The sequence below is a fragment of the Crinia signifera genome, chromosome 11 (assembly GCF_055691185.1).
Source record: "Crinia signifera chromosome 11, ASM5569118v1, whole genome shotgun sequence".
NCBI lineage: Eukaryota > Metazoa > Chordata > Amphibia > Anura > Myobatrachidae > Crinia > Crinia signifera.
In genome coordinates this window covers 65,002,879-65,147,057 of record NC_139227.1, presented here as the reverse complement: position 1 = coordinate 65,147,057, position 144,179 = coordinate 65,002,879, and the positions used below count along the sequence as shown (strand labels likewise).

The window sequence follows — 144,179 nt, the reverse complement described above, 5'->3', positions numbered from 1 at the left end:
TACTTTGTAGCCCGTAATCCTTAATACCCTGATATTTTCAAAACAGACAGTGCAAGAATAAGTTTTAATGGCGAGCGGTGGCGGTATGCGTCCTCCGACCTGTTCATACCCCCGCTATCCACGTTGGCTTGGAGTTGATTTTATATAGTGTGGCGAGCACAGCGAGCAACCAAGCCCGAAGCGTGGCAAGCCCCGCGAGGGGACGCGGAATACATGTAAAGTAATATGCGGCCGCTCGCCATGCTTCGGGCTCGGAGGCTTGCTGCGCTCGCCACACTATCTAAAATCAACTCCATGCCGAGGTGGATAGTGGGGGTATGATAAGGTCGAAGGACACGTACCGCTGCCCCTTGCGGGCTCGCTGTGCTCGCCACGCTTCGGGTTCGCGTTCATAGTGGGGGTGGCGTGGGGGTGCATTCAACAAATACAATAAAAAATTGTATTGGGGCTGCTTTTAACATTGTAAGCACCCATTAGGGTGCTTATACAATAAAAAATCATATTGCATCGCATTGCATGCATCGTATGCGGCTATATGGCATGCAATGCGATGCGATGGCATAAGATGCCATAAAATGAAAAAATTGGGCGCCGTGCTAGGAAACAAGTACCGAATGTAATGTGAAACAGGCATCACTCTTATTAACACTCTAAAGGTGCCCATACACTGCCTGCGACGTCTCGCAGCAGTGTACGGACACCGGCAGCAGGGACACATGCGATCCGTTGTGATGGATCGCATGCGTCCCTGCTTCCCGCCCGCCTCGCCGCCTGGAGGAATGGGTGGTCGGACGGCCTGCCGGTCCTACCACCTGGTCAGCATGTCAGAAGGAGGGTATTTGGTCCGATTTAACTGGCCGATTGGTCGCAATCGGCCGAAATCAGACCAAATCGCCTCGATGTATGGGGGCCTTAAGCATTAAATAAAGTCCAGGGGTACATGTGTAACTGAACAGTACCAATTATTATGTGGCATAACCCACAACACACCTTAAAGCAAAAGGACACATACTGCACTATTATGGTGGAATACTTAAGGCCCCCTTACACTTGTTCAACTTATTGTTCAACAAATTGAACCTGATTGACTCGAGATTTATCCTATGTGCAGGAGGTTCAATCTCTTCCAATCTCTTGGTTATACCCAATGGCAAGGGATTGTGGATTGTGTCCTACACATCAGGCACATCAGATTTTGTCAGATAAATTAAATCAAATTGGATCAAATCTCACAAAATCTCACAAGTGTAAGGGGCCCTTTACCCATTTGTTTGTTTACACAGGATCATCACAACAACTGCAGCAACCCACAGAATCAGTGGAAATGATGGACACAGATATGGATATCATAATCCAGCCCATCAAATCATTTTCACCTGATGAAGACAGCGCCACATCAATGACTGAAAGGGCAACAACTGTGGTGACTCCCCACCAACCCCCACCCAATCACCCCACACACCAACCACCCCTGAACAGGTAGCACAGTCATTGCACACATTTAAAAGCAAGCAAATTGAATTTATGGCAATGCAAAGCCATCAAATGGGCAATATTCAAGGCTACATAAGAAACATATTTCAGCAAGTGAAAAAATTGACAAGCAGTGTCAGTGTAGGTGTGGGGACACAAGTGAGAATGGCTACCACCCTGGACACACGTATGTCTGAAATGACACAGACACTACGCGACCATAATAATAATATTGTCAGCTTAACTGAAAGTGTACATAGCCAAACACAAGCTATAGCAACACAGACCAATGCCTTAATTGCCTTGCAGGGTCAGTTAAATCTTCTTGAATTAAATTTATTAGGGGCCGCAACATCCACTATTAGTAGTGTGTCCAGTACACCAGTTAGTGGATCACCCACTTCACCACCACGTCGGAGTGTGCGAACCAGGTGTGGGCTGGGGTAAGGGGCAAAGGGGGGATGTGTACGTGCACAGGCATCTACAAAATGACTACGTTGAACATCTATATTGTTTTTCTTGTACACTTGCATGATGCAGATTTTTTTTTGTCAGAAATGTATGGCCCAGTAAAAGGAGCCTATTTATTTTCCTTACATGAGTAAAGACGTTATTTTACATTCAAATGTGCCTGTACTTTATTATATCCAAATGTATATTTCTTAAAAATGAAATGGTGTAAGGCCCTATGTTTTTTTGCAGTTAGGGAGGTGATTTAATATTGTGGGTTTGGTAATTACTTCAAATGGAATACAGCATTGTAATAATGCACTTACCAGCATGTAATCAGCAAGGGGACAGCTGACCAGGCCCAACGATTTGAGGGGCCCCATAGCCATCCACTCCCCCCCTGCTCAGCCGTCCCACAGCTTTGATCCCCGTAGTGTCTTGACTTGCAGCGGCACCCTGGCATCTGAATCAGCTGCTCAGATGCCCAGCCCATGTGCATACATGCGGGTGGGTTATGGTTAGGGGGTGGGGGGAGGTAAAGGTTAGGTCACAGCATACCAGGGTTGGCACCAGTGAGATGAGTCAGGATTAGGCTGCAGGGGGGGGGGGGGGTATTACAGAATGAATAGCAATCTCTTCATCCTGGCCTACAAAGCCCCCAGCCTCTTCTCTACCCTACATTTTTTTTAGCTTAATATGATAATAATAATGTTGACCTTCATGCATGTCAACCTAGTGGTGTCGACCTAATTGCTGTCTATCCTATGTCATACCCATTCTTAGAAATATGTTATATACATGGAAAAAAGCAAAGAGCCCTTTCATGTAAAGGTTTATGCAAACATGAACCTCATTGTAAAGCGCTGCGGAATTTGTATGCGCTATATAAGAAACTGTTAATAAATAAATAAATAAATTATTGGCCTTTCATAAAGAGACACTACTTACTACTCCTGTGTCCAGCAATACAAAACAGGACTTGTAATACAAATACATTTGTCATCTCAGGCAAGCTATGCCACCTAGTGGCTGATTGTTTCAACACACAGGTGCTAAAACAAAACTCACTCAAATTCCACTCGATGAATGGCCACAAAGAGTTTTGCTATACAATTGGCACTGTATTCCAATTCTAAATTGAGGTTATGTGTCCCCAGTCTACAATTTGAGGTTGCCATTTCAATCTGCTGAATGGGTAAAGGGTTATCATTAGGGATGCCAATCCCAGGGCATTTTTTCAATCCCGGAATTCAGGATAGAAAAATGCCCAATCCCGGGATCCCAGGATTGGCGTCCCTGATAAAAATTCCCCGCCATTACCTTTATGTGCGGGCGGCCAGGTAGATGGGAGCCCGGCGCTGAGTAGCTGGAAGCTGGACCTCCGACCGGGGAGCCTGAAAGAGCGTCTGGGAGCATGCAGTCACAGTATGGCTGTGGGCAGGCAGAGTGGCATGACCTCTGACCATCACGCTGCACAGTGCTGCAGGCCGGGCATCAGGACCAGCTGGGCAGCGTCTGAGCAATTGTCCAGATAGTGCACTGCATTAGACTGCGCATGCGCAGTCTAATCCCGAAATCCCAGGATTGGAGCTTCCCAGATTTTTGGTGTCAAATCCCGGGATCCCTCCGATCCCAAGATTGGCCACCCTAGGTGTCATTCATGATTTTCGTCTTGTCTACCTTACCCCCTCCATGAGGGAGAAAACGCTCTGTTCCTGGACTTCCCTGGTAATGTATGATTGCCATCACCTGTGGGGAGCTAGTAAATTGATAAAAAAGGTGTTTCACCACAGGTGCTGGCAATCCTACATTACCAGGGAAATCCAGGAACAGAGCATTTTCTCCCTCATGGAGAAGGTCAGCTAGGCAAGTATGTTAATATATATATATATATATATATATATATATATATATATATATATATACACCAATAGCCAAGCAATTTTGCACATTGTTGACCCAGCTGGAACATATTAATACAGGTCTGAACATGTTCAAATCTGATTTATTTCTTTTTTTAATTGGTCACATACTTTAGAAATTCCAGAAGATTTTAGAATTCTATTACTGATTAGACAAACTGGTTCAAGAATCCAGAAACCGCTAACTCTTCAGAAGTGATGTAGGATATAAAACATATTCTAAGACAAATTGATTTTCCATAGCATATGTTCACAGTTAGAAATATGTATATTAAAGGTACAGGGGCTATTAAAATAGGGATTTATTTGTTTCATAAAGTAAATTCTGATAATATAAGAGAGAAACCTTGCTAAGCTTAATTTGCCCTGGTACATACGCCCCCATTATATTTAGGAACTTGCATTTTTGTTAAGAAATAAGTGTATAAGTACTATATTATATAACCACAACAGCAAAATGTAATTCATCAAACTAAAATGATAACAAGGACATTATTCTGGGTTGATAAGCAAATAAAGCAAAAACTGCCTGCTCTTGCAATGCTTTGCCAAATGTAAGGGGCAATTTTGCTCAATATTCGGCGGCCCCTAATAATGAATCGGCTTGTTATATAAACCATGCATTTAAATAACGGCCCCATTAGTTATAATGAATAAATATTTCTGCACATACTAAGGGGCTGATTCTGAGCTAGACAGTTCTCTGTACTTGGAGGCAAATGGAAAGTTATTGCATACGGCTCATGTGCAAATTTACAGTTCTGTGTATGTCCGCCCTATTCCGAGATGGAAGAAACTTGGGCAGATATGTATTTCAATGACATTGGGCATTTTGGGGTAGAAACTGGGCAGTGACAATGCGATTGCATGGAAGAATCCTTACTTGTGGGAGTGACAAGGGTATGTATCTATAGCTCAGTGATTCTCTGTCATGCATAAGCAGTGGTGCCAAGTGTGTGTGTGTGGGGGGGTACTCATATCTGATGGAGAGAGGGATACACCTTTCACATTGCACAAATAACTCAGATCCGACCTGGGTCGACATTCACCATGGCTCTAACTGTGCGAGTTTGTATATTCTCCCCGTACTTGCGTGGGTTTCCTCCGGGTACTCCGGTTTCCTCCCACATTCTAAAAGTATACTGGTTGGTTAATTGTCTCCTAACAACAACAAAAAATTAACCCAAGAATGAATATGTGTGCGTGTAAATGTGGTAGGGAATATAGATTGTAAGCTCCACTGGGGCAGGGACTGATGTGAATGTTCAAATATTCTCTGTAAAGCGCTGCGGAATATGTGTGCGCTATAAGAAACTGGTAATAAATAAATAAATACATTTTCAGCAACTCTGCATTCTGACCCAGGTTACTAGAAGAGTTAATCCTGTATACACTATATGGAGGAGACAGCATCGGCTCCAAACGCTGCCCCCTCCCCCACACACCAATGACGCATCGTAGCTTCGTCTCACCCCCTTTCTTACATCAGCGACCCAGCTTATTGCCAGGTCGATGTGGGGGACTTTAATTGCAAATGCTGGGTCGCTTCCGGGATGGACCTGTGTACAAATCCTGGGTGTGACCCGGCATTTGCGATATGAAAAGGGTAAGAGAGAACTAATTGCTGCTGCAGCGGCCTCTCTCCCCAGCCGAGCACACGCTGCTCAGTACTGATCTCAGGAGAGAGGCAGCAGCCAGTCCCCTCTCTCGCTGTGTGGGTGTGCGATCACACACACACCCTGCCACTTGCCAGATTAGACACTGGTCCCCCTACGCAGAGCATGCGGATGTATCACACCTTCAAACTAATAATTTTTTTTACACATGCCTCCTACATTGGTCACGTCCCCAGCAGAACTAATGGCGCCCCTGTACATAAGTAGTAGGGAAACCGCTTCCTATCGGATCTTTTGCACCTGGCATGGTGCTGGCATATGTGCCAATGCTAAGGATGTTTGCAGCGGCTTGTGTAATATCAATGGCCAGCATGGCTTCTCACACTAGCATAAAATAGTAAATCTGATACCTGTGCAAATACAGCCCTTTTGGATGCAGATAAGAATAAAAAACTGAATGTGCACTTGTTTTTCATTTCTTTGCGCCAACTCTAAATCATCAAGAGTATGAACTGTGGCATTATTGGGATTGACGTTACGCAGTGCAACACAATTGGCACTCTAAGCCCACTATTTGCACTAAAGCAAAGCTTGTTAAAACAAAAAAGAGGTACCTTCAAATGTGGAGGGTGCGTGAACTGCCAATTCCTTAACACTGGTCCCAAGTTCACCAATCCTTCCAATGGGGATACATTCAACATCAAATTCCATCTTGACTGTAACAGCAGATACATCATATACGCCCTTCAGTGCCCTTGCAACATGGTTTATGTGGGCAAGACCACGCGCATGCTCAAAGAAAGCCTGAACCAGCACCGCTCATCCATTAAGAAAAGCACCAGCCCCAACTTGGTACAAAGTGACTTGAAGAATCTTCCCGTAGCTAGACATTTTCTGGAAAAGTCCCATTCGATCAAAGATCTGAGATGCACCATCCTGGATCATATCCCTCCACTTAAACTGGGAGGAGATAGGGAGAAGATGCTCCTCCAAAGAGAACTCTCCTGGATATATATATATATATATATACATGTAACAGCAGTGTAGACCCCTGGGCATAGCAATGTATTGGGGCCCCTACCAATCCTCCAGTGGCAGGGGTGGGGGAAGCTTTGATGTCCCGCGGGTGGTAGGGGGTATTATATCAACCGCTCAGCATGTAGGGCCTGGATTAGTAATTTCCCCTAATCCCCCTTTACTGCACAGATGGTGGGAGATGGGGTGGGAAAAGGGGGCATTGGGCTGAATGAAGGGGTCCTGATACATAACTTCCAGGGTGGTAGAGGATGTTTAATACGCAGAGGAGGGGTGTATAGTGGAGTGGGCTTATTTTTCATAATTTTCTGGTGGGAGGACAGCTTGCTTCACTGCAGATATCACAAGTTCCCGGAAATAGATTTCTTAGATTTTTTTTTTTTTTTAAACTCTTTATTTAAACAATTAGAGCTAAGTGAACATTTTACATGTAAGGACAGTGATCGCTATACGCAGATAGCTCAAATGTTTTAATACAACAGTTGTACTTACAAAGGATACAGAGGGGAGGGGAGGAAGGGAGGAAGGGAGAAGGGCGGGGGGGGGAGGGTCAAGTCACTAGGGAAAGCAATAAGTAGGTTATGATAAATTTCGTAGGTGCCAGAAAGCTTGAGAGCAGTGATGGATAGCAAGATACGGATAGGGCTGGGGATTACAAATGAGAAGACATATATACGTTATGGTAGCCATATCAGCAGGGACATAGAGGCAGGAGGAGGATCCGAGGGCAGGACGTCAAAGGGTTATCGACAGCTCTCATGTGGCCTGATAGACATGGTTAGAGGTAGGGTGGTTTGCTAGTAACCAGGGATTCCAGATCAGAGCGAATTTATGGGGGCAGTCGTGGAGGTAATAGCTGATCTTTTCCATGTTTGCTATATAACCAATATAGTTATTTAGTGCCTGTAGGGTAGGGGGAGAGGATGATTTCCAGTTTTTGGCAACAAGTGATTTTGCAGCTGCTAACACATGAGAGAACAGTTTGTTCAAGTGAGGGTCTAGGTCCTGAAAGGGGTGGGCTAGCAAAAAGGACCACGGGTCCAGGGTAATTGTAATGCCAGAAAGGGATCTCAGCAGGTCTAGAACCTGGGACCAAAAGGTGGCTATGATGGGGCATGTCCAGAGAGTAGAGAGTTCCTCTTCTCCCGCAGCCCCGCCAACAGACCGGAGTAGCTGAGGGAAAGATTTTGGACAACCTATCAGGGGTATAATACCACCTATAATATAGTTTATAGGAGGTTTCTTTTATGCGTGTGGAAATTGAGCTTTTGGCAATTCCCTCTCTCACCTCGTCCCAGCACATATCGTCTGGGGGGGGACCAAGATCCCTTTCCCACTCCAGCTCATGGCGGGTCCGCTTTGGAGCTGTAGCTTCTATCAAGATAGAGTATATTCGGGAGATCATCCCCCTGCCCATTGGGTTCACGATACATTCCCGTTCAAATAGGGTAGGAGCTGTTATCGGACTGGTGTGGTGGATTGAGTTGACAAAGTGGCGGATCTGAAAATACTGATAGAAGAGAGGAGTCAGTGAAGTATATTTAGTTTTAAGGTCGTCTAGAGATACCAGCGAGTTCTTAACATAGAGGACTGATACCAGTTTGATACCCACTTTATACCACGTTTTAAATTGGTTAGGTGCACATCCCGGTGGGAACTCTGGGTTGTCCCAGAGGGGGGTGATGTGGGAGGGGGAGGAAGAGAGACTAAATTTGGGGAAGGAGTAGTTCCAGAGATTGATACAGAATCTAAGGGAAGGGAGCAGGCACCTGATGGGCTGTCTTGAGGTTTTTGATAGGCCCCAGATGGAGGCGAGGGAGCGGATCCCCAATACTGAGGATTCAAGGTCTAACCATGCTAGTGTACCCGTTGGCGCGAATGAAGCAGCTATTTGGCTTAAGTGGCTCGCTAAGTAGTATGATTTGACATCCGGTAGCCCTCGACCACCTGCTGCTCTGGGAAGTTTAAGAGTGTTGAAAGCCAATCTAGGAGGTTTATCGTTCCATATAAATCTGGATAAGGATGCTTGAATTTCCCGTAATACTTTCTCTGGGACTTTTACTGGGAGTGTCTGAAATAGGTAGAGAAGTTGGGGGAGGATAGTCATTTTTGTAGTAATAATCCTACCAAGCCATGAGATAATATAGGTTCTCCAGAGTGCAAGATCCTTATTAAGTTTATTTAAGAGACGTGGGTAATTTTCAGCATATAGAAATTCGTAGCGTGAGGTTATAAAGACTCCTAAGTATTTAATTTTACAAGGTTGCCATTTAAATTGGAATGTAGAGGCGAGGGAGATTTTTAATCCTTGGGGGATATGTAGAGACAGAGCTTCGGATTTAGAGAAGTTGATCTTATAGCCAGAAAGGTGGCCATATTCGTTTATAATGGAGTATAGAGCAGCCAGGGAGGATTGGGAGTGGGTGAGTGTTAATAAGACATCATCCGCAAAAAGCGAGATTTTAAAGTCATGGGACCCAACCTCAACCCCGCGAATATCTTTTGACATTCTGATCATGGCGGCAAGAGGTTCAATGACCAAGGCAAACATGAGAGGGGATAACGGGCAACCCTGTCTTGTGCCGTTGGTTAGTGGTCTGATAGGGTACCATTAGTCAAAACTCTCGCTGTTGGGGAGGAGTATAGAGCTGATATTGCTGAGAAGAATTCCGCTTTTATACCAAAAGTTTGTAGGGTTTTAAACAAGAATGGCCATGAGATGCGATCAAACGCTTTCTCAGCGTCAAGGGCTAGGACTTGCGAGGGGGACTGTCTATGATTTAGAATTTGAATGAGATCTATTGTACGCCTCGTGTTATCTCTAGCCTGTCTTCCAGGAATGAAACCGACCTGGTCATAGTGGATCAGACCTGGAAGAACGCCATTCAGACGAGTAGCTAAGATTTTGGCATATATCTTGATGTCAACATTTAACAGTGAGATTGGTCTGTAGCTTGCACATTCTTGGGGATCTTTACCTTCTTTGTGGATGATAATTATTTTAGCTTCTAACATGGATTGGGGGAATTGAGAGCCATGTAACACTGTGTTAAACAGGGTCCTAAGGCGGGGCGATAGAATGTGGGCAAATTTCTTATAGTAGGATGCTGAGAAGCCGTCGGGGCCTGGGGCCTTCGACGGCTTCAGAGACTTCAGGACATTTGCTATCTCGTCCTCGGAGATATCTTTGTTTAATTGAAGGGATGCCTGTTCAGAGAGGCAGGGGAGGTTGGCTTTCTGAAGAAATTCGTCAATGTCTTCGACAGTGTGACTGATATTTGCTGTGTTCTTGTGCAGGTTGTAGAGATTTGAATAGAATGTTTGGAATTCCTTATTTATAGTGTTGGGGGAATAGGATAATTCTCCTGTTCCATTTTTAATTGCTAGGATATTATTACGTGAGTTTTTAGTTCTAAGCCTGGAGGCAAGTAGTTTATCGGCCTTGTCCCCTTTTTCATAGAATACCTGATTTAGTTTCTGTAGGGATTTGGCTGTGCGTTCTGAGAGAAACGTAAAAAGATCTAACTTGGCCTTGTTTAACAACTCAAGGAGGGATGGGGATGGGGATAGCTTATGTTGCAGTTCAAGGGAGTGTAGTTTAGTCGTTAATGAGGCCAGGTGGGTTTCGGTGAATTTCCTATGTCTAGAAGCCATACTAATGAGGTGTCCTCTGAGGACTGCCTTGTGGGCCTCCCATAGTGTCTGCGGTGATATGTCGGGAGAGTCATTAAGTTGGAAATAATCAAGTAAACAGGTCTTAATTTGGTCTGTGTATACTGGGTTATGTAGAAGTGAATCGTTTATTCTCCAAGCTGTTGAGGGGGGGCGTGCAGCAATCGATGCTAGCTCAGCAGTAATGGGATTGTGGTCCGACCATATCATGGGGTGTATGTCAGCTGAGGTAATTTTAAGCGAGAGATCTCTACTTAGCAGGATCATATCGATCCTAGAGTAGGTTTTATGCGTCGAGGAGTAGTATGTGTAGTCCCTTGCTGAGGGGTCGATAAGTCTAAAGGAATCAAATAGTAGGTGACGCTTGAGGAGGGAGAGTAAGGTCCTTGAGGCTGGGGATATAGATTTAGGTGCAGTCTTGTCAGGGGTAGAGGAGCGGTCTATCTTATTATCTAATACTTCATTAAAATCGCCTGCCATAATTATGGCCCCTTGAGCGTATTTAGATAGTAAGGCGTCCATTTTTTAAAAAAAAACGTGCTTGGTTTTGATTAGGGGCATAAATATTAACTAGCGTGCATAAGGTTTGATTTAGCTTCCCTGTCAAAATAAGCCAGCGACCCTCTTTATCTGCGTATATATTATCTTGGACAAATGTTAGGTGGGAGGCTAGTAGAATCGAGACCCCTCGTTTCTTCTGGGAGGAGTCACATGCATGGAAAGTAAGTGGGTATAGTTTAGATTTTAATTCTGGGTGTAGGGATTTCCTGAAATGGGTTTCCTGTAGAAAAACTAGATCGCTCCTAGCGCGTTTGAGTGACATGTAAAGTTTAGTACGATTGGAGGGGCAGTTCAGACCTTTGACGTTTTGAGAATAGATTCTAAAGGTCATAGTTGAGGTTGATGTGGTCCGCCTCGGATCCTCCTCTAAGACATCCTGCTGCACCTAGAGAGCAAGGGGAGAAACATGCACCATATACAAACAAGCCCATACAATAAAACATGACGGAGGTGACCCTGAATTTAGGGAAAGGGGAAAAGAGAGAGAGGTAAACATAAACAACCAGGAGTAGTAAGGGGTCTAGGGGAAGTGGAAGACCAGGAAGAGGGGCTACTGGTCTAGGTTGCCGGTCGGGGGAGACTGGGGGGGAGTCACTATGTGACTGAGACCGGTCATGGGCAAATAGCCCATCTAAGGGGGCATGGCCTGGGGTGTCCAGGGGCATAACAAACTGTTAGGCCGGAAAATCCAGTTCCGTCCCGGAGCCAATAATACGTATTAAGTAGTAAATATGTAACAAGAACATCTAGTAAAGGTGAAAAATATGTTTACATGTATAACAACTCTATTTCTACCATTGCATTAGGTATTTCCCTATGGGAAGGACTAAATAGTGGAGGGAATTAACTTTTTATAGAAGCTGACAAGAATTGTAGCATATATTTAGCCAAACCTTAACTAAATGTAGTAGTCCAAAAGCCACCGAATATGGCTGCTGGCCAATGCTAAGTCTAGAACTGTAACGGGGAGCACAGTAAATGTTAACATTCTAAGATTAGGGCAGCGCCATAGGGGCAAACAGCATATCTAGTAAACCTTCATGTCCGACTGACATTGTGCATGTTCTTCCGGACATAGTAATTTCGAAGCACTCAATCGCTGGTTGACAGTTCAGGGTGGAGGTCCCGAAGAGGCGGACAACCTTGAAGAGGGGACTTGTGACCAGTCCCGGTTCAGGGACTTCCTAGGGGTATTGGTCGGGGCGGATGCACTGGAAGGCTGACTTTCGGGGATGGTATCGTTGGTTGAGGAAGGCATGGATAGTCCCATGGATGTCAAGAGGCGCTGGGCCTCCTCTAGGGACCTGGCGGGGAGAAATTTGTTTTGATGCCATATTAGGATGCGGAAGGGGAATCCCCATCTGTACCGGATATTTTTCTCTCTTAGGAGGGTGGTAATCGGTTTAAATTCTTTGCGTTTGAGCAGGGTGGTGGGTGCGATGTCTTGATAGAGTTGGAGGGAATTGCCCTGGAACGATACATTTGGCAGCTTACGGGATTCCCTAAGGATGTCCTCTTTGGCCTGAAAGTAGTGGCCGCGTAATATGACGTCCCTTGGTTGGGAGGAGTCCTGTGAGCGAGGTCGAAGTGCTCTGTGGGCCCTGTCTAGGAGAAGGTGGTCCTCTGGGGTAGAGGGAGATAGGTGTGTAAAGAGTTTCTTGAGGTAGTCGTCCAATGCAGAGGAGTCTATTTCTTCGGGGATGCCTCTAATCCGGATATTATTACGACGTGCTCTGTTCTCCTGTTCTTCCTGACGCTCTTGTAGGGTTTGCATTTCTTGTTTTAGGTTATGAAGGTCTGTGGAGAGGTCTGATTGGGCTGAGACGACATCGTCCATTTTGGCCTCCAGGTGCTCTGTCCTGTCACCGAGGTCGTTGAGATCAGTATTAAGAGTATTTACTGCCTCTCGTACTTCAGCTTGGACTGCCTGGACAGAGCGTCTTGTCTCCTGAACTTCGCGGAGTAGAGAACGAAGGTCGCCTCTAGTGAGAGGGGAATTGTCGGATTCGTCTGAGTCTGACTGCTCATGATTTGATGTAGTAGAGCTTTTCTGTGTTTTGTCCGCTGAGAATGCGAATCTTCTTATACTCTGAGCGGAATCTGAGTTCCCCTGTTTGCGTTGGCCTTTAGGCATGGTGGATGCCGAGATGGGGTTGTTATGAGCTGTCAGGATAGATCGGTTGTAAAATTGACGGGGTTGTGGTGGGACAGAAGGTTAAAATATTGCGGTTTGCTAAAAAATATTAACGAGGCTCCGGGCCTAAGGGCATCATCAGGTAATCACATATTGAGGGGTCAGCTGCTCAGGAGCATGTATACTGCCCCCCGTAGGTAATTACGATAGAGGATTTATGGAGGGGGTAGTAGAGTGCAGCAAGTTGATGGCAGCCGTATCCACTAAGCTTGTGGGGAGCCGTCAGGCCGGGCATCCAAAACCAGTATGACTGAGCAGGGGATAAACAGGTGTTGGGTAGCAGAGCAGGTAGGGAGAAATACAAAATAAAAAAAATAAAAAAGGAAAAAGCTTGCTGTGTTGTCCCGCAGGCTTCCGCAGCCAGGCCGGTGAGGTGATGCAGGGGGAGAGATACAGTAGGAGGGGGGTCCCCTTGGCTGCGGGTTCGCCCCACAGGCGGTGTATATGCAGCTTTGCCCGTGGATCCGGAGGGCCACGGAATCCTGATGATGTGGAGGGAGGCACAGTTGAAATATAATTACAGGGGAAGGTGGATTTAAATGAAGTGTGCCTCCAAGATGGTCGTCTGCTGTACCATACAGTTTGGGCTGATGGGGCAATCAGTTAGGCTAATTGGCCCCAGTGGTACTGACTGCAGGTGGCTGGTGGTCAGGGAAGAGGGGTGAGAGGAGTGGAGGCTTTATTGTTTGGGGGGTGAGGGCTCTGATCAAGCACTGTTTAAGTGCCTCTTTACTGTGCTGTTGATCTAGTGCAGCGTGTGAGTGCCACAACCAAGATGGCCGCCGCTTTAGATAGGAGTTGCAGGGAGAGGATTAAAGTGTTAATAAGGACACTCACCCCTCGTTTTTCAGCCTGGGGGGTGTCTGGAGGAAGCCCAGTGTGGGGGACAGCTTGCAGGGGCTTCTTGGGCGATTCGGTGGCTCGCGCCCGCTGTGGAGCCCGCAGTGCGGGGGATGAGCAAAATTTAGGTCCCGGCTTCTAAGCCTTGGGTAGGCCGCAATCCGCAGGCGGCTGTAAACAGTCGCCCCGACTCTGCAGCCTCCCGCTGGCGACGGCAGGCGTCCTCAGGCTTGCAGTGGGACCCCCAGGAGCGCGGACCACCCCAGGACCACCGCTAGAATCGGGCGCCGGGAGCTGGGACAGCAGGAGCTCAGGTATACTGCGTCCAACTCCTATGGCTGCCAGGCCACGCCCCGATTTCTTAGATTTTAATGGAATTAAAAACGAGAGAATCATTCCTACCAAATGGTACTGGGGACTAGGGGATCAGACTTCAGAAAGCAGAGCAATCTGCCAACGAGTATATAAAACTACATACCAGGTGTGTGGAGCTGGAGCCATAACCAGCTGCTGGAAGGCTAATATATCTGGTTCTGGGCAGAGTAGAGACATGCTTCTAGTGTCTCCCAAAGGGGGAGAGTTCCCAGCTTTTGGAATATATTCTCAGAAAAACACTAAGTCGGACAGAACCTGAAATATCGGACTGGGAAATGCAATTAACAGGCTTGGATGGAGACCACTGCTTTGAAGTCAGATATCTCCGGTTTCCCAGGGCCGATTTTTAAATTTCTTGTACCCATGGAAACAGGGGACCCTCAGCTTTCAGTCTTGGGGCCTTAGATTCCTGGGGGGTTTATGGGTACTCAGAAACTCCCCTGTGTGCGCTACTGAGAGGGTTTTCAAGACATTGCCGAAGTTAAACCAATAGTTTCTAAGCAATCCAAAGATCTGCATTATCTGCACAACGAACTACAGGATTTAGAAAACAGATCCAGGCGCAATAACCTGCGCATAGCGGGGCTGCCAGAATCTGTTAAAAGCCAAGACCTTTTTCACTTTATCAAAAGTACCCTACCAGAACTCCTGAAAATACAAGATAGATGCACTGACCTCGTGATTGAGTGAGCCCACAGGCTGGGACCTTAATGTCTTCAGAGTGAAGCCAGGCACAGAACGGTCATTTTTAAATCGCTCAATTATCTCCACAAAGAGCTCTTCTGGTCTGCCTCAAGAAAAAATTGAAATATCATCTAGGAAGGTAATGCTATTGTGCTATTCCAAGATTACTCAGCTGAGCTAACTAAGCAAAGGAAAGAATTCTCCCCAATCTGTTCGCGCCTCATTAAAATGGAACGCAAATTCACCCTGCTATACCCAGCAAAGCTGAGGATATACGGTGGCACCTCATTTAGAGACTTCATGTCAGCGACAGATGCTGCCTGCTTTTTAGACAAGGAAGACCCCCCATCCAGGGCACAAAACAAGATGTCTGACTGCTTCTAAGATTGACGTAAAAGCTGATGTAGATATGTGGTCTCGCTACCTCTGGGCCATTAGCATAACACTTCCTTAGACTGTTAGACCAACAAAAGTCTCTCCCTAGTGGTTCGGGATCGTTCCACTACTCCCACATTGACTGTGAGACACCAACATATGGTCTGCATAAGACGGACACTTTATGAGGATACTCCAGCCAGCGAGGCCCACATGCTCTGATAGACTCAGAACCACAGCCGAGGTACAGGTTCAGAGACACTTGAATTCAACCCGTGGATTTACATGCCATGAAAAGTTATATTAGTTAATGGCGTATTTAAATGAATATTATAAATATTCATATAGAGCCGGTTAGGCCTAGGGGCATTACACTGTAGTTTCACATGAGAGAAGTTTTGCCCTCTCGGGATCGACACCTGGAAGCACCCCAAGAAAGTTCTATTATGGTTTGGTTTGTTATTTGTTTTCTTTTTATGTGTTCTCCCCATGCAAAACATGCATGTTCCCCCAAATCCCTTACATCCCCCCTCCTCTGGATTACATGATTAATCCACATGATTAATGATTTTGATTCTAAAGAAGATGTGGCACCAAGCCCCTCTGCCCGACCGTGATATTACATACCTATGTAGAATTATACGATGGCACTACACATAGGTACAGTAGTTGGAACGTGGGGGGCATTAACTCCACCATAAAATGGAAAAAGATCCTAACCCACCTTAACAAAATCAAACTAGATTTTATATTCATCCAAGAATCACACATTCTAGTTCACTCTTAGAGGCAAATTCATTCTTAGCTGGACAAAACCATGTGCACTGCAGGTGGGGTAGATGTAACATGTGCAGAGAGAATTAGATTTGGGTGGGGTTTTTCTTCAAAGTGAGATCTATATTGCAGTGTAAAAATAAAGCAGCCAGTATTTACCCTGCACAGAAACAAAATAACTCACCCAAATCGAATTCTCTCTGCACATTTTACATATGCCCCCATGCAGTGCACATGGTTTTGTCCATCTAAGAAGGATTTTGTATGAAAGAGTGAACTAGAATAAGGCCCTTAGTCCCAGCGGAAGCAGCCAAAATGAGTATGCTAAAATGGAAACTGCTGGCTTCTGCGTCATATAACTCGAAAGCAAGGGGTGTTACTGGTTTTGGCCAAGAACCATTTAGATATAGAGGTAGTCAAAGTTATATCTGACCCAAATGGGCGTTATGTTTTATGTCATTTAAAATATGAGCAGCGAGAGGTAATTTTTCTAAATGTATATGCGCCAAACCAATATTCTGAATCGTTTATGAGAAAACTAGTATCGCTCTTAACAACTTATAATCATTTACCAGTTATTGTTTGTGGAGATTTGAATTTAATTTCTTCTGTACAATTGGATATACAACTCCCCCCCCCCAGCCTAAACGTCTCCCGAAGTTTGGTATACCTTCGCTAAGAAATATAATTTGTCTGTAAAATATCAGAACCTACCAAATCAGCAATGGATATCTATACCAGGTTGAACTAGATGAACGCAAGTCTTTTTTCAGCCTTACCTACTATGTAACTATGTAACTATGTACCCAATTAAATCTGATAGACGCCTGGAGGGTCCTCCATCCGACAGAGCGGGACTTTACATGTTTATCAGCCTCAACAGGACATATGTCATGTATAGACTATATATATTGACTTCACATTTTCTGTTCCCAAAAATATAGTTTTTAGATATTGCACCAATGGTGATATCTGACCATGGGATAGTTCATGCTAAAATCCATCTGGCCGTCACCCAATCCACCTCCTCCATGTGGAGATGCCCATCCACCATTGCCTCCTCTGCCTATATTATGAAAATTGTACTAACAGCTTGGGACAACTATGCCCTTGTCAATGCAGACACCCTAAAATCCGACCCATTACTATTTTGGCAGGCTTCAAAGGCAACCATCAGAGGAGAAATAATATCTCATATGTCCTCTTATAGAAAAAAATTAAGAAAGACTATTTATTAACCCAATCTAAACTCACAGAGGCATTTCAAACTTATAAAGCCATGCTCTCCTCTAAAAAAAAAAAAACATATTTAGAATCCAAGGCTTTATACGAAAACCTTATAGAACAATCGGAATCCCTCTACTCATTTACAAAAACTTCCCGCTTCCACAGGTTTGGTAACAAGTCTAGCAAATTACTTTCTTCCCTATTACAGGGCCAGAGACCCCCAGCGACAATACACCCTCTGCGTACTACCCAAGGTACTCTCACAAATTCTAATTTGCAAATAGCCCAAGTGCTTTGCGACCTTTATACCTCACTTTACTCAAACCCTCTTTTATGGGAAAATTTACATAACCCAACACTATCATTAAATGACTCAGATCAACTATCTAGAGATATCACACAGGAAGAGGTCTCTAGGGCCATCTCGGGTTTGAAGACTGGTAAAGCACCAGGCCCAGACAGGTTTACACCTGAATATTATAAATTACTAATCTCCAAACTAACTCCAACCCTTAAAACGGTCTTTAACAAAAAACTTAACACTAATAGGATACCCTCTAATTTTAACTCAGCCAACATACGTGTTCTACCCAAAGCAGGAAGAGATCTCACAGCCCCGAGCTCATATAGGCCCATATCACTACTGAATATTGATTATAAATTATTAACAAAAATCATTGCAGAGCGATTAAAAGAGATACTCCCAAAAGTGATACACGTTGACCAGACGGGATTCGTCAAAGGGCGAAATTCATCCATTAATATCAGGATAGTTTTGTCCGCAATGTATATGGCCCAGTGCGCCATGTCGGAGGGCCCGAAAGCCATACTTTCCTTAGACGTGGAGAAAGCGTTGGACATGGTCACTGGTACCACTTGTTTGACACGCTAAGACGGTTTGCTTTCCCTAACAATTTATCAACCTTCTATCAACACTGTATAATAATTCTACCTCCACCATTATAAGCAATGGTATATTATCCACACCTTTCCCCATTTTAAGAGCCACGAGGCAGGGTTGCCCACTGTCACCCCTGCTGTTTGTCCTAGCCCTAGAGCCTTTAGCTATCACTCTCAGGGAATCCCCTAAATTCCAAGGTATACGGGTCCGGCAGATTGACTTACGTGTGTGTCTTTTTGTGGGCGACATGTTGTTTCTGTCGCACCCGCAATATGCCATCCCAACAGTGTTCCAAATCCTTCAAGAATTTGGTAGTTTCTCGGGTTACAAGGTAAATGTGGACAAGTCAGAACTACTGACCATCCAGGGATCCCCCCAAATCCCTTAAGGAGATTCGCTAAACTCAATAAAAGTAAACTCGAATCAGATCAAATACCTAGGAGTCCAAGTCCCAAATAAACTAGCCAATCTAGACAAGATAAATTTTCCCCCCATCATTGATAAACTCATAAAAACTTTAAATGACTGGAAACACCTCCCCCTGTCCCTGTCAGGGATAGTGGAAGTTGTGAAAACTGTTATCCTGCCACGACTAATGTATGCACTTCAAATGTTACCCATCAAAATCAATACCCATGACAGCAAGATATTAACACAGGCGTGCTCTAAATCTATTTGGAACCACAAAAAAAAACGTGAGTTTCTCTATCCAAATTACAACTCCCCAAAAAAGCAGGAGGCCTGGGCTTACCAGACATCACAAACTATTCCCACTCATTATTGACCCGCTTCGCGGTGGGCTGGCTAATAGGGGATAACACATTCTCAATTCAAGAATTAGATTGTGCTCTATTCTTCCCATATTCCCCCGGAGACCTCCTACACTCCAATCCTAGGGCGATACCTAAACAAATATACGAGAACCCTCTTTACAGGGATATATATAATGCATGGCGACTAGTATGTACAAAACTAGGTTTAATACATTCATGTACTGAATGGATCCCTATATGCGGAAATCCCATGTTTCCCCCAGCAATAAATAACCCAGTGTTGAACCGCATAAAAGCCAAGGGCTTACAATTGATATCCCAAGTGTTCGACCTGGGTGAGAAGCTCATGCCTTTCTCGATTCTGAGAGAGAAACATAATTTGCTCCACAATTGTTTGTTTTCAATCATGCAACTTCATCACTATGTACTCTCGCTCTCACCAACACAAATGCTTTCAAACCCCCACATGCTCATCCATGTCTGGATAGACAAATTACGAGAAGGCTCGTTCAAACATAAAATAATATATGAAGCACTACAACTTCTAAATACTGACGTCCTTTGTAAGAAATACAAGACATCCTGGTCACAAGATTTGCCTTTATTGAAGGAATCAGACATGTTCGAACATTTTGAATCATCTATGAAAATGCTTTAATCATCAGCACTACAAGAAGTGCATTATAGGTTTGTACACAGAGCATATCTATCGCAAAAGCAGCATAGTTACTTTGACCCAGATGAGTCAGACAGATGTGTTAAGTGTGCTTTTCATTCCGCTTCCATGTTTCACAATTTTTGGGCCTGTGGATACATAAAGAAATTATGGCATAAGATAGTGAATTATATTAATAAGACATACTCTTTGAATGTACACCCAACGCCATTATTGTTTTTACATTTTTATGTGTGGGAACTGGATACACCTCATAAATGTTTGATACCATTCCTCACTACCTTATTCACCACTGCAAAGAAGATAATTTTATTATCTTGGTTAGATAAATATATCCCCAGTATGGTTGACTTGGAAGGTCTTTTAATGAAATATATGTCATGTGACAGATATAATTCAATCTGTTTCTCAAGATTCATTGACAACCGGTTTCTTGAGAAAATGGGAACCATATATACTGTACGTACGAAACCTATAGAGCAGGGGTGTCAAACTCAAATTCATCGGGGGCCGCATCAGCGGTTTGGTCACCCTCAAAGGGCCGGTTGTTTCTGTAGGTCCCCCTGTATAATTATAATGCCATGACACCACAGGCTGCTCCCCCTGTATAATATAAAATGAATGCCATGACACCAAAGGCTGCTCCCCCTGTATAATAATAAGGCCATGACACCACAGACTGCTCCCCCTGTATAATATAATAAAAGTAATGCCATGACACATAAATGATTATACAGGAGGAGCAGCCTGTGGTGTCATGGCATTATTATTATTATACACGGGGACACCTCAGGAAACAGCAGATATATATATTTTTTTATTGTGATTGTGATCCTCATCCTCACTTACTTTTTCTCCGTCTGTCCTGCAGCTGCTGCGGCTTCCAGCTTTTCTTCACTGCTTGCTGCGGCTACACTGTCCCCGACTCCCGGTCCAGCTTCCCTGCCTGCTCCTACTTCTCTACAGACGCATGGGCGGGCGGCATCATCGTCATGACGTCCCCACCCAGTGTCTGTCACTGCCGGGCATCAGAGGGAACAGGCGGCCGGGCCCTCCTCCACATAGCCGTGGAGGCCGGCGGCCATGTTTCTGTAGCCGCATACATATGTGCCGACAGTGGAGGAACAGGTAAGGCGGACGTGGACGCGGCCCGCAGCACTCCTGTTTTAGACACACTGCCCCTGCGTGCTAGCTCCTTGTGCGGGACACATGACGAGGTCTGGCGGGCCGAATTTGGCCCGCAGGCCTTGTGTTTGACACCCGTACTATAGAGCTTCAAACCCGTCTACTGGAAACTTTAGACATACACTATTAGACCGAAATCCCAGAACAAATCATATTATACATTCTATTCATCAAAGATCTAATGCTATTGTCAGATTGAAAAGGGCAGGTGATGAATTCTGTCCCTCATTCCCCCCCCCCCCCCTTTATCCTCTCAATACTAAACCTTAAGATACACGTCTGACAAATGTTATGACATATGATAAGGTGGTAAAGATATGACTGTAACCCAAATTATCTAGAATGAAAGGATCTACCTTTTCCTATGAAGAGTTACTATGTATGGATGACAAATGTCCAAATTCTATATCCTCTATTGACCATACCCCCCTCCCTCCCCAAATTTTATTGATGTATGTGTTAAACCCACCCCCCCACACCCTTATTCAAGTCTCCCTACTCCCCCATATACTTTATACTCATCCTCAATAACGGATCTAATATATATGCTATTATATATGGAAACAGGAAAATCATATCCATAGTAACGTATTTGATTAATATTTCAAGACATTGGACCAGATGTATCAAGCTTCAGAAATTATAAAATGGAGAGTGATAAACAACCAGCCAATCAGCTCATACCTGTTATTTTTCAAACTCAGCTTGTAACATAACAGGTAGGAGCTGATTGGCTGGCTGTTTATCACCCTCCATTTTATCACTTTTTGAAGCTTGATACATCTGGCCCAATGAGTGATCTCTATTGCAAATGTTCTATAACGTTACATCTTCCAACTTTTTTCAAGAAATGTTTCTGATTTACATTCTTTCATCTTCTGTATGAAGTGTGTGTTGTTAAATTTGAAAATCCAATAAATATAAAAAAATAACAAATAAAGTTGCCTTTGTATTCTGTTTGACGCCACCTTGTGTCGTTACTTATATAGCCCTTCACACACATTGACTGCATGGTCAACACCGCTGTGTGTCGACATTTCTTTTTCAACAGGCTGTTTATGTTTTGTGCTCAAGTTTCCGCAGTTACTGAGGTTTATTACGCATCAGGCTACAATAGACATGAGTCCCAGTGCTCATGTATTACAGGTACACATCTGTGAGTGACAGCGCCTACCCTGGTGATGCCGCCTGCCGGGTGCACTTTGCGCATTAGACACATCCCATGCAGCTACACGCACCTTGGCTAGTCTCTCTCTCTCACTGTTTCCCTTTGTTTACATTCAGCTCCCCAGCACCATCCCCCGTACTATGTATGCACACACATCTTTCAGCTACTTTATACACGCACCATTGCTGGTCGTGTTGTGACAGGTGCCGCTGTGCGCACATTGGTCTACACTGAGGTCCCATACTAGCCAAGCCTCCTGCTTGGTGATGTGCAGGAATTACCCGGACACACCCCACACCGTGCCCCTTGGCTGTCACTCACAGACAGTTACAGCCCCCTCAAGCCAGTGAGGTCAGAAAGCCTAATTTGCATACAGTTTTGGTGCATTATTTGGTTTAAAAGTCTGCTCAGCAACCCAATGTACCACCTCTGATGAAAACTGCCTGAGAGCAGTTGAAACAGCTGTCAGGTCTACAGCTGCTACTGTCTGCAACTATGCTTGTACATTAAAACCATTTTTCTTCTACATCAACTGCTGTGTGCCAGCTCCATTCCTTCTCCAAGTGGGGGGGTAAGTGCTTTCTATTCATTATATTATGTGCCTGGCACCAGTGACAATCTTAAGGATCTGCTTGGAGTGCCAACCTGCAAACACACACATATATATATATATATATATATATATATATATGTATATATATATATATCGATGGGTGACGACCGGCACTTGGTACAGTTGGTAGCAGCAGGGAGGTGCCTTCCACAATATAAATATAATGGTGGTGTTTTCAAATAAATGAAGACTGGAGGCGGCACTCTCAAAAACAGCAAACTTGTATTCAAAACATGCAAAGAATCATGCAAAAAATCACAGCAAAGGTGGTGTCAGCATTAGAATGTCGACAGTTTCGAGGCTTGCGCCCCTTCCTCAGGACTGCTGACAGTGCAACATAGCAAAACGTAACATCAAAACTGAAGTGCAGAGAACAAGGGATAAGTGCTAAAACAACGTTTAAATACATGAGCACACTTACGTGATCCCCTGTGCGCGCTCAGGGGCTGGCTGGCAAGTTTGAGCCTGGGGGGCAAACACAAGCAAGTGGCCCAACACATTGCATTGACAGGCAGTGGGTGACGGCTGCGTGTGGGTGACGGCTGCGTGTGGGTGACGGCTGCGTGTGGGTGATGGCTGCGTGTGGGTGATAGCAGTGTGTGGGGTGACAGCAGTGTGTGGGTTGACAGCAGCGTGTGGGTGACAGCAGCGGGAGGGTGACAGCAGCGGGAGGGTGAAGGCTGTGAGTGGGTAATGGCAGGGTGAGAGTGACGGCAGCATGAAGCTGGGTTAAAGCAGTGTGTGGGTGACAGTGTCGTTAGGGTGATGGCAGTGATTTGGTGATTGCCGCATGAGGGCGATGCAGTGTGTGGGTGACGGCAGTATAAGGGTGATGGAAGCATGAGAGTTACAGCAGTGTGTGTGGGTGACAGAAAAGGGAGGGTGACAGTAGTGTGTGGGTGACAGAAAAGTGAGGGTGACAGCAAAGTGAGGGTGACAGTAGTGCGTCGGTGATAACAGCTTGTGGGTGATGGCAGCAAGAGGGTGATGGTGGGGTGAGGATGTGTGTTTACAGCAGCCTGTGGGTACTCATTCTGTCCTCCCACACACACCCTTTTACAGCCTCCACCTGGTTAGTTACCTCCGTAGTCTTCCAGGATCTCCTGCAGCAGCTGCAATCTGATGGCCCCTTCCCAGACGCTCATCATCAAGGTCAGCTTCACATAGGGACCCCCGGGGAGGTGCGTGGGAAGCACATTCAAACTGTCACGTGGGGAGCTGGGGCTGTCATAGCTGGGGCTGTCATAGCTGCGGAGCAGGTGCTGTAGTTTGTGTACGATGCCCCAGAGAGCGGGCATATGAGGCTCTGTGGAGCAAGTGCTCCGCACTGCCACAGCAAGATGGAGGGCGCAGGGGGAACTTCCTCTGCCTCCTCATACAGCCGGGGGCAGCGGAAGCAGAGAGGGGACGGACTAGATGCCTGCAGCCAGGAGGACAGTTGCTACAGCCCGGCAGCAGGGAAGATGGAGGTCCCGCTGCCGGGTGCTCAAGCTGCTAGGAGCTGGTCAGAGGCAGAGTTGGAGCTGCCAACCGAGCGGGGGTAAGACTGGGCAAATTCCCCCCATGGTGTCCCAGTGGCTGGGTCCGAGACCCGGGCCGCACAGTACCCCCTGTTTGCTGGCGGCCCATGGAGCAGAAGATGCAGCTGATGACTAATTGCTGTTGCACGCCGCCGTCCGGGACCCCAGCACCCGGACGGACGGCGGATGCTGCGCAGAGTGACGCGGCTGGGGACGATGCTGGGCAGCATCCCAAGCCTCGCTCTGAGACTGGGCGTCGCGGCGTTGCCAGGCAATGTACCCGAACTTCCACCCGGCGGCCGGGAACGCGCGCGCCTGACGTCATACAGGCAGCGCGAAGTTCAAATAAATAGCCGGCGTCTGCTGGGCACAGACGCCGGTTGTAGCTTCTTGCTCCCTTAGCGTGCAGCTAATTTATCCTGTCCCCGGCGGCCTTGGTCCCTGGTTCCTTCGCCTGGAATACTCCTTCTAGTGTGTTCCTGTCTCCCAGTCTGTTCATGGGTGTCTTCCTCCGCATCCAGTCTGATCCACATTCTCCATCTCCCCGTGGGTCACGTAAGTGCTCCAATGGAGCCCGGTCATTCCTTTCTTTGCTCTTGTAAGCCCTCTGAGGCTTTGCCCCTCCGTGGGCCCTTGTTATATATTCCTGTCTTATTATCTCTTTTTCCCTTCAGATTCACTCCCCAGCCTGCCTTTATTAGATTCTTGAAGGCAGGGATTGCCCCTTCTCCTCTGGTCCCTGTTTTGGGGAGTCACTGTATATGTGGTATATTAGTGTGAAGACTTCTCTCCGTCTTTTGTGTCTGCGACTAGGTCGCAATCCCGTCATTGGCCTGGTGCCGGCAGTTAGGGGTGATTTCCCAGTTAGGCCCTGTAGTTAGAACTGTCCTCTTGAGATACCCCTTGGCGATCGCTCTCCCCTTGTCTGTCCTTAAGACCTAGCTGCATCGGGGTTGGAGCGGGCAAAGAAACAGGTTATATTAAGAGTCTTTATAACAATTTGTGTGGGTTGTTGTTGTCTTTGAACTATGAGTACTACTCCCCAGACCTTTTCTGATCAACTCCAAGGTCTTACTCAAATGGTGCGGGAATTGTCCTTGAAGGTAGCGTCCCAAGAGCAGAGGATGCGGCCTCCAGAGTCAGGGGTTCCGGAACCCAAGATGAACCTACCAGACCGGTTCTCTGGGGATCGCAAAGCTTTCTTTAATTTCCGCGAGAGCTGTAAATTGTATTTTCGGCTTCGGCCGCGGTCCACCAGTTCAGAGTCTCAGCGTATCGGTCTGGTTATATCCTTACTCCAGGGGGGCCCTCAGACCTGGGCCTTTGGACTACCCCCCGACAGTCCGGCCTTGTCTTCAGTTGATAACTTTCTTAGTTCTCTTGGGTTGCTGTACGATGATCCCGACAGGGAAGCCTCTGCAGAGACTAATCTTAGGGCCCTTAAGCAAGGGAAGGACCCGGCAGAGGTCTATTGCACTGAGTTCCGCCGATGGGCTAATGACTGCGGATGGAACGACCCTGCATTACGCAGCCAATTCCGCTGTGAGTTGGCTGATGAGATCAAAGATTGTCTCATTCAGTACCCTGCACCTAAGTCTCTGGATAAGCTAATGGAATTATTCATCAAAATTGACCGCCGTCTTCGTGAGCGGAGATCTGAGCGAGGTTCCCTAACTCGGGTGGTTCCCTATGTCCCTGTGACCCCTGAGGAAAGAGAGGAACCGATGCAACTTGGGGCAGCCCGCATTTCCCCTGAGGAAAGGGCCCGCCGACTCAGCTCGGGCCTTTGTTTGTATTGTGGGTGTAAGGGACATATTCTTCGAAACTGTCCCAATAGGCCAGTAAAAGGCCGGGCCAAGTGAACGAGGAGAGGGTTCACTTAGGCCTTCAGCTTTTTTCCTCTCTAGACTCTTTATTGGTACCGGGGTGTATCTCTTTTCAGAATTGTAATTTTACTGGGTCCGTGTTTATTGACAACAGCGCGGCAGGAAACTTTCTGGATGTTTCCATCGCTCAGAGTTTGGGCATTCCCCAGCTCAAGCTTCCCATACCTATTACCTTGTGGGGTTTAGATGGTAGTGTGCTCTCCAATGGGGCCATATCATTCCAGACTCCTCCCTTGCTGCTGACCATTGGCCTCTTTCACCAGGAGGAGATCATCTTCTTGTTAACCTTGTGTCCATCGGTACCCATTGTGTTGGGGTTCCCCTGGTTGAAAAAACACAATACCATCATTGATTGGAGCCTAGGGGAGATTGCTCGTTGGAGTTCCAACTGTAAAAAGCACTGTCTTCATACATCACTCCCGCTAGCCTCCATCTCATTCTCTGAGATCCCCTCCCCTTATTGTGATTTTTCAGATGTATTCTCAAAGGGGAAAGCCGACAGTTTGCCTTCACATCGTTCTTACGACTGTGCCATTCAGTTAGTCCCTAACGCTCCCTTGCCCAAGGGCAGACTTTACGCCTTGTCTGTCCCTGAGACTAAGGCGATGGACGATTACATCCAGGAGAGTCTTTCGAAGGGGTTCATTCGGCCATCTAAGTCCCCTCTTAGTGCCGGATTCTTTTTTGTGGCCAAAAAGGACGGTTCATTAACACCCTATATTGATTTATGTGCCCTCAACAAGATTACGGTGAAGAACACCTATCCTCTTCCCTTGATTGCTGTACTTTTTGACCAACTACGGTCCGCAACCATTTTTTCCAAAATCGATCTTAGGGGTGCTTATAACCTCATAAGAATCAAGGAAGGGAAGGAGTGGAAGAGGGCTTTCAGTACTCAAACCGGGCACTATGAGTATCTGGTAATGCCTTTTGGCCTCTCCAATGCCCCAGCCATCTTTCAGGACTTTATTAACGATGTCCTTCAGGAATTTTTAGGCAAATTCGTGGTTGTCTATTTAGACGATATTTTAATTTTTTCCCAAGACCTGAAGTCGCATAGAGTGCAAGTGCGTCAGGTTCTGCAGAAACTGCGGGAAAATCATTTGTTCGCTAAACTGGAAAAATGCGAATTTGAAGTAACCCAGGTATCCTTCTTAGGGTATATAATTTCCTCTTGAGGGTTCCAAATGGACCCCAAGAAACTGCAAGCCATTGTGGATTGGGTCCGTCCCACTAACTTAAAGGCGGTTCAGCGGATTATTATAGGCGTTTTATCCATGCATTTTCATCCATTGTGGCGCCATTGGTAGTCCTGACCAAAAAAGGGGCGGATCCCTCGGTGTGGAATCCCCAGGTGGAACAGGCGTTTAGGACTTTGAAGCAGACCTTCATTTCGGCCCCAGTCCTTAAGCATCCTAATCCAGATCTGCCTTTCATTGTTGAAGTAGATGCCTCCAAAGTAGGGGCTGGGGCAGTTCTGTCCCAAAGAGATCCTGAGTCGTTAGAGTTTCACCCTTGTGCCTACATGTCAAGAAAATTTTCCCAAGCTGAGTCCAACTACGATGTGGGTAACAGGGAGTTACTCGCCATCAAGTGGGCCTTTGACGAATGGCGACATTGGCTGGAAGGGGCTGCCCATCAGATCTCGTCTTGACAGATCATAAGAATCTGCAATATATCGAGTCAGCTAAGAGATTGAACGCTCGGCAAGCCCGATGGGCCCTCTTCTTTATGCGATTCAATTTCATCATTTCTTATAGACCGGGTTCAAAGAACATCAGAGTGGACACTCTTTCCAAATGTTTTCTTCTCCATCAGGAAAGCAGGTTCAGTCAAGGACCTATCATCTCGTCATCCTGTATTCATGCTGGGGTGAGTCAAACTTTGGAGGGTCTTCTTCATCAGGCTCAGGGGCAAGCTCCTGCTCAAACTCCTGAGAACAAGTTATTCGTTCCTTCATCTTTAAGACGCAGAGTTCTTGCCGAGTGTCATGATTCTAAGATTGCTGGGCATCCAGGAGTATGTAAAACTCTCGCTCTTCTTTCTCGAGTGGTCTGGTGGCCAGGGATGTCCTGGGACACTAAAGACTTTGTGTTGTCTTGTCCGGACTGTGCCCGGCATAAGGTTCCACGCTCTCGACCATTAGGAGAATTGGTGCTTTTGTCCATTCCTGGCAGACCTTGGTCTCATTTGGCCATGGACTTTATTGTGGGGCTACCGATCTCGTCCAACTGTCCAGGTCATCTGGGTAGTCATTGATGGATTTTCCAAGATGGCACACTTTGTGGCCTTAAGACAGTTACCCTCAGCTTGGGAACTGGTCACATTGTTCTTACAGCACATTTTTAGATTGCATGGGCTGCCCAGTGATATCGTTTCCGACCGCGGTCCACAGATTGTGGCACAGTTTTGGAGACTGTTCTGTTCTGCCTTGAAAGTGAAGACCAGTCTGACCTGGCAAACAGAGCATCTGAATCAGTCCCTTAAACAATATTTGAGGTGTTTTGTATCCAAACTACAAAATGATTGGGTCATTTTTTTACCGCTAGCTGAATTTGCGTATAACAACGCACATCATTCGGCCTCTAAGACCTCACCCTTTTTTGCAGTCTATGGATTCCATCCACAGGCTAACTCTTTGGGACCTGATGCCCCCAGGTCTACTTCTTCGTCTGCCTCTCGACTCAGAGTCATTTGGAGGAGTATCCATTTGGCTCTTAAGGAAGCTTCTTTTAGGGAGAAGGTATTTGCGGACAAATCCAGAAGTCCTTGCCGCTTTCAGGTGGGTGACTGGGTGTGGCTATCCACCCGTAATATCAAGCTTCACCAACCTTCGGCGAGATTGGGACCTCGGTTTATTGGTCCTTTTCGGATTGTCAAGAGGGTTAATCTGGTAGCGTTTCGTCTCGCTCTACCTAAATCCCTCAGGATTGCAAATACTTTCCATGCTTCGCTTCTCAAACCAGTAGTTTTTTCACGGAAATTTCCTCGCAAGATTGGAAGTGGCTCTGCCCTGGTGATGGTGCAAGGGCAACAGGAGTTCCTATTGGAATATGTGCAACAGACTGTGGGTTTCACTCCTATGCATATACATGTGTATGTACACTGGAGGGACAGTAGATGGCGATATACTGTCATATGTATTGTTCGTCTGCTGTTATATTCCTGTATCTCTCTGATGTTTCCTGTTGTTGTTGTCTTAAGGAGAGGAATGGAGAAGCACATGTAGCAGACATCTTGTGTGAACAAGATACCACTGAATGCTGATGTTATGTAATGTTATATTGATCCTGTTACTCAATTATACATAAATAAGTTATACCTTTACAAGACTCATCCTATCTGATTGCAAGGTAACACCTGTGACCATCTTTTATGTGAAGCTGACCGCTGCATACATCATTGGTAGATTCCATCGCAAAACGCCAACAGTTCCGTGTAAAAAAGATCCTGGATTCCAAACTGGTGAGAGGTTCTCTGCAGTTTCTTGTGCATTGGAGGGGATTTGGTCCCAAGGAGAGGTCCTGGGTTCATGATAGGAACTTGCATTCACCCAATCTTAAAAGGATTTTTTTCGACAGTTCCCTCATAAGCCTGGTGGTAAAGGGTTGTTAACCCTTCCTCAAGGGGGGGGGGTACTGTTGCACGCCGCCGTCCGGGACCCTCAGCACCCGGACGGACGGCGGATGCTGCGCAGAGTGACGCGGCTGGGGACGTTGCTGGGCAGCGTCCCAAGCCTCGCTCTGAGACTGGGCGTCGGGGCGTTGCCAGGCAATGTCCCTGAACTTCTGCCGGCGGCCGGGAACGCGGGCGCCTGGCGTCATACAGGTGGCTCGAAGTTCAAATAAATAGCCGGCGTCTGCTGGGCACAGACGCCGGTTGTAGCTTCTTGCTCCCTTAGTGTGCAGCTAATTTATCCGGTCCCCAGCGGCCTTGGTCCCCGGTTCCTTCGCCTGGAATACTCCTTCTAGTGTGTTCCGGTCTCCCAGCCTGTTCGTGGGTGTCTTCCTCCGCATCCAGTCTCTGACCAGAGTCTGCCTCTGATCCACGTTCTCCATCTCCCCGTGGGTCACGTAAGTGCTCCAGTGGAGCCCGGTCATTCCTTTCTTTACTCTTGTAAGCCCTCCGAGGCTTTGCCCCTCCGTGGGCCCTTGTTATATATTCCTGTCTTATTATCTCTTTTTCCCTTCAGATTCACTCCCCAGCCTGCCTTTATTAGATTCTTGTAGGCAGGGATTCCATTCTTCCATTCTGGTCCCTGTTTTGGGGAGTCACTGTATATGTGGTGTATTAGTGTGGAGACTCCTCTCCGTCTTTTGTGTCTGCGACTAGGTCGCAATCCCGTCGTTGGCCTGGTGCCGGCAGTTAGGGGTGATTTCCCAGTTAGGCCCTGTAGTTAGAACTGTCCTCTTGAGATACCCCTTGGCGATCACTCTCCCCTTGTCTGTCCTTAAGACCTAGCTGCATCGGGGTTGGAGCGGGCATAACTCGCTCCTTCGGACGCGGCGGCCACAGGTGAAGCCTAGCTCTGCAGGGGTTTGCTATCTGCCTGGGGGACTCAATAGAGTTAGAGTAGGAATCGCTGTGGCCGTCCTAACCAGCGGTCCCGGCTATGGGCTCACGCCTGACCTCCTGACTCCGAGATCCAGTAGTACCTCCCTGCGCCCAGGCGGGCATCGTAACAATTGCTATGCTGCTGGCTGCGGGACCACTGATACGTCCTTCTCTCACACATGACTGATAGTGGGAGGAGTCCGCGTAGCTGGCAGCAATTGTAATGCTGATGTCTGTACGGTAATCCTCGAGGCAGTCTGGCCTGGCCATATAAAACGCACCCGGCCCTGAAGTAATACAATTGTGCTGGCCCGGGTGGCATGTGGCACCCTGCCCCCCGGCCCAGCCCGCCACTGTATATACTAGTATATAGAAGGAGGGCACTCACCACACCATTTGGGTTTAACAGCAGTTTATTCCATCCATAGCAAGTCGATGTTTCAGTTCATAATAGGAACCTCTTTCAAGACAAGTCCATACAACACAAAGTTGTTCACCACATACATATGCCATAATCCTACATCACATAGACCGGATATAAATAGGGGCATCAGTTGTCCAATCAACAGCACAGCAGCCTTTGACAGAAAAAGTTATATAAAGCGGTATTGATACATTCTATAACTAATAGCTGCAGCTATCAGCTGCCCCAGGCACATAGTCCAAGGGCAATAAATAAAACCAGAAATTTGCACAAAAACAAATAGAAAAACATTATGAAGCTGCCAAACAGGAAGTAGTGTGCGTTCCAACTACGTGAACGCACACAACTGGAACAGGAAGTGCATCATTGATCTAGGTAGCACAACGGTGGCATGCGTTCCATGGAGTTGGAACGCACTCTACTTCTCTATTAGATTCTCAGAATTACCAGCTAAGCACTGTGGAGTACATGTATGCAGCGATAAGGGAGGAGAAGTGAGCCAGAGGTGAAGTGGCCCATGGCAACCAATCAGCACTGAAGTAACATCTATAATCTGCATACTTTATATGCATAAAATTATATAGAGCAGCTAATTGGTTGCCATGGGCCACTTCGCCTCCCTTATCACTGCTTCATACATCTACCCCATTGTTGCATAATGTGGAGTGGTGGCTCTGCAGTGCATTATGGCATATTGGTAACTTGGAGAGCGTAATATGGCATAATAAAGACTCGGTGCAATGGATAGCATAATGTGAACAACACTGTGGAGAGGTGCCAATCCAGAAGGGTCTAGGGGACCCTTTAAAATGTTGCTATGGGGCCCGGATTTCTAGCTATGACCTGTACACACCACAGTTAGGTATACAACTGCCACCTTACAATAGATTCACTTCTAATCGTGAAATGAATTCCTTTAAATATAAATTCAATATTAGTTAAACAATAACTATTATTATGAAAGCTAAACCACCCAGGGGCAATAGTTAAAGAGCACTGCACATTCAAGCAAAACATTGATGCATAGTTATTATATATTACCTCATTAGGGATGTTGAGTAAATTATAGCACATAGCTCCCACCTCCTTCACACACCTTTAAGCACATATTTTGCACACACTGCTGCAGAACTCCATGGCTCCTTCTCCGTAATTTTCCATTAGCATTCAGGAAAGAGACATACTTTTCCAACATATTCTGCAAATAATAAAACAATGAATACTTTTTTCATTCTACCAAGAATGTCTGTCCCTCTCCCTCACATTCAGTAAAGCAACAGATACTTAAAAAAAAAAAAAACCCACAGAAAAAGTCATAGTGATCATGCTGATTCCTGGCTAGCACTGACAGTGCCTACAGTTGGTGTGTGAACTTCATAACTGGACCATGGAAAATGTAGGATGGTTTGTCTGGTAAATCATGTTTTCCTTTACATCATGTAGACGACCAGGTGCATGTGTGTATCACTGATATCTGGCCTGATTCAGATTTGATCACAAAACCAAAATCTTTCTCAAATAGACAAAATCATGTGCACTGCAGGTGGGACAAATATATTATGTGCATGGAGAGTTAGATATTGGTAGGGTGTGTTCAAACTGAAATCTAACTTGCATTGTAAAGATAAAGTAGCCAGTATTTACCCTGCACGGAAAAAAAAATAACTAACACAAATCTCTGCATATTTTAAATCAGCCCCACTTGCATTGCACATGGTTTTGTCCATTTGAGAAAGTCTTTGCAATTAACTCTGAATTAGGCCATCAGTAGCTCCAGCCTCAAAGACCAACCTTAGCAGTACAAGTTGCATGTCTCCAGGCATATGGGACAGCATAGGCGTGCGCAGCACATTTTATTAGGGGGTGCACTGTCACAGCGGTGTGCCTAGCACCACCTATTGGGCATATCTAACACTGCCATTGGGTCTGTCTAACACTGCCAATCAGGTGTGCACTCCTACAATATAAAACATCTCTCCGCCACACCATTATATCCTGCCTATTTCAGTTTTAATCTTCTAATTACTCTGTGTAACAGTACATGCAAATAAAGCCAAAATCATATCTGGATGACACATATACATACCTCCCAACTTTGTCAGTTTAGGATGCGGGACGCTGCTGCGAAATTTTCGGGGGGGGGGGGGGTGGCCTAATTTGGGGGCGTGGTCTATACTCGCGGCTCTTCCGCAAGGCCACGCCCCCATTTTGCCGCTATGGGGGCATGACCCAGAGGCTCTGTGAGCCTCTAGCCATGCCCCCAGCCCCCTGGCTGCGGGAATAGACGCTTTGCGCATGCGCACAGCGTTTATTCCCCGCTGCTTAGCAGCTGACAGGGGGGACTCCCAACAGCCCCCCCACACCGCGGGACACTGCCGCCCGCGGGTGGGACAGCGGGACAGGCCCTGACAATCGGGACTGTCCCGATAAAATCTGGACTGTTGGGAGGTATGCATATATGTAGTGATATGACAATGGTGTAATACAATTAATAATGCAAAACACACATACAGTAATTGATTGATGGGTGCTTATTTTAATGGAATACAGGTCTAAAAAGCAAAAGTCTTTGGTAAAAGGTATTGCTGGTATTACTAGCAGCAATAAGTGTGGGGTGGGGGCACAGCATTAGGGGGTGCCTGTGCACCCTTAACACTCAATGTGCGCACGCCTATGTGGGACAGCAGGCCAAATCCTCACCAGTGGCTTGATAGGTATGAAGCGGAACCAATCTTGGATCTCTCCTATGAGCCATGATATTCACCTTTGGAGAAAAATGTACTTACTGGCCTGGATGTAATGGGAGCCAATGTAAGACTGTCCAGAAACAGTTGTAATGGTGTGCGTCTTTAACGCTCCAAATGCAAGCGATGTGTAAGCGCTGTGTGCTGAGCGATCTGTCGGGGCCAGTGAGAAAGAGGGGGGGACTGGACTGCACACCATATTTTTAAACATAATGAGAGGTGCTACCAAGTTAAGGCTTCTAGTACCATACAGGAAAAAAGAACAATACTGATGCACACTCTAGGTGCTAAGAACACTGATAGTCAAAATAATTTTGATAACTCTTACAATTAACATGGAGCATAATTGAAGTTCTTAGCACACATTTGCGCAAATATGTGGGCCCATCCACCGCGTCCAGGTGAACTTCATTAGATGAGAACACTGGCCCTGACCGATTAATATCCAGCATGCTGGATATTAATTGCCGGGTGATAGCGAAGCACGGGGCCGCAAATGGCTATTGCACTGGCCCCTACACATGGAGTGATGTAGGGGCATTTTCTAAGCGATCTAGTGAGATCGCTTAAAATATACCTGTATGTCGCTACATGTGTAGGCCCCAAGTGTCATTTTTTAAACACGGCTGGTACATTATCACCTTCCAATTTATCACTTTACCAAACTTAGTACATCTACTCTAATGTAACATAATTTAGTAAGCAATTACACAAATAATATAGGAATGCCACAGCTGTATACAATTATGTTACAGTGTTTGGAAGAAAAACACTTATGCTGCTTTCCCACTGCAATAAAGACCCGGTATTGTTAAATGGGACTTTAAAATGGGTAATTTCATCGGTGAGGTCCCTGCCGCGAATGGGAACTAACGTGTCCGCTCATTACATATGCACATATGTAATGAGCAGATCATTAAATAAGTGCATATTTAATGAGTGGGTCCGCTGCTTCCCATTCGCAGCAGGGACCCCGCTGATGAAATGACAATCTCCCAATGGACCCGCTTCCTCCGCTTCCTCCTCCTGAGCACGGACCGCGCTGCCCAGATCCCCAGTGCCCCCGTGGTCTGTGTACCAGCTGCAGCCTCCTCCTGCATCATGCTCCTGCATAATGCTTTCATGCATCAGTCCGGGACTTGTGGACTAGGAGCCCTGGCATGCTCACTGCCTACTCTGCCTACCGCGCTGCCCGGATGGATTGCTGCCAGGTACCAGGGGAGGTGGGGACAAGGGGGTACCAACTGCAAGGTACCAGGGGAGGGGGCCGGGACAGGGGTACCAGCTGCAAGGTACCAGGGGAGGGGGAAGACTAGTGTGGTATCTTAAATACCGTTTAAGACCCTTTCCCACTGCCAAAAAAACGGGTCTTAGACATGTAGGATACTGCTTTTTACCCGTTTAACAAATACTGGTATTTGTTAAATGGGTAAAGCACCCTGGAGATTTCCCGCTGCAGCTCTAAAAAAAAACGTCAATTTACCGTTTAAGAGCTGCAGTGGGAAAGGGGTATAACATAACATTTTGTATGCATATACAGTTCGCAGATACAGTTCGCAGATACCTATACATGCGTAGTGTGCTGAAAATCGGTCATTGCATGATAATTTGCATTTGCAGCTGATTCTGTATGAGTCCCAAAGTTCAGATAAGTCTTCAAGATTCTAGCATGCTGTATCTCACAGAGATAGGTTTATTATACAATATAAGCACAAAATACCCCTTAGCATTCTGCTGCCAGCCAGTACACAAATACAACTTCCTCATATATAAATAAAATGTGGAAGTCTTAGTTACTGACATGATAAATATATATTATGTCACCTGGTACTTCACATCACTTCTGCAAATCAAATATGATCATCATAAGCCTCAGCAGTGAGAGTATCTATATAGAATTATGCCATTAGCAGGTAGCCCAAAACCACAAAACAAATCACTATAATGACCAGGAAAGTCAGCTATTGATTTTATATAGACCAAATGGATATTGTTCAATGTATCAGTAAAAAAAACAAAAACTATTGACTTTAAGCAATGTACTGCTCATGTACAAAAACAATGGGCCTTATTCTGGTCTGTGCGTACTTTCCCGCACTCTTTCGGATGGCGTTTTCTTAGCCGTCTGCGCATGCGTGGGCAACGCTATGCGCATGTGCCACGCATGGTCTCCGTACTTGTTCTCACTAATACCGTACAGAAATGTGCACCGCAATCACTCAGGAAATATGGGCGTATTATGGGCTTCATTCGGAACTGCACAGGGGCGTAGTTTCAAAGTGGGCTAAACTGGGCGTAAGCATGGGCGTACACGAGGGAGTGCACTCATTCTGGTAGGCGTGCATTCGGACAGCACACCGAATGCACGCGAACCAAAAGGCTAGAAATATGCGGTGTCCATAAGCAAGTATTTCTTTGCGGACACCACTTGGTCATGCGCTAGGCAATCGGAACGCCCAATCACTACGGGCGCACCTCAACCAATGTCAGCTGAACACAATACAATCCACTCCTTTACTCATTACTCATTAATTACACGCTTCTCATTGCTTCAATTGGAACCATTGCAGCTTAAATGGACCATTACTAAACACACAAATATATGCTGCATTTTTGACACACATTTACACTGCAACCAATGGACAGAACTTACTATCACATTTACCAATTAAACCACACATTTGGGGATCAAAATATAAATTTATTACAATAACTTCAAAAAGAAAATGGAAAGCATGTTATTTGACACATGCAACAAATTAAAAGGTACCATGGCAGGAATGTACAAAAATAAAACAAAATAAAAAAATGTATTTTTGACATACATAGCAGAATCATTAGGAACACATCAGGTGGCTTCACAACAAAAGTATAGCACCAACACTTCAAGTACAGCAGACAGTAATGGCAGCCGAAAGAGGACAAGAGGGGAACCAAACAAGACATTCGAACCGAGGGCAAATGTGGGTACCCTCTGCATGGGATTGGACACAGGAAGCTGACACACACAGCTAAATGAAAGATTTGGGAAGACATAAGGGTGGAGATTAATGCGGACACAAGTTCATTTGCGGGCACGTTTGGCCCTGGTAGGCTCCTTGCCACGTGCAGCAGCTCTTCGGCCACGGCCACGTTGGGATGGTGGCCCAGGTGGAGCAGATGCTGGTGAAGGGTTGGATGGTGTTCCCCCTCTGCCAGCAGGGAGTGCTGGTGGTGGAAATGCACCAGAAACGGATGACAATAGGGCCCTATTGCTGGAAACTAGCTCCACCATAAGCTCATTATGGTGGAGGAGGAGGTCATTTTGGCGCAGGGCTTGATCTGCCAGCACCTGCAGGCTTGCAGCTATTGACTGCTGGGTGCCAGCCATGGCCTGCTGGGCCTCAGCAATAGCCTGCAGGCTCCCAGCTATTGCCTGCTGAGTGCTGACCAAACCCTGCATGACCTCCTCGGTCCTACGCATCCGCTCTGATGCTAAGTCTCCCTGCTGGTGAATCTGCCCAAGCACCTGCACCCACCTGTCGTAATCCGGTTCGGCCGGTGGCTGCTGCTGCTGCACATGCCTGTCACTGGTGGCAGGTGGCACAGACTCCTCCACCTCCTCAATAGATTCTTGACCAAGCGGTGGGGATGCTGGTGAAAGAGAAAATTACAATTACAACACATTCCAAGCAAATTAGTACCAACTACTTATGCCATGCCAAATAATTACCTTCAACAAAAGCAGCAAAGACTTCCGCTGGGTCCTCGCTATCCATGTTGCTCACCCCCCGGACCTCCTCTACTGCAATACAGCACTCGCCCATCTCCTCCAGGGGGGTGAGCTTCAGGCGGCCTGGCATGGGGCCAGCCCCAGAGGTGTGGCTGTGTTCCCACCGTTTGGTCAGTTTCTTCTTGAGGTTGGTTTTGAAGTCGTGCCACCTGCAATCAAAGTTTACATATTACTACATGTCACTCCTGATGTTTGCTGTAGCAGCCATTGCAATCTGCAACAGATTACAACATGTGCTTCATTCCACATAACTTACATTATATTAAACTATAAAACCAACCCTTAGAAGATACATTCACACTCACCCTACAATAACTATCGACTAAATGACATGGCAATCATGTCTGTGGCTCCTAGCAACGTGACCAACCATTTACCAACTCCATCTAACATCTAATTAAAACATTACTGGTCTTGTACTGCTCAAATGTAACACACGTGAACTTGCCTCTTCTTGACTTGCTCCGCCTCATGAACTTGTGGAGCTACCGCATTAATCTCCGCAGTTATGTCCTCCCAAATCTTCCATCTCCTTGTGTGTGTCAACCTGTCCTGTGGACACTCGATCCAATCCCGTGCACGGGGTACCAGTATGGCAAGCTCCTGCGGTTCGAATGCCATGTTCCTGCTGCTTGGTTCCTCGGTTGGCCTCTTTCGGCCACGCCCACGGCCACGGCCACCTGTTGCTGTACTTGAAGTGCTGGCCAGGCTATTCTGTTGGGAAGCCACCTGCTGTGTTCCCAATGATTCTGCTGAGGCAGAAGATGGCCCAGCTGCAGATTGGGCTGATGTTGATGGGCCAGCTGCCTGCTCTTCTCCCACTGGCTGGTCTGTGGTGAGGGGCACATAGAAGGTGCTGGAGTCCAGGCGAGCAAAGAGTTCCTGGCACTCCTGGTCTCCCTCAGATTGAGATCCAGCCATGTTTGCAACAATTTTTTAGTTTTCTAGCACACCTTTATATACTATTTCTGTAATTGGCGTACATCAGCGACACCCTGCGTTCCGTGCAGCAGCGTTCCGTACGGCAGCGTTCCGTACGGCAGCGTAGACCGTGCGGCGCATAGGCCACGCCCATACCAGCGGACAAAAAATAGTACAAAACCAGGCATACTTTCAAAGTCTGATTTTGTACTTATTGGCAGATTTGAACACCAATAAACACCTACAACTGTGGCCAGACATGAAATCTATATGTGAATGTTCATTTGTACTGTGCACTGGTTTGGTATGTACAACAAATGACACTAACCCATTCCATATGTTAATCCAGACCACCACTCAGGCAATAGTAATTAGTGCTTGCATCCAAATCACATGTGAAAGGTCTCTCAATACTGCCTTGCTGCTAGGTACATTTCATTCCACATCTCTAGTGTGTCCCGGTAGAAGGTAAGTGTTTACATGGCACCATGGCCTAATTTTGGGAAAAGGTCTTGCACTATTTGCTATGTTTCTGGTGTATAGCTTTCACACTAATAAAGCTGTCTATTTTAGTACCTTGATGCACACTATTTTACCTGTTGTTTCCAGCCATGTTTGGTGAGTACAATGGTTTCCAAAATACTTTCACCCTGTCTGTTTTGGAGATACTAAGTAATGCCAAGGTCAGCTCAGAGATGCAAACCTACAGCAAGTGTTTGTGATGCAATGGTTTAGCCGTCTGTTGTGGCGTATACACGCTGTTAATGTAAAAATGAACAATAAAGTTAATACCAAATATCACTCAGAACAACCAATTACAGTCATAATACAGAATGCTTGAATTATGCCATTGCTAAGATGGCGGCCTATGGGAGAGCAGCCCCATTTTTGCCCGCGGAGCTCAGGGCACTGGTCTCCGTTATGGAGACCAGGCTGGGGCGTGCGGGCCCATTTATAACCAACCGCCAGAAGCGGCATGCTTATGCGGCGGCCTGCCGCCGCATATTCGCTCGCACCCAGGTGCGGAGGACCATCGCTCAGCTGGAGCGGCGATGGTCAGATCTGAGGCGACGACAGCCGGATTTGCTCCAGCAAATCAGGGCCAGCATTGCGCGATGTGAGTGTTTACACATTAAATGGGCAATTGTACATTATTGCTTATATGACCTTTATTAAGCCAATAAGGTAACCTGGCTGATCATGAGTTAAACATGGCATACACTATATGTGTGCTACTTCCTGTTTGACATCCTGTAATGGGGATAAAATATGTAATTGTGTAGGATTATTGTTTGTGATGCATACAATGGGCCAAATGTCACATCATAGCTGGCATGTTACAGCCTGTGTTTGATAAAAGCCAGTAAGGAGCTGATTGGCTGGACATTTATCTCTACTTATGACATTTGCATTTTTTGCTTGTTAAGGCTTAATACATCTGTCCAAATGACCCCTAATTGGCACTAATGTTTTTTTTCTCCAACACAGCACGGGAACGAGCACGACAGGCACGGGAGGAAGCAAAGGCGGGCCAGGCCCAGGAGGAGGCCACTGATGAGATGGCCGAGGAGGCGGTGCCACAGGAAGGGGAGCAAGTGGAGGAGGAGGTGGTGGCACTGGAAGAGGAGGAGGTGGTGGCACTGGAAGAGGAGGAGGTGTTGCCAGCTGAGGATGAGGTGTTGCCAGCTGAGGAGGAGGTGTTGCCAGCTGAGGAGGAGGTGTTGCCAGCTGAGGAGGAGGTGTTGCCAGCTGAAGAGGGCCAGGAAGAAGAGGAGGATGAGGAGGCCTGTGAGGTTGTGCAGGCGGGCGAAAGTGGTATGTATCCATAAAGAATCATTATTCCTTTTCTCATCTAATATTTGCTATGTGGCACTGGTTATTCAATTGTGTTTTAAAAGACTATAAAGTCATATAACAAACAGGGTAGCAACAGACACACTTAGGGGTTAGATAGGGTGCCCAAACCATCCCTTTCTTACTGGACACATATTAATGACACAGGTTGTGGGGATGGCTTTCAGGTCGATTTTAAGTGCCACTGAACCTGTGTAGTTAATCTGTATCCTGGAAGAAAGGGATGACGTGCTCATCTAAGGGTTACATGTCCCTGCTGCAAGCGTACAATCTGTAGCCTCACATAGGTGAATTGAGTTTACAGTTGATTGATATTTCTAAACTAGATGAAGTATGGCATAAATGGAGTATGGACAGGCGTGGCTTAGAATGGAGTCACAAGTGGTCAGTGCCCCTGGGCCCTCCTCTAGCTAACCACCCCCTGCGGTCTGCATGTATTGTTGGCACCATAATTGTTGGTTGATTTTGTCTTAATAATGATTTTGTGCATGGGAGTGGGTTAGTGCTGCAGCTTCACCTACCTGGCATTATGACACTGTGCATTCCTGAGAGTTGACTAAGTCCCATGCCACGTTGCATCATAGAACAGACACTGAGCACTTTTTGATGAGTTGCTATTGGTGGAGCTCATGACATGCTTCTCAGACCTTAGTCATGGGTGGGTTTGGATTCAGAAGGAGCACTATGACTGTGAGGTGTTCTACAGAGTAAAGGGTACAGGGAAAAAAACAGGCTTTCCATCTAGTATGTATGCATGTATGTATAGATGTATGTGTCATATATATAGTTATATATGTCTCTATATACATATATATATATATATATATATATATATACACACACACCTGTCACCTTGCATTTATTTAATTTATGTATGACTATGTTAAATATATGCATGAATATCATTACTAATTGTACCCTTTTTAACATGCCCACAGATGAGCCAACCCAAGCAGATGAGGGTGTCCGTGGGGCCCTCCTGCGATTAAGGGCCCACATCCAGCTGGTCGTGGCAGATCTCCAGGACCTCACGGACCTGCTAATGTGAATTATTATTTTATTTTTTTCATTTAAACAATTTTGTTAAATTATTAATAAATAGTTGAAAACAGTTAGAAGTTGTCTGTGTGTTTTTTTGACATTACACAGTATATGTGTAAATTGTTTAGAATATTTTTAATTAGCAAAAGGTACATACTGCATATAGATGTATGTTATATTCACATGATGTAAGGGTTAATGTGTGTAATGAATGTAGTAGTAATGTGTTTAAGTATGCATTAGGATTTAATTGATTCCAATAGGAAACAAGCACCTTTTTAATGAGGTTGCCTAATTGCATAAGTGGGTCATGTGATCGATTTCTGTGTTCAGATAATAGTGTTGAATTGTGCGTAAATACACCGCATCGGTGCGTACGGACAGGTTCCCGTGCGTTCTGACGCGGTAAGACCGTGCTTACGCTGTAAGACCATGCAGAATATGTGTGTTTCCACCGCACACGCAAGGTTTGGATGTCGTCCGTAAACACGCCCTGGTCTTGCAGTGTGAGTCCGTCCATATGCGGAAGTCCGGTGGACGTTTCTTCGGACGATGTCCACACAGCGTGGTGTGCTGCCCGCTCCGAAAGATTTCGGAAATGTACGCACCCACCAGAATAACCTCCAATGTGTCTGTACTTTTTCAAGGGTGTGAGTACTGTATTTACTGACCTGAAAAATATACCCCCTACATGCCCATAATTTTGATGTTTAACTTTAACCCCTTTAACACCTGATGCATAAGGATCTGATCTGAGTATTAAAGGGCACTGATTGGCTGGTGGGAAAATCATGGAACTCCCGTGGGTTCCATCATTAGCGGAGTCAAGCAATGTGTTTTTGAGCAGGTGTTGGTCCTAAAAATACGTGAGACCCCGCTTTTTTTTTTTCTCCATGTTGTTTTTAAATGAGTGCTGTCTTCAAGGGGATACGGTCATTGGGTCTACAGCAAGTTGGTCGACAAGCATTGGGTCGACACCGTTAGGTCAACATGGTTCTAGGTCGACATGGGTCTAGGTGGACAGGTCATTAGGTCGACACAAGAATTAGGTGACAGTGTCATTGTCAAAAGGTCGACATGGGGTTTTTTACTGTTTTTTGAGCCGACATGTGTTGACAGGTGGTATTTCATGCCTTACCATCCACTAGGGCGTGGCGGGAGAAAAAAATAGTGTGCTGAGCGCAGCGAGGCACCATGCCCGAAGCATTGTGAGTGAAGCGACCTATGCGAGGGGATGTGGTGCTCTGGAAACTGTGTCCATGTGCACTGTGTCGACATTCGGGTAAAAAAAACTGTCGACCTAGACACTGTCGACCTATTGCTTGTGTTTACCTAATGATCTGTCGACCTAGACCCATGTTGACCTAGACCCATGTCAACCTTGTACCGTGGCGACCTAACGTTGTCGACCTAATGCTTGTCGACCAACTTGCCGTAGACCAAACAATCCCAACCCATCTTCAAGAGCATGGTGTGGATTCATTAAATACAAGGGGACCATTTTCCGTTCTCTGATTTGAAACATTTTTTTTCCTTAACACACAGAAGCCTGATCTCATTTATCTGTGAAGGCTTCTGTGAAACTCGCATCTTGCACTACTAAACTCACATGGCCTTGCATTTGTAATAGCCTTAAACTCTCCAAGTCGCTGGATACTACATAGTAAACAGGTACTCATTAGAGGGTACAACAGTACGAACGGTGTAATGGTAAGCATTACTGCCTCACAGCATGGGTCATGGGTTTGAATCCTACCATGGCTCTAACTGTGCGGAGTTTGTATATTCTCTCCGTACTTGCGGGGGTTTCCTCCCACAATCCAAAAATATACTGGTAGGCTAATTGGCTCCCAACAAATTAACCCTAGAATGTCTGTGTGTGCGTGTACAATACATGTGGTAGGGAATATAGATTGTAAGCTCCACTGGGGCAGGGACTAATGTGAATGTTCAAATATCCTCTGTAAAGCACTGCAAAATATGTGTGCGCTATATAAGAAACTGTTAATAATAATAAATAACAACAGAACAATCAGAAACAAGGAAATATAGAGCCAATTTAGCCGTGATCACAGGGATCCAAATTTGGAGCCCTGGCTATTATCGCATACCTCCCAACTTCTTGGCTGCTGGAATAGGGACACTCGCGCGGCGAAGCCCCGGAAAGGGGGTGGGGCCTATGCAAATGAGGGCGTGGCTTACGCAAATTAGCCGAGACCCCATTTTTGGCTGCGAATAGATGCTATGTGCATGCTATTCAATCAGCTTGGGGGGCTCCCAACTGCCACCCCCCGCAGCGGGACAATGCCGGCCGCGGGTGGAACAGCGGGACAGGACCCGAAAATCGGGACTGTCCCGCTGAAATGGTGACACTTGGGAGATATGTTATCGGAGGACCGCTCATTCACATGGTCTGCAGTGCGCATGTGCAAACCTCCCGTGTGGCCACAGCCAGCAGTGACCTGTAATTGCAGGCCATACGCTGGCCAATTGACAGCCATCTGGCATTTGTGGGCGGTACCCCAACATTTTCAGGTAGTGCTGCACAAAAATGTAGATGGGCCCAGCTGTTGGGAGGAAGGGCCGCACTGAGGGATGGATGGCAGCAGCAGCCTCCATTTCCCCATGGTCATCGCACATACATACACTGGTGGGCAGCGTTTACTTGATTACTGGGCTCTGAAGATTCCCAGCCCAGCGATCAGGTCTGAATCAGGCCCTATGTTACAATTAAAATTGTGTAGACAGCAGTTAAAATAATATATACTGTATGTAACTTAAGCGGCTGATTCAGACCTGCTCGCACAGGTCCGAATTCGACCCCTGCCCAATGGTGGGCTGACTGCACATGCCCATTTTCCATAATTTGCATGTTCAGGGCCCGGCTGAGAGTGCCTTCGGAAAAGAGTCAAATTATACTCACCGATAATTCCTTTTTCTTCCTAGAGATCCCATGGCAGCCATAACACTGGGATGTTTCCCTTCCCCCATAGATTAGACAGGAGTTTTTTCTCTAGGACCGCCCACCTTGGGTATAACAGCCTCCTCCTCCTTCACCTCAGTGTCTTTTGAATGTCTCCGTACTCCTGGAGAAAAAACACAATAATAACACGGGAGGGCAATAAGTGGCTGCCATGGGATCTCTAGGAAGAAAAAGGAATTATCGGTGAGTATAATTCGACTCTTTCTTCTACGATCCCCATGGCAGCCATAACACTGGGACATACCCAAGTAAAAACACACGGGAGGGATAGCTGCATGAAATATTTAATATGGCGAAGCCAGTCAAACGGACATAGCTCCTTGCAAAACATGGTTCCCAAAGTGGGCAGTAGATACATTAAGTGCGTAATGGTTAGAGAAAGTATGGGCCGAGGACCAGGTAGCAGCCCTACAGATCTCTGTAATAGATGCCTTTGCCTTATTCGCCCATGATGTGGAGACTGCCCGAGTGGAATGTGCCTGGACGATAGGGGGCGCCACTTTGTTTTCACTTTTGCAGGCAAATCGGATAACCTCTCTTATCCATCTTGAAATAGTTTGCTTAACTGGTGCTCCTCCTTTCTTTATTCCTTCTGGAATTACAAATAGATGCTTGGTGGATCTAAAAGTCTTGGTTCTTTCCAGGTATATAGAAATGGCTCTCACCAGATCTAATTTGTGCCACATTTACTCCTCTTCATTCTGAGGAATTGGGTAAAACTCGGGAAGCGTTATCTCTTGATTGAGGTGAAATCTTGAGATAACCTTAGGTAGGAATTGTGGGTGTGTTCTCGGCACCACTCTATCAGGAAACACAGTCAGATAGGGTTCCTCAATCCACAGCGCCTGTAGCTCACTCACCCTCCTAGCTGAGGTGACTGCTACAAGAAAGACCACTTTCCAGGTAAGTAGTTTGAGCGGAATGTCTATAAGTGGTTCAAATGGATGTTTGGTTAATACTGTAAGCAATAGGTTTAAATCCCACGGGGCCACAATCGACTTGATCGGAAGCCTAATTCTCATCATTGCCCTGCTGAACCTCTTTACCATCGTCTCTTCAGCTAATGGTCTATCCAGCAGAACACTTAAGGCCAAAATTTGTACCTTGATGGTGGCTGTTGCTAAACCTAATAGGAATCCATCAAACAAGAATTGTAGTACTTCCCCAGTGGAAATCTTGGAATATTCACCTGAGAACTGACCCCATTCGATGAATTTTATCCATGTCCTGTAATACGCTAATGAGGAGACGTCTTTTCTGGCCTTCAGCATCATATCAGTGACCTGTGATGAGAGATTATACTTGTTTAATATTTGCCGCTCAATCTCCAACGTCTCTGCTTGGGCATGATAGTATTTTGAGCAGAATGTCCTCACCTTTCTGTTGGAGTGAGTAGCCATCAGGTCTACCTCCGGAACTCCGAACCTCTGTTTTATCTCTCTGAATACATCTTCGTTCAGTTCCCATTCTCCTGGATCCAGCAGCTTTCGACTCAGGAAATCTGCAATTATATTTCTCCTGCCCGGTATGTACACTGCCGAGATTGAGAGAAGATATTTCTCCGCCCATGTCATAATATCCTCTGACATTCTCATCAGCTTTCTGCTCCTGGTGCCTCCTTGATCATTTATGTGTGAGACCACCGTCACATTGTCTGACATAATTTTAACAAGACTCCCCTCTGTGTAATTCTTCAATTGTCTTATTGCTTCCCAGACCGCTTGAAGTTCTCTTACATTTGAGGAATTCATTGCTTCTTCCAGGAACCATACTCCTTGTACTGATGCATTTGTCATGTGTGCACCCCAACCAGTTAGGCTGGCATCTGTGGTTAATACCACATAATTCGGAATCTCCAGACTGGATTTCTTCTCCTCCAGGTCTCTTGTCCACCATAATATGGATCTTCTTATTGGGTCTTTTAGCACTATTAGATAATGGTCCCTGCATCCTCTTCGGATCAGAGGTAACCGGTACCATTGTAGTTTCCTCATATTTGCCTTGGCCCATGGTATAACCTTTATGCAGGATGTCATCATGCCCAACAATTGTACTGCCATAATCAATGTCACCTTCTTTGAATATAGAACTGTCTCTATCATTTCTTGAATTCTCAAACATCTCTCTGGTGAAAGAGCAATGTTGAAGTTTACAGTGTCTATTAGGACGCCCAGGAACTGAATATTTTGGCTTGGTGAAAGACGACTCTTGGCTTCGTTTATGACCCAGCCGTGCCTCTGTAGCGTTGACAATGTTAGATCTATGCTTTGTAGAACTTCTTCCTCCGAATCTCCAGCAATTAACAGATCGTCCAGATATGGCCATATCAGGACCCCTAGTTTTCTCAATTCTGCAATCAGGGTGACCAGGACCTTTGTAAATACCCTCGGAGATGTTCTTAGCCCAAAGGGTAGGCATGCGAACTGGAAGTGCCTGTTTGACACCGAGAACCTGAGGAATCTTCTGTGATAGGTGTTTACTGGAATGTGATAATAAGCGTCCTTTAGGTTTATTGAAGCTAAGAACGCCCCTTTCTTTATTCCAGCCAATATAGATGTCAAACTCTCCATCCTGAACTGTATCTTCTTTATGTTCTTGTTCAGATCTCTCAAATCCAGGATTGTCCTGTATTCCCCATTGGTTTTCTTCACCAGAAATAAGTTTGAGTAAAACCCCCTTCTGTGATGTCGCCTGGGAATCTCTTCTATAGCGTTTATCTCTAGCAGTTGTTCTATCTTTAGTGACAACTCTCTACTTTCTTCTATCAATCTTGGTGTTCTGGATCTTAAAAACCGATCTAGTCTCAGATATCTTGCAAATTCTATTGAATAACCCTTCTGTATTATATTCAGGACCCATCTGTCCCCAATCGTCTTTCTCCAGACCTCTGGGAAATTCAATAGTCTTGCTCCTATCTTGATTCCTTGTTGATAGTCATAGTCTTCCACCTCTGTCAGACTGAAATCTTCCCCGAAATGGTTGCCGAAAGGACTGACGGGATAGGTTTGGATTCCCTCTTCTATAATATGTTCTTCCGGGCCTGTAACTTCTCGCCTCTTTAAACGATGGTTTAGGTGTTCCTGGGTAAGTGATTTCTTCTGTCCTGTGGGAGCCGGACAGATTTACCTCTTGACAGTTTCTGGATCATGTCGTCAAGTTTGGACCCAAATAAATAATTTCCTTCAAAGGGTAACGCTGTTAATTTATTTTTAGAATTTGCGTTGGCACTCCATGGCTTTAGCCACAACGCCCTCCTTGCTGTCACTCCAGCTGCCATGGATTTTGACGCAAACGACACAGAGTCAAGAGATGCTTCACATAAATAGTCAATGGATTTCTGCATTATTTCTAAGCTGCATAATATATATGATTTAGATATTTTGTCTTCTACATCAGTATGTAGGTTGGCTGCCCAGAGCCTAAGGGCACGGGATACAGATGCAATCGCCACCGATGATTTGAGCGCTCCTGAAGAAGCAGTATGCACCTTTCGTAGAGAGGTTTCTACCTTCTTGTCCATAGAATCCTTGAAGGCTGCTGCGTCTTCTACAGGTATTGTTGATCTCGACGTGAGTTCTGCAACCGCTTCATCCACCTTTGAAATTTTACACCATCCAATAATTTCTTCATCCTTGTACGGATACATCTTCTCCACTCTGTTACTAAGGGTGAGCTTCTTGTCCACATTTGTCCACTCCTTAGCAATCACTTCTCTTACTACTTTGTTAACTGGGAAGGTCCTTCCCTTTCTGGATCTGTCTTCGAATAGAGGATACTTTTCAACTGAAGTACCTGGGCAGTGGTGCAAGTAGAAAAAATGTCTTAGTGGTACTGTGGCGCGCGCCAAAAATGGGCGTGGTCAGGGGCGTGATCAGATGACACTAGGGGAAGTGGCTACATGACAAAACTTTAGAACACAATGACATTTCTGTTTGGCCTTGTGCATTGCATCCTGCACACAAAATGTAGGAGCCAGGATCAAAGTGTAGGAGCCAGACAAACTATAAATAGGGATATCTACACAGTACTGCCTGTTACATGTCACACACCCAATACATATTACCCATGCCATAATGCCCATTACACATTATGCCACACATAGTAATGTCCATTACACATGCCACACACCGTAATACCTATTGCATATAATACCACACACCGTAATGCCCATTACACATTATGCCACGCACTGTAATGGCCATTACATATAATACCACACGCTGTAATGCTCATTACATAATATGCCACATAAGTGTCGCTTACTTATATGCTCGTTGCTATGGGTTTCATGCTCAATGCCAGGGGTTTCAATGTTTCATGCTCTCCACCAGGGGTTGCATACTGTCCGCCAGGGGTTTCATGCTCTCCACCAGGGGTTGCATGCTTTCTGCCAGGGCCCAGGGGTTGCATGTTCTCTGCCAGGGGTTGCATTCTCTGTGCCAGGGGTTGCATGCTGTATGCCAGGGCCCAGGGGTTGCGTGCTCTCTGCCAAGGGTTACATGCTCTGCCAGGGCTTGCATGCAAATGCCAGATGAGGCATGACAGCAGCTTGTCGCTATAAGGAAGCTAGCTTAGGGCCAGGCATCACTGACAGGACATTCTGGGATCTGTAGTTCCACAGGGGACCCTAGGAGATTCCACATCCTGACAGCCTGTCAGGATGTGGAATCTCCTAGGGTCACCTGTGAAACTACAGATCCCAGAATGTCCCATCTCTCTCTATAACCCCCCTAAGTGACCGGGCCATTACCTGCTGCAGGGCCTTTCCAGCAGCAGCCGGTGCAGCGGGTCCCCGGCCAGGGCATCCCCGATTAGTGCTCCCCCGTGCGGCACAGCTCCTCCCATCAGCTTCCTCCGTGTCCCCCCTGGAGTGCTGGGTACAGGCTGCAATTTTAAGGTCCCGTGGATTGCTGCCTCCAGGCCGGGGACTCTAGTAGCTCCCGTAGCCGCCGCCGACCTCCGGGAGTGGCTGCGGCCGCAGACGTGACCTGCCGGTGGCCAGAAATCCTCCAGTCTGCTGCCACTCACCTGCCTGGGACCCCCGCTGTCGGCGCAGCCTTCCGTGGACGGTGCAGACCCCTTGGATCCCTCCTTCCACGACCCCGCACAGAGACTGCAGCCACTGGGGAAACCGGCCGGCTGTCCGTGCATCCACAGTGAGTGTCGGGTCATTTGTTATGGCGGTACGGGGTACCGGCACCATATGTTTTAGCGGTACGCTGTACCACCCCGTACCGCCATACTTGCACCTCTGGACCACACACACAATGCAGATTACATATTATGCCACACTTCACTGGTCCAGCACACACACACACATGGTTACACTGAACTGTTCCAGCACATACACACATGGGGTCACACTGCGCTCCATTGGGGGGGGGGGTGCACAGGTTACACTGCATAGGGTTATATACATACATTAGTTTCACACACTTTATAGAGTGGACAATCAGTGGGGAATTGAAGAGGTATGGGGGTTGGGGGCAAATTAGCCCATTCATGAGATTAACTCTTTTAACAAACCTTTCATGCAGCAGCACTTCTCCATGGCAGCATCCTCTTCTCAGCCTGCAGCAGCTCCTGCCATGCAGCTGCGGGGCTGGTGTGTATCAGTAGAGGCAGGCCATCATAGGAGCCTCTCTGCGCCGGGTTCTGACGGTTGTTGAGATCTGTGCAGGGGGCTGCATCCACTGTAATCAGATATGCCGCTTGGAGGAGGAGCCATGGGTTTAGGGGGACGAGGTCTCTCTGTGGCTGGCCAGCAGTCAGTCAGATCCTGACCCAGCAGCAGCACCGTCGGCGCCCTCCTTCTAGAGTGACACTCTCACGGCTGCGCTGCTGCTGAGCTAAGTAGCAGAAGCAGCTGAGTGTGGTGGGGCTACGGGTCTGGCCTATAGAGTGGGCTATGGGTCCGGGCCACCAGAAAACTGTCCCGGCGTCCAGCTGGGGTAATCCGCTGCTATGCCCCTTACACACCCCCCCCCCATGCCGGGCGGACGGCAGAGCGCCGGCGGTAGTTCCGCCCCTGCTGCTGCCAGTGTCCATCTACCCGACGCTGGTAGAACCTCCCTGCGATGGTGCTGGTGCCTGTCTGCCTGCCACAGGTATCTCCGCCCCTCAGGATGCACAAAGCTTTCAGCTCCGCTCCCATAGTATGCTGCGGCCACTGCTACTACAGCCCAGCGGTGACCGGCGCACATAACACTACCAACAGCAGCGCAGTCATGACGATGCACACGCAGGCGCCTCTCACCCCCGCATTCCGGACTTGTGCAGTGACAGGCTTGCCGGGATTTTGTTATGGCGGTACGGGGTACCGTCGCAATATGTTATAGCGGTACGCCGTACCACCCCGTACCGCCATACTTTCACCCCTGTACCTGGGGCTTCCTGGTAGTTCATCGCCTTATATATGTTCTTTAATACATTTTCCACAATATCAAGATTGAAGGTTCTGTCATCCTCAATTTCACCTGATTCATCTGTGGAATCCTTTATTGGATCATCCATTCCTGATGAACCATCATCCTGACTCAACCCAGCTTGTGATCTGGATCTTTTTGCTGTTTGTGACTGTACAAATTTGTCTTTAGATACAAAATTCTGCTTCATCCATGACATAAGTTCCTTTAATATCTCAGTATGATCTGATTTCTTCTTTATAACATCCCTTATGGGATCCTTATGTTTTACTTCACAATCTTCACATAATGAACTGTTTTGACTAGCAGAATACACCTTGTCACATGACATGCAATTTGACTCAATATATTTCTTCTTAGAAACCCTTTTCTTCGGTACAGGGGTACCTTCTGTAGGCACACTATAAGAAATAATAATGTATACTAAGTAACTTGAAAATAAAACATCTAAATGCCCAAAACCAAAGGGCTTACCCCACAGGGGCATTATCCAGCTTAGGGGGAGAAGGCACATCCATATCAGCAACAGCTAACTCCAGCCCAGCATGTGATGCCATGAGTAGCGTTTTAGCTCTGTTTAAATAGGGCACCATAACCCTTAATGCGCCGTCCGGACAACAGTCAGGATGGCTGAGCGGAACAAATAATGTTTCCCCTGTTTCCGGGAACACACTTTGTGCACCCACACAGGTATCTCTGGGCGGAAGTAAGACGCCGCCGCGTACTTCCGCCCTTACAGTGCTTAACACCGCAGCGTGCAGTCGCGGCTTACAGCCCGGACTGCCGCATGTCTCTTAGCCCAAGCTGCCTTCTTATGCCTTGACTCCTGGCCACAGCTGCTCTCTCCATGCCGGACAAAAAGCTCCAGAACGTATGTACATACCAACTTCCATATGTAGTCACTGCAAACATAAACGGGCATATGTGCAGGGGTATAGATAAATCCAATCCCCCTCACATCTTCTCCTCCCCGGGAAGCCACTCCATAATAAGCGGTAACCCTGCTTGAAATAAACAAATACTCCTACACTGTCCTCTCTAAACGGAGACAGGAAAAAAAGACACTGAGGCGAAGGAGGAGGAGGCTGTTATACCCAAGGTGGGCGGTCCTAGAGAAAAAACTCCTGTCTAATCTATGGGGGAAGGGAAACATCCCAGTGTTATGGCTGCCATGGGGATCGTAGAAGAAATTTCAATGTTGTCCAGGCACTCGCAGCCTGGCTGACAGGCAGGGAGTGTGTTGGCGTGGACCTACGGCGTTTCATGGGCGTGCCCGCAAAAAATGATGGACATGCGTTCCTTTGCCTGTTAGGGGCCAGTGCATGATGTCAGCGCCCACCCAGAAATTGCTTAAATCCTTGCACCCGCCTAGTGACTCCTAGGTTATGCATTGGTAATTAACCATTGAATGATTTCTCCTCCTGGCCCAGATGTATCAAGCTTCAAAAAGTGATAAAATGGAGAGTGATACACAGCCAGCCAATCAGGTCCTACCTGCAATGTAACTGACTGTGTTTGAAAAATGTCAGGCAGGAGCTGATTGGCTGGTTGTTTATCACACTCCACTTTATCACTTTTGAAGCTTAGTACATCTGGCCCCCTGTGTGGCTGTTTTTGAACAGATGTGTACCTGTACGCATCCATTTAAAGCCTGTCACAATGGCATGGATGGCCAGAAGTGTGTGCATTGGGCGGGGCAGGGGACGGCTTTAACCTGCTTGCTGTGCTCTGAACATTTGCAGCCCAGTGAGCAGTTCTGAATCAATGTGACTTCATGCAACATACACCAATATAAACCACACCTGTGTGGATACATACAGTAGGGCCTGATGTAATGAGAGCCAACTTTTCTGGCTATAAATAATTACTCCAAATCAGATGCTAGAATTTCTGACCTTTTTCTGGAACTCGTCCAATGTAATGGCGTGCAATTTGTCTGCTCAATATGCAGAATGACAATTTTTAGACCAGAAAGTGCCCAAGTTATTCAGGCCAATTGGAATGCAATGTATATAGTACAATAATTAGTTGGTTTGTTTGGGTGATTGTTTTTGTTTAAATTAACTGTGGTACTGCTTTCCTAGCACAGCGCCCATCTCATTGATTGTATGCCTTAAGTTTAAGGTACTTAAGGCATACAATCAACGCGATGGACCTGATTTTTCACTCAGCGAGCCCGCGAGGGGCGGCGGTACGCGTCCTCCGACCTTTTCATACCCCCACTATCCACGTCGGCGTGGAGTTGATTTTATATAGTGTGGCGAGCGCAGCGAACCACCGAGCCCGAAGCGTGGCGAGCCCCGCGAGGGGACGCAAACTACTTTACATGTATTCCGCGTCCGCTCGCCACGCTTCGGGCTCGGTGGCTCGCTGCGCTCGCCACACTATATAAAGTCAACTCCACGCCGACGTGGATAGTGGGGGTATGAAAAGGTCGGAGGACGCGTACCGCCGCCCCACGCGGGCTCGCTCCGCTCGCCACGCTTCGGGTTGGCATCAATAGTGGGGTGGCGCTAACAATGGGGGGGCCATTTCACCCATGAGGGGGGTTAGCAATTAAAATTGGGGTTTTGGGGCCTTTTTATATTGATTCCAATGTAAAAATCTCGTTGATTGCATCATCTCATGCATCTTATGCCGCACAAACACATAAGATGCATGAGATGCTTGCAATGTAAAAATCTCGTCAATCTCATCGATCACGTCGATTGCATCATCTCATGCATCTTATGCCGCACAAACACATAAGATGCATGAGATGCTTGAGATATCAGCCCCACACATACAATCTAGATCGTGGGCGCCGTGCTAGGAAAGCAGTACCTTAACTGTATTTGGTACTTGTGTATTTTGGTGGCGCCCATCGCATCGCATACCATAAGGCATACGATGGTATGCGATGCGACGCGATCGCGCGATATTGTACAATGGCATACAATTTTTAAATTGTATGACATTGTATATGGCATACAATGCCATACAATGCGATGCGATTAAACATTGTATAAGCACCCTAATGGGTGCTTACAATGTTAAATGCACCCCCCCGCCACCCCCCCACTATAAACGTGAACCCGAAGCGTGGCGAGCGCAGCGAGCCCGCGAGGGGCGGCGGTACGCGTCCTCCGACCTTTTCATACCCCCACTATCCACGTCGGCGTGGAGTTGAGAATAGAAAGTGTGGCGAGCGCAGCGAGCCACCGAGTTTGAAACGTGGCGAGCGCAGCGAGGATACCTGGGACGCGGATACCTGTGAAGGCCGCGAGGGGACTCCGATACCTGTGAAGGTATCCGCGTGCGCTCGCCACGCTTCGGGATCGGTGGCTCGCTGCGCTCGCCACACTTTATATTCTTAACTCCACGCCGACGTGGATAGTGGGGGTATGAAAAGGTTGGAGGACGCGTACCGCCACCCCTCGCGGGCTCGCTGCGCTCGCCACGCTTCGGGTTCACGTTTATAGTGGGGGGGTGGCGTGGGGGTGCATTTAACATTGTAAGCACCCATTACGGTGCTTGAAAGCACCCTTTAGGGTGCTTATACAATCTTTCATCGTATAGGGGGCAAAAATCGCATCGCCTCGCATGCCATCGGGTGCATGGCATGCGATGCAATACAATTCAAAAAATCACGCGAAGGAAATCGGGGGCGCCACTATAATACAAAAGTACCCTGTATTTATATGTTAGTTGGGCGCCAACTAAGCTATTTGCTTAGTTTTACGCGTCCCCACGAGGGGCTCGCTACGCTCGGCACGCTTCGGGCTCAGTGGCTCGCTGCACTCGCCACACTATATAAAATCAACTCAATGCCGACATGGATAGTGGGGGTATGAGGGTACTTACTATAGTGGGTGCCCAACTAACATATAAGTACCAATCTAACTTAAAAGTACAAAATTAGAGCACAATTTTAATAAAAAATATTTCTAACCTTAAAAATGCTAAATGTAGTTTGATTTGTCAAAATAGCTCAGGGTTGCCTAGTTTTGAAAAGTAATTTCAGGTAGAAAAGTAATAGCCAGGGGGCGGGCCCTGCGTCGCCAGGGGGCGGGCCCTGCGTCGCAAGGGGACCAGGAAAGTATGAAAAAAATATATAAACAACTCCCTTATCCAAAATTCTCGCAGTCCCGAGCATTTCGGATAAGGAATACTCAGCCTGTATAAATATCTGCATTCCTTTCACATGTCAAAACTCTCTTGCCCTTAGGACTGTGGTTCCCAAATGTTGTGCCCAGGCTCCTTGGGGTGGCTTGAGGCACTTACAGGCATACTTGTCTACTCTACCAGAACGCCTGGGAGGCTCCTAAAAAATCAGATCCCCCTTCTGGCAAACCTCCCGCATTTACCTGCTAAATATCTGATGTTTTATGGGGGAACTGGCTGGCTACATGTTTGGTACATACATAACATGACATAATATATAATTTGCATGCTTTACCATAAAGTACCACAACCCACCTGGACAATGCATGGGACACTACTGTCAGTTGCATAGCATATGTATACAGTAGCTCTGCTGTGCGTCACGTTCCTGCAGCTGGCAGGGAGCAGCCACCGTCCAGTAGCCCACATCAGACAGAACGCAGCCTCCAGCCCAGCCCCGCAGCCTCCAGATGAGCCAGAGTCACTGGGCAGCACTATCTGGTCTCCGGTGACAGCTGAGGATCTCGCCCTGTGCACGGCAGGGGAATGTCACTCCCCGCTTCTTCCTGCCTCTGCCACATTGCGCCGGCGGCATCATCTGCCTCAGTCATCGCATCCGCTAGTGAGTACACACGTGGAAGCTGCGGGAGAAAGGGGTGCTCTTCCGGGAGTCCGTGAGATGTCCCAGGATTCCGGGAGTCTCACAGACATTCCGGGAGAGTCGGCAACCCTGAAATAGCTCATGTACTGTACATGTTATTTTTCCATTTCCCAAAAACAGGCATGTAATGCAGCTTGTGCTGATTTCAATGATATATGTCATGCCTAAATACTGTATGTAACCACAATTTTATCTGCATAAAAAAATGTTCTGATACAGGCCTCAGGAGGAAGGAGAGGGGGCTGGCGGCACACCCAGCTAGCGCCTGGCAGCACTGTTTGGCTAGGAAGCTCTGTATAAGAATATTGTTTATGCAGATAAAATCACAATTCCATACAGTATATGTGCAGGCTATATATCAGCAAAACTGCATGTGCACTTAGTTAGCATCACGATGTGCATTTAAAAGGAAATTCATTGAAAAATGACATGAAGAGTACATGAGCTATTTTGAAAATCTAAGTATATTTTGCATTTTTAAGGTTAGAAATAATTTCTAAAAGATTTACTTATTTGAAACAGTCTCTAATTTTCTACACATAAGTTAATTGAAACATTGCTGATTCTAACTCGCCCAAACAAACCAGCTCTAAGGGCCAGATGAACTAAGCTTCAAAAGTAATAAAATGGAGCGTGATAAACAGCCAGCCAATCAGCTCCTACCTGCCATGTTACAGGCTGTGTTTGAAAAATGTCAAGCAGGAGCTGATTAGTTATTTGGGTGCTTGTGTATTAGCACGGCGCCCACGATTTCCATCTTATGGCATCTTATACAATTTAAAATTGTATACCATTGTATATGGCATACAATGAGATGAGATGAGATCCGATTTTAAATTGTATAAGCACACTAATGGGTGCTTTCAAAGTTAATTGACCCCTATAAGATTTTTAATTGTATAAGCACCCTAATGGGTGCCTACAATGTTAAATGCACCCCCACGCCACCCCCACTATCAATGCCAACTCGAAGCGTGGCGAGCGCAGTGAGCCCGCGAGGGGCGGCGGTACGCGTCCTCCGACTTTTTTCATACCCCCACTATCCATGTCAGCGTGGAGTTGATTTTATATAGTGTGGCGAGCCACCGAGCCCGAAGCGTGGCGAGCCCCGCGAGGGGCCGCGTTTTACTTTACATGTATTAAGCGCCCCCTCGCCACACTTCGAGCTCGGTGGCTCGCTGCGCTCGCCACACTATATAAAATCCACTCCACGCCGACATGGATAGTGGGGGTATGAAAAGGTTGGAGGACACGTACCGCCGCCCCTCGCGTGCTCGCTGCGCTCGCCACGCTTCGGGTTGGCGTTGATAGTGGGGGTGGCGTGGGGGTGCATTTAACATTGTAAGCACCCATTAGGGTGCTTATACAATTAAAAATCTTATATGGGGGCCAATTAACTTTGAAAGCAACCATTAGTGTGCTTATACAATTTAAAATCATATCTCATCTCATTGTATGCCATATACAATGGTATACAATTTTAAATTGTATAAAGGTGCCCACACACGCACCGATCCTGGCGTGCGTTGTGGGCTTAACTAGCACACATAGCATCGCATCGTATGCCTTGTGCATACGATGTGCATGCGATGCGATGCTATGCTAGAAAAAGCTAGTACAAAAAGTATGTGCAGCACATACTTTTTGTACTGTGCGATGGGGTGCCGCGGGATCGCGCACCCCATCGTATAGCATCGCACTGCCGGGATCGGTGCGTGTGTGGGCACCTTAAGATCGGGTCCCATCGCATCACATCTCATCTCATTGCATACCATATTAAGCCTTATGTTATGCAATGCGATGGGCGCCGTGATAATACACAAGTACCGTTATTTGTTTATCAGGTACTTGTGGAGTATCACGGCTCCCACGATGGCCATCGTACATGAAAAAATCGAATCGCATGCGATCGCATGCAATTTTTAACAGAAAAGCATCCAAATGTATTGAAATTAGTATGAAACATGTTCAATGGCCCCCAAATGGCATTTTTGAGGCTGTACCACTCCCACTATCAACGCGAACCTGAAGCGTGGCGAGCGTGGCGAGCGCAGCGAGCCCGTGAGGGGCGGCAGTACGCGTCCTACGACCTTTTCATACCCCCCCTATCCACGTCGGCGTGGAGTTGAGAATAGAAAGTGTGTCGAGCGCAGCGAGCCACCGAGCCCGAAGCGTGGCGAGTGCAGCGCGCCCCGCAAGGGGACGCGGATACCTTCACATGTATCCGCGTCCCCTTGCGGGCTTCACAGGTGTCCGCGTCCCCACGCGGGGCTCGCTGCGCTCGCCACGCTTCGGGCTCGGTGGCTCGCTGCGCTCGCCACACTTTCTATTCTCAACTCCAGGCCGACGTGGATAGTGGGGGTATGAAAAGGTCGTAGGATGCATACCGCCGCCCCTCGCGGGCTCGCTGCGCTCGCCACGCTTCGTGTTCGCGTTGATAGTGGGGGTGGTACAGCCTCAAAAATGCCATTTGGGGGCCATTGAACATGTTTCATACTAATTTCAATACATTTGGATGCTTTTCTGTTAAAAATCACATGCGATGCGATTGCATGCTATTTTGTCAAAAACGTTCAAAAACGGCAAAAATCGCATCCCATCGCATGCCATTATATTTGGCATGCGATGGCATGCGATGGGAGCAGTGATAATCCACAAGTACCGTTTATCACTCTCAATCTGTTGTGATGAGAATCACCTGTGTCCTTTCAAACCTGATCTTCTGTAACACTCAAGACAACAACAGGAATGGAGGGAACAGGTACACTAGTTGATACGGCCGCAGTATCGACAGGGCATCCCCGCCACCGCCTGAAGGTCTCTGGTCCTGGCGCAATAACACTGAAGTTTCTTGTTGGGCTGAGATGCCATCAGGTCTGTCTCCAGACACCCCCAGCAGATTGTGAGTAGATGGAACACCTGAGGATGTAATCCCCCTTGTCCTGGATGCATGTCATGATACATGTCGTAACGACTGAAAAAGTCTGCTGCCCAGTATGAAAATGGCTGAGATGGCGCTCAGATAATTTTCTGCCCAGAGCAGGATCCTGGACACTTTTCTCATGCAGGCCCTGCTCTTCATCCCTCCCTGACTATTTATGTATGCCACAGCCGTGGCGTTGCTGGACTGCACCTGAACAGCCCAGCCTAGGAGCAGATGGGAGGCTTGCTGCAGGGCTTCGTATATTGCCTTGAGTTCCAGTATGTTTATTGGGATTAGGGACTCGAGGCTTGACACTTGCCCTGAAACCTTTTTCCTTGGGTAACTGCGCCCCAACCTCTCAGGCTTGCACCTGTGGTGAGGAGAACCCAGTCCTGGATTCCGAAGCTCTGTCCCTCCAATAATTGGAATGACTTCAGCCACCATGTCAGCGATATTCTGGCCTGAGGAGAAAGGCATATCAGCTGATGCATCAGTAGAGGTGTGAATCCAACCATTTGTGAAGGAAGTCCAGCTGGAACCCCCTGGTATGTAAACGGCTGTATTGAATCGCCTCGTATGAGGCAACCATCTTGCCCAGTAAATGGGTACACAGGTGAACTGAGACTCTGTCCAGGCTCAGGACTTGAAAGGGAAAGTCAAAAGGTGACTAAAGGGAACCCAACAAGGTTTTTTGGGGCACACTTGTGAATGATGTATGAATGTGATATGATGTTAGTGATTTAAAATATAACTTTTATTGGTTAACACTAAAATAAATTTTGACGTACAAAGGTGTGTTAAATACATGCACCTTAATATATAGTTGATTTCTCCACGTGAGGGTAGCAGATCACCGTACAGGTGACTGGGTCTGATTATTGCTATTTAGCGTAGAGTTAGCAAAAATGGTTATAAATGACTGTTACTCCTGGTACAAATACTGATTGTTTGGTACAAATACTGATTGTTTTTCAATAAATTCTAAATAACAAAACGAAGCAAAACAAAATGCAGGTAGGTATGTACTTGACTTTACCAAGAATGGAGGAGATGACAGATGTGGTGGCGCAGGACACACCCCCTTGATCGGAATGTCTGATAGGACAACAATGGGGGGTATGAGGGAGGATAGTAAATCAGGAGAAAATAGAGGTAGAAATCACATGCATCATCCACTCAGCGTAGTTGCTTCTGCTGTTATGTTGAGAATAGAAAGTGTGTCGAGCGCAGCGAGCCACCGAGCCCGAAGCGTGGCGAGCGCAGCGTGCCCCGCAAGGGGACGCGGATACCTTCACATGTATCCGCGTCCCCTCGCGGGCTTCACAGGTGTCCGCGTCCCCTCGCCACGCATTCGGGCTCGGTGGCTCGCTGCGCTCGCCACACTTTCTATTCTCAACTCCAGGCCGACGTGGATAGTGGGGGTATGAAAAGGTCGTAGGACGCATACCGCCGCCCTTTGCGGGCTCGCTGCGCTCGCCACGCTTCGGGTTTGCGTTGATAGTGGGGGTGGTACAGCCTCAAAAATGCCATTTGGGGGCCATTGAACATGTTTCATACTAATTTCAATACATTTGGATGCTTTTCTGTTAAAAATCGCATGCGATGCGATTGCATGCTATTTTGTCAAAAACGTTAAATAACGGCAAAAATCGCATCCCATCGCATGCCATTCTATTTGGCATGCGATGGCATGCGATGGGAGCCGTGATAATCCACAAGTACCGTTTATCACTCTCAATCTGTTGTGATGAGAATCACCTGAGTCCTTTCAAACCTGATCTTCTGTAACACTCAAGACAACAACAGGAATGGAGGGAACAGGTACACTAGTTGATACGGCCGCAGTATCGACAGGGCATCCCCGCCACCGCCTGAAGGTCTCTGGTCCTGGCGCAATAACACTGAAGTTTCTTGTTGGGCTGAGATGCCATCAGGTCTGTCTCCAGACACCCCCAGCAGATTGTGAGTAGATGGAACACCTGAGGATGTAATCCCCCTTGTCCTGGATGCATGTCATGATACATGTCGTAACGACTGAAAAAGTCTGCTGCCCAGTATGAAAATGGCTGAGATGGTGCTCAGATAATTTTCTGCCCAGAGCAGGATCCTGGACACTTTTCTCATGCAGGCCCTGCTCTTCATCCCTCCCTGACTATTTATGTATGCCACAGCCGTGGCGTTGCTGGACTGCACCTGAACAGCCCAGCCTAGGAGCAGATGGGAGGCTTGCTGCAGGGCTTCGTATATTGCCTTGAGTTCCAGTATGTTTATTGGAAGGAGGGACTCGAGGCTTGACACTTGCCCTGAAACCTTTTTCCTTGGGTAACTGCGCCCCAACCTCTCAGGCTTGCACCTGTGGTGAGGAGAACCCAGTCCTGGATTCCGAAGCTCTGTCCCTCCAATAATTGGGATGACTTCAGCCACCATGTCAGCGATATTCTGGCCTGAGGAGAAAGGCATATCAGCTGATGCATCAGTAGAGGTGTGAATCCAACCATTTGTGAAGGAAGTCCAGCTGGAACCCCCTGGTATGTAAACGGCTGTATTGAATCGCCTCGTATGAGGCAACCATCTTGCCCAGTAAATGGGTACACAGGTGAACTGAGACTCTGTCCAGGCTCAGGACTTGAAAGGGAAAGTCAAAAGGTGACTAAAGGGAACCCGACAAGGTTTTTTGGGGCACACTTGTGAATGATGTATGAATGTGATATGATGTTAGTGATTTAAAATATAACTTTTATTGGTTAACACTAAAATAAATTTTGACGTACAAAGGTGTGTTAAATACATGCACCTTAATATATAGTTGATTTCTCCACGTGAGGGTAGCAGATCACCGTACAGGTGACTGGGTCTGATTATTGCTATTTAGCGTAGAGTGGGCAAAAATGTTTATAAATGACTGTTACTCCTGGTACAAATACTGATTGTTTGGTACAAATACTGATTGTTTTCCAATAAATTCTAAATAACAAAACGAAGCAAAACAAAATGCAGGTAGGTATGTACTTGACTTTACCAAGAATGGAGGAGATGACAGATGTGGTGGCGCAGGACACACCCCCTTGATCGGAATGTCTGATAGGACAACAATGGGGGGTATGAGGGAGGATAGTAAATCAGGAGAAAATAGAGGTAGAAATCACATGCATCATCCACTCAGCGTAGTTGCTTCTGCTGTTATGATGATCTACAGCACCGGCTATTCCTTGTTAGTTCCCCAGACAGGTACTTGGCCGGCCCATCACTGCTTAGCTTCTGGGTTCGGATGGTTCCAGGCAATTCAGTGAGGTATGGCTGTATTGGTGATAATGAGAGAGTGTCGTTGGATCTGAATGCGCAAAGATGTGCTTCTGCTGTTGACCCTGCCACAGGGTATTTCCCTTGTTACCCCTAGGGCATTGCAGGGAAAAAAAAACTGTGGTTGAGCCAATGAGAGAGCCGCTAGGGGATACCAGATTAATAGATAGGGCAGGGGAATCTGATGCCTGGACCCCACTTCTGCTGTCCACAATCTTACTGGGTATAGGATTGCGGATGAGAGAGAGGGGGCAGGGCATGTACCCTCAGTCCAAAGGATGGCTGGAGTTCTGGGTGTCAGTGTTAATTTGATCTGATCACCCAGTTCACCCTGGTGTTGTTTAAGCACTGTTGATGATTAAGTAGTTAATTAGACACATGTAATGGCAGAATAACAATTTGGTGCAGTACTTCAAACACACTTTGCAGGGGCGATACAGTCCTAAGGTTATTCACACCTTATGGCTGCCTCCACCTGATATATATTTGGTTCGGCAATACTCCTAGGGAATCAAGATAATAGTAGGCTACTCATACAATGGCAGTTATGAGCAATATAGATTGTGTTCATAGGTAAGGTCACGGACGGCACCGAAGTGCACTTTCCAATGGTAGATTACACAAGCAAGTTAGATCAATAAGCCTTTGAGGAGCCAGAATTGGAAGCATGTTCCCAGTAGTGTTATGTCCACCAGTGATGTGCCATCTGTGAATCCACTCTTGATCTGAGCCACTTATGCTGAGGAAATGGCGCTGAATGCAGTTCCCGCTCTGAGGTAGCTCCGCCCCCTGTAATAGCGCCGAAGCTACTGAGATTATACTGGCAAATCTGTTAAGACAGTGGGAAGTGATGGCTGGAAAGCCCCAGATCACTTGGCACTGCAAGTGTGCGTAGGTGGGGTACGGGATCCCCCCCAAGAGGGTCCGTATTCCTACCTGCACGAATGCCGCACAATGTAAAAACCGGGAGCCCCTCTTGTGGGACCCCAGGTATCAGCTCACCACTCTGACGATCTTCAGACATGTAGTGTTGTGCGGCATGCTGCAGAGCGTGTACGCATGGGCGCAATGCCCGGCGGTACACTTATCCTGCCAGAACTGGTTTCTGTCTGCAGGGAGCAGAGCCGCACCCAATGAGGTCCCGCGTCACAGGCATGCTTTATGTCCAAACAGCATGCCAAAATAAACAAAACTTTTAAATAAATTGAAGAAAAGTCTCTGGAGCCCCAGAATGTGCATCCTCTCCTTTGGGCACATTTTTCAAAACTAATCTGTGGGTGTGGGCATAGGGTGGGAGGAGCCAGCACACCCTTTTGAAGATTTTTATGTGCACTGGCTCCTTTGGAACCCATCTATACACCATCATATTAAGTGACTCCAGTATCCCTAATGGATGATAGAGAGAGAAATGGGCATTACAGTGTAAATGATTGCAGTGCGCCTTTGGGGTGAGTGATTCATTCTGATATCCATATACATAAATAAGGCACCTATTTAGTTTGCATTGATGCCCAGTAGGCGGTGATAGACATGCCCCTCCAATGGTGCACCCCCTAAGAAAATGAGCTGCGCACGCCTATGAAGTCAGCCTCGTGCACAGTTCCTGCTGAAACACTAGGACGGATGGGTGGAATTGCAGTGCCGCACACAAGCAGCTTTGCAATTCCGTCCACCAAAAGCAAATGCAGCATCTTTCATCATTGTCACTATTTTTTTAGCCAGGCTATGTAAGCTGAGGCTTAATCAGCCTGGCTGGTTTCTGACAGGTTCTGAGGCCAAGAAATCTGTGTGCAGTCATGCAGACACCGGCCTTATTCGTTTTGGACATACAGTTGCACACAATGATACATTTTGTGTGTAATTGCAACTGTACGTGCATAACAAACAATGTTACACTGTTTGTCTGGGAAACCCTGTAGCAGAACATTTTTATGCAGATACAGTCGCAATTACAAACAGAATTTATTTATTTATTATTTTATTGACAGTTTCTTATATAGCGCAGCAGATTCCGTAGCGCTTTACAATAGTAGACAGTGATAAAACAAACTGGGTAACAACAGACAGACTTGGAGGTAGGAGGGCCCTGCTGCAAGTTTACAATCTATAAGGATATAGGAGGGAAACACAAGGACAGGCACCAGTAATAGCATAGCAGTCCCACCAAGTTACAAGTCCAGAAGGGAAGCTATATAATACATAAGTGCCTCAGAGGGTTATGCGTGTAGAACTTAAATATGATAGGCTTGCCTGAAGAGGTGAGTTTTCAGGGAACACTTCAAAGTTTGGAGACTAGTAGAGAGTCTTATTGTGCGTGGAAGGGCATTCCATAGGATGGGAGCAACCCGATGAAAGTCCTGTATTAGTGAATGGGAGCTAGTGATCCGTGCAGAAGAGAGACGCAAATCTTGTGTAGAGCGGAGTGGTCGAGATGGGAGATATATAGAATATACCAGTGGTTCCCAAACTGTGTGCCGTGACTCCCTGGGGTGCCTCGGAACACTTGCAGGGGTGCCCTGGGTTGGTGGTCCAGGACCAATTCAAATAATTTATGGTAATTATTTATAAGCAAAACCAGTGCTGGTGGCTGCCAATCATAAAATGTGTACAAACAGAAGCAAACAGAATGACCTTTACCGCTTAACTGACCCTAAGAATCGCATATAAACCCAATCTACTTAATGTTACATATATTCTGCTTTTTTTTTTTTGGGTGCCGTGGTTCAAAAAAGATTGGGAACACCTGGAATATGCACATGCTGTTAGGGATGCCAATCCCGGGGCATTTTTTCAATCCCGGGATTGAAAAATGCTCAATCCTGGGATTCCCCGGATTGGCCTCCCTAATAAAAAAAAATCGCAACAGATCACAACTAATCCCCCCCCCCCCCCATCCTCCTCATCCCCCCTGAATACAACCTCCACTTTCAAACCTCCCAATTTATCAGGTCCCACCAGGGGGACATGGCTCACCTGTGGTGAAAAAGGGGCAGAGCGGCAACAAGATAGTCAGAGCAGTGGCGTAACTACCTTTTTGTCGCCCCCCCGCCGCATATTTTTCGGCGCCCCCCTCCCCTCGGCCCCCTCCCTCCCCTCGACGTACCTGTCCGGCCGCATCTGCCTGTCACGGTCCCGTATCTCCCGGCGCCGGCTCCTGCTGCTATAATGAAAACGGACTCTTAGAAAATGGCTGCCCCCATACTGCAGACAGAAAACTGTCTGCAGCGGGTAAGTGGTAGCTATAGCCCCGCAGACCCCCGGCGCCCACAGGTTCTCTGCGCCTCCCCACCACCGCGGGGGCTGCGGAGCTATAGCTACGCCACTGGGTCAGAGACTCAGACTAAAGGGGTGTGGCTGACCACTGCAACCCCTTTTTTGTTTCATTTTGGGGCAAACAAGGGGTTGGGCAACCCCCAGGTTCCTCCCAGCAATGGATAGCATATGCTATATTTCAGTTTCCTGTCCGGGAGAAGCCCGTGCGGGAACTCTGCAGGACTTTCGGGGATGGAGCTTGGTGTCATTGGGGCAGATGTATTAAGCTTTAACAAGCTATAAATCCAAGGGTGATAAGGGCCCTTATTCTGATCGGTGCGGATATTCCCGCATTCTTACGGTGCGGTCCGCACGCCACGGTGTTTTGCCGCGTGCGGCCATCGTCCGTAGAAACGCCCACGGGTCCTCCGCATTCGGACGGACTCACTCTTTAAGAACAGGGCGTGTTTACGGACGACATACAAAGCATGCGTGTGCGGGAGAAACACTCCTATTCGGCACGGTATTACAGAGTATTACAGAGTATGCTCGGGAATACCGCATCCGAACGGGAGCCAAGCGGTGCTACCGCACGTAAGCGGAGTATTTACGCCAAACAACCCACTATGAAGTATCTTCTGCTATACATCACATGACCCACTTATTCAATTACCTATCCTCATAAAAAAATGCTTATTTGGAATTGGAATCAATTAGATTCCAATATATCCTTACAAGCATGCCTAACACATGCATTGCACACATTAACCCTTACAGCAATTGAAGTGCAATGGTTTCAATTAAAGCACTGACAAGCGTCCTATTAGTGAGTAATGAGTAAAGGAGTCGATTCTATTGGGTTCAGGTGTTAATGGTTGTAGTCATTAGGCGTACGTTCGCCTACCGCATGAACGAGTGGTGTCCGCAAAGCAATAGTACACTTGTGGACACCGCACATTTCTGCCCTTTTTGATCGCGTGCATTCGGAGTGGTTTCCGAATGTACGCCCCCCAACATAAGTGTACTCCCCCGTGTCCGCCCATGTTTCCGCCCCGTTTTGCCCACTTTGAAACTACGCCCATGTGTCATTCCGCATGACGCCCATAATACGCCCCTATTTCACGACTGATAGCGGTGAACAGTTTTGGACGGGATTTGGCCGAACTGGTACCGAGTCAAGGCGTGGCACATGCGCGTAGCGTTCTCCACGCATGCGCAGACGCCATAAAGACGCGATCCGTAAGTACGCGGTAAAGTCCGCGTCAATCAGAATAAGGGCCTAGGAGAGATAAATGTCCAGCCAATCACCTGCTAAATGCCATGTTACAGGCTGTGTTTGAAAAAAGTCAGTAAGGAGGTGATTGGCTGGACGTTTATCTCTCCTTATCACCCTTGCATTTATCTCTTGTTAAGGCTTAATACCTCTGCCCCTTTAAGCCCCACACCCACCACGGTAAATGGTGTGATAAGCGACTCTTCAGGTAGTGGCTAAATGGCACCATTTGCATAATTTAGCCCTGTCCCCTCCCTGAAGAGCTACGAACACCGGTATTTTACTAGCAGAGGAGGGGACTGTAGGGGGGTGTTATTTGATACGATGGACAAGAATGCGGGAGGCTTGCCTACCCATTCCAGGAGGGGGTGGGGGGGTTGGCCCCGATTTTCAGCCACTCTGGGAGGGTAGGTAAAGGCCCCCATACACTAGGGCGACTTGTCCTTAGGACAAGTCGCCCCCGACTTCCCCCTGAGCTTCCCCGGCTGCTCCCCGGGGGAGCTTGATTAGATTGGCACTTGATGTGCCATTTTTTACATGTGATAAATCGTCTCGATTTATCACATGTAAAAAACCCGGGGAGCAGGGGGGGGGGGGCTAAGAGGTGAGAGCTGGTGGGAGCAGGGGGGCTGGGGACGCTGCGGGGGACACATCTGTGTCCCCCGCTGCTGGGGACGCTGCGGGGGACAGCGTCTTTGCGGCGAGAAGGTAGAGGGAGCAGGGGGGGCTGGAGACGCTGCGGGGGACACGTCTGTGTCCCCCGCTGCTGGGGACAGCGTCTGTGCGGCGAGAAGGTAGAGGGAGCAGGGGGGGCTGGAGACGCTGCGGGGGACACGTCTGTGTCCCCCGCTGCTGGGGACAGCGTCTGTGCGGCGAGAAGGTAGAGGGAGCAGGGGGGGCTGGAGACGCTGCGGGGGACACAGGCTGCATAGAGCCGGGCAGGGGGAGCCGGCCGGGAGCTGTCAGTAATGAATAAAAAAAAAAGCCCATACAATGAATGGGCAGCCTGTGATTGGCTGCTGAGCGCTCTCTCAGCCAATTGCTGACTGGCTGAGAGAGCGCTCAGCCAATCACAGGCCGCCCATTCATTGTATGGGCTTTTTTTTTTATTCATTACTGACAGCTCCCGGCCGGCTCCCCCTGCCCGGCTCTATGCAGCCTGTGTCCCCCGCAGCGTCTCCAGCCCCCCCTGCTCCCTCTACCTTCTCGCCGCACAGACGCTGTCCCCAGCAGCGGGGGACACAGACGTGTCCCCCGCAGCGTCCCCAGCCCCCCCTGCTCCCTCCACCGCCCCACTAGGTCCCAAGTCGGGTGGTCGGACGTGCAGCAGGTCCGACCACCCGACGCAGATCCGATGCGCACGGGACCGCGCATCGGATCTGAGGGGACATCAAAACTAGCCGATTTTGGTCCGATTTTGGCCAGATCCGACTGATCTGGCTGAAATCTGACCAAAATCGGCTAGTGTATGGGGGCCTTAAGTATGGTGCACAGAATCTATTCAATGATCAACAGCTCCCAATTGTCCCGAATTCCCCCCCCCCCCCCGGGCCCGCCCCAAGGGACACTGGGATAGTCTCTAATTAGTAGGATTGTCCAGCAGTAATTGGGACAGTTGGGAGGTGTGCTGTTTGGGCTAAACATTACATTTGCAGCTGGCAGTGGGCCTAACAGGAAATGGCCTATGTGTGGACATGCTAACCCTGAATGCGTAGCACCAATGGCACTGTGTTTTACAATATGCTCTAGTGCAGTAGGCAGGGGCGGGCTTGGCCGGGGGGCAGGGTTCCATGTGCCCCCCGGGCCGCTTCACCAGTCACTGCTGCGGGCGCCAGCCTGGCGATCTCCTCCATTCCTCCTCCTAGCCGTGGCCTTCAGATCATGGCCGCAGCTACAGGAACATGGCCGCCAGTCCCCTGCTTTGAGGACATGGCCTCAGTGCAGGTGACGTCATGACGCCGACGCTGCCTGCCCGCGTATCTGATGTGTGCCGTCCAGTGTGGGGATTCTGGAAGAGCCGGCAGGCGGAGGCGACTCAGAAATATCTACTAGTTTTGAGAGTCCTGCGCTTAAACGCCGATCCCTCCATCCAACTTGCCACCATCCCGCAATCCTACCAACCCCTCCACAGTCTCTGTGCTGCTCCCCTGCCAGAGACTGCTGCCTGCCTAAGATCCGATCCGCTCGCTCAGTGAAGTGAGCAGAGCTCTGAAAGCGTGACCCATGTACCTGGCTGCACACACTGCAGGGATCGTCAGGAGCCGTCCGTTGACAGCAATCACAATCTTTAGAGATAGGGAAAGTGGAAAGTGCAGCTTTATCTCAGCATCAAGGACTCTTGTTTTTCTCAAGAGCTAAAAATATTGTTTGTAATAATTCCTCTACAAGTGCCCTTAGCTGTTGTTTTTTCTTTATTATTTTTAGTTTATTTATTTTTATTTTATTATTTATTTCTTTACATTTTATTTTTTTTGTCTTAGTTTACATATATTTAACACTTTTTACATCTCCACATTGCAGTGCTCATATCATTGATGCAGTGCCCATCAGTTGAGCTGCTTTCATATTCTTTAGCGCAGTGCATACGCTTTGGTTCTTATTCTGGTTGACTCACAAGGCTGCGAATTTCGCAGCCTTGCGAGTCTCCCAGACGCCACCCACTGATCTCGGCTGTGCAAATATCAGGGTCTGTACCCGTGTAGTGGACTCATATGGGCAAAGCGTTTGAGGACACCATGCTGCGGTGGGGACAAAGAGAAGCATGGGATGGCACATCAGCTGCAGAGAAGGCACAAAGCAAGACAGCAGAGGATGGCACACTTGATGCTGATACTGAGGTCCACTTCTGTTTTTTTATCAAGGAGAGCATGGGACTGTGCCTAGAAAAAGGAGAGATGGGGGACCAATAGTATGTCAGCTGGTTCTGGTATTCTCATTTTCCAATAAACAAAGCTGGGCCACAGTAGCAGGTCAGTGGGAGAAGGGTGTGCCTGCTGTGTGGCCTGGCTGCATCAGCACAAAAGGGCTGGGGGTCATGGCAAGCCGTGGTGGAGATCCCAGTATAGTGGCTGCATCAGATCAGGGCTCCTAGGGACCACTGTGTGGGTGTGTGTAAAGAGTTTTGTAGGACTACAGGTTGTGTGTGTATAGAGAGTAAGGATTAATGGAGGTATTATGCACAAAAATGATATATACATATATATATATATATATTATTCAGATACAGTAAATTTTAATACCTAATTTATTAGGCTTCATATATCCCATTTATGTAACAAGCAGTGTATATAATTTAAAATTAATTTGATCTTAATTGAAGATCTATAAGGCTACACAGATTTGCTAAATCTTATGTGCTGCCCGGAGCCGTGCTCCCCTGCAACGGGGGACCTACCAGAGCCGGGTGGAGGGATCAGGCGCAGGGAGCCGGGCAAGAAGCCGCTGCCATCAGCGGGAGCAGGGGTGGCGGCGCAGAGTACCAGGGAGCCGGGCAGGAGAAGACGCAGCAGCGCAAGTGGCTAGAGCAGCAGCAGAGCACTTCCCCCAAAAAAAGCCCATACAAATGCATAGGAAGCCATTGATTGACTGAGACCTCTCTCAGCCAATCAGCGATTGGCTGAGAGAGGTCTCAGCCAATCGCTGATTGGCTGAGAGAGGTCTCAGCCAATGAATGGCTTCCTATGTGTTTGTATGGGCTTTTTTTTGGAAGTGCTCTGCTGCTGATCTAGCCCGGCTGCTGCTGCGTCTTCTCCTGCCTGGCTCCCTGGTACTCTGCGCCGCCACCCCTGCTCCCGCTGATGGCAGCGGCTTCTTCCCCGGCTCCCTGCGCCTGATCCCTCCGCCCGGCTCTGGTAGGTCCCCCGTTGCGGGGGAGCACGGCTCCGGGCAGCACATAAGATTTAGCATATCTTATGTGCAGCCCGTCCGACCTCCCGACTCCGATCCGATGCGCACGGGGTCTCCATATGCGATTTGGGACGATTTCACGGCCCGATTCATCCGAAACGGGCAAAATCGTGCCCAAATCGCATAATGTAAGGGGGCCTTTACTTATGGGCCAGTGCTCTAGACTTGCCCCCCAGGCTAAAAGTTGCCAGCCAGCCCCTGGCAGTAGGTATCAACCTTTTTTCTCTCCTGTACCAATTGATTAGGCTTTTCGGTACTCTTTACCTAGAAGGGCGCCCATCGCGGGCATTGAATGCACAAAAAAATCGGGTGCGATGCGACCGACGCGATGCCCGCGATTTCCCATTAGGAACAATGTTAAATGTCTCAATTGACCCGATTTTCCTGTTCAATGCCTCAATTGACCCGATTTTTCCATAGGAAACAATGTTAAATGGCCCACAGAGGCCAAATAGGCACCCTGAAGTGTGAAATGGCCCCCACAATTGTTAACGCCACCCCACGATCAACGTGAACCCGAAGCGTGGCGAGCGCAGCGAGCCCGCGAGGGGCGGCGGTACGCGTCCTACGACCTTTTCATACCCCCACTATCCACGTCGGCGTGGAGTTGAGAATAGAATAGTGTGGCGAGCGCAGTGAGCCACCGAGCCCGAAGCGTGGCGAGTGCAGCGAGCCCCGCGAGGGGGCGCAGATACCTGTGAAGCCCGCGAAGGGACGCGTTTACCTGTGAAGGTATCCGCGTCCGCTCGCCACGCTTCGGGCTCACCACACTATTCTATTCTCGACTCCACGCCAACGTGGATAGTGGGGGTATGAAAAGGTTTGTGTGTGATGCGATCACATGCGATTTCCCTATGTAATTTGTTCACTGCTCTTTGCCCGCGGGCGGTGTGATATCGCATCGCACGCTAAATCGCATAAGATTTTATAGGGTGCGATGCCATTTACTTTACTATACACTTCTATGAGATGCAATGAGATTCTAGGCACGCGTCCTCCTAACCTTTTCATACCCCCACTATCCACGTCGGCGTGGAGTTGATTTTATATAGTGTGGCGAGCACAGCGAGGGGGAGCAGAATACATGTCACGTAATCTGCATCCGCTCGCCGCGCTTCGGGCTCAGTGGCTCGCCACACTATATTAATTCGACTCCACGTAGGGATGGCCATCGTTGCCTTTGCCATCGATGGTTGCCATCGATGGCAAAAGTGCAACTGGCCATCGATAGTGTATAACTATTCAATGGATGACCATCGATGTTTTTGTGTATCAATGGTCATCCATTTTCTGTGATTGAGTGGCCCGTAGGTCAATCAAAATACTCCACGGGTTTTGGGGGCGGAGCTATGCTCCGAGTCCCAGCACTTTAGGGAAAAAGCAAAAACAAAACTATTTGTTTAAGCTTTACAGGTATGAAAAGGTCGGGAGGACGCGTTCCGCCGCCGCCGCTTGCCACGCTTCGGGGTGAAGTGGATAGTGTGTGGGGGGGGGTGGGGGTGCCTACAATTAGGGATGGCCATCGACTATCGATGTTCCCAAAACATCGATGGTTGGGACCTAGTGCTCAATGTTTTGGGCATCGATAGTGGATGGTCGAATAGTTTTATCCCATCGATGGATGGCTTCCGATGGTAAAATTTGTGGGCGCATGCGCACTGCGTGCGCAGTGTCATTGCGTCATCGCTGCGGGCGGCCCGCCCCGCCAGAAGATGCGCGCATGCGCAAAAGAAACTTAAACTGGATTGATGGCTAAAGTTTCTTCTCCGCGCGGATCCCGGCCGAGCAGGCTGCCCGCAGCGACCCTTCCCGTTGCTCTGCGTATGCGCGGCTAATCGATGGCAGGAACCATCGATGCTGTGAGATAGAATGGTTTATAGCCATCGATGGTTCCTGCTCTAGAAGCCATCAATGGCAACCATTGATGGGGGATGTGCCGATGGCCATCCCTACCTACCATCTCATAGTAAAGTAAATGGCATCTCACCCTATAAAATCGCATGCGATTTAGCGTGCAGTGCGATGTCACACCGCCCGCGGGCAGAGAGCAGTGAATAAATTATATAGGGAAGTCACATCGCATGCAAAAAACCCGCATGCGATGCGATTTCCCTACGGTGCCGTACGTATGCAAATAGGGTGCTGTGCTAATACACAAGTACCCTTTTTTCTTAATGTATGATTACCATCACCTGTGTTGAACAGGTTAATTGATAAGAAAGGTGCTTCACCACAGGTGATGGCAATCATACATTAGGGAAGTGCAGGAGCAGAGCAATGTGTCCCTCCTGGAGAGGGTCCTGTTGGGAGGTATGCCTATGCCATAATTTTACAAAAGGTGGCGTGGACACAGCATTTGTAAAGATTCCCTCGCCAAAATTCCTTACGTAACTGTTTAGTCACTTTAGTGGCTACTGGCTAGCTAACGTAACTGGTGTAGTGGTGGCCACAAAGATGAGGAAGTATCGCTCAATGTAGTACATACATTCATGTTTTCATTGGTCTGGTTTCTGCACACATACAACTGAGCAGAGTAGAGAGAAATATGTAAAAAGCCATCACTATCACCCTGCTGCTTGTGCTGCCTACACAGTCACACACACTCACTCTCTCTTCTTAGTTCTTACTCTCTGCTGCGCATAGTTCTGCTAACATTGAGCGTGCTGATGGGGGCGGGAAAATAAGGCGCCTTTTTGTATTCATCATCCCGCTACATCAATCGGCAGCAAGTACCCGAGGCGTCCCTGTTACGGAAGGTATCCCATTTGTATAATGGCTACACATGGCAGAGGGAATAATTAAATATATATCCGAGGGTGAGGGCTACACGTAGTAGGGGTTTACACACTGTGCGGGCTACACATGGCGGGGGAAGCCGGGGGTTCGCACAAGGGCAGGTTGGTTAGCCATTGTTAACGAGGGACTTATCGAAAGCCGGAACGGCTCCTTGCAGCGATCTCTGAAGGTGTACAGCTCCATGCTGGCCCCCAACTGCTGCTTTAGGGCAGAGAATGGGAGTAGCACAGGCGGAACGGTCCGGACTCCAGAACGCCGGATCGGCTATGTGGAGCTTTTCCCATGTATGTGACAGAGGTCACAGTCACACAGCAGCAAGGTTCGCAGTGAGACGGTCACATAGCGTTCCACATCGGTCGTGTCTTCTTCAGGTTACTATTCCGTCTCGTCTACTTCAAGGAATACATTAGTCACAACGCGGAAATCCCCATTATATTCATTCATTAACGCACGTGGGTTACGGTGGGTTATAGGTGCTCCATCGGGTATGGGTGAAAACCGGACCAGGACAAAACCGCCGGGGGGGCTGCCTATCACACCTGTCATCAGGTAGTGGAGGAGGGGGAGAATAAAGCCTCCCTGTATGGTCCGGGCATGTAGCAAAAGCCGGACGGTCCGGACCACACGGGGAGGCTGTAATTTTCCCTCCCCCATGTCCCTGGTGATAGCTATCACAGGGAACCCCCCCCCCCCGGACAGGACACGGACCGGACCCTACAAGCTCCGGACTGCAGATTTTGATGTCCTGTCTGGCGGTCCGGAGTATAGTCCGGTCCGGTTTTTACATAGTCCCTGCTCCATCCGTACATCTACCTAGCTGCGGGCTACTGCTGTACTGCCCACACTGCACTGCGGCCCCCCATGACCATAATCCGTTTGTTATCTGCAGTCTGTCATGGCCTGATTTTCTGTCTTACTACCATCAGTTGCTATTATACTTTCTTAATAATAGTTTCTAATTTAGGGATGGCCATCGACCATCGATTATTCAAAATCCTTGATGGTTTATGGCCGATGTTGAGTACTTTTACCATCAATGGGGGAGAACCAGATAGTTTCCCTCCATCGATGGCACTGCAAAACCAATGTTTTGCTTTTGATTAGTTTTTTTCTAAGTGCTGGGACCATACTTGCCTACCTGACCCCCACTAGTTTTTTTCTAAGTGCTGGGACCATACTTGCCTACCTGACCCTCTCCATGTGGGAGAAAATGCTCTGTTTCTGGACCTCCCTGTATGATTGCCATCACCTGTGGGGAGCTAGGTAAAGGTGTTTCACCACAGGTGATGGCAATCATACATTACCAGGGAAGTCCAGGAACAGAGCATTTTCTCATGCATGGAGAGGGTCAGGTAGGCAAATATGTCTGGGACACTGAGCATAGCTTGCCCCCCAACACCTGCAAAGCCCTGCCCCCATGTTTTGATTGGGCCACAGGTCAATCAGTCAAACAAAATGGATGACCATCGATAGGTAAAACTATCGATGGTCATCCATTGCCTAGTTAAACACTATCGATGACCAGTTGCACTATTGCCATTGATGGCAACAATGGCCAGCCCTAGTTTCTATGTAGTGGGGGCAATAGAATCTTAGGGAACTATTTAAGAATGGGATGGTGGGTTGACTGCATAGGACCTGTTCTGCATATTGGAAGTGTCATATGGCCCTTTTTCACACAATTTTGAACCATATAAATCATGTGAAAAGTGTCATATTGTATGTGTTTTACCTCCGATCCGATGTGCGGTCCCCTCCATGGCTGCCACAACAATCTGTTGTATCTCACAGCCATGACTGGGATTGCATATGAGATACCCTCCAACAGTACCGAATTTGCCGGTACAGTACCTTTTTTTAACGTCTGTACCGGCAAATTCAGCCTGTACCGAATGTGTACCGGTTTTTTAGATCTAGTCTCTACCTTTTAGTCAAATCAGCAGCAGCAGACTGGTGACCATGCCCTGCTCTGTCGCTATTATAATTTCTCCCTAGTCTGGATGGCTTCGAGCCAATCAGGTGCGGCTGCCAGATCACAAGCTTCTATTGGCTCCAGCAGCGGGAGAATTGAAAATAGCGACGGACTGGGGAGTGGCCACAGCAGCGAGGATGTAGGAAGCAAGCCTCAGAGGTCCCTTATCCTGAAATACACCCCTGTACCGCCGCCTGCCCGCGGAGCCCTCACCTGCTGCTGCCCTGTGATGCCGGGATCGCGGCCGTGAGGTCTGCCTGCCGGGATTCTGCGCAGGGGAGCTGTCGGAGCCGGCGCGGCCTGCATCTGGGGTTTCCTGTCTGAGCTTCCGCTCCCGCATATCCACCCTCCGCCACCGCCAGGCTGCTCTGTGGCTTTCTGCGGACCTCGCGATGGGCGGTATCCAGCCAGTGCCTCCGTCCAGCCCCTGCATGTCGCTCACTTCTGCCGCAGGTGCCGGTCCCTGCTCCCGCTGCTGCCCTCCTGTGACTTGGTGAGTGGGCTCCTTGCCTGTAGCCCTGCAATATCCTCAGCATGTCTGAAAATAGCGACGGATAAGGCTGCTCTTGCTTTGACTATACAGTGGGGCAGCGCACTCTCTGCCCGGCTGTCATTTCCTTCAATTGTGTGAGTCCGGCGACTCCCCCTTGACAATGAGCAATTTCTCCCCTCTTAACAACAAGCAACCCCCACCCCTTTGCAACAAGCAATTCCCTCCCCCTGGACAATGAGCAATTTCTCCCCGGCCACCCCCACCCCCGAGCATGATGAAGCCCCTGGCTTCAAGAAAGAACCCCCTAGCAATGAGCATGTAGGTAAGCAGCATTTAGTTGTCAAATATGTAATGGTAATTATGGTTTTTTATATAGTATGTAATGGGCATCATGATGTGTGGCACAATCTTTAGTGTGTGGCCTTATGTGTAATTGGCATTACAGCGTTTATTAAAATGTGAAATGGGCATTACAATGTTTGGAACGATGTGTAATACCACGCCCCTTTTTGTGATACCACGCCTCCTTTCCATGAAGCCATGCCCCCTTTCTGAATGTTTACCTATTTTTGCCCTTCAGATGTTGAAGGGTATGATATGATACATTGTTTGCAAAAGGCTGTATTGTATGCAATCCTAGCCACTAGGAAGCCCAGTGGTAGATGCCGAGGTATCGCATGCGAGGCTGCATGTGATACCTCATGCAAGTCTAGAGAAAGTCCCCCCCCTACCCCTATGTCGGTATGTTACTACCCAGGTTGTTTTCATTTGTTTCCAATTGCAAAGCGCCCACATAAGAAACAATAGGGGCCTTAAGTTGTGGCCATATGGGTGCGGGGAGTGGAAGGTGATGCGGGCCATTTTGCATTACAGGGTCTGTGTCAAGAATTTGGGTATATTGCGCTCTACCTGATTTTATGTGCGTGGTGCTGCTTATCCTAAGGATTTGTCCAAAACCCTTTACGTACAGTTTTATTTGGATGGATGGATAGCGCACTCTGTGGTTTGTTTGTAGTGAAAATCAGTTGGGGAAGAGGGGGGGTGGGGGAATAGAAGGGGGGGAGAGGGTTGAGGTGTGGGGGGGTAGGAAACCTGTTGGGTGGGTCACTATGGTTTCTAAATAACAGTCAGGATGATAAATGGTAAAATAAGGAATGTTTATTTAATTAAGATGACAATAATTGATGAGTGCTCTACTGGAGCTGTTGTCGACACAGTCCAATATATGGTGTCGATGACACGAAAACTACAGCACCCACAAGGCTTTGCCTGCATACTCCACACTCCTCCATCCTCCTCCGTGCAAGCAAGTACACGCTGACGTCACAAGCGGTGCGCCGGGACACGCCGCGTCAGACAGACCGGCAACCCGACACACACGCTGTGAATGGAGAAACTGCACCAGACGCCGCATCGGTCCAAGCACCCACGGGACCCATCTGGACTCCGAGAGAGCCCAGGACGGCTTCACGTACCAACAGCGAACGGGGTAAGGACCAAGTTGCGGGACGCCGCCACTTGCGTTCCATTCTCCCATTCAGGACATTTGTGTATTTACATCGTTGTTGAACAGCCCACATAGACTCCAGGAGACATAAGTCCGCTGGACTTATGGTATAAAGGTACCCGTTGGCACCCTGATCCCCAAGGGACTCTTGACCAACAATACACACTGTCAACCATCGCATTTATAGAGACTCTACACCCCACTGTATCCCATATAGGAGACATAGGTCCTGTTAGGACATATGGTAAAAGGGAACCTGTTGGCATCCCAATCCCCGCAAGGGCTCCCATAGGGACAGCAGGGTGTCCTCAGACATTCATCGAGCACTCATCAATTATTGTCATCTTAATTAAATGAACATTCCTTATTTTACCATTTATCATCCTGACTGTTATTTAGAAACGATAGTGACCCACCCAACAGGTTTCCTACCCCCCACACCTCAACCCTCTCCCCCCCTTCTATTCCCCCACCCCTTTTCCATCCCCCCCCCCCTCTTCCCCAACTGATTTTCACTATAAACAAACCACAGAGTGCGCTATCCATCCAAATAAAAGGGTCTGTGTCAACACAGATTTCCTGGCCTCGGCAGAGGACTTTCCAACAATTGTTTTGAGTAAGGTTAAGCTGGCCTACACTAGGTGATTTACCTGTCATTTGGGCTCTTTTTATGCTATTGTGGTGATCAATTGTATAAAAAGCATCCGGTCCCATGTGCCATAGCCTGCAAAACTCACCAGCTGCAGAAGCAAACCATGGGATAGCATCTGAGCCGGGCAGGCTTGGCTGGGATCTCATGAGGTATATTGTATGCGAAAGGATCGCTTACAATTTATAGCACGTGATCTAACTACCTGGGAAGGGGATTGCAGGTGACTTCACCACTAGGTGAAGTCTCCCTAGGGATTCGGCATGAAAAGCCAGCGGTCGGGATCCCGGCGTTCAAAATCCCGACGCCGGAATCCCGAACGCCGAAATCCCGACAAGGGGGGGACGTGGATCGCCCCCCCTTGCGGGCTTTCTGCGCTCGCCACGCAGCGGGCCCGGTGCCTCGCTATGCTTGGCACACTAATTTAGTCTCCCTCCGAGGGTGTCGTGGACACCCATGGGGGGAGAAAGTGTCGGGATTTCGGCGTCAGGATTTTGAATGCCAGGATTTAAACTGCATCCCCTCCCTAGTTTATGGGGGCCATTAGGCTTACTCAGATGGCTGCGATCGTCCTGACTAGTAGTTACAATGGTGTTTTGACGCTTCCATCTTTGAAAGCACGAATCTGATCTTCAATTCTTGCTGGAGGCATCTTTATTTTTCATTGTATGCCTCCTGTAGCATTACCATATTTTGGCATTTGATGCAAATACCCTTCTTCTCTAAATCAGACTCTGTATCCCAGTGGCGGAACTTGTGACGGGGAGGCAGTGGATGACAGCTGTAGGTATTTTTTCTGTGTACACACTAGGCCAGGTGTTGCGACCCAATCCTTGAGAGCTACTAACAGTCAATGTGTTTGATTGCCTAGCCCAGTGATGGCTAACCTTGACACTCCAGCTGTTGTTGAGCATGCATCAGTTTTGGCATTGCCAAATAGCAAAACTGTAGCAGGGCATGCTGGCATGTGTAGTTCAACAACAGCTGGAGTGTTAAGGTTAGCCATCACTGACCTAGCCGGTGCGTAGGTGCAGACATTACTAATTGTCATATTTTCAACTGTGGTGCATTGATTCCTAACCGCCACATTCTACAGATCCACATGTGGCCCAATAAACATGAACTGTTGGTAGCTCTTGAGGACCAGGGTTGGCCACTCCTGCACTAAGCTATTTGTCATCTGATCCAGCAGATCACACCAAAAATGTCAGGTAATATCTGCACTCCTGCTTTCGTTAGCAATGTCTTCTGGTCGACCCTGCAGAAGGACCGACAAAAGACCTCTGTTTTGCAGCATGTCATTCTGTGTCACATTATTGCCCCCTGCATCAGCAAGTGTGTAGGCTCATGCTGCGCATTGGGTTTGAAGGGTACACACGTATTATCTCAAAATTTTTGCGTATGTCTGAAAGTGGTATTATTGTGTATTGCCGCCCATATATGGTGCGATGTGCACCATGCGGTTTATACTACATTGCGTCGCATCTAGTTTTGAACTAGATGTGATGCAATATAGTTAAAAAAAGTACAGGCAGCATATACTTTGTGCTGTGCACAGGAGCATGTATCTCATTGTACCTGTACATAGGACTGTGTATGGGCAGCATTTGATCCTGTAGCTAATATCCGTTCTAGGCTATGGGGCCATATTTATAATAATCTGCATTTTTTAATGCAGATTTGATCAACCTTTTTTGCCCACATTTGTAACGTGAAAGACTATTTTTATACGAGCCCATCATGACGATAACACACTGCTTAGCTGACAATCTGGTAATATAGGGGAGCAAATGAGAATTTGCTACCAAACACTGAAAATAGGACAAACATGGTTAATCAGACAATTGGTTAAATCCATTTTATGGCATTTCGGAACAAATGGGCAATTGTCATTTGCTCCCATACATTGCATGATTTTTGTTCTAACCAGCCAGATTGTGCAATACATGTGTAGGTGTATGGCCAGCTTTAGCTGAAGGCAGGCAAAGCCTTTATCTCCTGCGCTCAGAACGTAGTTAATTTACCTAATACTAAACAAGTGCCTAATTGTGCGGATACAGCTGTGATACTGCGGATTCAGTCGTTTTTAACAGTTTTGCAATGGAAACAATAAATGGACTTTGTATAGTCACCAACCAGCTTTTTCCATATATTATTAGCTCTCACAGCAATTTAGTTCTCCATTTGTCACATCTATAAATTCTCCGCTCTTCTCCTTTCGCCTGTGTTTATTTATATCTGTAATTGGTCTTTAATTGTCTGTACGCCATTTCTATAATTATATCCATTCTGTATGTGTAGCTCAGTTTCATTCTAAGGGGCCTATTTAATATTTGCATCAACGGGTGTTTTTTGGTTATACCCACAAATATTCAGTATCTTCAGATCGCGTTAGCCACTGTCGCCAATGGGATTTGTTTCATTAAAATTACCGGGAGAGGATACCGATACATCCCTTCCCAGCAACAGCTGCCACTTATGTGTTGTCAGTAGACGGCACAATAGCACTCTGGTCCCAATAGAGAAAATAAGTCCGGTTTTATTATTATTATTAACATTTTCTAATATAGCACACACATGTTCCGCAGCGCTTTACAGAGTATAATTGAACATTCACATCAGTCCCTGCCCCAGTGGAGCTTACGGGTGTGGTATAGGGGTCCGACAGTAATTATCCCGACGTCGGGATCCCGACTGGCCGGACCCAGACAGCATGGTGAGCGCAACTAAGCTCCTTACGGGCTCACTGCGGGCTACGCGTGCCACCTATTCTATTCTCCCTCTATGGGGTCGTGGACCCCCACGAGGGAAAATAGCAGATGCCCGTCGGGAACCCGGCTGTTGATGTTTTGACAGTCGAGAGCCCGACTGTCGGGACCCCGTCCGGCACCCGAGCTTACAATCTATATTCCCTACCACATGTATACACACACACAGAGGCATTCTAGGGTTAATTTTAGTTGGAAGCCAATTAACCGACCAGTATATTTTTGGATTGTGGGAGGAAACCGGAGTACCCGGAGTAAACCAAACAAACACAGAAAAAATATGCAAAACAGGGGAAACTCTGCACAGCTAAGGGCCATGGTGGGTATCGAACCCATGACCTCAGTGCTGTGAGGCAATAACGCTAACATTACACTGTCCGTGCTGCCCCCAGTCTATTCCTCATGAACACATCAGAAGGATGGGCTAATTTCAGAGCCCCTGACCCTGCATGCGAGTTTTGATACATTTGGTCAGTATAGCATTCTGTTGTGATAAGAAATTACAATTATGGTGTCTAAAAAGGTGCGTACACAATGTGATTTTGGCTAACAATTTTGAATGTATAGTCAAATTTGTATGTAAAGTTAGTCAAAATCTCAGTGTTTCCCTTGCTTGCGATACCGATGCGTGGCCCCGTGAGGTAGGTATCTCAAGGAAATATAGACTGTGCAGGCAAGGCAATTTTGACTATGTTGCTTGTAATGTATTTGGCCAGAGACCAAATAGCACCTTGATGGCTAACCTTGACAATCCAGCTGTTGTTGAACTACACATCTCGCTTCAGTTTTGCTATTTGGCCATGCTCAATCTGATGCAGAGCATGCTGGGATGTGTAGTTCAGCAACAGCTGGAGTGTCAAGGTTAGCCATTAAGGAAATAGCACATAGTCAAAATTTCAAGTGCATATAGATAAAATTGGCTCCATGCACTTCAAGGGGAAATAGCATAGTTAAAAACAGAGGGGCAGCGGCTACTCTCCCTCGTGGGGGTCCATGACCCCTATAGAGGGAGAATAGAATAGGTAGCTAGCATAGCGAGCCACTGTGCCCGCAATGTAGCGAGCCTGCAAGGGGCTTCGTTGTGCTCGCCCCGCTGTCTGAGTCCGGGCAGTCGGGCTAATGACTGTCAGAATTCCGACTGTCGGTGTGCTGTACCACATCCATATGTAGGCAAAATATTGTCCCTGCATCCAAACTTTCTCAGTGCTGGTTATTTCTTTTTATTTGCAACATATATGCTGGTGACGGCACCTACATAAGGCACATGTAATGGGCACACCGTTATCTGTCTCTTCAGGCATAAGGAGCTGCAAATGCAGTTCACATTAGTGGTAAACAAGAGTCAGATAAGATGTGTGAGGGTGTTGGCTTGTGGCTAATTTTAACTTTAACCCTTGATTGGGCAGTGGTCTCTTCCTCTGCTTGGGGACAGTGAGCATATATTACCCCATTCTAGCATGTAGACCCGGAAATTTGCCGTTTAAGATGGTTTTTTTGTAGTGTGAACGGGTTGCCTACCCAGATCTCATACACTGGTAAAACCCTTCTTTTTACCCGTGTTTGAGATCCGGTTATGCAGACACGGGTTGACCTGTTCTCACTGCATAAAAACTTATGTTAAAAGGCAAATTACCGGGTAGAACTTCTTCACCTGGGAAATTGCCTAGCAGTGAGAATGGGGTCCGTCGCTGCAGTCCCCGGCATTTTAATGCACGGTAAAAGCCGTGTAGTTTTCACTCGCAGTGAGAACACGGTAAAACTAGTCACTCTTAAGCCCCATACACACTGGTCGACTTTCAGCTGAAAGCAGCTGTTTCCTTGTTTAAGTGGCTTTCAGTTTGAAAGCTGCCCAGTGTGTACGGGGCAGCGGTGAGCGCTGATGCACGCTCCCGCATCATCGCTGCCCCAGCCGCTCATCTGCTGGTATTATCAGGAGATGAGCGGCTAAGTGGACGGCTTTCCATAGCGTCCTGCTATAGGAAGCCGCCCACCCTGGGGAAAATTGCTGAAATGGGCCAAAAACACTCAGTGTGCAAAACGATTTTCCACATAATCATTATCCATACACGCTGGGCAAAAACGCTCAGTGTGTATGAACCTTCAGTTCCCGTCATCAGCGGAAATCATACAAACAGGAAATAACCTCTAATTGCAGATACTATTGTTATTATTGATGCAATCTGCTTGCTTTGTTTGTTGATCAATGACTCTTTAAATACTAGGGGTGACATTTAATGAGATGCGAAAACCGGTTTTTTTTGGCGGGGTTTTTTTTTTTATTTTAGTCAAAAACAGCGGAAATCACATATTTAATGACATGCGAAAAGCTGCAAAAACCGCACATCTTGCCGCAAATTCGCATATTCTGAAGGTGCGATTTTTAGTAACGCCGGAACTCTCATCCAGATGTTTTCTCATAATAATGTATACAAATCGCATATTTAATGAGATGTTAAAACGGGAAAATGTTACTAAAAATCGCCACACATGCAGACCAGGTTCTGACAGGCGAATTTGCCAGAACCATGCACAGATCATTGAGATCTGTGCATGGTCCTGTCTTAACCCCTTCCCGACATTTGACGTACATTTACGTCATGGCCGGGATGTACTTCCCGACACATGGCGTAAATGTACGTCATGGCTTTAAACTGTCACCGCGTCTATAGATGCGGTGACAGTTTAAACATGTCTGCTGTCCCTGACAGCAGACATGTCCCTGCATGCCCAGGGGGGGCTGCGATGCCGCCCCCCCCGTCGGCGATCGCTGTGATTGGCTGTTCAGTGTGAACAGCCAATTACAGCGTTTTCTGTGTCACCGGCGAATAACGTTCGCCGGTGACACAGGGATCGGTGATGATTGGTGCTGTAAAGTACAGCACCAATCACCACGGGGTGTAAGGGTGACACTGGTGTCACCCCACCTCACCCAACCCGCCCCCAAAGGCCGTGATTGGTTCGCCGGACCGACGGACCAATCACAGCCATGGAGGGTGATTTAAACTAACGGTGACTGCACTGCAGACACCATTCCGGTCTGGAATTGCGTGCAGTGCGGTCACCGTGCCTATCTGCCGCGATATACTGACCTGATCCTTGCAAAATACTTACCTGATCACTGCTTGTAGCGTTCCTGGATCTTGTTACTTCTTGTGACTTCCTGTGTTGTGTTGTGCTGCTGTGCTGCTGCAGTGTGTTCGAGTTATAGATAGAGAGAGATAGAGAGAGATAGAGAGGGCTAGTGACAGAGAGTGCTATATTTTGTGCTGCTGCAGTGTGATAGAGTTATAGATAGAGAGAGATAGAGAGATAGTGACAGATTGTGCTATATATTTTTTATATATATACAGCTGTACTGCGTGTGCAACTGACTGCTGCCCCCCCCCCCTTTTGTGCTGATCAGTATAAATTAACTGATCAGCAACTTTTTGGGGGCGCAGGGTTTTTTTTTATATATATACCTGTCAGTGCTGCTGCTGCAGTGTCATAGAGTGATAGATAGTGAGAGATAGAGAGATAGAGAGAGATAGTGATAGAAAGTGCTATATTTTGTGTCTGCTGCCCCCCTTTTGTGCACCCCCAGCAACTTTTTGGGGGTGCAGGGGTTATTTTTTATATATATAACTGTCAGTGCTGCTGCTGCAGTGTCATAGAGTGATAGATAGAGAGAGATAGTGACAGAGAGTGATAGAGAGTGCTATATTTTGTGTCGGCTGCCCCCCTTTTGTGCACCCCCAGCAACTTTTTGGGGGTGCAGGTTTTTTTTTTAATATATATAACTGTCAGTGCTGCTGCTGCAGTGTCATAGAGTGATAGATAGTGATAGATAGTGATAGATAGAGAGAGATAGTGACAGATAGTGACAGAGTGATAGAGAGTGCTATATTTTGTGTCTGCTGCCCCCCCCTTTTGTGCTGATCACTATATCTGAGGTGATCAGCAACTTTTTGGGGGTGCAGAGTTTTTTTTATTATATATACCTGCCAGTTGCACTGTCAGTTGCACCAAAGGTTGTGCACCTGCTGCCCCTCACTGGTAATCAGTGTCGCATCACTGATCACCTTTTTTTTTTTTTTTTTTGAGGGTGCTCGGGGTCTTTTTTTAATTTTTTTGATCAAATTCCTGTTGCCTTTGAGCGCTGTTCAGTGACGGACGTTACTGACCAACATCTGTGCTCAATTTTTGGCGCAGGACCTTTTTTTTTTTTTTTTTTCTGCACTACATACACACTACACACTACATACTACATTGAAATAAAGTTTGTACCCCCCCTACACTATACACGTGTTGAAACATTTCACTACCAGAAACACAAAAATAAAAATGGCATCCCAAATGTCATCCCAAATGTCATCCCAGTCATCCAGAAGAATGTATTCAGCGGAGGAGGCATATGCCATGCTTGCCTCTGACTCTGACACAGCCAGTGAGGCAAGCGGGGAATTTGAAGGATTCATCTTAAGCTCCTCTTCCTCCTCTAGTGATGAGGGACCCCCTCAAAGATGCCCCCGTAGAGCAGCTGAGACCCCCCCCCAATAATTGATCTCGTATGGACCCCACCACCAGACAATTTTGAGCCCCAGGTTCCTGAGTTTTTGGCCATCCCAGGAATCCAATTTGATTCCACAGGTCTCAGAGAAATTGACTTTTTCAAATTATTTTTCTCTGATGATTTTATAAATTTAATGGTGGACCAAACTAATTTATATGCCCAGCAGTTTATTGCTCAAAACCCCACGTCATCATTTGCTAGGTGGACCCCTGTAGATGCAGTAGAGATGATGACGTTTTGGGGTCTGGTGTTTCATATGGGCATAGTAAAAAAGCCAGAAATTAGGCAATATTGGAGTACAGATGTTCTGTACAGCACCCCATTTTACCGTATGGCCATGACTCGGGCTCGTTTTGAGATAATCCTTAAATTTTTGCATTACAACGATAATGCACAGTGCCCACCCAGAGATGATCCCACCTTTGACCGGCTATTCAAAGTCAGGCCGGTCATTGATCACTTCAGTGCCAAATTTGAAGAGATGTACATCCCAGATAAATTCATTTGCATAGACGAGTCCCTTATACATTTTAAAGGAAGGGTTAAATTCCGCCAGTACCTTCCCAGTAAGAGGGCAAGGTATGGCATAAAAATGTATAAGCTGTGTGAAAGCACCTCAGGGTACACCCGCGAGGTGGGGGGTCGCCTGTCAGCTTTCAGCCACGTGTGGTCAGTCTCTCACCTGGATTCCTGGGTGAGAGATCTTATTACCAACGGCTACAGGCTGGAATTCGAAATACCTCCTCCTCACAGGTTCTTCAAATCAGGTCTCCCGGCCCTACAGGCAGACCGGGTGAACCTGCAACAGGCAATACAACGCCTACTGACGTCACGGGTTATCACACCTGTCTCATTGGAGGAACAAGGAAGGGGTTACTACTCCAATCTGTTCCTTGTGCCGAAGCCGGACGGCTCGGTCCGCCCCATTTTAAATTTAAAGTCACTAAACCCTTTTTTAAGGGTTCACAAGTTCAAAATGGAGTCCCTCAGGGCAGTAATAGCAACCCTGGAGGAAGGAGAGTTCTTTGCATCGTTAGATGTGAAAGACGCCTATCTCCACATACCAATTTGGGGTCCACATCAGGCTTTCCTGAGGTTTGCGCTGAAAGAGTTACACTTTCAGTTCAGAGCGCTGCCATTCGGCCTGTCATCAGCGCCGCGTGTGTTCACGAAGGTGATGGCAGAAATGATGGTACTGCTCAGGAGGTCGGGGGTCAATATTATCCCCTACCTGGACGACTTGCTGATCAAAGCAAGGTCGGAACAGGTCCTGCTACAGGATATAGCAAGAACCAGACAGGTTTTATCCGAGCATGGGTGGATCCTGAATATCCCCAAGTCCTCTCTGACGCCGTCGCGGCGTATCCTCTTTCTGGGAATGTTCCTGGACACAGAGGTGAAAAGGATTTTCCTCCCCCGGGAGAAGATGGAAGCCATACAATCCCTGGTGATGGTGATTTTGGCAAAACCTCAGGTGACGGTTCACCAATGCATCCAGTTATTGGGCAGAATGGTGGCCACCTTCGAGGCCATTCAGTTCGGACGCTTTCACACCAGGGTGTTCCAACTGGATCTGTTGTCAAAATGGTCGGGCTCCCATCTTCTGATGTACAAGAGGATTTCTCTGTCGCATCAGTCCCGCCTGTCCCTTCTATGGTGGACTCAGGAGTCGAACCTGCTGGCAGGTCGGAGATTTGGCATCCAGGATTGGGTGCGACTCACGACAGATAAGAGTCTGCTGGGATGGGGTGCTGTGACCATGGACAGAACCTTTCAGGGTCAGTGGACTCGGTGGGAAGCGAGACTCCACATCAATATCCTGGAGCTGAGAGCTGTATACTATGCAGTATTGCAGGCCCAGGATCTTCTCCAAGGTCGGGCGCTCCAGATACAGTCCGACAACGCCACAACTGTGGCCTACATAAATCGCCAGGGAGGCACGAAAAGCAGGACTTGCATGAAGGAGGCTTCCAAGATCCTGACCTGGGCGGAAATGTACGTGGTGGCTCTGTCGGCCATCTTTATCCCGGGTGTGGACAATTGGGAGGCGGACTTTCTGAGCCGTCACGCCCTCCACCCCGGGGAATGGAGCCTGAATTCACAGGTGTTTGCAGCAATTGTGGACCGTTGGGGCCAGCCATCGATAGATCTGATGGCATCCCGGTTAAACCACAAGGTCCCCATGTACTGCACAAGGACCAGGGATCCCTGCGCAGTGGCAATAGACGCCCTGACAATTCCATGGGTGTTTCCCTTGGTGTACCTGTTTCCACCCATACCACTACTGACAAGAGTACTAAAAAGGGTTCGAAGTCAGGGAGTGGAAGCCATTCTGGTGGCTCCGGACTGGCCAAGAAGGGCTTGGTTCTCGGATCTACAGAGCCTGCTGATCGAGGATCCTTGGCCCCTGCCTCTAAGGAGAGATCTACTCACACAGGGCCCTTGCGTCTTCCAAGATTTAGGGCGGCTACGTTTGTCGGCGTGGAGGCTGAGCGGAAAATCTTAGCTCAGAAGGGTCTGCATTCATCAGTTATCACCACGATGATTCAGGCCAGAAAGCCGGTAACAAAAACCCACTACTACAAGATCTGGAGAAAGTACATGGGTTGGTGTGAGGAGCAGAATGTCCCCCCAGCGAAGTTTAACCTGAACAGGTTATTGTGCTTCTTACAAGCGGGATTGGATTTGGGTCTCCGTCTGGGCTCACTGAAGGTCCAGATTTCGGCCCTGTCCATATTCTTCCAAAGGAAATTGGCTACCATCCCGGAAGTACAAACATTCCTTCAGGGAGTACTTCACATCCAGCCTCCCTTTGTACCTCCTACACCTCCTTGGAGTTTGGACGTTGTTCTTAATTTTCTTCAATCCTCCTGGTTTGAACCGTTGGAGTCGATAGATTTGCGGTATATCACCTGGAAGGCGGTGGTCCTTTTGGCCCTAGCCTCGGCTAGAAGAGTGTCCGAATTGGGAGCTCTTTCCTGTAAGAGCCCCTATCTAATTTTTCACTCTGACAGAGCGGAGTTGAGAACTAACCCGCGATTTCTTCCTAAGGTGATCTCTTCCTTTCACCTTAATCAGCCAATTGTAGTCCCGTCTGCGTCTAGTTCACCGGATATTCCGGTATCCCTGGATGTGGTGCGTGTCTTGCGTGTGTATGTCCAGAGGACGTCAAGACTCAGGAAGACAGATTGTCTATTCATTCTGTATGACGCACAAAAGAAAGGACACCCTGCATCTAAGCAATCCATTGCTAGATGGATTAGGACTACAATCCAACAAGCCTATGTGACGGCAGGCATGCCGACACCTCCGGTTTTAAAGGCTCATTCCACCAGATCGGTGGGCGCATCCTGGGCGGCTGCTCGGGGTGTGTCAGCTCTGCAGCTCTGTAGAGCTGCTACATGGTCGGGGCAACACACCTTTGTAAAATTTTACAAGTTTGATGCCTTGGCCAAAGAAGATACCCAGTTTGGGCAGGCAGTACTGCAGCAGTCTCCGCACGTACCCTCCCGTTCTGGAAGCTTTGGGACATCCCCAATGTCTTAAGACCATTCCCAGTATCCCATCAAGGACGTTAGTGAAAATAGGAATTTAATACCTACCGGTGATTCCTTTTCACGTAGTCCTTATGGGATACTGGTCGCCCGCCCTGTGCGGGGGTCTGGCTGCAGCTTTATTCTGCTTATAAAGTTCAGAAGTTAACTTATTGTCTTCTGGTTCTAAGGTCTAGTTCATTGACCTTTGTTAAAGAAAATCCACCCAGTTGGTGGTATTATAGTTATTTTTTATTTTGATGAATGCGGGTGTGCTGGCATGAATCTCACCACACTATTCACACTTATGTTTACATAGGTGACATATAAGTTATTCCTCTCATATGTACATTCTCCTTCGGGCACAGTTTTTCCATTAACTGGTTCCTGGGTGGGGAATCAGAGGGGAGGAGCCAGTACACCCAGCTTCAAAGTTATAGATGTGCCTGTCTCCTGCGGATACCCTCTAATACCCAATGTCTTAAGACCATTCCCAGTATCCCATAAGGACTACGTAAAAAAGGAATTACCGGTAGGTATTAAATTCCTATTTTCCAGTAATCTCAGTTCATTTGTATTTAGCTTTTTTGATGATAGATTGTAAATGGTGTTTTTTTGGGAGTTTTTTATTTTGGCTATTCTCTGATGTTTCGTTTTCTTCCCCCCTCTTCTCCCTCTAAACTTTTTTCTCTCTGTCTTTTTGGTGTACGGTAGTGTTGCATTTCCTGTCTGTCCGTTTGGTCTGACAGATGCTTCCGCCCTAAAAAAAACCCTGTCTGGAGTTCTTTTTGGTTCATAGTCCCTCCTAAGTTGGGTATCTTTTGATCTGGTGCCTGTTCGGTACCTGTCATTCCCTTCTTCTTCCTGGGTGTTTCTAGAGGGTTTTCTAAACCTGCCAGGATGTATAGAATCAGAGTGGATCCTCTGTCTTCTTTTATACTGGCTGTCTCTGAAATTTCCCTCTTTATGCGCATCCAGGAAGGTGGATGATGCTGTATTTTTCTCTCTATTATTGATTGATGTATTTTTCTTATTAATTGTCCTATAGGTTCTTACCTGTCTCTTGAAATAGTCCTCCCTATCTCTTTTGAATTTTTTACATTTATTTTCTATTGTATTCTGTTCAAACTTGTCTATTCGTTCTCCTATTATTGTGTCGCGTTCCTTGTACTCTCTATTATTTTTAAGGGGTTCTAATTTCAGTTTTATCTGGTCTATTTCCTTTTCAGTTTCCTTTACCTTTAACTTTCTATATCCAATCACCAGTTCTATTAGTGAGAAGGAACATTGGTCCAATGTCTCCTCCCACTTTTTTTGAAACTCACTATCTTCTGGAAAAATTGAAGGTTTAAAAATCCTCAGGCCCCGAGGGATCATCCTTGTGTCCATATATTTTTGAAGATTTGTACTGTCCAGCCAGTGTTTAATTTCTAGTTTGAACAGATCTTCTAATTTGTGGAAATCGTCTCGCAAGGACTGTTCCGTGGGGTCTGAGGTTTGGTCCGATGGACACTCCCATCTGCTTAAAAATGTCTGCCTTCTATTAATTCGTTCCTCAAAATTTGAAAAGGAGCCCATAGCTGCAGCCCGTGATGACTATTTGAGAACAAAAAACGTGGCGATGAATTGCCCCTGGGCAATAATCAGGCGCTGCGTATGTCCTCCTCTTACAAATCAAGCAGCAGTTATGTTTAGGGATTGTCAGTCCCAATATGAAAAACAGAAAAAAAGGGGGTGAAAAACTGCGCTATTTGAGGAACTAAATAAACAATCAATTGATGAATAATATAAATTTAATTACATAAATTTTACACATAAAATAATACAGTATTAATAAATAGATGAATTATAATTAAAATTGCATGAAATGTGCACTTAACTTGTGTGGTGGGCCCTTTTTTCTCTGAAAAGAGTGTCCCCACTTTTTCTACCTATATATGTATTTACTTGTGATGTGGATAGAAATGAAATGAATTTGGATGTTTTTTAAGATACCACATCCATGAGTAACAGCTGGTGCAATTAGGCGCCATATTGGCACTCAGGTATAAATACAGCATACCTGTAGATGAAAGATCACCTTTGAAAAAACTGGGAGCCCCCCAGCGAAACGCGTTAGATGCAGTGCCCCCACTCTACCTCCAACCTTGGATTACAAATCGGGTAACCACTTTGTACCCGGGACTCCCCAATTATCGGACCGAGAACCACCATTGGGACTTAAAAAGGAGATCCAGCAGCAATCACTGACCCACGGGGACCACATCAAGTCCAATCGAACAAGTGGATAACATCCCAGATATGTGAGTGTCTTTTTGACTGCCTTCTCCACCTCCCATGAATACTGTCCGAGGAGTAAGATAACTATATCCATATATAGGTAGAAAAAGTGGGGACACTCTTTTCAGAGAAAAAAGGGCTCACCACACAAGTGGAGCCGCCAAGTGCCGCATATGCACAGATTCAACATCCAACTGGCCATTAAGTGCACATTTCATGCAATTTTAATTATAATTCATCTATTTATTAATACTGTATTATTTTATGTGTAAAATTTATGTAATTAAATTTATATTATTCATCAATTGATTGTTTATTTAGTTCCTCAAATAGCGCAGTTTTTCACCCCCTTTTTTTCTGCTTTTCATATTGGGACTGACAATCCCTAAACATAACTGCTGCTTGATTTGTAAGAGGAGGACATACGCAGCGCCTGATTATTGCCCAGGGGCAATTCATCGCCACAGTTACCAGCAAACCACTGACCACCAATGATCACAAAATGAGCCGGCAACGTATACATCACTGGTGCAGGCCAGCGATATATACATTAGCGGTGCCACTGGCCACCAATGTTAAAAAAAATTATCTGCTAATGTATACATCGCTGGCCTGTGCCAGGCACTGGCCACCAATGTTCAATAATGCACTGAATAAAATGGCCCCTGCTCCCACCCTTGGAAATTACACCCCGCCCATTATGTCAATAGCTTCTGTAATAAAAGCTTTTCAGCAATTTCTTTTGCCTCCTGAAAATCTCTTGCTCTTTAAGGAAAATAGCTCAGTGTGTACACACTGTTTTGGTAGAAGATATATCATTCAGAGTTTTGGCAAAGTCTTTGGAAATGAAAATCTCATAGTGTGTATGGGCCTTAAGAGTTGGACTTTACATCTCAGCAGACCCATCATTTGGTTCCTGCTACCTGCCTATAAATAACCCAGGGGATTTTTCTCCCTGTGCAGTGGTACATGGCGGCATCAGTAGTTGTTTTATACATTTATACATATACAGCATTACAAATATACTTGTTATGAATTCCGACAGGCTGATGTATAATTACTGTACCTAGTTAACTGTGCATATATTTTCTCTCGCTTTGTATAAAACATACCCCACAAGGTCAGGTTTAAACACTTTATTATTGCGGAGACCGTCACCCGGCTACTTCTTTATGCCACCCGGTTGGAAAAAAATACTGGGGAGAGCACTGCAGATGCGACCTAGTACAAAATGCACTGAGCATATAGCACAGTGGAACTTATTCTGGTTCATTCACAAACGTATATTCCTTCTCAAATGGACAAAACCATGTGCACTGCAGGGGGGCAGATGTAACTTGTGCAGAGAGAATAAGATTTGGTGGGGTTTTACTTCAAAGTGAGATCTATATTGCAGTGTAAAAATAAAGCAGCCAGTATTTTCCCTGCACAGAAAAAAATAACTCCCCCAAATCTAAATCTCTCTGCACATGTTACATCTGCCCCCTGCAGTGCACATGATTTTATCCATTTGAGAAGGAATTTGCCTTTGCGAGTGAACCAGAATAAGGGCCAGTGGGTGGTCACCTTTACACATAACAACAATAGCTTACAATAAATAAAAGGTACTCTTTACCTAGAACGGCGACCATCGAATGCACTAAAAAACGGGTGCGATGCGATGGCCGCGATTTCCCATAGGGATCAATGTTAAAAGTGAGATTGGACGCGATTTTAGTGTTCAATGCCTTCGATTTTTACATAGGAAACAATGTTAAATGGGCCACAGAGCCCAAATAGTCACCGTGAAGTCTGAAATGGCCCCCACAATTGTTAACGCCACCCCACGATCAACGTCAACCCGAAGCGTGGCGAGCGCAGCGAGCCCGCGTGGGGCGGCGGTACGCGTCCTCCGACCTTTTCATACCCCCACTATCCACGTCGGCGTGGAGTTGAGAATAGAATAGTGTGGCGAGCGCAGCGAGCCACCGAGCACGAAGCGTGGCGAGCGCACGTGGATACCTTCACAGTTATACGCGTCCCCTCGCGGGCTTCCCAGGTGTCCATGGCGACGGGGACACCTGTGAAGCCCGCGAAGGGACGCGTTTATCTGTGAAGGTATCCGCGCCCCCTCGCGGGGCTCGCTGCGCTCGCCACGCTTCGGGCTCGGTGGCTCGCTGTCGCTCGCCACACTATTCTATTCTCAACTCCACGCCGACGTGGATAGTGGGGGTATGAAAAGGTCGGAGGACGTGTACCCCCGCCCCTCGCGGGCTCGCTGCGCTCGCCACGCTTCGGGTTGACGTTGATCGTGGGGTGGCGTTAACAATGGTGGGGGCCATTTCACAGTTCAAGGGCACTATTAGGGCTCTGTGGCCCATTTAACATTGTTTCCTATGGCCAAATCGCGGGCATTGAGGCATTTAACAGTCAAATCGCGTCCAATCACAGTTTTAACATTGATCCCTATGGGAAAATCGCGGGCATCGCGTCGCACCCGTTTTTTATGTACCCGCGATGCCCGCGATTTTTTACCCGCGATGCCAATCGCGGGCGCCGTTCTAGGTAAAGAGTACCAAATAAAAACATCCCCGTGGCTTTATATTGCTAAAACAGTATCTGTCCTCCTTGTCACTGGTTTAAATCCACTGGGTCCTGTTAGCAGTTAGCCAGACCATTACTGTGGTTATCATACACTGGATATTAGTTTGTATGGCACTTACGGTTCGAATGGTGGAACTTCTATGTGGAGTTCAAATATAGTTTGGCAATAAGTCTCTGGGCGAGATGTACTAAGCCCAATCAGCTCCTACCTGTCATTTTTCAAACACAGCCTGTGACATGGCAGGTAGGAGCTGATTGGCTAGTGGTTTATATCTCCATATTATCACTTTTAAGGCTTACTACATCTGGCCCTCTGTGTTTATTTCCTCACTCTGATGCTGCGGTGTCTGTCCCCGGTAGATATTTGCACACAGCAAGCACCGGCTTACTTGCAGAAGACCAATGGTGGTACAATGCATTTCACTCGGGTATGGGTAATTGGGTTGACCTCTGAAGGTCGACACATGAAAACGGTTGACATTACATACGTCCACATTAGCATTAGGTTGACAATTGGAAGGTCGACATGAGTTTTTCACTTCTTTCGTCCCAAATGAGAGGGTGCACCGCTTTCCCCGGCATGGCTCGCTGAGCTTGGCATGCTTCAGGCACGCTTTTCTAGTCTCCCTCCACACCCTAGTGAATGGTAGAGCATGAAATACCACTTGTCAGCACGTGTCGGTTTAAAAAAAAGTCGACCTTTTGGCTGCTGACCTTCCCATTGTCGACCTAATGCTTGTGTTAACTTTTTGACCCTGTTGACCTTAGCCATGTTGACCTTTTGCATCTATTGACCTTCAGTGGAAGGCCAAATGCATGTCGACCTTAATGGTGTCGGCATAACGACTGTATACCTTTCACTCGGCTAAGGGAGGCCATGTGGCTCTTGAAATAAACAACATCTTCAAAATGAACCATTAACATGAATGCAGAAACCTCTGTTCTATACATTAAAGAACTGCATTCCGTGTTGCAGGCCATTGTAGTTAAGGTGCCACAAACTAGAACGATTCTTATGCTGATTGGCTGATTTCCGACGGATCGGCCTTTTTTTACCGATAATCGATTGGATGTTCGCTCCTGCAGATCTTTTGCCAAATCTTCTGATCTTACATGCTGCATGAAAGATCAGAAGATTAAGCAAAAGATTCAAAGGAACGCACATGGGATCTTAAGATAAATCTTTGGTAAAGATGTGCGCTTGCCTGAAATCTTTTGTCGAAGACGGACAAAACATTTCAAGACTAATTTATGCGCACATCTTAAGATTGCAGATCCATGTGTGGACACCTTATGATTCAGTAGGTCACACATGCTCTATGTAAGAAGTATTGTGCATATAATGCCACAGTTCTCGTTCTGGGGTGGTTTAGTAAAAATTAAAAAAAAAAAAACCTTTATAATGGGTGTGGGTCAGTATTGTATGATACTCATTATCACTCGGCTTCCCTGGCAAGGTTGTAATAATTTGCCTCTATCAATAATACATACCTAAGACACAGTTTGATTTGTTTTCCTTATAGTGTCGTTCTGCCTTTTTATGGTGATAGTTTATTTGTTTCATTTAATCTTTTCCCCTTTTCAGGAAAAATACCATAGGATGCTATGGTAATAAAAAGGCAAGGAAATAACCAACAGTAAACGCTCATGTAGATACACTAGTTCTATGTCCTGTTAGTGTGTGCTTGTATACCTTATCCTAGCACTGTATTTTTGTAATGTATCGTGCGTTCATCAATAGACTGCAAAAGGTTCCAGAAATCCCGTTAGCCGATACTTGTCAGTGTGTTCCTTGTTGCTAGGGAGGTGTATAACAATGTAAGGAAGAAGTACTGTACACAAAGGCCTAGTGAGAGTACAAGGGAGCAGCAAGTGACCATACCATTCACTAGGCAGGAATTTCCTCCAGTAACAGGCCTACTTGTTTACTAATTAAGCCGTTCAAATTAATTTGTTAAAGAGATTAGAATGTGACATACAGTACTGTTTGCTACATTATATCACCTAATTTAAGTTCTGTTGCAGCTTGCAGGCTACATTTTTCCCCCTGCTGCCTGATCATTTGTTTGCTAATAGGCACATGTCTTCCAAAGACTTCTGCCTTTGTTTTATGCATTTGTATTACAGTGCACTATATAGAGTTAAGTGTAAAGCACCCACTGCACAGTTTCTGTAAATTGACCAGATATGTATTGGGGAGGGGGAGGGCTTGCCAGTGAGAATTTTAGAAAGGGTGTGGGAAGCTGCAGGACAGTAGCCGTAGACACAGAATGCCTCATAAGAGTCTGGCCAAGGCAAACAAGGGACATTGCAGCAAGAAAGACAAGTAGTAGGTTTAAAAGAGAAACAAATGCTAAACTATGGCAGCATAAATAAGCCGAGATGGGAATGGTCCCCTGGACTGTGGCAGAAGAGTGAGCAAAGGAGGTAAGGGCGAGAAGGACTGGTTGAGAGGGATTTTATTCAAGGAAACACATGGGGAGGAGCTGCAGACAGCTGGGCCTTTAACTTGCTCATGGTTTAGGAAATATCCACGTGACCATTTCTCCTCCTCTCCTGACAGGCTTTACAGTTTATTAGACAAGTCGAGAGCATCAGGACAGAAATCGCAGGATGTCTCTCAAGGATAAACCACAGGACAAGTGAGTGAAGCTGTCTCAGGGTTCTTTACTTTGTGTTTTTATTTTTATTGCTATCTCATTTTTTATCTGTGTATCATATCTACCCACATCTCATACCCTCTGGATTATCCTCTTTCCTGTAACATAACTCCTTTGCTTAATCTGTCCTGTTTCACATGCCAGAGTGCATATTTCTTGGTACAGTGCTGTGCAGCTTGTAACTGGGAAGGTATGTGACTGCTTCCTGACAAACCAGTTCTCTTTGCTGAAGTGTCCAGCAGTAATACACGTCAGTCATTGCTCCCACCTGTCACTCTGCTGTAAAGCGTGTATGCCTTCAATTTCAATGTATCTTGTGTTGCAGCTTATATGTCTTTCTGCAGTTGTTAATGATGTATTTGCCCTGTAAGTGTTTTATGTTCACTAAGCTTATGAGAAAAGGCAGCCTGGAAAATGAGTCTGATGGCATGACATTGCATTGGCAGGGACCCAATTGGGAATTTTCTTTTCTTTTTTTTAAACTGTTGAACAACTGAGGGTATAGTGTATACATGTTTCTACATTTTATGGGGCAAACCTATGACATTGGTGATGTCACAAAGTTACGTTTGTATTTCTGCATCTTTTGTGTTTTAACAGGTTTCACTTTGTCGGTATTATATTCCTCATCCTGGGTCTTGGGACTCTGCTGCCCTGGAACTTTTTCATCACAGCAATTCCAGTGAGTGACCCAGCTCTAAAGGGCTGCTGCTTACTTTTTGTAGTAATTACTAATCGCGCCTGCAGCGTCATACCTTTCACAGTCTAGTTCCAGGCAAAGGAAACAGGATTGCCATGATTTAATGATATATGCTCATACGTATATGTTATGTTATGCTATTATATATTTGAACTGGTAACACCTTACATTATTGTGTAATGAACAGCCACAAAGAAGAAGCACGTTTGTGGCCAAAATGAACAGTTTACTGCTTGGGTTGAACAACCCAATCCTATGAGGCACAATAGGCGAGGTTGGACAGTGGACACTATGGGGAAATTTACTAAGATGGGAGTTCTATTTCACATGGGATGTTACTATGGGCAAACAATTGAATCTACTTATTTAGCACCTTCTAGAAGATAATATCTAATTGGTTGAACACAGCAACATACCATGTGTAATAGAACTGCCATCTTAGTAAATTTCCCCTTATCTATCTGCTTGAATGGTCCTCATCCCTCCTCACTATATTACAAATAGTCAAATGGAATTCTGAAATTCCAGTATAACTACAAATCTTTTAACCCCTTCACGACATTTGACGTACATGTACGTCATGGATTCTAACTGTCACTGCGTCTATAGACGCGGTGACAGTTAGGAGATGTCTGCTGTCCCTGACAGCAGACATCCCCCCTCGTCGCCCAGGGGGGGCAGGGGTGCCCCCCCCGGTCGGCGATCGCTGTGATTGGCTGTTCAAATCTGAACAGTCAATCACAGCGTTTCCTGTGTTACCGGCGGCTAAGCCGCTCGGTAACACAGAAAACCGTGGTGATCGGTGCAGCACCGATCACCACCGAGCGGCAGCACCCCCCTCCCACCCGCCGGGCACTCACCCGGCAGCCGCAGCGGCTCCACCGCTACGTCCGGAGCGCACGCTGCGCTCCCCTCCTCCCCCCTCCCCCCCGCAGCAGCAGCAGCAGCAGCATCATGCTGCTGCTGGAAAAGTTAAAAATAAATTAAAATTAAAAAATGTGCAAATGTGTGTATATATATATATATATATATATATATATATATATATATATATACACACACATATATATATATATATATATATATATATATATATGTGTGTGTATATATATGTATATATATGTATATATATATATATATATATATATACACACATATATATATATATATATATATATGTGTGTGTGTGTGTGTGTGTGTGTGTGCGTATACCGCACCGATCACCAACGATCGCCAGCCCCCCCCCCCCCCCTCCCACCCGGCAGCCTCCCACCCACCCGGCTGCCGCAGCGCCAGCACCCCTCCCACCCCCCCGCCAGCCGCAGCGCCAGCCCCCCTCCCAAAGCTGGTGACCAAAATGGGGTCACTTGTGGGGGGGTTCCACTGTATTGGTGCTTCGGGGGTCTTGCTAATGCGACATAGCACCCGCCATTCATTCCACCACCAAAAATCACTCCTTCCCTTCTGAGTCCTGCCATGCACCCAACTGGTATTTTTTGGTCACATGTGAGGCATTGCCGTACCCGGGAGAAATTGGGGCACAGATTTTGGGGTGCTTTGTCTCCTTCATTCCTTGTGAAAATTAAAAATTTTGAGCCAGAACTGCATTTTTGTGTAAAAAATTAAATTTTTTTACACAAAAATGCAGATCTGGCTCAAAATTTTTCATTTTCACAAGGAATGAAGGAGACAAAGCACCCCAAAATCTGTGCCCCAATTTCTCCCGGGTACGGCAATGCCTCACATGTGACCAAAAAATACCAGTTGGGTGCATGGCAGGACTCAGAAGGGAAGGAGTGATTTTTGGATTTTGCAGCACAGATTCTGGTTGAATGATCCCCGAAACACCCATACAGTGGAACCCCCCCACAAGTGACCCCATTTTGCAAACTACACCCCTCAGGGAATTCATCTAGGGGTATAGAGTACATTTCAAACCCCCCGGGGTTTCACCAATTTTGATACAACTGAGCTGTGAAAATGAAAAATTATTTTTTTTCATTTTCACTGCCCAGTTGTACCACAATTGGTGAAACCCCTGGGGGTTTGAAATGTACACTATACCCCTAGATGAATTCCCTGAGGGGTGTAGTTTGCAAAATGGGGTCACTTGTGGGGGGGTTCCTAACTTTTAGCATCTTATGGTGCCTAGAAACCTACATGGTGCCTAAAAAATAATCTCATAAAAAGGAGTCTCCAAAATCAAGTAGGTGCTCCTTCTATTATGAAGCCTGTGGTTTGGTCACCGTGCACACTAGGGCCACATATAGGATATTTATGAAAACCAAAGAATTGGGGGAATCAATTTTTAGTCACATTTCTCTAGTAAAATGTACTGTGTTCCTTAGAAAAATGTATTAAAATTGAAAATCCGAAAAAAAAATGAAATTTTGAAATTTCACCTACACTTTGTTTTAATTCCTGTGAAACACCTAAAGGGTTAACAAACTTCCAAAATGCTGTTTTGAATACTGTGAGGGGTGCAGTTTTTGAAATGGCATCATTTATGGGGGTGTCTCACATACAAGTCCCTCAAAGTCACATCAGAACTGAACTGGTCCCTAAAAAAATCAGTGTTTGAAATTTTCTTGAAAATTTGAGAATTTGCTAGTCATATTTGAAGCCTCCTAGTGTCCAAAAAAATTAAAAGGAAGTTGAAATAATGATTGCAACATAAAGTAGACATATGGTCTTTGTTAGTTATTAACTATTTTGAGTGGTATGATTATTTGTCTCACAAGCAGAAAATGTGACATTTTGCATATTGCTAAATTTTCCATTTTTTCACGATATTTTGGTATTTTTCACAAAAAAACACAGACTGTATCGACCCAAATTTACCACTAACTTGAAGTACAATGTGTCACGAGAAAACAATCTCAAAATCACTGGGATAAGTAAAAGCAAAAAAAGTTATCCCCACTTAAGTGAGACATGTCAGATTTGAAAAAAAGGGCTCTGTCATGAAGGCACAAACTGGCTCTGTCATGAAGGGGTTAAAAGGTCATTGCTGGTAATGATGCATGCATACGTCTTTTTTTTTTAAAGATACTGGTGGAATTCATTCAAGCCATTGACAGAGATAAAGTGTAGATTGCCCATAGTAACCAATCACCTGTTACTTTACAGACTGCCAGATAAATGACATCTAGAAACCTTCTCTACTTTATCCCTGTGGAAGGTTTGATACATGTCCCCTTTTTTGGTGATTTGTAGATATTTGTCTAACTCCAGCTAATTTTTTGGCACCTGAGCATTTACATATTTGCTCCAATCTGGCACGAGTGCTGGAGGTGCCCGTCATTTCTGCCTGCAGCCACTTGATGTAGCGAGCAGAAATATGTGAATTCAGTCTTTTGTATGCTATAATGCCTTTCTCTTGTAGCGTCCAGTTCTGTAGATGGGTTTAATCACTTTATGGGGCTAAACCATCTGGAATATAAGTTCTCACCCGCAATATTTTGCTCAGTGTCCTGTTTTCCAGGACGACCAGAGAGGGTCGCTGATGAAAAGGAGACTCTGCTGAGGAAGCCACAGAGGGTTCAGCCACCTACGGCCAGCGACCATTAGGGGGCTGAACACCGGAGCATGCACCCAGCATTTTATTCAGAATCACTTTATTGGCCATGTATACTCTTGTATGCTAGGAATATTTTGTGGATACAGTGCAGCTTCAAGCATGGTACAAGAGAGATAACAGGACATACCTACATTGCATTAGTTGCATATACAAATGACAATTCACATGTTAGGATTTGCAAGGTTAGACAGAGCAGTCAGGTGTTAGATTTGCAGTATCTTAGAGTACATTGTTCAATAGCTGAATGGCTGTCGGGAAGAAGCTTTTTGCAGTTCTTGGCGACTTGGCAGGGATGGACCTGAAGCGTCTACCTGATGGGAGAATATCAAACAAGTTATGGCCAGGGTGGAGTTTGTCCGCCACAATCTTTCCAGCTCGCTTCTTGACCCTACTTAAGTATTGTTCCCTTACAGGGGGGAGGTCCGTTCTAATAACCCTCTTTGCTGTCCTCACCACTCTTTGCAGGCTTCGTTTGTCAGATTCATTGGCCCCTCCATACCAGATTGTAATAGAGGAGCATAGAACGGACTCCACAATAGCAGTGTAAAAGAGCCGCAGCAGCTCCTGCGGAATGTTAATTTGTTTTTTAGTTGCCTCAGAAAGAACAGCCGCTGTTGGGCGTTTTTGACAGTGGAAGTTATGTTGGGCTCCCATCTGAGGGCTCCCATCTGAGGTTGCAAGAGATTGTGTAGAGGGAGAAGAGCAGGGGGGAAATGACACATACCTGGGGAGCACCAGTGCTGATCATAAGAATGGCAGATGTGAAGGCTCCGGCTTTCTCCACCTGTTTCCATACCATCAGGAAGTCCACAATCCAGGAGCAGGTAGATTCTGGAACTCCTAGGGAGAGAAGTTTGGGCTTCAGGATAGCGGGGGCAATTGTGTTAAATGCAGAGCTGAAGTCAATTAAGAGGACCCTCGCGTAGGTGCCTGGTTGATCCAGGTGTTCCAGGATATAAGGCAGCCCTAGGTTAACTGCATCCTCAACGCTTCTGTTTGCTCGGTAGGCGAACTGCAGGGGTCGAGAAGGGTGTTTGTCACCTCCCTCAGATGGTTCGATACCAGTCTTTCAAATGCCTTCATGACCACTGATGTTAGTGCGACTGGCCTGTAGTCATTTAGATCCTTCACAGCCAACTTCTTGGGAACCGGAATAATATTTGAGCGTTTGAAGCAGGCGGGGACCCTACTCGTTTCCAGTGAGGTGTTAAAGATGATAGTGAAGATGGGTGCAAGCTGCATTGCACAGGTCTTAAGGGTAGATGGCGACACTCCATTAGGACCCGCAGCCTTCCTAAGTCTGACCCTTTTGAACAAAGCTTCTACCTCCCCCTGGTCCACCTGCAAGAATCTGCAGTAAAACTCGTTCAGCTCCTCAGCCAGTTCCTGGAGCATTAGAGTTGGACTTGGGGCTTTCTTGTAGATGGTAATAGCTTGCATACTTTTCCAGACTGCTGCAGGGTCGTAGGTTTTTTGTCAGCTTGCTGGCGTATCGCTTTTTTGCCAGCCTGATTTCACGCTTCCTTAGCGGACTGCAGAACCACGGCTTATTGTTATTAAAGGATCAAACTGTTTTGGATGGTACACACAGATCCTCGCAGAAACTGACGTAGGATGTCACAACGTCTGCTAGTTCGTTCAGGTCAGTCGCAGAGGCTTCAAAAACCCTCCAGTCCGTGCAATCAAAACAAGCCTGAAGCTTTAGTTTTGACTCACTTGACCAGCTTTTAACTGACCTGAGAGTGGCCTTTGCTGACTTTAGCTTCTGAGTATACGTTGGGAGGAGGTGGACCAAGCAGTGGTTAGAAAGTCCCAGGGCTGCTCGTGGGATGGATCGGTAGGTAGACTTTTTAGCGGTGTAGCAGTGGTCCAGCGTCCGCCCCTCCCTGCTGTGACATTTGACCTGCTGCTTGTACTTTGGTAACTCCTGGGACAGGTTGGCCCTGTTGAAGTCACCTAATATTATGAACAAAGCACAAACAAATCAATGGCAAATTGAATCACAAATCAAATTGCCGCAGCACAAACAAATCACTGGCAATATGCGCTCAGTGACCATATTGCCAGTCATATTGCACCGTGTGTACAGAGCTGTAGAGGTTTATTCAGCTAAATTTGACATTATTTTGCAAAATTCCCAACATGTCCAGTGATCACAGCATATTTGATATTGTTTTTTTATGTAACCCATCTCTTCCACTACCTCTTTCCTTCTGCCTGTTCCCAGTTTGCTGACCTTCTTAATCTCTCCCTTCCATAAGGCACATTGGTCTTCAAGCACGCCCTTGTCTCCCCTATTCTTCAATGCTCTGTCCTTGCATCTCGTCTTTTCCTCTCTTTATAAGTTCTCTTTAGGGAGCTCATGTGCCTTTCAATATCTCCTCTATGCTGGTGATACTCAAATATACCTCCCCTCTCCTGATCTGTCTCCCCGAGCTAAATGTATTAAGCTTTAACAAGTGATAAAGGGTACTTGTTTGCTAGCACGGCGCCCATCGCATACCGTATTTAGTGGTGTGCGATGCGATCTTCCCGTTAAATTTACAGGAGTGCTTGTACATTGAAATATTTGCTGGCATGCGATGCGATTTTTTTATTGTGCAAGCACCCTGATGGGTGCTCACAATGTTAAATGCACCCCCATTGTCAACGCCACCCCCACTATCAACGCCAACCCAAAGCGTGGCGAGCGCAACGGTACGCGTCCTCCGACCTTTTCATACCCCCACTATCCAGCCCGAAGCGTGGTGAGGGGACGCTCGCCACGCTTCGGGTTGGCGTTGACAATGGGGCTGCATTTAACATTGTAAGCGCCCATCAGGGTGCTTGTACAATTAAAAATTCCCATTGAATCGCATCCCATGCCGCTATATTGCATGCGATGCGATAAGATGCACTTCGATCAAAATCGGGGGCGCCGTGCTAGGAAACAAGTATCTGATAAAGTAGAGAGTTAAAAAGTATTTTTTCACAAGGGTGACGAAGGAAGAACAAAATGGTTTTTGGGGCACGCTTGTAAATTGTGATGAATGAAATGTATTAAAATTTAACTTTTATTTGAAAACTAATCCTAAAATATCAGTACGTGTGACAATAAATTTCAATATATATGTTGAACATAGTACATACAAAAATAATGGTCACAAATGAACTTTTGTTGGCGAAAAATTATTAGAGTGTACTCTGTGAGACAATACAAAGGAATCCTTCAATGGATTTAATGGTTCGGACAAATTTACCGACCAAAAACAATGTTTTACACAGAGGTGTACATGACGCATGACACATGACACTGTCCCCCCTGTATATGTGTGGATGGATAATGCGGTCTGACTTTTCTATAATCTTTGGTACAGGAGAAAAGCAGGTAAAGTGTGGAGAGATAGGTTGCTCCCTTGGCCAAGTAGTTTCTCCAATCCGGTGTATTACAGCTCTAGGTATTCCCCGTCGGTCACCCCTACGAGTACTGGCCCAGCCAATCACTACTTAGCTTCTGAGTTCGGAATGAGAATCAGGCGTGCCAGTGATGTATGACAGTAAATGTACCATAGGATGAGAGCATACCTTGGTCGTAAGAAGGCTTATATGTGCTTCTGCTTTTTGCTGTAAAAATAGCACCTCATCCTCTGTTACCATTGGCCTTGCAGAGAGACCAGGAGTACTACAACAAATGAGAGAGCAGCGTAGATAGTATAGAGTGAGGTGTGGGTGTCATGAAACCCCTCTTCTGCTATTCACCATCTATCGTTGGACATCGAATGGTGATTGAGAGTGATAGGGGTATCACGGGAGACCCAGCGGAAAGAAATGGTAACAAGATTTTTAGGAAATGTACCCAAGTCTCCAAGTTGGAGTAGTGTAACTGGTCTCAGTATTGATGTCACTGAGGGCCAGATTGCATCCACGGGAAAATATTTTTCAAGTAACAAAGCATGAATATTGGAACATACATGCAAGTAATTGGAATTCTGCCACCTATTCGATTACAGTTACAAAGTGTGAAAGCAAATAAACTCTGGACACAAAGTATCACCAATGGAGACAATCAAGGAGTAATATAAATGTATCTTTGCTTATTTTGGAGACAACGAATGCCAAGATTGGGCTATAGCCCTGGGTGGTCAATGAGAGGCAAACAATTATTATGTATAACAGCTGTTTTGGATTTCCCACATATGGCTACCCTGTGCTGGTACAGACAAGGCAAAGCAATTTCAATCAATGTCAAAGCTTGTTATCCTAAAACCTCTAGCTGTCTTCTAGTGGTGCCTGAATGTCGACACAATTGTCGGAAACAAGTGTCCCAGTTGGTGCTCAATACTGGTAGTCTGGGGAAATATGACACCGTACCCTTTAAATGTTATGCATTTTTTGTTTTGTTTCCCTGTATTGTTCCTTTGTACGGCGCTGCGAAACACTTGTGGCGCCTTATAAATAAAATTATAATAATAAATAATAAAAAGGCAGACTTAGGGCTAGGTGATAAACGTACTGTATATATTGGTTGCTTACTTGTCCGAAAGAAGTGCCCCAATTGGTGCTACAAAACAATCACAGTCCAATTGAATATGATACACACGGGCAGATTAAGACTAGACAATATGAGTGCGTTATATATTGGCTACTTGGTGGCAATGCTCAGCTTAATCAACAGCAAGATTCTATTTGGCACACACAGCTGGCTATAAGTGCATTATACATTGGTTGCTCGGTGGTAATGCTCTGGTTAATAAATAACAAGGTTCTATTTGACCCATACAGCTGCCTATAGGTGCAAAGTAGAGAGTTATAAAGCCTGTGTTTCAGAAACTTATTATTATGACTCTCCACCATCTATTGGATGTACCAGAGTTTCTTAAACCTAACAGGTCTAAGAGGCAATACTATTAGGATGTTTTCATGCGTTTAAACGCTGGAAACGGCACCAGATTTAGCCCGATCTCGCACCCTTTGCTGGGCCAAATTTGCATAAAATTGCTCTCATCCCTATGGAGATGCGAGCGCTTTAAAGCTAATTCACCCCGCCGTAAAGTGCGCCTGGTGCCGTGATGATTCTCACTCGCGAATCATCCGCATCCAATAGGATCGACCCCCAAAACTGAGCTGATCATCTTCCCAGCCTCCCGCATAACCTCACCTCCCACAATTTATTGGGATGCGGTCATCTATTAGAATGAACTTAGGTCTACAGTCACTAGGTCGACCTGACTTAAGGTCGACATGGGCCAAGGTCGACATGACTTAAGGTCGAATTTGCATAAAGGTCGACGTGAGTAAGGTCGACTGGTCATAAGGTCGACATGGGGTTTTTCACTATTTTTTGAGCCGACATGTGCCGACAGGTGGTATTTCATGCCCTACCATCCACTAGTGCGTGGAGGAGGTTATTAAAGCTGTGGCGAGCGAAGCGAGCCACCGTGCCTGAAGCATTGCGAGCGATGCGAGGGTCCGGTTCTCATTGCCAACTGTGTCCATGTCGACTGTGTCGACATTCGGATAAAAAACCAGTGAAAACCCCATGTTGACCTTATGACCAGTCGACCTTCCTCATGTCGACCTTTATGCAAATTCGACCTTAAGTCATGTCAACCTTGGCCCATGTCGACCTTAAGTCAGGTCGACCTTCCTGCCAGTCGACCTAATGACTGTAGACCTAAGTTCATTCTGACAGATGTACCGATTCCCAATTTATTGATGAAACTGCTATCTCCTCTAGCCCCCAGGTACGTTGCCTTTAGAGTTCTTCTTGATTCCATACTCTCCTTTTTTATCCACACATTCAGCACCTCTCACAGTCTTGCCATTTCCACCTCAAAAATATATCCAGGATCAGACCCTTGCTCACCCAGGATGCTAACCCTCATCCACTCACTGGTCATCTCCAGACTAGACTACTGTAATCGACTATCTGGCCTCCCTGACATATGTCTCTCTCTCCAGTCTGCCCACCTCATCTTCCTTTACAAATGTACTGTGTCCACCTCTCCTCTCTTTCTTTCAAGCCCTACACTGGCTCCCTTCTGAATCCTATTCAAGTTCCTTCACTCACTTACAAAGCCCTCACCCATTCCACTCCCACTTGCATATTTGACCTTATCTCTCTGCACACTCCCACTCCCCCTGTTTGCTCTACAAATTCATGCCACCTCTCCTGCCAGTTGGTTACCTCTTCCCATTCCTGCCTACAAGATGTTGTTCTTTTTATTCCTTTATCTCTGGTATTCTCTACCCCTCCCTATCGGACATTCCACCTCTAAACCCAGCCATCTCTAATCATAACCATCTGTTTATGCTCCCATCTACCCCTTCTGTGTCATCTCATCAATCATTGCTTTGTACTGTAAATTGTAGAACCCCCGTGGTGCCATATAAATTAACAATAACCCTTTTTTTAAAATTTATTTATACTTTTTTCGTTATTTGCAAAAGTATTTTACGCTCTAATATGTATTACCAATCAGCATTTTTTGCCTGCTTACATGCACATTGTGCGGGGTAATGTCCTGTATTAACATAGTTTTCCTGTCACAGTATTTTCAGGCTCGTCTTTGTTTGGAAAAGCCATCCACAAATGGCAATTCTTCGGTATCTATTGCAATTGGTAATATTTCTGAGTCCCTGGAGAATGAGAGCGAGAAATGCACAGATGATTTTAACTTCAATAATTGGATGACCCTCTTGGCCCAGCTGCCCCTGCTGCTATGTACACTCCTGAACTCCTTTATTTATCAATGGTAAGATGCTTATACTGTATATAATTCATGAGATTCTATTGTATCCAGAATGTATGTTTGTAGTTATGACTATACGGCTGTATACATTTTTATTCCTCTATGATTAGTTTTGTATGAGATAACTGTGCAGCTCCACAATGTCTATATAATGGCCCCCATTAGTTTACCAATACTTTAGGTGGAAATCCCCGATAACTGACAGGGTGTTGCCTAGTGTTTTTTCTAGCACTCGCCAACTTTGAAAACCCATGCAGTTCCTCTTCCCTGCCTGGGGTGTTACTGTCTGCTGTGGTGTTTATAGAACAGGTCTGGTTTGCATATCAGTGCTGATATACAGACAACACTGTGCTAAAAGCACTACAGCAGACAGCGACACCCCAGGCAGGGAAGAGGAACTGCATGGGTTTTGAAGTTGACGGGCTCGCTGCGCTCGCCACACTTTCTATTCTCAACTCCACGCCGACGTGGATAGTGGGGGTATGAAAAGGTCGTAGGACGCATACTGCCACCCCTCGCGGGCTCGCTACGCTCGCCACGCTTTGGGTTCGCGTTGATAGTGGGGGTGGTACAGCCTCAAAAATGACATTTGGGGGCCATTGAACGTTTGATCGCATGAGATGCGATCGCATGCGATTTTGTAAAAAAAAAAACGGTTAAAAACTGCAAAAATGGCATCCAATCGCATGCCACTATATATGGCATGCGATGGGAGCCGTGATACTCCACAAGTACCAAAATAGAATTCCCATCTTAGTAAAATTCCCAACATGGGGTAAATTTACTAAAGTGTAAGTTTTTAGAAGTGCGAGTTGTTGCCCATAGCAACCAATCATATTCTAGCTAGTATCCTCTAGAGCAGTGGTTCTCAACCTCGGTCCTCAAGAACCCCCAACAGTGCACATTTTCCAGGTCTCCACACAGAATCACAGGTGAAATAATTAGCTCCACCTGTGATCTTTTAAAATGTGCCAGTGAATAATGAGTGCAGCTGTGCACCTGCCACGTGACCTGGAAAACGTGCACTTTTGGGGGTCCTTGAGGACCGAGCTTAAGAACCACTGCTCTAGAGGGTGCTAGATAAATAAAATCGAATTGGTTACTATGGGGCAACATCTCGCTTTTAAACACTCATACTTTAGTTAATTTCCAGCTATATGTCCTGTTTATGGGAAAGATCATTTTTTTCCCCCAAACTTTCTTTTATTGAAGCGTAAAAGAACAAATCAATATATTTAAATCATGCACATAGTCTAGAATACAGATCATACAAAGTGTAAAGTGACAAAATAAGAGTATACTATAACATTGTTTCAACATATCAAATTAATTTGGTCAATGGGGTATACAAATGTCAAAGAGAAAACCGTTACATATAATCATGTGGTGGGTCTGATTCCTCAGCTAAGCCATTCTCTCCATCACCTTTATGTCCAAAGAAATGGGTCATAAAATTAAGGGAGGGCAGTTTCAAATAAGATTGGGGGATCTTGTATACTAATTTGTGTTTTGTACCATAGCGTATTTCTAAAGCACATCCACACCTGTTCTTTTAAGGTACGGGAGTGTATATATAACTCTCCCAGGTGTAAAAAATACTTCTCAGTGGATATTTCTTTCCATAAGGATGTCTCAAGCCATTCCATGCAAAAAATATGGAATCATTTTTTTTTTTAAAAAGGGAGAATGGGGGAGAGGCAGTAGGGTGCAGCCAACTTTGGAGGACACATTTTTTTATTTGCGGCAGACGCAATGATCAAAATTTGCGTACTCCAGTCGTCGCACATCATTTTCTTCTGAAATTGCATCTTAGTCACAACGCAATACAGCTAGGCACATTGCGACTAAAATCATTTTCAGCAAAAAACATAAAACAGAACCTGGTGACCCACTCGCGGCAATCATTTCACTCTGCAGGGCGTATTGAGGCTAGATGTATGAGGATGCATTGGTACCATGTTTTGTAAATACATAAAGCCAACTATTTATCACAAGGAACTCCCAGATAGCTTACTCTAGCCCCAAATGCATGTTACAGACAGAACTTTTTCCCCTGCATGGCAAGTAACATATACATGCATTAAGAGCCCGAGTTAGTCTACACTAGCAGTGGAAAGACCTAAGGAGCAGAAACATGCACAAGACCAGAGTCTTGGAGAGGAAGCACACTGCAAGGGTAGTAACCAGAAGCACATATATAGGCCCTTATTCTGGTTCACTCGCAAAGGCAAATTCCTTCTCAAATGGACAAAACCATGGGCACTGTGCAGGTGGGGCAGTTGTAACTTGTGCAGAGAGAATCAGATTTGGGTGGGGTTTTACTTCAAAGTGAGATCTATATTGCAGTGTAAAACTAAAGCAGTCAGTATTTTCCCTGCACAGAAACAAAAAAACTCACTTAAATTTAATTCTCTCTGAACAAGTTACATCTGCCCCCCCTGCAGTGCACATGGTTTTGTCCATTTGAGAAGGAATTTGCCTTTGTGAGTGAACCAGAATAAGGGCCGTAGTACGAAAATAAAAAATCTATATGGCTAAAACATTGTGGGAGAGGGGATAAAGAAAAAAGGTTAATTTGAATGGGAGGAGGAAAAGCAGGACAGTGGGGGGAAAAAGGAGGTAGAGGTGAACAAGAAGAGATGTAGATGGGGCAGAGTACATATTTAGATGGGGGGGGGGGAGGAAACAACAGAGAAGAGGGAGAAATTAATGGAGTTATACCCCTTTTCACACCAGAAATGCAGAGACAAACCCAGGAATTAAATTCCAGGGACAAGCAGGGACATTCCCGGGTTGAGACCCTTTCACACATGCTTTTGAAGCAGGGACAACCCGGGTCAGCACCTTTCACACTGAACCCTCGAAGACCCTGCATTTCTATGAGAATGTCATTGAAAATGGACGTTTTTAGGCTCACATTAGATTATTAATAATTAAGGGCAGTATTCAATGAGAAAAATTCGCTGTGATTTCTGGAGAGTTTGTGCTTTTCACGCGGTGGAGAGAGGTTTTTTTTCTCCAAAGGCGAGCCACCCTATTCAATGTGAAATATTCTCCGTCTTTCTAAGTGATTCTCGCCGTCTCTCTCCGTGTAGAAATTCTCCATCTTTTGATGGAGAGCAGGAATGTGAACTTTTAAACTAAAAGGGTGTTTTTTTTAATTTTGGTGTCAAAAAATCAGGTTTTTTTTTCTGTGAAGGGCCATGTTATTTTTATTCATGTGCCTATAGCACATGAATATATATTTAATTTAAAAAAAAAATATTTTTTTACATTTTTTTTTTTTCTATACCTTTCACTGTATACTTCTTTACTCTGGGCCCCTTTTTACCCCCCCAGGTATATATTTACCATTTGACCAGATTTTCCTTCCATTAAGCAGTACTGTGGTCCGTATGAATGGGGCTAAATTCATTTACTGGGGTACTGGGGTGGATAACAGATCTTTTTGGAATATATATGGCTGCAGAGCTATTTATGTTATGTCTTATCTTTCTCTTTCAATGGTCCTGGTGACACAGCTCAACACTGGGATGTAGGAGGGTCCGAAGGAGCCAGCCACCTATCCTAAAGCTTTTAGAGGGTAGGCTCCTCCCCTACTGCATCCCGGACTCTTCAGTTCGTGTTAGGTGCCCACTGGAGTGGGTGCTATTCTAAAGGGCTGCAGGAGCAGCTGAAGAATTAGAGTAGTTAGGGAATTTTTATTATTTTATTGACTTTCACCCTAGCTAGGTAGGCACAGAGTGAGGATTCTCATTAGTGAATCCTCACTCTGCTAGCGCAGCAGGAGCTGACAGAAGCGCGTCCTGTCAGCTCACTGTGCACAGGGGAGACGCTGTCTGGCCTCCCTGTGCAGCGCTTACAGCTTCTTTTAAGAAGCTGCCTGGGCTCCGGAGCGCTCTGAAACCGGCTTCACGCAGGTGGGGATCATGGGGGACAGGCGCTCCGTGATGGCGGTGGCCATTTTCTGCGGAGCTTACACACTGAGCTCCTGTTATGAGAGGACAGCAGTGTGTTACAGGCATGTTCCAAGTGGTCCCCAGTCGAGGGGGAGATACTGGAACTAGGAGATCCTACTAAGGGAGCGGCTGTCTGGGGGTGGTTGGCGCCAAAAAGTCACTGACCCCGCAGCAGCAGGGACTTGGTCTCTTTCCTCACTCTGTTTTGGCGCCTTTCAGAACGCTTGCAGCGGAGCTGAGCTGGCTTACTGATCCTGACAGAGTGTTTGGATTTCCTGGGCATCGTTTCCCCGCATCTGAAACCGACAGACAGATAAGTGGCTGGGTGCATTGACTCTGTATGAGCGCTGTTGTACATTGTATGCACTGTGTGGTTACTTTACATCATGTCTGAGCAACAAGCTGTGGTTTTGGGGGAGGGAGCCCTTAATACTGTGAGCGCTTGTAATGTGTGTTCACAAAAATTTGTACCTGAGCAGATGGCCAAGGGGGGTTGGTGTATTGCTTGCGCTGCTGTGAGACCCATGGGGAGTGAACCCCAGAGGGCAGAGCAAATTGAACCGCGTGGGCTAGTGCCCTGGGCAGGTCTGTTAACGCTTTAGTGTAATTGCTGGACAGACAGAGTGATGCCTTGGTAGAATCTCAGAGACCTATGTCATCATCTCAGCAGTCCTCTGGCTCCTTGCCTCTTACCCAGGCAGATCCTGCCTTCATACAGGTGATGCAGGATACTGCAAAGGGGATCAACAGGTTTAGTGATTTACTAGACAAAATTGATGTTGATGTTGTAGGGACCCCTAAAAGGTCTTACTCGGTGCCCTTATTGGTAGATGAAGAGGAGGGAGCATATACAGACATTCGCTGGGAGCAGGGTGATGATTCTGAAGATTCCTCAGCCGCAGGGGTGGAGGATTTGATTATAGCTGTTAAACAGGCTTTAAAACTTTCAGTGGAGGATAAAACTCCCGCTAAAGGTGTATTTAAACGGCAGCGTAAGGAAGCTGTTACATTTCCTTCAGACGAAGGTTTACAAGAATTGTTGGAAGGAGCTTGGAAAACTCCTGATAAAAGGCTGCAGATGCCAAAGAGATTCTTAAGTTTGTACCCCATGCCGGAGGCTCATGCGGAGCTCTGGGAAAAAGTGCCAGTAGTTGATGCTTCTGTGGCACGCCTGTCAAAAGCTACTGTATTACCAGTGCAAGGGGGCGCAGCTTTTAAGGACCCGGTGGACAAAAAGCTGAAGGGTAACCTCAAAGCTATATTTGAAGGGGTGGGATTCACCCTACGTCCCCTCATTGCTTCAGCCTGGGTCTCTAAGGCCATGATTGAGTGGGCCAATGATTTATGCACCATTTTACATGCTGATCCTGGTGTGTTGTTGCTAGTAGAGAAGCTTAAGGCAGCTGCAGAATATGTGTTGGAAGGCGAAGAGGAAGCTCTCAAAATGGCAACCAGAGTTTCCACAGTGTCTATCAATGCCAGGAGAGTACTCTGGCTTAAGGCCTGGGAGGCAGATAATGAGTCTAAGAAGGCCTTAGAAACATTAGCTTTCAAAGGAAAGTTATTATTTGGATCTGAATTAGAAGAGATTATTAAGCAGGCCACGGGTGGCAAGAGTACCTTCCTGCCTGCCCCCGCAGCCAAGCAGACATCAAGATTTTCTGCTTTTAGGCCGTCCTTTCGGCCCTCCCCTAGAGGTGGTGCGTCCTTTCGAGGACAGTCATTTAGGGGAAAGTTTCAGTCCTCCAGGGGTAAGGCCCCAAAGTCAAAATTTGGTTCTTTTCACAAGAAACCTGTCACCAAAGGAGAGGACAAACCGTCCGCATGACTGTCAGGGGATTTGCCCGGCAGTGGTAAAGGTGGGGGGTCGTCTATCACTGTTCAAGGATGCCTGGGCGTCACTAGACTAGGATTCCTGGGTGTTAGACATTATAGCCCAGGGATACAGAATTCCCTTCAAAGGTCTTCCTCCGAGAAGATTTATTCCCACAGTTTTACCAAAGGAAGCTCGGCTCCGTACAGCTCTCTTAAGAGCAGCTCACTCTCTGTTAGAGAAGGGAGTGGTAATTCCGGTTCCCAGGGCAGAGTGGAAGAAAGGCTTTTATTCCACTCTGTTTCTGGTACCCAAACCAGACGGGTCTTTCGGACCAATACTAAATTTAAAGTCTCTGAATGTCCATTTATGGGTAGACCATTTCAAAATGGAATCTCTACGGTCAGTGCTGCTAAGCCTGGACCAGGGAGAATTTTTGGCGTCCATGGATGTCCGGGACGCGTATCTTCATGTCCCCATACACCCGGAACATCAGGCCCTGTTGAGGTTTGCAATAGGAGACCTGCACCTACAGTTCCAGGCGTTGCCCTTTGGTCTGGCCACAGCACCAAGGGTTTTCACCAAAATAATGTCTGTAATGGCGGCTGTGCTCAGGCTGAGGGGAATCACAGTGATACCTTATTTGGACGACCTGCTGTTCAAAGCAGAGTCAGCAGACACTTGGCAGAGGCCATCAGTTTTTTGCAGGCTCACGGCTGGCTTTTAAACTTACAAAAGTCTCAGTTGGTGCCGTCGCAGAGACTCCAATTCTTGGGAGTCATTCTGGACACCCATCTGCACCGGGTATTTTTACCGGAGGTAAAGGCCAGGGATCTGGTTGCCTTAGTGCAGGAGATTCTCAGCTCTCGGAGCACATCAGTGTGGAGGTGCCTCAAGCTGCTGGGGAAGATGGTGGCGTCTTTCGAGACGCTGCAGTTTGCCAGGTTCCACTCTCGGGTGTTCCAGTGGAACATTTTGACGGCTTGGTCGGGAAACACACAGACCATGAAATCAGAACAGATAGTGCTGTCTTCGGAAACTCGAGCCTCTCTGAAATGGTGGACAGACGTGGATTCCCTTCAGTGGGGTCGGTCACTGCAGTCCTGGAGCTGGCTGGTAGTCACTACCGACGCCAGTCTCAAGGGCTGGGGGGCAGTAGTCTTGGACCTGCGTCTGCAGGGCTTGTGGACTCCAGAGGAGTCGGCTCTACCGATCAACATCTTGGAACTGAGAGCAGTCTGGAAGGTGATTTCTCTGGCGGGAGACAGGTTACAGAGACTCCCTTTAAGGATTCAGACCGACAACGCCACAGCTGTGGCGTATCTGAATCACCAGGGAGGCACACGCAGCAAACTAGCCATGTGGGAGGTGTCCAGAATCTTCCTATGGGCAGAGCAGAATGTGCCAGCAGTATCAGCTATATTCATACCAGGTGTGGAGAATATAGAGGCCGACTTCCTGAGCAGGGAGAAGCTGAAGGAAGGGGAATGGAGCCTAAATCCTCAGATATTCCATCAGATTACTTTGAAGTGGGGAACTCCGGATGTGGACCTGATGGCATCCAGGTTCAACCACCAGGTGCCCAGGTTTTATGCCAGAACAAGGGATCCACTGGCAGAAGCAGTGGATGCCATGACTATCCCCTGGGAGGGGAATCTTCTTTATGTTTTTCCGCCAGTTCCAATGCTGGCGAGAGTGTTGAAGAGGATACAGGCCCAAGAAATCCCAGTGATTTTAGTGGCCCCGGATTGGCCAAGGAGGTCCTGGTACTCGAGGCTTCAGAGATTGTCTGTGGACTCGTGGCGTCTACCTCTGAGGTCAGACCTTCTAAGACCAGGACCATTCAATCACCTGGATTCAGCTCGATTAATTTTGACGGCCTGGCTGTTGAGACCGCCATTCTAAGGAATAAAGGATTCTCGAGGCAGTGGTTAATTCCATGATAAAAGTCAGAAAGTCAGTGTCTTCTGCAAATTATTATAGAGTCTGGAAGACTTCTATTCGATGGTGTGAGCGACGGAAGTCACATACATCACGTTTTAAGTTGACAAAAATGATGGAATTTTTACAGGATGGGTTTTCCTCTGGGTTAAGCCTTCAATCCCTAAAAGTGCAGATCTCGGCCTTGTCCATTTACTTCCAGAAAAGGATTGCGTTATTGCCGGAAGTACAGACCTTCCTACAGGGGGGGTCTCGGTTGAAACCCCCTACAAACAACCAGTGGCACCTTGGGACTTGTCGCTGGTTTTGGAATGCCTTCAGAAGGCACCGTTTGAACCATTAAGGTCGGCTGACCTTAAGTTCCTTACATGGAAATTGGTATTTTTGTTGGCAGTGGCATCAGCAAAGAGGGTGTCAGAATTGGGAGCATTGTCATGCAAGTCTCCCTTCCTAATATTTCATGATGATAGGGCGGTTCTTTGGACGGTACCCCAGTTTTTACCAAAAGTAGTCTCTGCTTTCCATTTAAATCAGGAGATAGTTCTGCCTGTGTTTCAACCCCCAGAGGGTTCGAAAAAAAGGGACAAATTGAGGAATTTGGATGTTGTGCGTGCATTACGCATCTATGTGGACAGAGTAAAGAGTGTCAGAAAAACTGACACCTTGTTAGTGTTGTATGACATACACAAAATTGGTTGGCCTGCATCGAAGCAGACCATTGCTAGGTGGTTGCGCTCTGTTATAGCGTTTGCATACACTAAAGTTGGTAGGCCTGTTCCGGCCAGGATTAATGCGCATACCACCAGGTCGGTTGCCACCTCTTGGGCGGTTCGACATGGGGCAACAGCTGAGCAGGTTTGCAGGGCTGCCACTTGGTCATCTGTTCATACATTTGCCAAATTCTATAGGTTCCATGAGTTCGCGTTGGAGGACGCATCATTCGGGCGAGCAGTGATGAGAGCTGCAGACCTGAGCGTACCCACCCAAAGGACCGGCTCTGGAACGTCCCAGTGTTGAGCTGTGTCACCAGGACCATTGAAAGAGAAAAAGGGATTTTTGTAAGAACTTACCGTTCGAATCCCTTTCTCTGATATGGTCCTGGTGACACCGCGATCCCTCCCTTATGCTCAGTAAGTATGCCAGGTTCATGATGTTCATGTTATTTGGTTAAAAGTTATTGTGGAAAAATGTGCATATAATATGTGCAGGCGTTTGTACTGAGTTAATGTATTCCAGTGGCTTTGAAAGATTGAACTGAAGAGTCCGGGATGCAGTAGGGGAGGAGCCTACCCTCTAAAAGCTTTAGGATAGGTGCCTGGCTTCTTCGGACCCTCCTACATCCCAGTGTTGAGCTGTGTCACCAGGACCATATCAGAGAAAGGGATTCGAACGGTAAGTTCTTCCAAAAATCCCTTTTTTCCATCCCTATAGCTTATATTTTGTTATTTCATGCATATTCACTTGTCATTATTTAAAGTTTGTATTTTTTTTCTTTTTTTATATTAAGTCTGTACTATTTGTTTATTGCTCTGATAAATCTCCAGTTTCAAAGTGTCTCTTCTTCCCTAGCATCTCCGAAAAAGTACGCATAGCCGGCAGTATGTTGGCTATCCTGGCACTCTTTATTTTCACTGCTGTCCTGGTTGAAGTTAGGATGGGCCCTCAGACCTTCTTCGATCTGACAATGGCCACTATTTGGTTTATCAATGGTAATTATGGCTCTTTTAATTTGTTTCAATAACCAGCTGCCATTTAATGAACAGTACCTACCTATTTATTCCCAGTTGATCACTTAGGAATTATGTATCTGCAATAAGGTGTCGTGTATGCTGAAAGTTCATGTTAAATTAATAATCGTCATCAGGATGCAGTACAAACACAATGAGCATACCTATATCAGATCTGACATCGAAAACGTTTGATCACTGAACTGCAGTGTATTGTCCTTATTGCCTCCGGGTGCCGCTGACTTGCATCTATTCACGGGAAGACTTCACCAGGTCTCTCAGGACTGGCACCGGAGCCCAGTATCCTACCTTACAAGGTGTGCTACTCCCCTTTGCACCATATATATATATATAATCCTGAGTTCTATCGCGCCTTCAGCAGACCCAAATAGAGCAGAGAGCGGCACTCAAATAGAGCAGAGTGCGGGTGTGGATAAATAAAAACCCACACCCGCACTATATGCACTTTGGGCGCATCCTGATGAAAAAGGCGAAAGCCTTTAAACGTCGATGATGATGCCAGTATGATGCCACCTGTACCACCTTGAAATTAAATAACCTTTTTGCCAAATCCGTTGAGTGCCGCTCTCTGCGCTATTTGGGTCTGCTGAAGGCACGATAGAACTTTGGATTGTATATTATATTCTTTTACTGAGGGCTATATATATATATATATATATATATATATATATGGGGGGGGGGGTGTAGAATAGCACTCTCTCGGATTTTCCACAAAAAACAACTTCACTCAGGTTTGAGTAAGTTACTTGGTCTGGAAGAAGGAGTAAAATCCGAAACTTCACCTCAAACCTGAGTGAAGTTGTTTTTTGTGGAAAATCGAGAAAGTGCTATTCTACACCCCCCTCTGTATGCTTATCCGATACAGCACCCCGGTCTGAACACCTGCAATTCTTGGAGTGCCAGTTTCAACCCCCATTTTTTATATATATATTGTGACAAGAGCACTGGAGTAGTGTTTGAGGGCAGGTATATTTGTCCCAGGTTCTTTTCCTACACCTTTTAGAAACAGGTGTTTTGCCTCACAGAGAGCTAATCAGCAAGCAAGCTGTAAAAAGGCTGCCAGAGTGAGCAGTGTGAGAGGACTGCCTGGGAGATTGCAGAGTCTCTGTGTGAGAAGCAAACCTGCCTTTTACAAGTCAGTCCCCAGTGTTGACTGGGAAACTTTGTATTTTTCTTTAGTGACAGTTAGGAGCATCCTGTGTATAGTTAGTGCCGGACAGGCAAGGTATTTTCTTTTTATGTTTATTTTGTTTTCTGCTGAAATAAAACTGGTTGCGGCCAGTTGTACCACAAAGACTGGTGTGATTACTCAGCTGCTGTTGGCTGCCTTCTACCCCAGGAAAAGGCATCCAAATTCCCCTACAGTGTTACAACTTGGTGGAGAATGCGAGCACTCCGTTCTGTGCATAAGTGAGAGCCGCAGCTGTGTGAGCTCTGCAGAAAACAGTGGTTTATGCAGATACAGCCCAGTGTGAAGTTGCTGAGGATTTTATATATGTCCTGGGTGAAAGCAGCTACAAAGCCACCTGAAAAATCGGTCAACATGGAGGAACTGCTTAAAGCCTTGTTGCAAGCTACAGCGGTACAGCGGGAGGCCACAGCAGCTCAGCAGGAGGCCATCAGGCAGCAGCAGGTGGCAATGGATGAACTTTGCAGTCAACAGCATCAGGATAGAGAGGCCGTAACCGCAGTGGTGCGAAGCTTTGCAACACGGACCGGTGATGTGGCCGCCAGCTCTAGTTCTATCCGGGCCAGTCACTTCCTGCAGAAAATGAAAGAGACTGATGATGTGGAGGCCTATCTGACCACGTTTGAAAGGACTGCTGAGCGTGAGAACTGGCCTGAAGCACAATGGGCCAGTCTGCTAGCACCTTTTCTCTCGGGTGAGCCCCAAAAAGCATACTTTGATTTAAGCCCTGCAGATGCTCGGGACTATGACAAGTTAAAAACTGAGATCCTAACCCGCCTGGGAGTCGCACTGTCCGTAAGAGCCCAACGGGTGCACCGCTGGGTATATGCCCTGGAGAAGCCTCCTCGCTCACAGATGCACAACCTTATTCAGCTAACCAAAAAATGGTTACAGCCAGAGACATTAACTGGTCCCCAGATGGTGGAGAGTCGTCATGGACCGCTATTTGAGATCCTTGCCTGTGGTCCTGCGCAAGTGGGTGAGCCATGGAAATCCGGATACTGCTGACCGGTTAGTGGACATGGTAGAGAGGTATCTGGCGGCAGAGGAATTACTGATGACCACCCAGCTCCTGCGCAAGTGGGTGAGCCATGGAAATCCGGATACTGCTGACCGGTTAGTGGACATGGTAGAGAGGTATCTGGCGGCAGAGGAATTACTGATGACCACCCAGCACCCCACAGATCCCCGACAGCGCCCTTCAGTGAAGACTGGTAAGACTGTTCCATGGGAAAATGTTGCTGGGCGGTTAAGAGAGCGCAAGGCTGGAGAGACTGTAAATAGTGGCCCTGGAGACAGGCCAATGGGACTAGAAAGGTCTATGCTGCCCAAACTGGTTGATAATCGTGTGATTAAATGTTTCAGGTGTGGTATGCCAGGTCATGTTATTGCTAATTGCCCAGTTACGCAGGAACCCATGCAATGTGATGCTGCCTTTGAAAATCGCAGAATGTCTTTCTTTGCTAGATTAGCTTGTACTGTGGTGCCTTCTCCTAAACTCGAAAGACAAATGTGTGATGTGTTCTTAGAGGGTAACCGGGTAGAGGCTTTGCTGGACTCAGGAAGTTTGGTTACCCTTGTGAAAGCTGGATTTGTGAATCCCTTAAAGGTCCAGCAAATACCTATTGGGGTTACTTGTATACATGGGGATACCCAACATTATGCCACTGCTGAAGTACATATAGAAACTTGTTGTGGGTCAGCAATTGTGAAAGTAGGACTGGTCCCCTCTATGGTGCATGAGGCCATAATAGGGAGGGATTTTCCTCATTTTTGGAAGCTGTGGGAATCACGTTTAGCCACAGATGGGAGAAGTGAAGAGCCAGTAGTTAATGCCAATGATTCTGTGGATGTATGTGGGTCCTTTGAACCTTCTGACCCTTTACCTTTTGCTAGTTTGGCTGGGGAGGGGACAGATGGAAAGTCCAGTGGGGACCCTCTTGATGGAAACGGAGAGGTAGTAGTGCCCGATCTGGAGGTTAAGAAGGATTTGTTTATGTCTGAACAGTTAAAGGACCCTACTTTATTGAAGGCTAGAGAAAATGTTAAGGTTGTTAATGGGGAACCCGTGGTACCAGGTGCCAAGATTTCTTATCCCCACATGGCTATTTGTAATGAGCTTTTGTACCACGTTGTCAAAAAGGGTGAGGAAGTGGTGGATCAGCTGGTAGTTCCCCAACCTTATAGGAGAACGGTGCTAGATTTAGCCCATAGTCATATTACAGCAGGACATTTAGGGGCAGAAAAAACCACTGAAAGAGTTTTACAAAGGTTCTTTTGGCCAGGGGTGTATAAAGAAGTGTCTGAATATTGTTATTCCTGTCCTGAATGCCAGTATCATGCCCCTAGACCTCATTTCAGGAGCCCACTAGTTCCCATGCCTATTATAGAGGTCCCATTTGACAGAATAGCCATGGATCTCGTGGGGCCCTTGTTAAAATCCGCTCGGGCCATCAGTAAATTTTGGTAATAATGGATTACGCCACTCGATATCCTGAGGCTGTCCCTTTACGCACTATCACAACCAAAGCGATAGCTAGGGAACTGGTGCAGGTTTTCAGTAGAGTGGGAATACCAAAAGAAATTTTGACTGACCAAGGTACTCCATTTATGTCAAGGGTCATGAAAGAATTGTGCAAATTGTTTAAGGTCACCCACCTCAGGACGTCTATCTACCATCCCCAAACTGATGGGTTGTGGAAAGATTTAATAAAACGTTAAAAAGTATGTTAAAAAAGATTGTTGACAAAGATGGGAAAAACTGGGATTGTTTGTTGCCCTACTTGTTGATGGCCATCAGAGAAGTTCCGCAGTCCTCTACTGGGTTTTCTCAGTTTGATTTGTTGTATGGTAGACACCCCAGAGGGCTGTTGGACATTGCTAAGGAGACGTGGGAAGGACAACCCACCCCTTATAAAAGCGTTGTTGAACATGTATCACAAATGCAGGATAGGATTGCAACCGTGGTACCTATTGTCAGAGAGCACATGGAAAAAGCCCAAAGTGCTCAACAGAGGGTATATAACCGGAGTGCCAAGATACGGGAATTTGCTCCGGGGGATAGAGTTCTTGTGTTGGTGCCCACTGTGGAAAGCAAGTTCCTAGCTAAATGGCAGGGACCATTTGAGATTTTGGAAAAAGTGAATGAGGTCAATTATGAAGTATACCAACCAGGTAAGAGATAACCTGAACAAATCTACCATGTTAACTTAATCAAACCCTGGAAAGATAGGTTGTCTCTGTCAGCGGAGCCTTGCTCTTTGGCGTCTTCACCTCAGTTGCTTCCCGTGGTGAAGGTGTCAGAGACATTGTCAGCTGATCAGAACAATCAGGTTAAAGAATTTCTCAACCGAAATTGGGAGATATTTTCAGAGCTGCCTGGCCAAACGACCATAATAAAACATGACATTGTCACTGAACCAGGGGTCAGGGTTTATTTAAAGCCATATAGGATTCCTGAAGCTCAGAGAGAAGCTGTCTCTAAAGAAGTTAAAAACATGTTAGAACTAGGAGTCATAGAGGAATCCAACAGTGAGTGGTCCAGTCCTATAGTTCTCATCCCGAAGCCAGATGGTAGCATACGCTTTTGTAATGATTTTCGTAAATTAAATGAGGTGTCCAAATTTGACGCATACCCCATGCCCCGTGTGGATGAGCTTATAGAAAGGCTGGGAACAGCCAGTTTTCTCACCACATTGGACCTGACTAAAGGTTACTGGCAGATACCCCTAACTGATAGCGCAAAAGAAAAAACAGCCTTTTCGGTTCCAGAGGGGCTGTTTCAGTATAAGATGTTACCTTTTGGGTTGCATGGGGCTCCAGCAACCTTTCAACGGACGATGGATAAAATTTTGAGGCCCCATAGAAAATATGCAGCTGCATATTTGGATGATGTGGTAATTCACAGTACGGACTGGGGGTCTCATTTGGTTAAAGTACAAGCAGTACGGGACTCAATCAGAGAAGCAGGGTTTACTGCTAACCCAAAGAAGTGCTGCCTTGCAATGGAGGAGGTTAAGTACTTGGGCTTCACCATTGGTAGAGGTCTGATTAAGACCCAATTAAATAAAATCGATGCTATTCAAAACTGGCCTCGGCCAGTGAATAAAAAACAAGTAAGGGCTTTTTTGGGAATAACTGGGTATTACAGACGATTTATTCCTAATTTTGCAGCCACAGCAGGGCCGTTGTCAGACCTTACCAAGGGGAAGCAGTCAAATACGGTGAAATGGAACCCTGATGCAGAAAAAGCGTTCCAAGCGTTAAAAGTGGCTTTGTGTTCACAACCTGTACTGATAACGCCAGATTTTTCAAAAGAATTTGTTGTACAGACAGATGCCTCAGAGGTAGGGATAGGGGCTGTGTTGTCCCAAACCAGAGATGGGGATGAACACCCTATCATCTATTTGAGTAGGAAACTCAATGAGCATGAAAAAAGGTATGCCATTGTGGAAAAGGAGGCTTTGGCCATTAAATGGGCATTAGATACCTTGAGGTATTACCTCTTGGGAAGACAGTTCAGGCTAGTGACAGATCACGCCCCTTTAAAATGGATGCATGTAAACAGAGGTCAGAATGCTCGGGTAACCAGATGGTTTCTAGCATTACAGGATTTCAAGTTTAAGGTCGAACATAGACCAGGTTCACAGTTGGCCAATGCAGATGCATTGTCCCGCACCTTCTGTTTGGGGGCTACAAGTGTTCCGGCCCCTAGGTCGAAACAGGGGAGGGGGATATGTGACAAGAACACTGGAGTAGTGTTTGAGGGCAGGTATATTTGTCCCAGGTTCTTGTTCTTGTCTTGACCTTTTAGAAACAGGTGTTTTGCCTCACAGAGGGCTAATCAGCAAGCAAGCTGTAAAAAGGCTGCCAGAGTGAGCAGTGTGAGAGGACTGCCTGGGAGATTGCAGAGTCTCTGTGTGAGAAGCAAACCTGCCTTTTACAAGTCAGTCCCCAGTGTTGACTGGGAAACTTTGTATTTTTCTTTAGTGACAGTTAGGAGCATCCTGTGTATAGTTAGTGCCGGACAGGCAACGTATTTTTTTTTTTTTTATGTTTATTTTGTTTTCTGCTGAAATAAAACTGGTTGCGGCCAGTTGTACCACAAAGACTGGACTGGTGTGATTACTCAGCTGCTGTTGGCTGCCTTCTACCCCAGGAAAAGGCATCCAAATTCCCCTACAGTGTTACAACATATATATATATATATATATATATATATATATATATATATATATATATATATATATATATATATGCAAAAAAATAGAAAAGACGCACAAATGAGCACAATGTAACAACATTTTACTAATTCAGCAAAGCTCACGTACACAGGGGTTAATAATAGAAGGCTTGCCAGCCAGATCGCATCACCGTCACAGCCTGGATACTTCTGTGGGGGAAACACCGCCGCTCAGCCGCAGCCACAAGGACTTCAGACCGAGACACCGCACCGCTCTCACAGGACCAGATTGATCGATATTAACACTGAGAGATATGCAAAATATCGGCAAATAATTCCAGTGTCGCTCACAATTGTTATATAAATTCAAATAAAAAGTGTGTAAAAATAGATTATTTTTGCTATATAAGGTAAACATTACATCATGATGAATAAAAATGTTTGCTTGCCAATTTCCACACCTATTTTGACAAATGCACTTTGCACTCAAAGAGTTAATAGTCACCCAGTGTTGCCAATACATATGTGGAAACAAAGGAGGGTGTTTTATCCATTGTGTTATAAATTGTCTAATAATTCACTGACCCTACTACATGTCTACGTTGTGAACAGTACCAAGTAAAAAAAAAAAGTGTATTGTACAGGCACCTCTGATATATATATATATATTATATCATACTGGACATGTTCTTGTCGTTCTATTTTCTAACTTGTATTTATTTTGTCTCCTCTATCTGTCCCTATTGCAGCTTTTTGTGCTATCCTACAGGGCAGCTTGTTCGGCCTGCTGACCCTTTTCCCCCAGTATTACAGCAGTCTGTTCCTTAGTGGTCAGGGGATGGCCGGTACCTTCGCTGCTCTGGCTATGCTGCTCGCCATGTCCAGTAAGTTTTATACATTCCATGTGCTCTTATTGATAATGCTGAATGGTGCCTGCGCTACACATGTGGCAAATAATATCTTCCAGCATTTAGACACCTCTATTATTTCTCCACTGAACAGGTCCCATATTAAGTACAGTATGTGTGGATAGGACAGAAACCTCAAACTAAAATCATGTTACAAAATGAGTAGCAGTAGGTCTACTCTGCATTGTGCCAGGAGCACCCCCAATTCACCCAACCCCTCCCTTCTGTCTGTGCCAACATCTGCGCTTCCTCATGTGCCAATCATATTCTGCAGACCTCTATGTACCCTAGTGGAGGTCTAGTTCACCTTATTCACAGCTGCATTTAATCATTAGTATTTTCCATGTCATGCTTTGTAAATGACATCCGTGGTGCTTATTGCTTCTACTGGATGCATGTTGGCAATGGACAAGGTGAATTTAGTTTCCTGCCACAGTCGTTGCACCTGCAGCTGTGATATTACCACAAGTTGCTGTTCTCCCTACAAAACTACATTGTATAAAGAGACAACCAGAAAAAACCTGCTACTTAGATTCTTGGAAGCTCATAAAAGGTATTTCTGGAGGTCAGAAATATAAACTCAAGACATTTGTTGGACAAGTATGAGCTTCACTACAAATGTTATTAAATGATGGACTTAGAAGTGGGGACAGTAATCTTTAGACTTGTTAATTTTTTTGTACTTTTAACTTATATATAAAACCACTGATCTCACTGGCATTATAGAATTTAATAGCAGAACAGAACTAATCTAGTCTGCCCTCATCCTCACGGTTGCTCGAGTTACCCCGTAGTATAGATTTGTGGGGGAGGGGGTTCTGTGCAAAAAAAAGGGGTAGTTTTCAATCTCTGTCCTAGCTCTGAGTAAAATAGGGCAGGTTTACAGGATACGTTTTCAGGATGTTAGATGTATAATGACTACAGAGTGATCTGTGAGTATGAGTCATGCATAAATTACCCTAAGTAGCGTTTAAAAGAACAATCACTATGAGTAGCTGTTGTGCTGATGCCCTATAGAGCTATATTAATTTTGGATGGTCGAGGGCACCCGCACATAAGGGACCGTTGTCCCCTCATCTGTTAACAGGGGTGTGGTATGGAGTCCAGGCGGTCAGTATACTGACACCGGTACTCCAAGCGAGCGAGCGCAATGAACCCCTTGCAGGCTTGGTGGCTTGCTGCGCTTGTCACTGGTTCTATTCTCCCACTATGGGGGTCTTGGACCTCCACAAGGAAGAATACACCCTGTCAGTCGAGATCCTGACTGTCAAGCATTTGGACAGTCTAGTCAGATGTCAGTGTAATCTGTCAGAATGCTTTCTTCAATGCGTGTGCGTAAATGGGAAGTAGAAATTAGACATAGGGATTACAATAGGGTATGGCAGGAGGAAAAGGGCACCAAACTGAACTTTTTTTCTTCCAGCAGCAGCCTATGCTCCTTTCCCCTATACTCCAGCCACAGGCAGGCCATTTTTAGTTTTGTGCCCATGGGAGCCGCACTGTTAAATAGGGCCTACTATCTAGCAGCCTTAACTTTTTTTTTGTTACTGTTAGAGTGGGCAGTGGCAGGCGTCCTACTGGATATTTAGGTGGGGTTAATCCAAGCAAATCATCAAACCTCCAACTGCTCATTACACGCAGGGAGATGCTTGATAGCGGATTTCACCCCAGGCAAGGGAGACTAGTGGTGCTGACAGCAGGTGTTTAGGTCACCTGCAATCCCTGCAAGGCCACCAGGGCACTTCTGTACCTGGGCACTTTATTTGGCCAGACACTGACCAAGTTGCCAGTGCTTCACAGTCCTAGATTTTTTCTGGGGACCGTTCTGAAACTCCATCTGTTTTAACTTGGTTGTGCTGATTTAAATCACATAATTTTTAATCATTGCTTTAAATCACACTTACCGTACCCATATTACTGTGCTAGTTGTTTAATATTCAAATACCCTTCTACCAAAACTAGTCAAGTTGAAAGCAAAACAACCGTTTTAATGAGCTCTTGTTTGACCACGATGTTGTATCAGCAGTGGACTAATACAGTGGTGGAAAATGCACATTGGATCATAAACTGTAGCTGGTAATGACAATATCATGGTATCAGTAGAGCAATTGCTAACAGCTGCAGCATTGTCCGCTTCAGTAGAAAGAACATTTTCCACATTTGGTTCAGTGCAGTCAAAACTGAGAGGATACCGTGTGGGTACTGACAAAGCTGCAAAACCTGTGTTTGTTTTTAAGGCGTTCAATAAACGTAATGGTGTAGGTTTATTCAGACTTGTAACTTTTAACATCACAGCAAACTACACACAAATCACAAGCTGCAAAAGGATAAAAATCCTTTTGCAGTTTGTGATTTGTGTGTAGTGTGCTGTGCCATGAGTCATGTTGAGGATTCCCTACCCCTAGTGCAGTGGTTCCCAAACTGTGTGCCGTGGCTCCCTGGGGTGCCTCGGGTTGGTGGTCCAAGACCAACTCCAATTATTTATGGTCAATTATTTATGAACAAAACCAGTTCTGGTGACTGCCAATCATAACATTTGTGTACAAACAGAACACTTTTTATCATATGACTGAACCTAAGGATCACATATAAACACAATTCACTTAATTTTATATTTTTTCCTACATTTCTTTTAGCTTAGGGGTGCCGTAAAAAAACTCTTGTACTCTAGGGTGCCGTGATTAAAAAGTTTGGAACCCCTACCCCTAGTGTGTAACTCTCTGAGCCCATTTGCTGTCGGGGTTTGCACATGCCCAGAAATGTGAAAAACCCTCACCATCGGGGCTGTGGCTGAATTTGGATCGATACGAGCTATCCTGAATCGGCTTCCTAGTGTGAGAGGTACTTTTCCTAGCACGGCCACACCGATTTGTATCGGGGTGATCGTGTAGGAATAATCGCGTTGGTCGCATCGCTTTCGACCAAATCGCATTCGATGCGATCGACCCGATTTTTACATTGAATCAAATGTGAATAGGGCCCCTGGGACCCTATTTTACATTTGATTCAATGTAAAGTAGTCCCCAGACCCCAAATTTTACCCCCTCAACGGCACCCCACGATTGACGCCAACCCGAAGCGTGGCGAGCCCGCGAGGGGCGGCGGTGCGCGTCCTCCGACCTTTTCATACCCCTACTATCCACGTCAGCGTGGAGTTGAGAATATAAAGTGTGGCGAGCCCGAAGCGTGGCGAGCGGACGCTTATAACTTCACAGGTATACGCGGCCCCTCGCGGGGCTCACTGCGCTCGCCACGCTTCGGGCTCGGTGGCTCGCGCTCGCCACACTTTATATTCTCAACTCCACGCCGACGTGGATAGTAGGGGTATGAAAAGGTCGGAGGACGCGCTCGCCACGCTTCCGGTTGGCGTCAATCGTGGGGTGACGCTCACAATGGGGTTGCTTAACTTTTTAACGATGACGGGGCCATATACAATGTGAAATGGGTCATATTGGCCCATTTCACATTGTTTGCTATGTAAAATGGACTTAATCAAGTCCATCTCATCTTGTGCCATTATAATGGCACAAGACCGACGCGATGCTCCCGATTTCAATGTTAAAAATATTTTAACATTGAAGCCTATGTCAAAATCGTGTCGGTCGCGTCGCGGGCCATGTTAATGCACGCGACCGACGCGATGCTCCCGATTTTGCCTTTGCTGGCAAAATGGACCTGATTTCAAAGGAACTCGGGTCCATCGCTTCCATCGTGTACCTTAACTTTAAGGTACACGATGGACAAGATTGTGGCCGTGCTAGGAAACAAGTACCGTGTGAGATGTAACAAACTGTGAACACAAAAACAGAAGTTAAACTTAAAGGTTCTGCGCTAAAAGGTCGCTACAGAAATAGGTATGGAAGGACAATCCCAAAATCCTTCAGATATCACAATAGTAGAGAAAAAGGGGTATACCAATCTCAAACAGCGCCCAAAGAACCCAGGGTGAGTGGGTCTGATACAAAGTGCATTATGGGGGAATCAAAAATAATACTTCCATATAATAGTGTTCCACCTGCATCCAGTATATTCCTCTGATGGGTAAAGTGCTTCATGTAAACAGAGAAGGGCTTATAATAGTGAAGCCTGTTTTATTAACATGTACAGATAAAATCATGAAACACAACACAATACAATACATAAACAATCTTAAAACATAGAATCCAGACTAGTGGGGGGGAATAGGTACAAATTACCAAGAGGTGGATCAGAACTGGGTGTTATCAGTTCAAAAGCGTTCAGTCAGATAATCACCAGTCCGGTCCCGGGTAACAGGGCTGGGGATCAGACACTCCCTCTGGTTGTTCCTTGGATCCTCCTCTGTCTGGGATGCTGCCAACAGTACTCGCCTGTACTACGTGGAGTACTGTTGGCAGCATCCCAGACAGAGGAGGATCCAAGGAACAACCAGAGGGAGTGTCTGATCCCCAGTCCTGTTACCCGGGACCGGACTGGTGATTATCTGACTGAACGCTTTTGAACTGATAACACCCAGTTCTGATCCACCTCTTGGTAATTTGTACCTATTCCCCCCACTAGTCTGGATTCTATGTTTTAAGATTGTTTATGTATTGTATTGTGTTTCATGATTTTATCTGTACATGTTAATAAAACAGGCTTCACTATTATAAGCCCTTCTCTGTTTACATGAAGCACTTTACCCATCAGAGGAATATACTGGATGCAGGTGGAACACTATTATATGGAAGTATTATTTTTGATTCCCCCATATTGCACTTTGTATTAGACCCACTCACCCTGGGTTCTTTGGGCGCTGTTTGAGATGTACCAAACTGTCTACAGAGGGCAAGTGGAGAAGTTTCCCATAACAAACAATCAACTTTTGGCTATCAGATCATTTATGTAATACATGCTTTTTTTTGTTTTGTTTTGTTTTTGTAAATTCTTTTTATTAGATCAAAGGTAAAAAGGAGAAATAACAGTACACACATGCATCACAACAGAAAATTTACAAACTTTGGTATATAAAGCACAACCAAAAGTTTCAATACAACTTAAAACTAGGTATAACAGTAAAGTTGTGCATTTGGAAAAATAGGGATGCAGTCATTTGGTCTACAGCATGATGGTCAACAGTCATTAAGTTGACACCATTAGGTAGACATGGTTCTAGGTCGACATGGGGTTTTTCACTGTTCTTTGAGCCATGTGCCAACAGGCGGTATTTCATGCCCTACCATCCACGAGGGCGTGGTAAAAAAAAAAACATATCGACCATTTGACTGTCGAATTAATGACCTTTAGACCTAGAACCATGTGGATCTTTTCCCATGTCGACCTACTAGTGTTGACCTAATGACTGTCGACCATCATGCTGTAGACCAAATGATCCCAACCCTGACAAATTCCAGATGTGTCGTACATGTATATCAACAAAATAAAGAGCTAAAATGATCTATTTTTTATTTAAATACATTCTTTTACATGATCTGTAGAATCTGAATGGTTGCTATGGGCAACTTCTCCACTTTTTAAAATATTTGATCTTTCCCCCTAAGGCAGGTATTCAATGGGTAGAATCGCGGGCGGCAGCGAATCCTGTGTAGGATTCGCTGCACTTTCGCCACAATTCTCCCTTCAGGGAGATTCGCTGGCAGCCGCCCCCCTGGCCTTAGGCTCAGATGTTCTAAGCCTTGGAGAGAAAGTGGAGAGCATTAAGTACCAACCACATCTTTAGTGTTGTGCAAACATTTTCTATAAAACGTATCTGAATTTTATTACTGGACTGATTTGATATTATTAATGCATTGTTTCACACCTTCTAGGTGGGGCAGATCCTCTAACCACAGCCCTGGGTTATTTTGTCACTCCCTGTGTTGGGACTTTCATTTCAATCATTTGTTATCTGCTGCTTTCTCGTCTGGTAAGTTTGTGTTTCTGACAGAAATAATACATTCAGATAATATAACCCATTACTAGACTCTCTATAAAATACCTTGCTTTTAATATCATTGTAAAATTTGTAGTGTGGATATTCCTGTCCACTAGGGGAATTGTATTGGCACACACTTCCCATTTCCTTTTATAATGCCCCAAAGTTTGTATTCTTTAAAATGTAAGTATTTTGGTTTTAATAATTTCATTGTATTTACCTTTTTTTCATAACACAGGATTTTGCACAGTTTTATCTTTCCAAGTCCAACACCAACAGCTCAAAGAATTATGAGTTGGAGACAAAGACTGAGCTATTACACCAAGGTACACTGATATTCATTGCAGTTTACAAACAGCGTTCCATTGGTTATAAACACATTGTTGCACATTTATACAGTACTGTAATTATGTGTCTTATTAGGAGAGGAAAATGGTGATGCTACAGAACAGAAGAAAGCTGTGCTGCTACTAAGAGAAGCAGAGACTGCTGGTGTTGGGGAGGAGAAGCTGACTGTGTCTATCTGTACAGTATTAAAGAAGGTCAGGCTGCTGTTTTTCTACTACCAAGCAATTTGTAGGTAATGTCATCTCTGATGGGAATGTGGAGGTCCAAGTAACAGAGCAGTCCCAAGGAGTGAATCTAGTCACCATGGTTCCAGCAACCTTGATACATTACTACCGAGGCTCCTGGCTGTACTGGGCTTTTAACACAACAGAGCATCTGTTCATTACCCTGTGCACTGGGTTTGCATGCCAGTTTGTCAGCCTGCCAAACTGCTTGGGTATATGCAGCATCAAGCCTTCACTTGGAGACTCATCGATTACCAATATGTATGTGCTCATATTCGAGTCTGTGATGCGGTTTATTTCTTTCATCTACTGTAATTATGGGTATAATGAGCACTAAATCGTACTACTTTGGGAGCTGCGTAGGCTCTTCATCCCTTATATTATCTGTGAAACATACAGAAAGATATCACATGTGTTGCATAAAAAAAAACAGAAGGTATACATTAGAGTAAAAAACAAAGTGGTGGAGCACTATATAAAATAAAATACTGAATATAAATATGATCAATAGTATCACATAAGTAAATTGTTTAATCTAGCAAATATACATTTTAAAACGCATTAAAAAGCAATTGCATGCAATATTACAATGAATAAAAATTGTATACACCCTATGATTCAGGTTATGCAAGGACTATGGAAACAATTAAGTATTTGTATAGTGTCTCACTTGTTCCCAGTGTTACTCTCCTGGTTAAACAATCATAGTCTCCCACACATTAGTATGTGTATTAACTGGAATGGCGGGTATCCATAAACCTGACTAGAAACCTGATGTCTTAGTTCCCGTCGTGAAGGATAAGATGGTTCAATCCTCACCGAATGTAAAGGCTCCAATGATTGGCAGGTGGTGGTGTCCCATATAGAGTCCAGTTGGTGGAAATACAGCAATTTGGATGGATAGGGGAAGAGGAGAGTTGGTCCAAGTGATGTACCAATATTTGTAATCCAAAAGTCCAGCAAGGGTGTAGAGTTTGGCCTGACGCGTTTCGTCATCCACAGACAACTTTATCAAAGGTGTGCCATTGTGGGGCTGATCAGGGGTTATATACCATCAGACAGGAAGTACAACATTAAACACAGTTACCTGATTGGTCATAAAAAATATCAAAATATACATTAGAGTGTTTACAATAATATTACAATAGAAAATGGTGGCTAAAGACTGTGTTGTAGGGGGAAAGACGCCATACGATGTGGGTGATAGGACTACCACACTGGTTGGTGATCTTGTGGATAAAGGGGTTTCTGTCCTGATCGGGGAAGAACCACTGTACTGCAGTGGTGATTACTGCACAAATGTTAGTGCATCCAGCTTACTCTGCTGGTGTTGCGCTAACGCCGCCATGTCCCAGTGATATTCCCTAACCTTTCTGGAATACCCTCCGGTTCAGTTATTTTCCTCTGGATTATTATTTTAGGTCTAAAATTCCCCTTCCCCAGAGAAAGAAGGGTTATTATTCAAACATGTTTTTTCTTCAAACCCTACTCCGTTCTTTCCATCATGTCCTCAACTTGAATACGCTCAAAATCTTTCTGGTGGAACAAAAATCTGGTAATGCATGGTAGCATATGACAATCAAGCGTTTGCTCCCAGACACTGAAAAATAGACAAAAACAATTGTTTTATATGAATTGGTTAAATCAAATAGATTTAACCAATGGATCAATTTCTGAGCACCATAGGTTTGGTCATAAATCAGATTGTACAGATGATGTTCTCTGGATGGTGGACTAGAGTTGCAGCCAGTTGGCAACTCAGAAGATAGGCCATGGGCTGCAGCATTAGCATGGTTTTGCAGTGGTGGCTGAGACAAGAAAAAAAGATCTACTGCTTAGTGCCCATCTCTGAATCACCCCCTCTAGCTAAGTTGTAGTGCATAGTTCACTGTAATAAACTACCCAAGCTGAAAGCCGGAACATTAAGAAACCTGTTTAGTTTAAGCACCTTGTTAGTGCAGCTGAAGGTCACAACATACTCCACAGACAAAGCATTTTTACACCACTCATTCATCGGTAGTTTGTCATTCTCACATTTTTTTTAAAATATGTTCCTTGTTTGTTTGGTAACATTATTATCTCCTTTTTATTATGGTATTTCTGAATGGTTGTATAGCTAAATGTACCCATCCTCTTCCCCAGATCTGGGTAATGGCTCTGACAATTGTGCTGACATTTGGGGCAACGCTTTCTGTGTTTCCTGCAATCACTGCAAAAGTTACCAGCAGCACGGAGAGTGAAGGCTGGCGTAAGTTTGCATTTGTTATGCTTTTCGTGCCTTTTTCTGCTTTCTATATCGCCTTCTTTTATACTTTTTTTAAAACAATTCTATCTCTAGTTCGCTGTATTTTATCTGTATTCTGTCTCTTTTAGGTAAGTTTTTCAATCCTGTATGCTGTTTCTTGTTATTTAACATTATGGATTGGATTGGGCGTAGCATTACTTCAAAAACATTATGGGTGAGTATTTAACAATTCCTTTTCCTCAGGTCTTCTGTTTTGTATACTTTTTTACAGGATAGGGGTGTGTGCTACCAATAATTATCTTCTACACCAGGCCTGGCCAACCTGAAACTTGAAACTACAAGTCCCAGCATGCCCTGCCACAGTTATGCTATTAGGGAGTGCTAAAACTGTGTGACAAGGCATTCTAGGAGGAGTAGTTTCACAACAGCTGGAGAGCCACAGGTTGGCCAGGCCTGTTCTACACTTACCTGATACACCTATTTGTACTCAAAATACAGACCCCACCAACCTATGACATAATTTGTGTGACTAATATGGCTGTTCTCATACAAACTTTCCCTGCAATCTTTTGATTTACATCACACAAGCTTTTGCTGTAGTCTTTGTTAGGCCAGGCCTGGCCATGCTGTGGCTCTCCAGCTGTTGTGAAACTACAAGTCCCAGCATGCCACAATTTTTAACAGTTTCTAATAGCAAAATTGTTGGCATGCTGGGATATGTAGTTTCACAACAGCTGGAGAGCTACAGGTTGGCCAGGCTTGTTCTAGGCCTTGGAGTGTTGGCAATATGCAGTACAGTCAGTCGTGTGCAGTGTTTCCAGTTGATTATATCACTATGAGGGGTTTACAAACACCGGCGTTTAAGGTCTGAGAAGGAACAAACTAGAATACAATGCCTATCAAACCTTATTTCCAGTAGAAGAAAAATAATATTTAATGTTCAATATACTTACTGATATCTTCCATGCTGTATTTGTGACTGCATTCTCTCCTTTCCATAGCCTGGTCCTGACTGTAAGTACCTACCCCTAATGGCCGCTGGCCGCTTTCTGTTTGTACCTCTGTTCATGTTGTGTAACATTGAAGATCGCTACTACCTCGCCTCCTTCTTCTACAATGATGCCTGGTTCATCCTCTTCATGATCCTATTCTCTATCAGTAACGGCTATTTCGTATCCCTACCGATGTGCTTGGCACCCAAGTAAGTGGTAAAATGAATACTGTGCCTATATAAAGTGCTTTTAATTTTTAATTTAATAAGCGGACCGATTTGTGTAGTATTTATTCTAATTCCCTTCCTTCTCTCTTTCTAGGAAAGTATTGCCCCATGAGAGTGAAACAACAGGGGCCCTCATGACATTCTTCCTCGCATTGGGTCTCTCGCTTGGAGCCGCATTATCCTTCGGCTTCAAAGTACTTTTATAAGAAGAAATCCTGAAGCTGGAAGCATCTAATACGCACTCCTAATATTCTGCTTAGTATATTCTTTCCCATTGTTGTGCTCTATGATTTAGAGCAAACACTCCAAGGGGTCGATCCTATTACTTGCGGATGATTCACGAGTGCGAATCATCACAACACCGGGTGCACTTTACGGCGGGCCGAATTCGCTTAATAGTGCTCACACCTCCATAGGGGTGCGCGCATATTTAAGAGAATTTGGCCCTGCGAAGGGTGCGAGTTAGGCTTAATTCGGGTGCCATGTTCAGCGTTAAATTGGCACCCAAATGGCAATTTGCACCCTTCAGCGATAATAGGATCGACCCCCAAGACTTCTAAAGGCAATGGCCTCTTATTTTTTTATTTTATTATTATTATTTTTATTTTTTTAATTGTTTGTTGCTTTTACTGTAGCTAGGCTCTATTCAGTTCTGTTTTTATTTTATTTGCATTATTTATCATTGCTGCTACAGTGTTTTCTGTAGGAAGACTCCTATTTTTGATAATCATATTTATGTAAAGGAAATAATAAGCAATGCAATGTTTTTATACATAAGTATTGGATCTAGGAAACCTATACTCCTTCTTCTGTCTTGCAAATGTTATAAATGGGTTTTATCTGTATAGGACTATACATATACAACTTTTTGTGTAAATATTATGAATAGGAAAAATTACAAAAAGCATGATGTAAATGAAAATGGGACTCAAAAGTATCCATGTCTTCTACAGCATGGACTCACAAAATGTGTAGTAATATTCTGTGCACTATTGACATGTAGGCAGCTGCAGATGTTTGGATTATTTAGATCCTCAGACACAGGCATTTTTTGCTTCTGTTTGATTGTTTTAGATCCAAAAAAGTACAAATTCTCTGAATGCGTGGGTCCATTGCTAACTCTAATTCGCAATTCTTATTGGGTCTAAAGTAATCAAACTGAAGCAAAAGAATTACGGTGTCTGAGGATCTTAATAACTAGACTATTCAATATTTCTTCATGATCGCTCTGATGGAATATGTAGCTGTATAGTGACTGCAGCCATCTTCATACCTCATTAATTATTCCGCATAGGATCGAACTATTCTCAAATGGAACATCTATTTGAGTTTAGCTGTGACACGAGATAGAGGAGGAGTTTATTTTTTCTATTTGTTTTATTACTTGCTTAAAAAGTCTGAACTATACACTTGAATGTTGCCTGGCTACCTAAACATGGAGCCAGTAGCACTAAAAGGAGAAAATGTGAAACTTACTGACCAATTTAACTTTTTTTCTCACTCCATGTCCTGACACCCCCCCCCCCCTAACAAGTCACAGATGGCCTATTTTGTTTTTTATTCAAATATTATAGGATTTTAAAGGGAATAAATGGCAGGGGTTTTTTTTTATTGAATTTTGACAACAAAGTGAAACAATTATCTTCCTGATGGGTTGGCCCATGAACTTGAATGTGTTGAATTTGAAGAGCAAATCATCTGATGTTATATTTGTAGACTGCAATATAGGAAGCCATGCTCCACGGTGTGAGCTTACAGTGGCAGGTGAATGCTGTGGTCTAGTTATTAGCGCTACAACTGTTTAGTGTGCATGCAGTGCATTGCCAGCTGCAATACTCTGCATAAGACCTTTGCATATTGCAAATGAACTGCCCTAAAATTCATGTGCAAATCTATTCAATAGCAAATACATACAAATGTTTGGTTCCAGATCTGTTCAATCTTGCTGTATTTATATAGCGGCCTGTTAAAATGTCTCTTAACCCAAATAAGGCAGAAAATACAGACATGTACTGCAGATATTTGTGTTTACAATCACATAGGACTCCTAGACCTCTTGGGGTAGATTTATGAAATCTTCTAAAATAGAAATGAATCTATTATTTCTGGAATGCGTAGTGAAATGGTAGCTATAATCTGATTGGTTGCTATGGGCAACTGCCTCTACGTTTCATTTTAGGAAGCTTTAGTGAATCCTACCCCTTGTCTCTTTTGCTCTTTCCCACTCCAATCTAATTTTCACAGTTCCGATCTTGTTTGACAGGAACAGCATTGTAAAACTGATTAACTGTGTGATGTCATTTCCAATATAGTATGCAATGGTCTGGTAATGGACACGAAAAAAAAATGACAATTTCCACTGCAACAGAAATGGACACAGTGCAAGCCCGTGTTGCATTTTTGGACCCAGCAGTGATGTAAAAGTTTGCTAATGCTATAGGAGGAGTCTTTTCTCATGTGAACAGCTGCTGCATCTTAACATCCAGCATCAGACCACTTTAAATTCGCATGAGGCTACTCAACACCAGGAAATCTGCATTGGAAGATGCAGATCCTGGCATCAATACTCCCAGAAAACAAGGGCAACTTACAATTATTGACCATCCCTGACCCACCGCCTGTCATTCAAGCAGTGGCTTTTGGAACTAGATCACCGGTTAGAAGACTGGAACATGCACAGTACAGATCCTGCACATGTGCTGATCTAATATCGGAGTAGTATGCAAACCATCTTGTTTGCGTACTGCTGTAAATCAGGCCCAATGTCTAATAGACTAACACAGATGTATAAAATGCACTGCAATCAGCATCCAAAATAACACTCCAGAGATGATGGTTTACAGTTATATTTGAAAGAAACATATGAGCATGTGCTGTGTTAGTAGACACCCTCTCTGGTATAAATATAGAACGTAAATTATTGCTTTTGGTGGGGTCACCTGGACGATCTTTGTCTAAAGGTGTGTACACACAGTGCGATTCTGGCTTATGTAATGTTGAATGTGCCACTTGTCCTAAAGCCAAATACATTCTAAACAGTCAAAATTGTCTTGCCTGCACAGTCTATAGGCCCCCATATACTATGTGATTTGGGCACGATTTCACCCGATTCAGAAGAATTGGGCAGTGAAATTGGCTCAAATCACACGTGTAGACATCCCCTCCGACCCGATGTGCTTTCCAGTGCACATCGGCGTTGGTAGGTCGGATGGGCTGCACATAAGATTTGCTAAATCCTACATGCAGGCCGGAGCCTGGTGGGGGACGGCAGCATGCGGGGATGCCTGCGAAAAGAGAGCTGGGGGGGGTGGCAGATGCCGGCGAGGGGGAAGGCGGGTAGTAGGCGCACAAACACACACACCCCCCCCCCCCCCCCCATACAAATGAATGGGCAGCCACTGATTGTCTGAGACCTCTCTCAGCCAATCAGTGGCTGCCCATTCATTTGTATGGGCTTTTTTTGTGTGTGTGCCTACTGTCTGGCTCTCTGTTCCCCTCACCGGCTCCCTCCACCTGGCTCTGGTTGCTGGCATCCCCCGCCCACTGCCGTCCCTGGTCCCCTTGCTGGCATCCGCCACCCCCTGCTCCCTCCGCCTGCAGCCTATCGCATGTGACCCCTCCCGGGGAGCTGCCGAGACAATCAGGTCTGACTTGTTCTTAGGACTAATAAATGGGGACCTTATCTCTTCTTGCGATACCGACCTTGCGGTCCCATGCATCAGTATCGCATGCAGGGTTAACACTGTGCAATTTTGTGTAGCTTACTATATGATTTTAACTAGTCAAAATCATAAGCCAAAATGGCACCGTGTGTACACAGCTTTTTGTTTTGATTTAGTTGAGTTGGGTATTTATCATAGCATACCCTTTAGACAGAGCTGTTACAGAATGGACCTCTGATCACATTGCAGAACCATATTTATTTAGACTTTTTTTCTACTGTTACTGCCATAAAATGTACCTGGAAAAAGAATTATGCATTTTGTCAACTTATTTTTGTATGATGACCATTTTCTATTATTATTATTTTAGTTTTTTACAATAAAGTGTTCTTTTTATTGAGTAGATCTTTGCCCGGTTCTTTCTTTTAGTTTCTGCCTAATTGATTTATTTATTTTTTTCTTTCTGGTCAACTGTGGTAATTCGTAGACTACAAACCATGATGTGAATACATGAGTGCAAAGCATGCAGTGGCCACAAGTGTGCTACCTTTGTTTTTATGTATGCCAGAATGTCGTTAAGAATGATCACATGAATTGCAGTTAATTGCAAAGTCCCACTTTGCCAGAACAATTAGCTTAATCCCAAAAATATTTCCACTGCATTTCAACCCTGACACAAAAGGACCAGCTAACATCATGTCCGTTATTATCTCATTAACCCAAAGGTGAGGATAAGGCTGGTTTGCATGACAATAACAGACTAGAAGCTTTAAAAGGAGGGTGGTTCTTGAAATCGTTAGATTGTATTTCAATCGACCATTTATTGGATCATTAACTTCGAGGAAAGAGGATCAATAATTGTAAAGAAGGCTTGAGGGTGCCCAAGAACGGGTGTCCAGGACCTTCTGAAGTTGATTTAGCAGCATCAGGGAACCACCATTGCACAGTTTGCTCAGGAATGGCAGCAGGCAGGTGTTAGTGAATCTATGCACACAGACAGAATGGACAGATCTGTAGGTGTGTACCCAGCTTAAGTTTACTATGGTGAGTGCTGAGTGCCCTATTTTTTTTATTTTTTTTTATTTTTTTATTTAAGCAATGTGGTCACAGGCCATTGCACTCCAACATGGGAATGGTGAATGCAGTGGAATTCTGTGTGTGAAGGTATGTGTGTATATATGTATGTATGTATGTATATACATATGTGTGTATAAATATATATATTTGAATTATGTTTGTGTGTGTATGGATGTTACACGATAACTCTGGAATGCTTTAGCTAATAGTCTTTAAACTTTGCACAATACTTTAAGGGGAGATCCAAGTTCGAAGATGGGTTTAATTGGAGCACCCCTTAAGGGTGCTGTCATAAGGGTCCATGCTATTTCTGTTGTTTTCATGCATTCTGATATGTTTTTGGATAGCTTATGACTTTTTGAATACAACCAGGGCCACTGAAAGAGCCACCAGGCCCCGGTACACAGAAGGGGCATAGCCAATGGGGGTGCTGCACATGGTTCGGAGCAGCGTGTGCTGAGCGGAGGAGAGAGGCTGTACAGACTCTGCTCTAGTTTGCTCCTTAAGATGATAAGATAGTGTGCAAAGTTTGAAGACGATTAGTGAATGCGTATAAATTATCATGAAACGTTCATACACACAGACATCGTTTAATTATAGTTATATAGATAAAGACTTCCTTGGGCCGAGCTTGCTGGAGGGCCAAGGTCTGACCCCCTCCCTGCCTGCAGCAGCATTAGATCTCACACTATCAGTGTGTTACAGCATGAGAGCTCAAGCTGACTCTGTCAGCACAGTGACCGCACATGCTGTAGATATGGCCTGTGCTGCTGAGCAGTGGGGGGATGATAACACTCCCCCCTCTACTGCTTTAGAGGGTTTTCACTTTTTTGCACCCTAAGAGGGTGTGGCCACACCCCCATTATAAGGCCATGTCCCTCAATTTTAACCAGCCCTGGCTGTGCTTGCTGTAGCCGCTTCTGCTCTGGTCTAGGAAATGGAAGGCATGTTTTAAGTTGCTGTGGCTGTTGTCTCTACTTCTTTGCTGTGAGGAAATAATTGATCTGTCTAGACTTGCTGCTGCCGCAAATTTGTTGGTTTTCAGATTACATTTTTTGGTCCTTTTGTTATAATAAGTTTGCCCTACAATAGTTAGTCTGCAACATTGAATAATTCTGAACCACAATACCTAACCTGAAGCCATAATCAACATCAAGTAAAGCTTTTATATGAGACCAAGACATGCAGAAGAAAGCAAAAATCTAATTTCTGGTCGATTGCTGCAAAATTTACACAGACATTTCACTGTATGGACAAGTAAGACCCAGGACCAAGCTTCTGCTTGATTACTTAAAAACACAGGAATGCCACTGCATGGGCAAGTGAACCATAAAGATGTACTTCTGCACGATTGCTGAAAAATGCACAACAAACTGCACATGCTCGAGCAAATCAGAGGCAATAACAAACCTCTTCAATTACAACAAAACACTCAACAAACCGCAAGGGCAGACGAGTCTGAAATACAGGCAAGTAGTCGCAGACAAGAAAAAGCTGTACGAATGAGCAGTGCTCAGTCTGCTGTGACTCCTCAATATTTAATCTCCGCGCAGTTGTTGATTGATAAAAACTCAGTAGTAGAGCATAAATGTGGACATATGGATGTAATTTGCGGATTCTGTCAATCCAAAAATGTCAAGAACGAAAAGCCTTCCGATAGCAAGTTTACCATTTGTTGTCACAAGGGAAAGGTTCAGTTGTCAAATATTCAAACAAATTACGACATTAAAAAACTACTGACCAATCAGCATGGCCACTCCAAAAACTTCATGGAAAACATTAGATCATACAATAGTGCATTCGCTTACGCTTCAATGGGAGCACAGGTTGCTCACCTTCAGGATTTGGTCCCTACTGCTTCGATATTCAAGGTCAAATATATCACAGAGATGGAACTCTTCATCATGTCCAAAGAAAGTATGCTCAACTCTATATCCTTGATCCTGAAGTAGCAACAAGCAACAGAATGAACTGTCCAGAGAATGTAAGATGTGTTGCTGAATTGATGCACAAGTTGGGATTTATATTTGCTCAAATAAAACCATATGCCGTAGCATACAAAATGTTACACAAGGTTGAAAAGTAGGGAATTGCTGAGGCAGAGCAGCAGGGTATTGTGCATACAAATGTCTTTATGGTGATAAGTCAAGACCGACCATCTGACATAAGTCGTTATAACGCTCCACGTATACGTGAAGTTGCCATAATCTTTCAAAATGCTGATGGTGAACCTCCACTAGATAGTGATTTGTTTATTCATTATAAACCTGATCCACAAAATCCTCACGCTCCAAAAACTAAACTGGTCATAATTCTTGACAGCAATCTAGAACCAATGGTGTACCCATTATTTTTTCCTCACGGTGATCTAAGTACGGGACCATATTTGGTGATTCAAGGTGAAATACATAGAGCCAAGTGAACACAAATTATGTACTGCGGACACCAGTGTGCAGTAAGAGATGGATTTAACCCTTTTTTTAGTGGAGGAAAGCTGAACCACAATATATTGTAGACTCTTACGTCAAGATGAAAGCAAACCATTTACATAAAGCAAAACCAATCAAGTCTTTGTGTAGCTCAATGCAACTGATTGATTTATCATATAAATTCGATGGCTGACCAACAAGGCTTAATTCTTGGAAAACCATTGATTTTTGCCTTCAAGCTTTCAAAGAAGCCCAAGGAACATGCTGCAAAATTACCAGATGCAATGGCGATTATACGAAAGCATGGTAAGCCGGATCTTTTCATCACTATGACGTATACTTTTAATTATGAAGCATGAGGATGAAACGCATACCACAGAAGTAATTGACAGGATGGTTTTTGCAGAGATTCCAGATGTTAGTGCTAATTCAAGATTGCATGCCATTGTAATGAAACATATGGTGCATGGGCCATGTGGTGATAGCAACCAAAATTCACCATGCATGCACGATGGCATTTGTACGAATTTCCAAAACAATTTCAACTGACAAATCTACATGGGTACCCAAGATATCGAAGACTTGACAACAGTATTAAATGCACCGTCCGTCGAATGGAAATGAACAATAAATGGATTGTGCCATATAATCCTTATTTGGCACTATAGTACAATTGTCATATTAATGTGGAGGTTTGTGCTTCAGTTAAGTGTTAAATATTTGTCCAAGAATACGTATAAAGCACATGATTGTGCTAAAATTGAAATCAGGGAAGAAAACATGCTAAAAAAATGTTCTTGAACATAATGAAGTCAAATCCTTTGTTGACTTGAGGTATGTCGGTACACCCGAGGCTGCATTGAGATTATTTGGTTTCTGTCATGAACCTGACTTGTTTCACATTATTTTCTGATGTTCCATGCCTGTCTGTTTCCTAGCTGCAGCTGCTCTGCATTCTCAGTGATTAAAACTCCAGTGAGGCTCCCTGAGTTCAGCACCAGTCACATGATCCAGGTAACTCAAGGCATACTTCCTGGTTCTGTCTGCTGCTGCAGACAATCAAGCAATCACCTGGAGGAATATAAGCCAGCCTCCCAGAGTCCTCCTTGCCTTGAACAAATGTTCTTTCTGCTTCCTGTGTGGTTACCCCAGAGACAGAGAATTCCAAGGCTCCTGGCTATACCAGTCTCCAGCGATACCTTCTCCTAGTGTCCTGCTGCTACTTACCTGGTTGCGTTCATCTCCAGAGACTCCTGCTAATTCCATCACTGCGGTTGAGTTAGCAAGTTATCCCCTGCAGAGGATACCGCTGGCACTGGCCAGCAAATCCCCACTAGCTCCTAGGCTAGACCCCTTGGCTCCCAGGCCAAACTACCTTCAAACCTATCAGTGACTTTTTACCATCACAGTCCTGATCTGTCGACAGGCACTGTCTACCTCACAGTCGACACTCAGCTTCTGCCGTCTATCCCTGACTAACAACATCCGTGTCATCCCTGACGTCCATCAGTTGCTGTATCCAAGTATTGTCACACATACACCTGTTGTCGACATCCTGTGTCAACTGTTTTCCAAAGTGCCTCCAGAGACTCCGACATTCTCTCCTGGTTATCGACATCATAGACCAACGACTCCCAGGTCGTCATCTCCGGCTTCCAGGCCATCCTGCAGCTCCCAGGCTGCCAACTGTCATCACCGGCTCCCAGGCCATCCCGCAGCTCCCAGGCTGCCAACTACAACCCCGGCTCCCAGGCTGCCAACTACAACCCCGGCTCCCAGGCCATCCCACAGCTCCCAGGCTGCCAACTACAACCCCGGCTCCCAGGCCGCCTCGCAGCTCCCAGGCTGCCAACTATCATCCCCGGCTCTCAGGCCGTCTGCAAAGACATTCTCAGCATCCCTGGTTATTCCACTCCTGCCAGAAGCTCCCATGATTTCCATCTACCGTGTGATCCAGCCTTCTCTGTGCAGCCCAGGTTATCTCCTCAGCGTCCGGATATCAGTGGGTTCCCGAGCCCGTCTCCCCTCGGCTCTCAGGCCGCTCCAGCGATCCCCCGTGATCTCCAGTGTCGGCTCCTTAGCCGCTCCAGCGATCCCCAGTGATCTCCAGTATCGGCTCCTTAGCCGCTCCAGCGATCCCCAGTGATCTCCAGTATCGTCTCCCTAGCCGCCTCAGCGATCCCCAGTGGTCTCCAGCGTCTTTCTGTGTTACCCTCGTGTCATCCCCGGCTTCCAGGCCGCATCTCACGGTACTCAGTTCCCCAATACTGTGTACTTCCTGTTATTCACAATCCTCAGTGTTGCTGTATAGCATTCAGTGCCATCGATCACCATCGATGGTTTAAGTACCCCTCAAAAGACTCTTGTGTTTCTAACCCTGCCAAAGCCACAGGGGAACCTGGGCAGAGGGCCGCGACCTGGTCGGCAGTTGCAGCGAAGTCCATATCCCCTTGCGGGGGTCCCTGGTGAATACCACTGTCGGCTTAGACCCCGCGCCTCTGCTTTAGGTCTCAGCCAATCCTCTGTGTCCCCGGCAGGTCATCCTCTCTCCTCCGTGCATGAGCTCCAGCTACCTCAAACCTCCTTCGTCCTGCTACCCAGCGCCCTCCACTGGTCCACCACGGTCACAGCCGGGAACACAAGGAACCCCGGTGCTGACAGTTTCAGTATGCATGATCAAAAAATACTATTATTTGCTTGTCTGTTCATCTACCTAATAAGTAACCCATTGTCTTTCTGCCACATAATGTTAATCAAGCAGTTGATATGGCCCAGCATAAAAAGACATCACTCATGACATGGTTTAAAATAAACTTAAGAGATTCCAATGCAAGACAATATCTTTATACGGAAACTCTAAATCATTACATCTTTGCCAAAAAATATGTGGAGGCCTAGAAAGGATACTCAAGCTGCAAGACAAACAATCTGCCTGATGTACTCAGTAAGCATGTCTGATGTCGAAGGTACTATCTCAGAATTCTTCTCTTTCATGTCAAATGAGCTACTAGCCTTGATGATCTTGTGAAAGTCGAGTTGCATACACGCCATTTTAGGATAGTATGGCCGCCATTTTGGTTCGCAGAGTTGCGCTAATAAAGTTTCCATACCCGAGTCTGTGTGACAAAGTGGACCAGAAGCGTAGCCATACTATTACACATAAATTCATAAGAACATACTGACACTAAATAAAATATAGTTAAAGGTTTAGAACGCCACACATAGCTTAGTTAGCATTGCATACATCTGTCTGTATAGTGTTTAGTACCGTTCCGTTCCGTATCTTATGCGCAGTATTCCGGTCATTGCGAATATTTCGCAATATACACGGCCCGATAGTTATGGACATATTCCATATTCCCAGGACAGTTTCTGTTGAAAAAGGTATAACAAAGGAATCCAGATGTAACTGGTTTCTACTGCTTTTACAACCCCTGACGAT

At 46.0% G+C, this 144,179-nt stretch overlaps 1 protein-coding gene across 2 annotated transcripts; it reads left to right on the top strand.

The window, feature by feature from the left end:
- Positions 1-72,740: 72,740 nt before the first annotated feature.
- On the top strand, positions 72,741-135,084 carry SLC29A2 (solute carrier family 29 member 2). 2 transcript variants are annotated; one of them, XM_083165027.1, is made up of 13 exons: positions 72,741-72,852; positions 95,793-95,871; positions 96,490-96,571; positions 106,701-106,903; positions 116,183-116,322; positions 123,482-123,616; positions 129,427-129,524; positions 129,772-129,859; positions 129,957-130,075; positions 132,248-132,353; positions 132,479-132,564; positions 133,352-133,551; positions 133,664-135,084. In XM_083165027.1, exons 2-13 carry the CDS (start codon positions 95,843-95,845, stop codon positions 133,773-133,775), a joined length of 1,398 nt encoding a protein of 465 aa, XP_083021153.1. In that variant the 5' UTR covers positions 72,741-72,852; positions 95,793-95,842; the 3' UTR covers positions 133,776-135,084. The 2 variants fall into 2 exon arrangements, with proteins under 2 accessions (XP_083021153.1, XP_083021154.1); XM_083165028.1 differs by lacking the exon at positions 72,741-72,852 and adding an exon at positions 95,636-95,656.
- Positions 135,085-144,179: the final 9,095 nt, after the last annotated feature.

What these genes read in the sequence shown, in the direction of transcription:
- SLC29A2 (XM_083165027.1), top strand. Translation starts at nt 95,843, where the DNA reads ATGTCTCTCAAGGATAAACCACAGGACAA. An exon ending in TCTGTACAGTATTAAAGAAG is followed by an intron (nt 130,076 to 132,247) that starts GTCAGGCTGCTG and finishes CCTCTTCCCCAG; the next exon opens with ATCTGGGTAATGGCTCTGAC. An exon ending in CACGGAGAGTGAAGGCTGGC is followed by an intron (nt 132,354 to 132,478) that starts GTAAGTTTGCAT and finishes TGTCTCTTTTAG; the next exon opens with GTAAGTTTTTCAATCCTGTA.